We start from the raw sequence: 144179 nt of genomic DNA on the forward strand, positions 1-144179 counted from the left end.
GGGCCCCTGGACACCCACCTGTATTAAAATGGCCCCCCTCAGAGCCTGGGGCCCCTGGACACCTACCCAACCCATATTATAATGGCCCTCTTCAGATCTTGGGGCCCCTGGACACCCACCCGTATTAAAATGGCCTCCCTCAGAGCCTGGGGCCCCTGGACACCTACCCAACCCATATTATAATGGCCCTCTTCAGATCTTGGGGCCCCTGGACACCCACCCGTATTAAAATGGCCTCCCTCAGAGCCTGGGGCCCCTGGACACCTACCCAACCCACCCATATAATAATGGACCCCCTCAGAGCCTGGGGCCCCTGGACACCTACCCAACCCATATTATAATGGCCCTCTTCAGATCTTGGGGCCCCTGGACACCCACCCGTATTAAAATGGCCCCCCTCAGAGCCTGGGGCCCCTGGACACCTACCCAACCCACCCATATAATAATGGCTCCCCTCAGAGCCTGGGGCCCCTGGACACCTACCCAACCCACCCATATAATAATGGCTCCCCTCAGAGCCTGGGGTCCCTGGACAGCCATCCAAAACACCCATATAATAATGGACCCCCTCAGAGCCTGGGGCCCCTGGACACCTACCCAACCCATATTATAATGGCCCTCTTCAGATCTTGGGGCCCCTGGACACCCACCCGTATTAAAATGGCCCCCCTCAGAGCCTGGGGCCCCTGGACACCTACCCAAACCACCCATATAATAATGGACCCCCTCAGAGCCTGGGGCCCCTGGACACCTACCCAACCTATCCGTATAATAATGGCCCCTCCTCCAAGCCTGGGGCCCCTGGACAGCCATCCAACCCACCCATATAATAATGGACCCCCTCAGAGCCTGGGGCCCCTGGACACCTACCCAACCCACCCATATAATAATGGACCCCCTCAGAGCCTGGGGCCCCTGGACAGCCATCCAAAACACCCATATAATAATGGACCCCCTCAGAGCCTGGGGCCCCTGGACAGCCATCCAAAACACCCGTATAATAATGGACCCCCTCAGAGCCTGGGGCCCCTGGACAGCCATCCAAAACACCCATATAATAATGGACCCCCTCAGAGCCTGGGGCCCCTGGACACCTACCCAACCCATATTATAATGGCCCTCTTCAGATCTTGGGGCCCCTGGACACCCACCCGTATTAAAATGGCCCCCCTCAGAGCCTGGGGCCCCTGGACACCTACCCAACCCACCCATATAATAATGGCTCCCCTCAGAGCCTGGGGCCCCTGGACACCTACCCAAACCACCCATATAATAATGGACCCCCTCAGAGCCTGGGGCCCCTGGACACCTACCCAACCCACCCATATAATAATGGCTCCCCCTCCGAGCCTGGGGCCCCTGGACAGCCATCCAACCCACCCATATAATAATGGACCCCCTCAGAGCCTGGGGCCCCTGGACAGCCATCCAAAACACCCGTATAATAATGGACCCCCTCAGAGCCTGGGGCCCCTGGACACCTACCCAACCCATATTATAATGGCCCTCTTCAGATCTTGGGGCCCCTGGACACCCACCCGTATTAAAATGGCCCCCCTCAGAGCCTGGGGCCCCTGGACACCTACCCAACCCACCCATATAATAATGGCTCCCCTCAGAGCCTGGGGCCCCTGGACACCTACCCAACCCACCCATATAATAATGGCTCCCCTCAGAGCCTGGGGTCCCTGGACAGCCATCCAAAACACCCATATAATAATGGACCCCCTCAGAGCCTGGGGCCCCTGGACACCTACCCAACCCATATTATAATGGCCCTCTTCAGATCTTGGGGCCCCTGGACACCCACCCGTATTAAAATGGCCCCCCTCAGAGCCTGGGGCCCCTGGACACCTACCCAAACCACCCATATAATAATGGACCCCCTCAGAGCCTGGGGCCCCTGGACACCTACCCAACCTATCCGTATAATAATGGCCCCTCCTCCAAGCCTGGGGCCCCTGGACAGCCATCCAACCCACCCATATAATAATGGACCCCCTCAGAGCCTGGGGCCCCTGGACACCTACCCAACCCACCCATATAATAATGGACCCCCTCAGAGCCTGGGGCCCCTGGACAGCCATCCAAAACACCCATATAATAATGGACCCCCTCAGAGCCTGGGGCCCCTGGACAGCCATCCAAAACACCCGTATAATAATGGACCCCCTCAGAGCCTGGGGCCCCTGGACAGCCATCCAAAACACCCATATAATAATGGACCCCCTCAGAGCCTGGGGCCCCTGGACACCTACCCAACCCATATTATAATGGCCCTCTTCAGATCTTGGGGCCCCTGGACACCCACCCGTATTAAAATGGCCCCCCTCAGAGCCTGGGGCCCCTGGACACCTACCCAACCCACCCGTATAATAATGGCTCCCCTCAGAGCCTGGGGCCCCTGGACAGCCATCCAACCCACCCATATAATAATGGCTCCCCTCCGAGCCTGGGGCCCCTGGACAGCCATCCAACCCACCCATATAATAATGGCTCCCCTCCGAGCCTGGGGCCCCTGGACACCTACCCAACCCATATTTTAATGGCCCTCTTCAGATCTTGGGGCCCCTGGACACCCACCCATATTAAAATGGCCCCCCCTCAGAGCCTGGGGCCCCTGGACACCTACCCAACCCACCCGTATAATAATGGCTCCCCTCAGAGCCTGGGGCCCCTGGACAGCCATCCAACCCACCCCTATAATAATGGACCCCCTCAGAGCCTGGGGCCCCTGGACACCTACCCAACCCATATTATAATGGCCCTCTTCAGATCTTGTGACCCCTGGACACCCACCCATATTAAAATTACCCCCCTCAGAGCTTGGGGCCCCTGGACACCTACCCAACCCAAACATATAATAATGGCTCCCCTCAGAGCCTGTGGCCCCTGGACAGCCATCCATCCCACCCATATAATAATGGACCCCCTTAGAGCCTGGGGCCCCTGGACACCTACCCAACCCATCTGTATAATAATGCCCCCCCCCCCCCGAGCCTGGGGCTCTTGGACAGCCAACAGTCAGGGCTGCCAACCTCACAAAGTGAAATTTACTATCACCGCACCAAAAATGTACTGACAGTTCAAAAAGTTGGCCAAAATGACCGTTTTCAGTGCAAACATCGATATTTAGGCTACAAGCAGATAGAGTGATTAGCAATGTGTTTAGGGTATAATACAAGGCAAAAAATAAAACATATTTACATGAAGGTCAGGTTACTATAAGTCAGCACATAGTCCCACCTTACATCAGAGTCTACAGGGTTCCCATTTACAAAACATGGGGGAACCCTGTGAACTGCAATGTAAAGGAGAATTCAGGAGTACTCTGATGTGTGGGGGAATGTTGCAGACTCTAGTGTAAAAGGGAAACTTGGATGTAAGGGGGTCTCTGCTCACCAGAGCCCCCCCCCCTTACTCAAGAGTTCACAGAGCTCCTCTTTGCATCACAGACCACAGAGTTCTCCTTTTACATCAGACTCCTGAGTTCCCCCTTACATCAGAGTCCACAGTGTTCCCCCTTACAACAGACCCCCGAGTTCCCCCTTACATCAGAGTCCACAGAGTTTCCCCTTACAACAGACTCCTGAGTTCCCCCTTCAGAATCCACAGAGTTTCCCTTTACACCAAATTCCAGGGTTCCCCTTTAAAGCACAGTCCATAGAGATCCCCTTACATCAGGGTTCCCCTTTACATTAGACTCCACAGGGTTTCCCATTACAATATAAGAGGGAACTCTGTGGACTGATGTAAAAGGGAACACTGTGGACTCTGTTGATAAGGAGAACTCTGAGGATTCTGATGTAAGAGGGAATGCTGTGGACCTTGGTGTAATGGGAAACCTCAATGTAAGGGAGTCTCTGCTCACCAGAGCCCCCTCCCCCTCTTACACAGGAACCAACAGAGCTCCCCTTTACATCTCAGTCCACATAGTTCCCCCTTACATCACAGTTCACAGAGTTCCCTCTTACATCAGACTCCTGAGTTTCCCCTTATATCCCAGTCCACAGAGTTCCCCCTTACTTCAGAGTCCTGAGTTCCTCCTTACATCACAGTCCACAGAGTCCCCCCTTACATCACAGTCCACAGAGTGTCCCTTTACATCAGAGTCTACAGAGTTCCCCCTTACATCAGACTCCTGAATTCCCCCTTACCTCCACAGTCCACTGAGTTCCCCCTTACAACAGAGTCTGCAGAGTTCCCCTTTACATCACAGTCCACAGAGTTCCACCTTACAGCAGAATTCATAGAGTTTCCCTTTACATCACAGTCCACAGAATTCTCCCTTACATCACAGTGTACAGAGTTCCCCCTTACATCACAGTCCACTGAGTTCCCCTTACAACAGAGTTCCCCTTTACACCACAGTCCACAGAATTCCCCCTTACATCACAGTCTGCAAAGTTATCCCTTACTTACCCAACCCACCTGTATTATAATGGCCCTCTTCAGATCCTGTGGCCCCTGGACACCCACCCGTATTAAAATGGTCCCCCTCAGAGCCTGGGGCCCCTGGAAACCTACCCAACTCACCCGTTTTATAATGGATCCCTCAGAGCCTGGGGCCCCTGGACAGCCTTTCAATCCACCCATATTAAATGGGCCCCCTCAGATTCTGGGGCCCCTCGACAGCCATCCAACAAATTCATAACCTTATACCCCCCTCCCCTAGAGCCGGGGGCCCCTGGATAGCCAACAGTCAGGGTTGCCAACCTGCCAACCTCTTACATCAGAGTCTGCAGGCTTCCCCTTTACAGTGCATGGGGGAACTTTGTGGACTGTGATGTAAAGGAGAATTCTGAGTACTCCCTTTACATCACAGTCCACAGAATTCCCTCTTACATCACAGTCTGCAAAGTTATCCCTTACACCAGACTCCAGAGTTCCACTTTACATCACAGTCTGCAGAGCTCCCCCTTACATCAGACACAGCAGGGATATCAGGAGGAACTCTGTGGACCCTGATGTAAAGGGGAACACAGTGGACCCTGATGTAAAGGGGAATGCCTGCAGACTGTGATGTAAAGAGGAACTCTGATGTAAAGGAGGTCTCTGGTCACCAGAGCCCACCCTTGCACAAGAGTCCACAGAGTCCCCCCTTACATCACAGTCTGCAGGATCCCCCCTTTACAGTGCTAGGGGGAACTCTGCAGGCCCTGATGTAAAGGAAAACTCTTAAGTAAAGGGAAATGTTGCGAACCATGATGTAAGGGGGAATGCTGTGGAGTTTCAACTTACATCAGGGTCTGTAGCATTGCCCTGTACATCAAAGTTCCCCTTTACATTAGGGTACGCAGAGTTCCCCCTTGCACTGTAAGGGGGAATCCTGCAGACCCTGATGTAAAGGGGAACTCTGAGGGCTCCGATTTAAGGGGGGACGCTGGAATGTGAGTTGGGGTGGATTCTGGTGACCACAGACCACCTTGGCATAATGAATACACTAATGTAAGAGGGGGTTACTGATATAAGGAGTGTAACGGATCAACCGCACCCCGACCGGGCACCTCCGTTGATGGATGCTCCTAGTGCTTTTCGAGGGCTCCAAGCACTTCACCAGACACTGTAACCACTTCAGATCCCCCGAACCACCGCAGCTTGGTTAGGGTCTCGCCATCTCCTACCCACCCTGGACCTACGACAAGGCTCCAGGTTCCCGTGGGTGACCCTCTCTTTCCCCAGAGAGTGCAGCAGAACAAGCTCTTACACAAGCTCTTACAAGAGCTTAGTGATTATCCAAGGGAGTATGGAGGACATAGCAATCCCTTGTAGGCGATTCCCCCAATGAGAGACAGGACTCTAGATTGAGGGTGAAGTATAACTTTATTGAACAAGAAACAGACTTTTATACAGTTTTCCCCACAAGGTTACCGCCCAGGTATACCTTGTTGGGGACAGGACATGACATTCACAATCCAAAAGGAACAGAGTTATACACTTAGTTATTCCTATACAGTGTACACAATCCCTCCCTTCTGGCTGAATACATTATCTTATGCAGATGAAAGTGTATACAGGAACAGAAATAAACCTAAACTAATTATCTAGCCATCTGGGCAGAACAATGTGAGGGCAATAGCATAAGACAATGGGACGGCACAATCTACATTCCCTCCAAATACACAACAATAGGACAAGAATGCTAATGACAGTCTGTGTGTCTCTCTCACATTGAAGCTCGAATACACATTATCTCATTACACAAACCATAGGAAAAACCTGTCTGACATTGAGGGATATGTAATACACACATGATTTAGGAATTACAGCTTTCATGGCAATGGGAATAAATCTTCATATTTCTCTATGAAGATATTGCTGACAAATATTACTGTCATATCTGAAGCAATTCAAACCATTAATTATCTGTTTTTCACTTCCAGTGACGGTGAATACCGTCACAAGGAGGAACCTTAACAGACATTTATGAACAGTTTGTAAATCAGCTGATTTTTTACAAACTGTCTGTAAATTTACAGATGGTTGGCAACCCAGTCAACCATCCAGTTCAGAATATCATGGCCAAGCATCAGGGATGCAGACACAGATAATCAGGAACAAACCAGATGTCAGGATGGGCAGCAGACATGGATAACTAGGAACAGTCCAGAGGTCAGGACTGGTAGTATAAAAGGATAACCAGATTAGTCTAGAGGTCAAGGCAGGCAGCAGAAATGGGTAACCAGGAACTATTTAGAAGTCAGGTCGGGCAGCAGACATGGATTACATAAAACAAGCCTGAGGTCAGGATGGGTAGCAGACAAGAATATCGAGAACAGTCCAGAGGTCAGGGCTGTCAGGAAACAATGATTAGCAGGAACATACTAGATGTCAGGATAAACAAGCCAGTGGTTCAGACGGGCAGCAGACAAGGATTACCAACAACAAGCTAGAGGTCAGGACAGGAAATAGATATGGGTAATCATCATAAATAAAGAAAAATCTTTGGAAGGCAGGTAACAAAGAATACAAAGAACAAGCAGAGATCAGGGCTTGTAGCAGGCACAGATACCCAGAAACAATCTAAAGGTTAGAACAGGCAGCAGAAACAGAAAACTAGCAACAGTCCAGAAGTCAGGTCTGGCAGCGAAATAGGATATTCAGAACTGTCTAGAGGTCAGGGCTAGTGGCAGCCATAGATAACCAGGAAAAAGACAGATGTCAAGACAGGCAGCAGACTCGAATTACCATGAACAACCCAGAGGTTAGGATGGGCAGCATACCTTGATAATTAGTAACAATCCAGAGGACAGGATGGGCAGCAGACATGGCTAACTAGAAACATGCCAGATGTCAGGATGCGCAGCAGACAAGCATAACCAGTAAGAAGCAAGAGGTTGGGATAGGCAGTAGACGTAGTTTACCAGTAAGAAGCCAGAGGTCAGGATGAGCAGCAGACATGGATAACAAGGAACAAGTCAGAGATCAGGATGGGCAGCAGACACAGACAACCAGGAACAAGCTGGCGGTCAGGACAGGCAGCAAACATGAATAACCAGTAATAAGCCAGAGGTCAAGACAGACATGCAATTGGATAAGTAGGAAAAAGCCAGCGGTCAGGACGGGCAGCTGACATGGATTCCCAGCATTAACTTAGAGGTCAGAACAGGCAGCAGGCACAGATAAGCAGAAACTAGCCAGTGGTATGGATAGGCAGCAGACACAGATTTCCAGGAAAAAGCCAGAAGTCAGGACAGGCAACAGACATGTATTACTAGAAGCCACTCAGAGGTTAGGACAGGCAGCAGATACCGAGAATCATTAACAAGCCAGATGTAAGGATGGGTAGCAGACACAGAAAACCAGGAACAAGACAGAGGTCAGGATGGGCAGCAGGCATACATTACTAGGAAAAGCCAGGGGTCAAGATGATTGGCAAACAGTTTACCAGAAACAAGCCAGAAAAATGGATGGACAGCAGACAGAGATAACCATGAACAAGCCAGAGGCAGGACAGGCAGCAGACAACGACAGCCAGTAATAGGCCAGAGGTTAAGATGGGCAGGAGACTTGAATACTGTAACTAGAAAAAAAAACAGAAGTCAGGACATGCAGCTGACATGGATAACCAAGACAAACTTAGAGGTCAGAATGAGCAGCAAACACAGATAAGCAAAAACGATCATGTGGTAAGGGCAGGCAGCAGATGTGATCAAGCAGAAACAAATAAGAGGTTGGGATGGGCAGAAGACATAGATAACCAGGAACAGTCCAGAGGCCAGGACTCTAATAAGCCAGATGTCAGGACGAGTGCAGACACAAAACCAATAACAAGCCAATGGTCAGAACGGGCAGCAGACATGGATAACCAGGAACAAGCCAAGTGTCAGGATGGACAGCAGACAGAGCAAGCCAAAGGATATTATTATTATTATTATTATTATTATTATACAGGATTTATATAGCGCCAACAGTTTGCGCAGCGCTTTACAATGTGAAGGAAGACAATACAGTTACAATACAGTTCAAAACAGGAGGAACTAGAGGGCCCTGCTCGTTAGAGCTTACAATCTAGAAGGGAGGGTCAAGTGAAACAAAAGGCAATAACTGTGGGGGATGGGTTGATGGAGGAAAGGAGGTACATTTTTTAAGGTTTGGTAGGATAGGCTTCTCTGAAGAGGAGGGTTTTCAGAGATCGCCTAAAAGCTAATAGAGTGGGGGATAATCGGACAGATAGGGGTAAGGAGTTCCATAGGATTGGAGAGGCTCTGGAAAAGTCCTGGAGGCGAGCATGGGAGGAGGTGATGAGTGAGCTAGAGAGCAGGAGGTTTTGAGAAGAACGAAGAGAGCGATTAGGTTGGTATTTTGAGATGAGGCTGGTGATGTAGCTGGGGGCTAGGCTGTGGATTGCTTTGTAAGATGTTGTAAGTATTCTGAATTTAATTCGTTGGGTGAGCGGAAGCCAGTGGAGGGTTTGACAGAGAGGAGCGGTGGACACTGAGCGATTGGTGAGGTGGACGAGTCTGGCGGCAGCATTCATGATGGATTGAAGGGGGGATAGCCTGTGTAGAGGTAAGCCAATGAGAAGGGAATTGCAGTAGTCGAGGCGCGAGATGACCAGGAAGTGAACTAGGAGTTTTGTTGTGTCTTTGGTTAGAATGGGGCGTATTTTGGAGATGTTGCGGAGGCTGAGGCGGCAAGATTTGGACAGCGATTGGATGTGGGGTTTGAAGGAGAGTTCAGAGTCCAGGACAACACCTAAGACCTTGGCATGTGGGGATGGGCTGATAGTAATGCCATTGATATTGACGGAGAAATCAGGGGAAGGGGCTCGCGGTGGGGGAAAAATTATAAGTTCGGTTTTGGATGGATTTATTTTGAGGAAGTGGTGAGACATCCAGACCGATATATCTGATAGTAAATTAGTGATGCGTGAGGAGACTGAGGGAGAGAGCTGAGGAGTGGATAGATAGATTTGGGTATCGTCAGCGTAGAGGTGGTATTGGAAGCCATGGGAGGCTATCAACTGACCTAGAGAGGAGGTGTAGATTGAAAATAGGAGGGGTCCAAGAACAGAGCCTTGGGGGACTCCAACAGAGAAGGGAAGAGGAGAGGAGGAAGTAGAATTGTAAGAAACACTAAAGGTGTGGTTGGATAAGTAAGAAGATAACCAGTGAAGAGTACAGTCACGGAGACCAAAGGCATGGAGTTTTTTGAGGAGGAGGGGATGGTCAACCGTTATGACAAGCAGAGGACATGGATAACCAAAACCAAGCCAGAGGTCAGGACAGGCAGCAGACACCAATTAAAAAAAGCATGCCCAAAATCAGCACAGGCAGCAGACATGATTTACCAGAAACAGTCCAGAGGTTAGGACTGTCAGTAGACAAAAATAACCTGAGCAGTGCAGAGATCAAAGTTGGCAGTAGACACAGAACACAAGCCAGAAGTTTGGGATGTGTAGCAGACACAGATAACCAGTAATAAGCCAGAGGTCAGGAGGGACAGCAGACATGGATAACCAAGAACAGTCCAGAAGCCAGGTCTGGGTGCTGATGAGGATAATGATAACAGCCCAGTGGTCAAGAGGCTAGCATCATACAAGTATAACCAAGAACAAGCCAGATGTCAGGATGGGCAGCAGACACAAATTACCAGGAACAAGCCAAAAGGTCAGGACAAATATGAGGTACGGATAACCAGTAACAAGTCAGGAGTCAAGCCAGAGGTCAAGAAGGGCAGCTGACATAACCAGAAAAAAATCAAGATATCAGGATGGACAGCAGAGAAGGATAACCAAGAACAGGACAGAGGTCAGCATGGGCAACAGACAAGGACTAACATGACCAAGGCAGAGGTCAAGACAGGAAGCAGACATGGACAACAGGAACAGGCCAGAGGTCAGGACAGGAAACAGACATGGATAACAAGGAACCATATAGAGGGCAGGACTGGCAGCAGGCAATGATAACAAGGAACAAGTCAGTTGTCAGAACGGGCAGCAGACACAAAATCAATAGCAAGCCAGAAGGTTAGGTCAGACAGCAGACACGGAAAACCAGGAATAAGCCTGATGTCAACATGGACAGCAGACATGAATAAGAAGGAACAAGCCAGAGGTCAGGATGGGCAGCAGAGATGGATAACCAGAACAGTCCAGAGGCCAGAGCTTGCAGCAGACAACGTTTACCAGGAATAAGCCAGAGGTCAGGATGGGCAGCAAAGAATTATAACTAGGAATAATCCAGAGGTCAGTATTGGCAACAGACATGGTCTAACCAGACTAAGTCAGAGGTCAAGATGGGCAGCAGACATGGATAGCAGGAACAAGTCAGGACAGGAAACAGACACGGATAACCAAGAACCATAAAGAGGTCAGAACTGGCAGCAGATATAGATAACCTGGAACAAGGAAAGGTCAGGATGTTCAACAGACATACATAACCTGTAACAAGCTAGAGGTCAGGATGGGTGGCAGTGACAGATAACCAGGACATGCATAACCAGAAACAAGCCAGAGGTCAGGATGGGCAGCAGACATGGTAAATCAAGAAATGTCCAGGGATCACAACTTGCAGTAGACAAGGATAACCAGAACAGTCCAGAGCTCAGGGCTTGCAGCAGACAAAAAATTACTGGCAATAATCCAGAGGTCAGGATGGGCAGCAGATACAGATTACCAGAACAAGCCTGGAGTCAGGAAGGGCAGCAGACACTGATAACCAGTATCAACCTGGGCATAATGACGGGCAGCAGACAGATATCTAGGAACAAGCCACAGGTCAGAATTGACAGCAGTAGAGAATAATGGTTAGAGTTTATATAGCAGATGCTACAGCTTACCTCCCCCACCCCCCGCCCCCCTGCCCAAATTATCAAGACAATATTTTCACTAAAAATATACTAATTTAAATCTGTCATTAGGAACTAAAAACAAATGTACAAAAATGTGATTTATATTTTATTTCAACGACCTATGGCCATGTCACATGTGAATGCTCATCATCTCGTCTGGATGGACAGTTGGATAAATGGCTCTATATTTAGGATGTATCTGGTCTATAAACCAGAGGCTCTGGATGGGCAGTTGGATAAATGGCTCTATAATTAGGATGTATCTGGTCTATAAACCAGAGGCTCTTGATGGGCAGTTGGATGAATGGCTCTATATTTAGGATGTATCTGGTCTATAAACCAGGGGCTCTGGATGGACAGTTGAATAAATGGTTCTATATTTAGGATGTCTCCGGTCTACAAACCAGAGGCTGTGGATGGACAGTTGGATAAATGGCTCTATATTTAGGATGTATCTGGTCTATAAACCAGAGGCTGTGGATGGACAGTTGGATAAATGCTTCTATATTTAGGATGTATCTGGTCTATAAACCAGGGGCTCTGGATGGACAGTTGAATAAATGGTTCTATATTTAGGATGTATCTGGTCTACAAACCAGAGGCTGTGGATGGACAGTTGGGTTAATGGTTCTATATTTAGGATGCATCTGGTCTATAAACCAGGGGCTCTGGATGGACAGTTGGATAAATGGTTCTATATTTAGGATGTATCTGGTCTATAAACCAAAGGCTCCGGATGGACAGTTGGATAAATGGTTCTATATTTAGGATGTATCTGGTCTATAAACCAGAGGCTGTGGATGTACATTTGGATAAATGGCTCTATTTTTAGGATGTATATGTTGCCCAACAACCTTATTTTATTTTATAACTCTTCTGACAATATCTCTGTGGGAAATTGTCACCGACCTTCCAATTGTCCCCACCAGAGTAAAAGTAATCAGGCCTTGGTGTTGAGATGTAGAGAGCAGGACTCGCTTGCAGCATAATCTATCCTCTGCACTACAGGGCACCTGAGCTGCAGTTAGTCTTTCTATCACAAGATGGCGATGTGCATCATCCAAGAATTCCTGTTTAAAAACATTTGTAGCACTACGATGATGATTAGTTTCCTGTATGTGTTACATTGTATAATTCTACATTGTACAGAGGATACTGACCCACCCAGTCACACACTATTATTATACATTTATATAGCTCTGACATATACCGCAGTGCTGTACAGAGATCACTGAGCCAGTCACATCAGTCTCTGTACCAGAGGAGCTTACACTCTAATGTCCCCCACACAGTCACACACTATTATTATACATTTATGTAGCTCTGACATATACCGCAGTGCTGTACAGAGAACACTAAGCCAGTCACATCAGTCTCTGTACCAGAGGAGCTTACACTCTAATGTCCCCCCACAGTCACACATTATTATCATACATTTATATAGCTCTGACATATACCGCAGTGCTGTACAGAGAACACTGAGCCAGTCACATCAGTCTCTGTACCAGAGGAGCTTACACTCTAATGTCCCCCCACAGTCACACATTAATATTATACATTTATATAGCTCTGACATATACCGCAGTGCTGTACAGAGAACACTGAGCCAGTCACATCAGTCTCTGTACCAGAGGAGCTTACACTCTAATGTCCCCCCACAGTCACACATTAATATTATACATTTATATAGCTCTGACATATACCGCAGTGCTGTACAGAGAACACTGAGCCAGTCACATCATTGTCTCTACCAGAGGAGCTTACACTCTAATGTCCCCCACCAACTGATTTCTGTTACAGTTATGTCTCAAGTTTTATACCAGATCATTCAGGAAAAGTGTAAGGGGTCCCCCCCCCCAAATATCAATACCAGACCCTTAGCTTACACTCCCCCTCCTGATCCATATTAGGCCACATGCCCACAATATAGGAAGTATCTAGCCAAAAAGGAACCCCTGGCAAAGCACCTTGTCCCCAAGGTGATGAGGACGAGGGCCTCTTCCCCATAACCCTGGCTCTGATGTTGTGGGGATCTATGGCTGAGGAGCTTATTAAAATCTGGAAGCCCACTTTAACAGTAAGGGGGGGGGGGGGCAGGTACGAGTATGCCTCCTCTGCTGAACCATTCCAGGCCACATGTCCTCAACATGAAAGATTTATTGCCAGTCGGGGACCCCCTTGACAAAACACATTATCCCCATGCTGGTGAGGACAGGGTGCTTTCCCTTAAACCCTGGCTCGATGGTTTCAGGGGTCTGCAGATAAGGACCTTACAGGAACCTGAAAGCCCTCTTTAACAATGGTAGGGCCCTCCCAGAACACAGTGGGGAAATCTGGAAGCCATCCCTAACAATCAGGGGGCTCTCAGAATAAAGTGGGGGACCCCCCTGGCCGAGCACTTTGTCCCTATTTAATAAGGACAAGGGCCACTTCCCCACAACACTGGCTCGATAGTTGTGGGGGTCTGTGGGTGGGGAGCCTCCTGGAATCTGAAAACCCTCTTTAACAATGGAAGGGGGATCCAAAAATAAAGTGGGGAAATCTGGCAGCCCTCTTTACCAATGGGGGGGCTCGCAGAATAAAGCGGGGAGCCACCCTGGCAAAGCACTTTGTCCCAATGTTAATTAGGTCAAGGGCCTCTGCTCCACAACCCTGGTCCAATGGCTTTGGGGGACTGTGGGTGAGGGGCTTACTGGAATCTGGAAGCCCCCTTTAATAATAAGGGAGCTCCCAGAACCCAGCCATTCCTCTATAGGAGAACGAGTAAGTGGTACACAAGTTCAGACAGTTCATTAAGCTCATCCCTAATCTGAGGCCCCTCAGAATAAAGTGGGGGTCGCCCCTGGCCAATTACTTTGTCCCTATGTTAATGAGGACAAGGGCCTCTTCCCCACAACCCTGACTCGATAGTTGTGGGGGTCTGTGGGTGAGGGGCCTCCTGGAATCTGAAAGCCCTCTTTAACAATGGGAGGGGGCTCCAAAAGTAAAGTGGGGGAATCTGGCAGCCCTCTTTAACAATGGGGGGGGGGGGGCTCTCAGAATAAAGTGGGGAGCCACCCTGGCAAAGCACCTTGTCCCCAAGTTAATTATGGTAAGAGCCTCTTCTCCACAACCCTGATCCAGTGTGGGGGACTGTGGGTGAGGGGCTTAGTGGAATCTGGAAGCCCCCTTTAATAATAAGGGAGCTCCCAAAACCCAGCCCTTCCCCTATAGGTGAATGAGTAAGTGGTACACAAGTTCAGACAGTTCCTTAAGCTCCTCCCTAAATCTGAGTCCCCTAACAAAAAAATAAGTAAAGACTCCTTATTGTGAGTCCCCAAACAAAGGAGGTTCTGAGTAATATAATTCCACATTCTGAGTCAGCTAACAGAAAATATTCAGCATTATTTCTTCTCTTACAGTATAATGTAGAAATTACATTGTTATTACTCTTCCAGTAACGTTTTCACATTCAGATGTCCCTTCAATTATTAAGGCATCAGACAATGACTGCTCTTACAGTAAAGAATCCGTAAATAGAATAGGCAGAGATCAGCAAAAACAGGTATTACAGGAACTGATCAGCCATGGAAATTGCAATGAGGAGTCCTGAGTGAGAGTGGCAATTATGACAAGTGATGGTTACAGCAGTAATAATATGATAATGGACAGTGATCAGATATAATATAATATGAGGAGTAACATTAGTATTACATACAGGGATCAGTAATAATGGACAGTGATCAGTTATATAATAAGGAGTAACATTAGTATTACATACAGGGATCAGTAATAATGGACAGTGATCAGTTATATAATGAGGAGCAACATTAGTATTACATGCAGGGATCAGTAATAATGGGCGGTGATCAGTTATATAATAAGGAGTAACAATAGTATTACATACAGGGATCAGTAATAATGGACAGTGATCAGTTATATAATAAGGAGTAACATTAGTATTACATACAGTGATCAGTAATAATAGACAGTGATCAGTTATATAATAAGGAGTAGCATTAGTATTACATACAGGGATCAGTTATAATGGACAGTGATCAGTTATATAATAAGGAGTAACAATAGTATTACATACAGGGATCAGTAATAATGGACAGTGATCAGTTATATAATAAGGAGTAACATTAGTATTACATACAGTGATCAGTAATAATAGACAGTGATCAGTTATATAATAAGGAGTAGCATTAGTATTACATACAGGGATCAGTTATAATGGACAGTGATCAGTTATATAATAAGGAGTAACAATAGTATTACATACAGGGATCAGTAATAATAGAAAGTGATCAGTTATATAATAAGGAGTAACATTAGTATTACATACAGGGATCAGTAATAATAGACAGTGATCAGTTATATAATAAGGAGTAACATTATTATTACATACAGGGATCAGTATTAATGGACAGTGATCAGTTATATAATAAGGAGTAACAGTAGTATTACATACAGAGATCAGTAATAATGGACAGTGATCAGTTATATAATAAGGAGTAACAATAGTATTACATACAGGGATCAGTAATAATGGACAGTGATCAGTTATATAATAAGGAGTAACAATAGTATTACATACAGGGATCAGTAATAATAGAAAGTGATCAGTTATATAATAAGGAGTAACATTAGTATTACATATAGGGATCAGTAATAATAGACAGTGATCAGTTATATAATAAGGAGTAACATTATTATTACATACAGGGATCAGTATTAATGGACAGTGATCAGTTATATAATAAGGAGTAACAGTAGTATTACATACAGAGATCAGTAATAATGGACAGTGATCAATTATATAAAGAGGAGTAACATTAGTATTACATACAGGGATCAGTAATAATAGACAGTGATCAATTATATAAAGAGGAGTAACATTAGTATTACATACAGGGATCAGTAATAATAGACAGTGATCAGTTATATAATAAGGAGTAACAGTAGTATTACATACAGGGATCAGTAATAATTAAAATATAATATGTTATATCAGATAATGATGAGAACACAGCGATGATCATTTACATATAACAGAGTATATATCATATAAAGGAGAGTAAAGGATATAAAAAGGATATAAAGGATAGGATAATAATTTAGGAATATAATGGGTGATATTACTCGGTGTAATAAGACCATGATTGGGGAATAATAATGACCAAACAATGACAATTATCAGTAATAATCAATCTGCATATCGGGGTAACAATGTAGAAAGAATAGTAATATAACAATTAGAACGTGCAATGAATAATAATAATAATAATAATAAGTGGTAATTAATGATACAATGATTATAATGCAAGGAGAATAATATGATATCATCCAAAATATATAGGTAGTATAACAATAATAAGTATAGTATACCCTGATAGGTAATAATAATAATAAACTTATAAAGGGTAATAATTATACAGAGAATAATAATCTAAATTATAACGTACGATGAATAATAATAACAACAATAATATAAATACTACTTATAATAAAATGCAGTAATTGATAATATATAATTATTATTACGAACAGAGAATTATAATCTATTTTCTATAATGTATAAGGATGGATTATATAATAATAATAATAATATGAATAATACAATGATAGATAATAATAATATTAGTGTATAGGTTAAGAGTAATAATAAGGCACAGAGAATATTCCTATAACAATTATAATGGACAATGATATCTGACAACAAGTAACGGTGAGGTGTGATAATAATAAATGTGATAAACAATGATAAGTAATGAATATTATAATGTATAGTGAGGGCTGATAATAATAATAATTACAGTACAAGGTGCAGAGATTGATATAACAATTATAAAGTATATAATAAATAATGAGGATAATGATGGGTATAATGGGTGATGTGAGAATCTTCTGGTCCCGGGGGGTGCAGTGATGAGGTGTGAGGCTCCTGGTGTCTCCCCCTCCCCCCTATGTACTCTCCTCGCTGTGCCGATCACATCGCCGCGATGTCCCCTCCGCAGTGATCCCGAGCAGCGATCTGATCTCCGCAGTCCGCGATCTCTCCTCCTCTGCAGATCTCACTGCGGGTGTCCCGATCACCCGACCCTATGGAGCCCGGGGAGACCCACCGACTGGTGGAGCCCAACAAGACCAACACCCGACTAAAGATCCAGAGGTGAGCCCACACCCATCATTGCACCCCAATCTCAGACATTACACACCCATCATTACACCCCAATACTGGACACCCCACATCCTTCATTACACCCCAATACTGGACATCCCACACCCTTCTTTACACCCCAATATTGGACATCCCACACCCTTCTTTACACCCCAATATTGGACATCACACACCCTTCATTACACCCCAATACTGGACACCCCACACCTTTCATCACACCCCAATATTGGACACCCCACACTTGAGTATTGGAAACGCCACTCTCTAAATAAATACTGGACACCCAACACCCGATTCCTGGACACCCGACCCCTCAAAATTGGATACCCCACTCCCTTTATAATACCCAAATATTGGTCTTCCCACAATCTCCATTAAGCCGAATACTGGACACCCCAAATCCCATTCATTACATGGGAAACCTGAACACCCGACACCATTCATTTTACCCGACACCCCAAACCTTAGTACTGAACACCCCATTTCCATCATTACACCCAAATACTGGACACCCGACAACACTCCAGATACCAGAATACTTAGCACCCAGATATCTTTTACACACGATTATTTGTACACCCCATCACCATCCAGACATTTCGCACACACCCGAATACTACACCCTACAATCATCCAAATATCCTTCACATCCGAATCCTGTCTCTACACCCCACCATCTCATATTGCCACATCACTACCAACACCCGACAACTGCACACCCCATCCATATATCCTGTACACCCATCCAAATATCCTGTACACCCGACAACTGCACACCCCATCCATATATCCTGTACACCCGACAACTGCACACCCCATCCAAATATCCTGTACACCCGACAACTGCACACCCCATCCAAATATCCTGTACACCCGACAACTGCACACCCCATCCAAATATCCTGTACACCCGACAACTGCACACCCCATCCAAATATTCTGTACACCCGACAACTGCACACCCCATCCAAATATCCTGTACACCCGACAACTGCACACCCCATCCAAATATCCTGTACACCCGACAACTGCACACCCCATCCAAATATTCTGTACACCCGACAACTGCACACCCCATCCAAATATCCTGTACACCCGACAACTGCACACCCCATCCAAATATCCTGTACACCCGACAACTGCACACCCCATCCAAATATCCTGTACACCCGACAACTGCACACCCCATCCAAATATCCTGTACACCCGACAACTGCACACCCCATCCAAATATTCTGTACACCCGACAACTGCACACCCCATCCAAATATCCTGTACACCCGACAAATGCACAACCCATCCAAATATCCTGTACACCCGACAACTGCACACCCCATCCAAATATCCTGTACACCCGACAACTGCACACCCCCAGTCATATACCCCTCAAATGATCAACACCGAATCCAGATCATCACTCTACAACACTCCAAAGTAAACCACCCAAACACCCGGATCCACACCCAATCTAGATAAGGTCTCACCCAAATTATCTAAATTCCTCCACCCAGATATAATACACATCACCCGAATATTATCCAGGATACCGCAATCACTCCATGTACCCCAAGAGTACCCTCCATAACACACCCTATATTCCTCCATCCATGACTGCACACACCCTATAATCCTCCTCCCTCACCCCACATACCCAGTATCCATCCCTCTATCACCCCACACACAATATTTACTCTTTCATAACTCCTTACACCCAATATTAACACCTCCATCTCCCCACACACCCCATATCCCTCCTCCATCTCCCCACACACCCAATATTCCTGCTCTATCACCTCACACACCCCATATTCCTGCTCTATCACCTCACACACCCCATATCCCTCCTCCATCTCCCCACACACCCCATATTCCTGCTCTATCACCTCACACACCCCATATTCCTGCTCTATCACCTCACACACCCCATATCCCTCCTCCATCTCCCCACACACCCCATATTCCTGCTCTATCACCTCACACACCCCATATTCCTGCTCTATCACCTCACACACCCCATATCCCTCCTCCATCACCTTGCACACCCCATAACTCTTCTCCATCACCTCACACACCCCATATCTCATCTCCATCACCTCACACACCCCATAACTCTTCTCCATCACCTCATACACCCCATATCTCTTCTCCATCACCTCACACACCCCATAACTCTTCTCCATCACCTCACACACCCCATATCTCTTCTCCATCACCTCACACACCCCATAACTCTTCTCCATCACCTCACACACCCCATATCTCTTCTCCATCACCTCACACACCCCATATCTCTCCTCCATCACCTCATACACCCTATAACTCTTCTCCATCATCTCATACACCCCATATCTCTTCTCCATCACATCCCACACCCCATATTTCTCCTCCATGACCTCACACACCCTATATCCCTCCTCTATCACTTAACACGCCCCATATTCCTGATCCATCACTTCCCACACCCCATATCCCTCCTCCATCATCTCACACACCCCATATCCCTCCTCCATCACCTCACACACCCCATATCCCTCCTCCATCATTTCACATACCCCATATTCCTGCTTCATCACCTCACACACTCCATATCTCATCTCCATCACCTTACACACCCCCCATAACTCTTCTCCATCACCTCACACACCCCATATCTCATCTCCATCACCTCACACACCCCATATCTCATCTCCATCACCTCTCACACCCCATATCTCATCTCCATCACCTCACACACCCCATAACTCTTCTCCATCACCTCACAAACCCCATATCTCTTCTCCATCACCTCACATGCCCTGTATCTCTTTCCTGTCACCTCACACACCCTATATCCCTTCTCCATCCCCTCACACACCCCATATCCCTTCTCCATCTCCTCACACACCCCATATCCCTCCTCCTTCACCTCACACACCCCATATCCCTCCTCCATCTCCTCACACACCCCATATCCCTCCTCCATCACCTCACACACCCCATATCTCTCCTCCATCACCTCACACACCCCAAAACGTTTCTCCATCACCTCACACACCCCATAACGTTTCTCCATCACCTCACACACCCCATATTCCTCCTCCATCACCTCACTCACCCCATATCCCTTCTCCATCTCCTCACACACCCCATATCCCTTCTCCATCTTCTCACACACCCCATATCCCTCCTCCATCCCCTCACACACCCCATATCTCTTCTCCATCACATCACACACCCTATATTCCTCCTCTATTCCTTCCCACGCCCCATATCCCTCCTCCATCACCTCACACACCCCACATTTCTTCTCCATCACTTCACACACCCAATATTCCTCCTCCATCACCTTACACACCCCATATCCCTCCTCCGTCACATAACACGCCCCATATCCCTCCTCCATCCCCTCACACACCCTATATCCCTTCTCCATCACCTCACACACCCCATATCTCTTCTCCTTCACCTTACACACCCCATATCCCTCCTCCATCACCTCACACACCCCATATTACTCCATCACCTCACACACCCCATATTACTCCATCCATCTGGCCACACACACCCCATATCCCTTCTCCATCCCCTCACACACCCCATATCTCTTCTCCTTCACCTTACACACCCCATATCCCTCCTCCATCACCTCACACACCCCATATTACTCCATCACCTCACACACCCCATATTACTCCATCCATCTGGCCACACACACCCTATATCCCTTCTCCATCACCTCACACACCCCATATCTCTTCTCCATCACCTCACACGCCCCATATCTCTTCTCCATCACCTCACACACCCCATATTGCTCCGTCCATCTTCCCACACACCCCATATCCCTTATCCATCACCTCACCCACCCCATATCTCTTCTCCATCATCTCACTCACCCCATATCCCTCCTCCATCACCTCACACACCCCGTATCCCTCCTCCATCATCTCACACACCCCATATTCCTCCTCCATCCCCTCACACACCCCATATCCCTTCTCCATCTCCTCACACACCCCATATCCCTCCTCCATCACCTCACACACCCCGTATCCCTCCTCCATCATCTCACACACCCCATATCCCTCCTCCATCCCCTCACACACCCCATATCCCTTCTCCATCTCCTCACACACCCCATATCCCTCCTCCATCACCTCACACACCCCGTATCCCTCCTCCATCATCTCACACACCCCATATCCCTCCTCCATCCCCTCACACACCCCATATCCCTTCTCCATCTCCTCACACACCCCATATCCCTCCTCCATCACCTCACACACCCCATATTCCTCCTCCATCACCTCACACACCCCATATCCCTTCTCCATCTCCTCACACACCCCATATCTCTCCTCCATCACCTCACACACCCCATATCACTTCTCCATCACATCACACACCCTATATTCCTCCTCTATTCCTTCCCACACCCCATATCCCTCCTCCATCACCTCACACACCCCACATTTCTTCTCCATCACTTCACACACCCCATATTCCTCCTCCATCACCTTACACACCCCATATCCCTCCTCCGTCACATAACACGCCCCATATCCCTCCCCCATCCCCTCACACATCCCATATCTCTTCTTCATCACCTCACACACTCCATATTACTCCATCCATCTGGCCACACACACCCCATATCCCTTCTCCATCCCCTCACACACCCCATATCCCTTCTCCATCACCTCACACACCCCATATCTCTTCTCCATCACCTCACACGCCCCATATCTCTTCTTCATCACCTCACACACCCCATATTACTCCGTCCATCTTCCCACACACCCCATATCCCTTATCCATTACCTCACCCACCCCATATCTCTTCTCCATCATCTCACACACCCCATATTCCTCCTCCATCACCTCATTCACCCCATATCCCTCCTCCATCACCTCACACATCCCATATCCCTCCTCCATCCCCTCACACACCCCATATCCCTCCTCCATCATCTCACACACCCCATATCTCTCCTCCATCATCTCACACACCCTATATCCCTTCTCCATCACCTCACCCACCCCATATCTCTTCTCCATCATCTCACACACCCCATATTCCTCCTCCATCACCTCACTCACCCTATATCCCTCCTCCATCACCTCACACACCCCGTATCCCTCCTCCATCATCTCACACACCCCATATCTCTCCTCCATCACCTCACACACCCCATATCTCTCCTCCATCACCTTACACACCCTATATCCCTCCTCCATCACCTCACTCACTCCATTTTCCTCCTCCATCACCTCACACACCCCATATCTCTCCTCCATCATCTCACGCACCCCATATCCCTTCTCCATCACCTCACACACCCCATATCCCTCCTCCTTCACCTTACACACCCCATATCCCTCCTCCATCACCTCACACACCCCTTATTCCTCCTCCATCACCTCACACACCCCATATTCCTCCTCCATCACCTCACACACCCCATATTCCTCCTCCATCACCTCACACACCCCATATTCCTCCTCCATCACCTCACACACCCCATATTCCTCCTCCATCACCTCACACACCCCATATTTCGTCCCCATCACCCCACACACCCCATATTACTCCTGCATAACCCCAAACACCCCATATTCCTCACCATCACCTCATATACCCAATTGTATACCTCCATAACCCCAGATACCCTATATTTCTCCTCCACAACCTGGCATACCTAATTTTCCTAGCTTATTATCCCAAAAATGTTATACAATCACCATCCACACCAAATACTTACCCCCACATCACCCCACACACCCAATAATCATCCTGAATCACCCCACAAACTCTATATTTCCTCTCCATCATCTGACACACCCCATAATTCTCCTTTATCTGCCCCCACAAACTATATTGCTCCTCCATCACCCCACATGTCCCAAATTGATCATCCATTACCACATATACCCCAAATTCACCCTACATTACCATATACACCCAATAAAAACACCTTAATTGCCCAACTCTCCCTATATTCCACAACAATTACTCCCCCACACCCCAAATTCCTCCTCCTCCACCCCCACACACACCCATGCTCCTCCTCCATCACCCCATGCACCTAATTTTCCAATTTGTTAAAGGTGTTTTCAGATTCCAATAAGACCCCCACCCACAGACCCCCACAACCACTGCCCAGGGTTGTGGGGAAGAGACCCCCCTGCCCTAAAACACTACTCCCTCATGTTGTGACCTGGAATAGTTCAGGAAGGGGGTGGGGTGGTCACTCACTCATAACCCTCCTTTTCTGGCTTGCTGGGCTGCATGCTGGTCTAGGGGAACCCCATTGTGTTTTATTTTTATTTTGGTGTGGAGTTCCCCTTAAGATCCATGCTAGACCCAGAGGGCCTGGTAGGGATTGGGAGGGACCCCCATGCACCCACATGCATTTTTTTTTTGTTCTGTTTACATTTAGCTGTCAGCATGGAATCTCGTTGACAGCTGATGAGTCATCGGTTATTAAGGACACGGCGGCCATACGCTCCTTAATGACCTGCTTTTCACTGCTAAACACCGGCACGAAAACTGCAAAACACCAACACACAATGCTAATTTGAGCTTTTTTTTTTCCAGCGTTTTTGTCGTTTTTTTTTTTTTAAACCGTCTTATGTGTACGGAGCCTGATAGATGATTAAGGATGGCGAAGGCCAAATCTCCTTCTGTTAATCACTGAACTTTTAGTTCTAGTTAGAGAATACCTGTATACACTATATAACCAAAAGTATTGGGACACCTGCCTTTACATGCATATGAACTTTAATGGCATCCCAGGTTTAGTCCATAGGGTTCAATATTGAGTTGGCCCACCCTTTGCAGCTATAACAGCTTCAACTCTTCTGGGAAGGCTGTCCACAAGGTTTAGGAGTGTGTCTATGGGAATGTTTGATCATTCTTCCAGAAGCGCATTTGTGAGGCCAGGTACTGATGTAGAAGAGAAGGCCTGGCTCGCAGTCTCCGCTCTAATTCATCCCAAAGGTGTTCTATCGGATTGAGGTCAGGACTCTGTGCAGGCCAGTCAAGTTCCTCCACCCCAAACTCGCTCATCCATGTCTTTATAGACCTTTCTTTGTACACTGGTCCAAATCATTTGATGGAGGGGGGATTATGGTGTGGGGTTGTTTTTCAGGGGTTGGGACTGGCCCCTTAATTCCAGTGAAGGGAACTCTTAAGGTGTCAGCATACCAAGACATTTTGGACAATTTCATGCTCCCAACTTTGTGGGAACAGTTTGGGGATGGCCCCTTACTGTTCCAACATGATTGCGCACCAGTGCACAAAGCAAGGTCCATAAAGACATGGATGAGCGAGTTTGGGATGGAGGAACTTGACTGCCCTACACAGAGTCTAAACCTCAAACCTGATAGAACACCTTTGGGATGAATTAGAGCACAGACTGAGAGCCAGGCTTTCTCTCCAACATCAGTGCCTGACCTCACAAATGTGCCTCTGGAAGAATGGTCAAACATTCCCATAGACACTCCTAAACCTTGTGGACAGCCTTCCCAGAAGCTGTTATAGCTGCAAAGGGTGGACTCAATATTGAACCCTATGGACTATGTTTGGGATGCCATTAAAGTTCATGTGCGTGTAAAGGCAGGTGTCCCAATACTTTTGGTAATATAGTGTATGTTAGTGGTAAAGAGGGAACTTAACCACTTTACCACCGGAGGATTTTGCTGTCTTACGCCCAGGCCACTTTTTGCGATTCGGCACTGTGCGACTTTAACTGACAATTGCGCGGTCGTGCGACGCCGTACCCACACTAAATTTACGTCCTTTTTTCCCACAAACAGAGCTTTCTTTGGTGGTATTTGATCACCTGTGCGATTTTTTGATCATGCGCTATAAACACAAAAAGCATAAATTTTGCAAAAATAACAATATTTTTCACATTTTTTATATGAAATTCCCCAAAAAAAAATTTAAAAATCAAAATTTTGTAACATTTTAGGCCAATTTGTTTTATGCTACATATGTTTGGTAAAAAAATCGCAAAAAGCCTATTTTGATTGGTTTGCGCAAAAGTTATTGCGTTTACTAACTAAGGGAAAGATTTTTGTCATTTTTGATGGTTTTTATTAACGAGTAATGGCGGCAATCTGCGATTTTTTTTTTTGCGGGACTGTGACATTGCGGGAGACAGATCGGACCCCTGACTGACATTTTTGACACTTTTGGGGTTACCAGTGACATTACTACAGTAATCAGTGCTATACATATGCACTGTTACTGTAAAAATGACACTGGCAGTGAAGGGGTTAACTTTTTTTTTTTAGAGGGAGGGGTTAAGTGTGTCCCTAGGGGCGTGATTCTAACTGTGATTGGATGTGGCTACTGGTGTAAGAACAGAGATCAACGGTCCTACATAGCAGAACCGTATGATCACTATTCTTACACAGGGGAGAATGACAGGCGGCTGTGTTTACATTAGCCGCCTGCCTTTCTCCCGGTGTAACGGACGATCGCGAGTGCCCGGCGGACATCGGGTCCGCCAGGCACACGCGCGGGGGTCCGTGACGGAGCGGGAGCGCGCCTCCGGCGGCACGCGCTCGCTCCCTAGAGCCTCACAGGCTAGCGACGTAGCCCTACGTCGCTTTGCCTGTGAGGGGCTGACTGCCGCCGTAAATAGTCGTGCGGCGGTCGGCAAGTGGTTAAAGTTCATGTGCGTGTAAAGACAGGTGTCCCAATACTTTTGGTAATATAGTGTATGTTAGTTGTAAAGAAGGAACTTAAAGGGCTGGGGTTCTTCCTATATCGAGACAAAGGACAGACAGACAGATTAGTACAATGATTAATTTACTCTGTTGTCCACATCTCTGCAGCTGGTACAGAATTGGTTGAGTGCCACAATACACCGCCATTATCAGCATGGAACACATTCATTGGAGGTAACACAAGTTGGTTTTCCCTATCACCCTGACTCCTATTTGGGTTTCAGTCTCTTCTCAGGAACCAAGGACCTCTTCCCAGGATTACCCTTCACGAATGGCAGCTCGGCTGTGTCCATTGAGCTGGAGAGGCCCGTGTCCCAACACTGCCATGGCACATGTCTACCATCAGACTGCCAGCAGAAGCTTCACGCTCGGAAGAAGCTGTACTTTGCCTGCATTATATGCTTTATCTTCATGATCGGGGAGGTGGCAGGTAACTTGTTATGGAGCTGTAGATATCTGTGTCAGTAGGGCAGTGTACATCCCATGGTCCTTCTGTGTCCTTCCAGGGGGTTACATTGCCCACAGCTTGGCCATCATGACAGATGCAGCTCATCTCCTCACTGACCTGGGCAGTATGTGTGTCAGTATCTTCTCCTTGTGGATCTCAACACGACCTCCAACCAAACATATGACCTTTGGTTGGCACCGGTCCGGTAAGTGGAACACAAGAGTTTTCTGTAGCTCTTCTCAGGAAGTCTTATATTTTTATCGGTCAGAAATGTCTATGTAAGGGTGGGCCAGGACAGACTTATTTACCAACAATAGGTCACATCGTACAGGCAGAGCCTACTTTATTGGCAATGAACTGAATTAAAGGCTTTCTGAAGCTACCGTCATATGGTAAATGGCTGTTTTTTAGGGATGTTGTGCTTCAATGGCTTGCCTTAGATTAAGCCATAGCATTGCCATGAAATGAGGTCAGGACTGTGTTCTGGATTGATGTCATATTGCGGAGGTCTCCAAACTTTCTAAACAAATGGCCAGTTTACTGTCCTTCAAACTTTAGGGGGCAGGACTGTGGCCAGTGGGAGTAGAAAATGTCCTGGCCTCAGTGGGAATAAACAATGCGCTTTCATTGCTATTAGGGATAGTAATAGTGCCCCATAGTGGGTATAAATGGGGAGGAATAGTGCTCTATCATTGGTGTGATAGGGAGGAATAGTGCCCATCTTTTGTATCAGTGGGAGAAATAGTGTCCCATCATTGGTATCAGTGTGAGGAATAGTGCCCTATGATTGGTATAAATGGGAGGAATAGTGCCCCATCATTGGTGTCAGTGGGAGGAATAGTGCCCCATCATTGGTGTCAGTGGGAGGAATAGTGCCCCATCATTGGTGTCAGTGGGAGGAATAGTGCCCCATCATTGGTGTCAGTTTGAGGAATAGTGCCCTATGATTGGTATAAATGGGAGGAATAGTGCCCCATCATTGGTATCAGTGGGAGGACTAGTGCCCCATCATTGGTGTCAGTGGGAGGAATAGTGTGCCATCATTGGTGTCTGAGGGAGGAATAGTGCCCCATCATTGGTGTCAGTGGGAGAAATAGTGCCCCATCATTGGTATCAGTGGGAGGAATAGTGCCCCGTCATTGGTGTCAGTGGGAGGAATAGTGTGCCATCTTTGGTGTCTGAGGGAGGAATAGTGCCCCATCATTGGTATCAGTGGGAGGAATAGTGCCCCATCATTGGTGTCAGTGTGAGAAATTGTGCCCTATGATTGGTATAAATGGGAGGAATAGTGCCCCATCATTGGTGTCAGTGTGAGAAATAGTGCCCTATGATTGGTATAAATGGGAGGAATAGTGCCCCATCATTGGTATCAGTGGGAGGAATAGTGCCCCATCATTGGTATCAGTGGGAGGAATAGTGCGCCATCATTGGTGTCTGAGGGAGGAGGAATAGTGCCCCATCATTGGTATCAGTGGAAGGAATAGTGCCCCATCATTGGTGTCAGTGGGAGGAATAGTGCCCCATCATTGGTATCAGTGGGAGGAATAGTGCCCCAACATTGGTGTCAGTGAGAGGAATAGTGCCCCATCATTGGTATCAGTGGAAGGAATAGTGCCCCATCATTGGTGTCAGTGGGAGGAATAGTGCCCAATCATTGGTATCAGTGGGAGGAATAGTGCCCCATCATTGGTGTCAGTGGGAGGAATAGTGCCCCATCATTGGTATCAGTGGGAGGAATAGTGCCCCATCATAGGTGTCAGTGGGAGGAATAGTGCCCCATCATTGGTATCAGTGGGAGGAATAGTGCCCCATCATTGGTGTCAGTGAGAGGAATAGTGCCCCATCATTGGTATCAGTGGAAGGAATAGTGCCCCATCATTGGTGTCAGTGGGAGGAATAGTGCCCCATCATTGGTATCAGTGGGAGGAATAGTACCCCATCATTGGTGTCAGTGGGAGGAATAGTGCCCCATCATTGGTATCAGTGGGAGGAATAGTGCCCCATCATTGGTATCAGTGGGAGGAATAGTGCCCCATCATTGGTGTCAGTGAGAGGAATAGTGTGCCATCTTTGGTGTCAGTGAGAGGAATAGTGTGCCATCTTTGGTGTCTGAGGGAGGAATAGTGCCCCATAGTTGGTGTCAGTGAGAAGAATAGTGCCCTATTGTTGGTGTCAGGAACTATGCCTCACTATCGCTGACAGTGGGGATGAATAATGCCCCAAGGGCTGGATAAAAGCAAGCAAAGGCCTGCATCCAGCTCCCAGACTGCAGTTTGGAGACCACTGTCATAATGTATGGCCCAGATTCTTTGGAGTTTTAGGTTACAGACAGATGCCCAGCTGTAGACATTTCCCAACACACCTATAAATTCACTGAGCCATCAGTAACTGCACTCCATGTCTTAAGGCAGCAATTAGGCTCCTCTGATTATCCTTCAATCACCATGCTTCACAGTTGAGACAAGGGTCACCCAAACTTCCATTTTTGTTTCACTTGGCCAAAGGTCTTTGTTCCAATAGTTGTGTGGAACATTCAATAATTCTACAGATAGTAGGAGAGAGGGACTATGTTATTAAGCACTGGTTTCCTCCTGGGTATCCTCCCATTGACACCATTACTGTTCAGTGTTCTATTCTTAACTAGATTCATGAGCAGACATGGTAACAAGACAAAGATATGCCGGCAAACCTTGTTTTTTGGGACTTCTTTTATGGTTGTGTAGTGTGCCCTTGTCCTGATGTTTGTAGGACACCCTCTTCTAAACTTAATGGGGACAGCTCGGAATTCCTTTAATCTGTAAACTGTATGTTTGTGGACTGGGGGGAGACCCAGGTCCCTGGCAATCTTCATATTGGCCAATAATTTAAGGAGAATTCTTCCAATTGACCACCTATGTAAAGAAAGTTTTTACTGCTGACCATCAAATATAAGGGACATTTTTCTCACTGACCCCCAATGTAAGGGACATTCTTCCCAATTGCCACCAATGTAAGGGACATTCTTCCCACTGATCACCAATGTAAGGGACATTCTTCCCACTGACCACCAATGTAAGACAAAGGTATGCCTGCAAAAAAAGGTTTGCAGGCATATTTTTGTCTTACATTGGTGGTCTTCTTCTCTGACCTTTTCTCTTCATTCTCACTGACCACCAACGTTAGGAAAATTCTTCCCTCTGACCACCAATGTAGGGGGCATTCTTCCCACTGGTCACTACTGTAAAGGACATTTGTTTCACTGACCACTATTGTAAGGGGCATTCTTCCCACTGACCATCAATAAAAGGTGCATTCTTTCCACTGATCACCAAGGAAGGGACATTCTTCCTATTGACCACCAATGTAAGGGACATCCCTCCCACTGACCACCAATGTAAGGGACATTCCTCCCAATGATCACCAATGTAAGGGACATTCCTCCCAATGATCACCAATGTAAGGGACATTCCTCCCACTGATCACCAATGTAAGGGACATTCTTCCCACTGATCACCAATGTAAGGAAAATTCTTCCCACTGATCACCAATGTAAGGAGCATTCTTCCCACTGATCACCAATGTAAGGAAAATTCTTCCCACTGATCACCAATGTAAGGAGCATTCTTCCCACTGATCACCAATGTAAGGGACATTCTTCTCACTGATCACCAATGTAAGGGACATTCTTCCCACTGACCACCAATGTAAGGAGCATTCTTCCCACTGATCACCAATGTAAGGAAAATTCTTCCCACTGATCACCAATGTAAGGGACATTCTTCCCACTGATCACCAATGTAAGGAGCATTCTTCCCACTGATCACCAATGTAAGGGACATTCTTCCCACTGATCACCAATGTAAGGAGCATTCTTCCCACTGATCACCAATGTAAGGAACATTCTTCCCACTGATCACCAATGTAAGGAGCATCCTTCCCACTGATCACCAATGTAAGGAGCATCCTTCCCACTGATCACCAATGTAAGGGACATTCTTCCACTGACCACCAATGTAAGGAGCATTCTTCCCACTGACCACCAATGTAAGGGACATTCTTCCCACTGACCTCCAATGTAAGGGGGGCGTGGCCTGGCGCAGCATGTGAGAGGACGTGTGTGAGAGGAGCTCCGCCGGACCGATATCCTTCACCGCTAATCCTGCAGCCCTTCGGGCACGATAATCCTTCCTTCACCTCCCGCACACCCGCGGCACCGACCTCCGCATGTCTCCGCCGAAGAAAGGCTCTGAAGCTGCGGCAAAACTGGCTGCATTCCGGAGGCTGGAGAAGGAGGCCCCGATCCAAGATGGCGCCGGCCCGTCGCTCGTGGTGGAGGAGCCTGAGAGCCCTGCTACATCCAAGGTTTTGGAAGCGATTGCTACTTGCCAGACCATGCTGACAACTAAAATCGAGGAGGTGAAGGTAGATATTTCTTTGATGCGTCAGGATATGCAGAAGCTGAGGGACAGAGTTGGTGAGGCTGAACACAGAATTAGTGAGGTGGAGGACTCCCTCCCCCCATTGCAAAGCTCCTCAGACAGGCTGCAGCAACAAGTACACCTTATCCTCCAAAAACAAGATGACATGGAGAATAGGCTGCGCCGCTGTAACCTGCGGTTCATTGGCCTCCCGGAGGGCTCTGAAGGTGCTGACCCCTCATCATATTTGGAACAATTGCTCACTCAGACTTATGGCAGAGAATCCTTTTCACCCACTTTTGTTGTGGAACGTGCACATCGCCTCTCAGGGCGCCCCCCCCCTCAGGGTGCACCCCCCCGCACGTTCATCGCTAAATTCCTGAACTATCGGGACCGAGATGCCATATTGCGCCTGGCCAGGGTTAAGGGGAACATTCCATTTGGAAATCACAAAATAGCGATTTTCCCCGACTTCTCTGCTGAGGTCCAGAGGCGCCGCAAGAGCTTTTTGGAGGTCAAACGCAGACTGCGTATCAAGAATATCAAATACTCCATGTTGTATCCGGCCCGTCTTAGAGTGGAGGGCGAGGACCGAGCCCACTTCTTTGAGGATCCGGAAGCCGCCATCTCCTGGCTAGAAGGACTGGAAGCTAGAGCCTGACCACCTTGCCCTGGCGACCTCATGATACTTTCTCCCTGATGGCCTATACCTTAAGCTGCTGCAAGGGTGGAGGAGGGGTTTTGTAGATCCTGTGGAACTCAAGACTTTGCATCCCCCTTCCCCCCCCCCCCTCCCCCCTCATTTTCCTGCACTATTGCTCCTGTGTTTGACCGGCGGAGCGCCCTAGCTCCACAGATGGAACTGATTTCTCTGTTCTCTTCCTATGGACTTCCACCTGCCCATAGGCTTTGCTACCCAGCGATACACCTGTTGGTTTTCGCCCCCTACACCCGCTAAGGCGTGTGTTTGTGCCCAACTCCCCTGTTGCCCCCTGCGACTTCTGCTGGACCTGGGCCCCCGGGCCCCCTTGTTTATTCTATTTGTATTTTGCTGTATTTTTGCTGCATGCCTTGGGGGTCCCTGGCCTCCTGATCTTGCTCTTTCCCAGTCGCATGTGGGCCTGTTCTGGTTGAGGCACTTGTTTGGGAACATGCCCGCACAAGTTGGGGTTGGTGCAGGGCAGGGTGGGGGGATTGGGGTGTTACCATTGTTTATGGTTTATATTTGGTACAATCTCTATACTGTTTCTGTTTTATGCACATTGACCTCAAGTAATAATTATTTGCTCTTTTGCTGCCGTTTATCGCCACTGGTGTGTGACCGTGGACTAGTTGGTTCCGTGGCCTTACTGCCTGAGATCCTGGGAGCCTCCGCTCCGCGCTCTGTACTACCCCTGCCATGGCCGCATTGAAATTGTTGACGTGGAATGTCAGGGGTATGCGTGATAAGATTAAACGAACGGCTGTCTTTAATGTCCTACGCCGTGTACGGGCTGATATTATAGTTCTGGTGGAGACACATTTGGAGGGCCGTGTACAACAGTCCCTCAAACGTCCCTGGGTTGGTTGGGTGCAGCACTCTGCTTATAGCTCACACTCCAGGGGTGTGGCGCTACTGGTGGCCAAATCGGTACATTTCCAGCTCCTAGGATCCCAGGTCGACCCAATGGGTAGATATGTTTTTCTCAAAACGTCAGTCTATGGGGAATTGATGCTACTGATGGCTTTCTATGTGCCCCCCCCTTACTCTGCTGTGATTATTATGGAGGGACTGGCGTTTATGGCACAGAGCCCAGGGGCCCCGGTGATCTGGCTGGGTGACTTTAACAATGTGATGGACTCGGGTCTGGATAGGTCCGGTGGCGCCTCCCAGGTGCCGCCGGGGTCGTCCCCGACCAGGTTCTCCCGATTGTTGGAGAGCTTTGGTTTGGCCGACTCTTGGCGCAGCAAATACCCCGCGCAGCGCGCGTACTCCTGTTTTTCGGCTGCACACCACTCTATGTCACGCATTGATCTGATATTGCTGTCTCGAACCCTGCTCCCCAGGTTACTGACGGCAGGCTTCGCCCCACGGACTCTGTCTGATCACTGCCCTTATTGGATACTGTTGTCCTTGCCCTGCAATAGACCTCCCCCGGCCTGGCGCCTGAATCCCGCCTGGCTCCCCTTGGTGTCGGATGGGAACGACATTGAGGGGACCTGGACACAATTCTTTTCTGACAATGAGGGCACTGCCTCCCCGGCTGCGGTGTGGGAGGCGTTTAAACTGTTCGCCAGATCCACTATGATTTCCAAAATCAAGGCTGTTAGAGCACGGGCTGCCGAGGAGATCTCCAGGGCAACGACAAATCTAATTGAAGCTGAACAGGCCTTTATGGGGGACCCGACTCCAGCACATGAATCTCAGTATAAATTGACCTCTAAAGTCCTTTCCCAACTTGACTACGAGAGGGCAAAATCTAAGATGTTTTTTCAGAAGCAGAATCTGTTTGCACATGGTGAGCGGGCGGGGAAACTCCTCGCATACTTAGTTCATTGTGAGGATAGGCCCCCGGTAGTTATTACTTTGAAGGATGACCTGGGTAATGAGATCGCTGATCCTGCTGCGGTGACACAGTGCTTCCGCTCATTTTTTAGTACTCTTTACACCTCTAGGGCTCCCGCTGACTGCACTGACATGCATGACTTTTTGGACTCTATTGACTTTCCCACTTTGACACCCGACCAGTTGGCGACCCTCGAGGCACCCATCTCTGTGGAAGAGATTGCAGCAGCCGTGTCCAAGTTCCCTAGGTCTAAGGCCCCCGGCCTGGACGGCCTCCCGATTGAATTTTTCTCCCAATATTCGGAACTCCTTTCTCCTAAATTATTGGCTTTGTTTCAATCTCTATTCAAAGATGCAACCCTACCCCCTTCTATGCGGGAGGCGCTAATTGTGCTCATTCCCAAGCCGGGCAAGGATGTACACGCCCCAGAGTCTTACCGTCCCATCTCTTTGCTCCCAGTAGACACTAAAATCCTTGCGAAAATTTTATCCCTCCGCCTTAACAAGGTGATCCTTTCACTCGTACACTCGGACCAGGCCGGGTTCATGCCTGGGAGGAACACCTCATTTAACCTTCGCCGGTTATTTATGAATCTCCAGGCACGGCACGACGGAATGGGTGGCAGGGTGGTGGTCTCATTGGACACGGCTAAAGCATTTGACTCGGTAGAGTGGCCGTTTCTGTGGACCTGTCTGGACCTCCAATGTAAGGAACATTCTTCCCACCGATCACCAATGTAAGGAGCATCCTTCCCACTGATCACCAATGTAAGGGACATTCTTCCACTGACCACCAATGTAAGGAGCATTCTTCCCACTGACCACCAATGTAAGGGACATTCTTCCCACTGACCTCCAATGTAAGGAACATTCTTCCCACCGATCACCAATGTAAGGGGCATTCTTCCCACTGATCACCAATGTAAGGAACATTCTTCCCACTGATCACCAATGTAAGGGACATTCTTCCCACTGATCACCAATGTATGGAAAATTCTTCCCACTGATCACCAATGTAAGGAGCATTCTTCCCACTGACCACCAATGTAAGGAGCATTCTTCCCACTGACCACCAATGTAAGGAGCATTCTTCCCACTGATCACCAATGTAAGGAACATTCTTCCCACTGATCACCAATGTAAGGGGCATTCTTACCACTGTTTACCAATGTAAGGGACATTCTTCCACTGACCACCAATGTAAGGAGCATTCTTCCCACTGACCACCAATGTAAGGAGCATTCTTCCCACTGATCACCAATGTAAGGAACATTCTTCCCAATGATCACCAATGTAAGACAAAGGTATGCCTGCAAAAAAAGGTTTGCAGGCATATTTTTATCTTACACTGGTGGTCTTCTTCTCTGACCTTTTCTCTTCATTCTCACCGACCACCAACGTTAGGAAATTTCTTCCCACTGACCACCAATGTAGGGGGCGTTCTCAGGGCCGGCCTTTGGGGTGTGCGAGCTGTGCGGCCGCACAGGGCGCCATGGGCAACAGGGGCGCCGTGCGGCCATCACAGCTCGCAGATGATCAGGCCGCACAGCGGGAGGTAAGCGGCGACCACGGCCTCGAGAGGGTTAACACAGGCCCCGGCCGCCGCTTACTTCCCCCTGTGCTGCTGTGCCTCAGTCTCCTAGCTGCAGGGTATGGTATCAGGACAATATCCCCCCAGGAAATATCCCCCTGGAAAACAAGAATCGTCTCTAATGTAATGGGGGCTAAGTTATTAGAGATCATAAAAAAGAAAAGTCAAAGTGCAAAAAAGGTGCAAGAAAATGAGCGGGGGGTCACGTGCATGCGGTGGGGGGGGGGGGGGGGGGCGCCACAGGATTAGCTCGCACAGGGCGCCTGAACACCTAAGGACGGCCCTGGGCGTTCTTCCCACTGGTCACTACTGTAAAGGACATTTGTTTCACTGACCACGGTTGTAAGGGGCATTCTTCCCACTGACCATCAATGAATGGTGCATTCTTTCCAATGACCACCAAGGAAGGGGCATTCTTCCCAATGTCCACCAATGTAAGGAACATTCTTCCCAATGTCCACCAATGTAAGGAACATTCTTCCCACTGATCACCAATGTAAGGAACATTCTTCCCACTGATCACCAATGTAAGGAACATTCTTCCCACTGATCACCAATGTAAGGAACATTCTTCCCACTGATCACCAATGTAAGGAGCATTCTTCCCATTGGCCACCTCATTTCAAGGGGGTAAATTTGTCAAATATGTGCATTACAGTGCCTTGCGAAAGTATTCGGCCCCCTTGAACTTTTCGACCTTTTGCCACATTTCAGACTTCAAACATAAAGATATAAAACTGTAATTTTTTGTGAGGAATCAACAACAAGTGGGACACAATCATGAAGTGGAACTAAATTTATTGGATATTTCAAACTTTTTTAACAAATAAAAAACTGAAAAATTGGGCGTGCAAAATTATTCAGCCCCCTTAATACTTTGTAGCGCCACCTTTTGCTGCGATTACAGCTGTAAGTCGCTTGGGGTATGTCTCTATCAGTTTTGCACATCGAGAGACTGAAATGTTTGCCCATTTCTCCTTGTAAAACAGCTTGAGCTCAGTGAGGTTGGATGGAGAGCGTTTGTGAACAGCAGTTTTCAGTTCTTTCCACAGATTCTCGATTGGATTCAGGTCTGGACTTTGACTTGGCCATTCTAACACCTGGATATGTTTATTTGTGAACCATTCCATTGTAGATTTTGCTTTATGGTTTGGATCATTGTCTTGTTGGAAGACAAATCTCCGTCCCAGTCTCAGGTCTTTTGCAGACTCCATCAGGTTTTCTTCCAGAATGGTCCTGTATTTGGCTCCATCCATCTTCCCATCAATTTTAACCATCTTCCCAGTCCCTGCTGAAGAAAAGCAGGCCCAAACCATGATGCTGCCACCACCATGTTTGACAGTGGGGATGGTGTGTTCAGGGTGATGAGCTGTGTTGCTTTTACGCCAAATATAAAGTTTTGCATTGTTGCCAAAAAGTTTGATTTTGGTTTCATCTGACCAGAGCACCTTCTTCCACATGTTTGGTGTCTCCCAGGTGGCTTGTGGCAAACTTTAAACAACACTTTTTATGGATATCTTTAAGAAATGGCTTTCTTCTTGCCACTCTTGCCACATAAAGGCCAGATTTGTGCTGTATACGACTGATTGTTGTCCTATGGACAGAGTCTCCCACCTCAGCTGTAGATCTCTGCAGTTCATCCAGAGTGATCATGGGCCTCTTGGCTGCATCTCTGATCAGTCTTCTCCTTGTATGAGCTGAAAGTTTAGAGGGACGGCCAGGTCTTTGTAGATTTGCAGTGGTCTGATACTCCTTCTATTTCAATATTATCGCTTGCGCAGTGCTCCTTGGGATGTTTAAAGCTTGGGAAATCTTTTTGTATCCAAATCCGGCTTTAAACTTCTCCACAACAGTATCTCGGACCTGCCTGGTGTGTTCCTTGTTCTTCATGATGCTCTCTGCGCTTTAAACGGACCTCTGAGACTATCACAGTGCAGGTGCATTTATACGGAGACTTGATTACACACAGGTGGATTCTATTTATCATCATTAGTCATTTAGGTCAACATTGGATCATTCAGAGATCCTCACTGAACTTCTGGAGAGAGTTTGCTGCACTGAAAGTAAAGGGGCTGAATAATTTTTCAGTTTTTTATTTGTTAACAAAGTTTGAAATATCCAATAAATTTCATTCCACTTCATGATTGTGTCCCACTTGTTGTTGATTCTTCACAAAAAATTACAGTTTTATATCTTTATGTTTGAAGCCTTAAATGTGGCAAAAGGTCGAAAAGTTCAAGGGGGCCGAATACTTTCGCAAGGCACTGTATGTCACCTTCCTTATTCATGTATTTATTCTTACATCTACAACTTACTGTTCACGCTAAAGAACCTTGAGATGTTATAATAATTATCATCAGGGGCTCCCTGAGACTGGAAAGTTACATCACGGGGTCCATAATATTAAACAGGTTGAGAAAGACTGTCCCTAACATTCGTAGACTTTTCTGTCTTTTTTGGAATATCTGGGTAGAGACTGTTTCATATTTGGTCTTACATGTAAACCTTCATAGAAGGCCAGGCATGGTTGGTAGATGTATGGTTGATTCCTCTTGTATTTTATCATCTTGTGTTTGGTGGATTCTTGCTGTGATATCTCTCCATTGATGTAGAGATCCTAGGGGCTTTGGCGTCGGTCCTCTCCATCTGGATTGTGACGGGGGTGTTGGTGTACCTGGCTGCCGCTCGGATCATCAATAACGACTATGATATTGATGGACACGTCATGCTGATCACGTCTGGCTGCGCTGTGGTCGTCAACATCATGTGAGTGAAGAACATTAAAACTTGATGTAAACCCAAACCCTAATATTTCATAGAAGCTTTAATGTAACTTAAAAAGTAAGGTCCTTCTTCAGGCACTTCCTTTTGTAGGGTGACAACGCTCTCTCCCTGTCTCCCAACTGCGCTCCTGAGTTGTCACCAACCAGTAATCTGTGAGGCAGCATTAAGGCGCATTTACACTTGCTTCGACTTTAACAAACATTAAAGCACCTACCGCTTCAACATGCTTTTTTGATGTGTTTTTGACGCTTCAGTGAGGCTTTGGTGATGCTTTGTTGAAGCTTTAATTAAGCTTGGCAAATGCCCTATGTGTTTACTATTTTTTTTATAAAGAGGACCAGTAGATCCCTAGTGCATTAGTACCCATGTTCAACAGATCCCCAGCTTATTAGTACCCTCATTCAGCAGATCCCCTGCTCACTACTACCCCCAGCCCTGCTGATACCCCCACTAAGTAGTAACCCCTAGCTCTCCCCATTCAGTAGTAACCCCCAGCTCTGCTGATCCCCCACTCAGCAGTAACACCCAGCTCTGCTGATCCCCTGCTCAGTAGTAACCCCCAGCTCTGCTGATCCCCTACTCAGTAGTAGCCTCCAGCTCTGCTGATCCCCCACTCAGTAGTAACCCCCAGCTCTGCTGATCCCCCGCTCAGAAGTAACCCCCAACTCTGCTGATCCCCGCTCACTAGTAACCCCCAGCTCTGCTGATCCTCTGGTTTGCTTATCCTTCTTTCTCTCTCTTGTCCCCATTCATCTCTCACTACAGGCATACCCCACTTTTAAGTACACAATGGGACCAGAGCATGTATGTAAAACGAAAATGTACTTAAAGTGAAACAATACCTTTTTTAATTTCTCAATGCATGTAAATACACTAGCTCCATAGGAAATCTTGGTCAGTTTGACATGGCATTGCTCCCAAACCATGTGACAAGGACACCAAGCTTGGGGAGCATGTTAAGGGGATCCAGGACTATGACATAGTAGATTACCTAGGCAAGCTGGCCAAACACAAACAGGATATGTTGTAGTCCTGGGTCCCCTCTCGGTGCTCCCTAAGTTTGGTATCCCTGTCACTTATGGTTTGGGAGCAGTGCCATGTCAAGCTGACCAAGATTTCCTATAGACGCCAATGTTAAAAAACAGGAGTAGTGCCATGTCAAGCTGAACAAGCTGTGTCCTTACTCGCGAGTGTACTTAAAGTGAGTGTACTTAAAGCAGGGTATGCCTGTATATTGCTCCCACCATGTGTGACATTGTTAGTTTCTCCTGCTCTGGTCCCCCAGCTCTGCTGATCTTCTGCCGTTCAGTTCTCTCTCTGATCTCTGCTCACCCTTCGCTATAGTATTCCCATGTTGCACACCATGTGTGTATCGTCTGCCAGTTGCTCCACTCCAGACCCTGCTCACCTTCCTCCTGTTCCACACCAGATACGGCGTCTGCACCAGACACCTCCAAAATATTTACACATGAAACAGAAGTGACTGCTGATGATGTCTTTCTGGTTCACATGTTGATTTCCCAGTGCATCCTGGGATATCTCATACCTGCTATCCCTCCAAAGCAACTCTGAATAAATGCTCCTCAAAAGATTCAGGTGCTGTAAACGAACGTTGTAATAGACTTCTATGGAGGCTTTGGAGATGCTTTGAAGCACCAACAAAGCGACATGGGGTATCATTTTTGAAGCGAAGCAAAGCAAACACAACGTGTGAATAGGACTGTAAGGTAACCATTTTATTTTGGGCCAGACGCTTTGACTGCCATTCAGAGCACTTTAAAAAAGTGTGTCCAATGCCACATTTTGAAGCAAGTGTAATTGAGCCCTAAAGAGTTGTTTGTGAGAATCCAGAGCCTCATCCCCAATATTGACTATGGATGTCCTTGTTCCCCAAGCATGGCCTATATCCTTCACCAGTCCACCACCTTCCACGGGCACAGCCACGGCTCAGGGTATGAGAAAATTGGAGACAGTCCTACCGGTGGCCTTCCCCTTCAACTGGGACCCCATGGCAATACAAGCGTCAGAGCCGCCTTCATCCACGTGCTCGGAGACCTCCTGCAGAGTATTGGAGTGATGGTGGCCGCCATTATTATCTACTTCAAGGTGAGCGAAGGGTCACTATGAGGACTGAATGCTTATTATGCTTTACATGCCAATTTTTACAAAGAGTGCTTCTTGAGGTGATTTGAGAAGCTGTGAGGGGGCCACAAGGGACGACCATAAGGATTATTTTCGCAGCTAACTGAGAAAAGCTTCCAGTGAAATCTCTGCTGTAAGTGCGTCCGTTCCTCCTCTTACACCTTATAATTGTTTAGAAGAAACGCCGAGCCTTTTCTACATTAAATAAGAGACATCTGAGAAGGTGAGAGAGGAAAATGAAGTTACAGGAAAAGCAGGCTGGGTGTGGGGAGGGTGGATTATACAGATCGGGGGTTGTTATTTGGGGAATGTTCCAGGCTGTGGTCTGGAACAGATCATGGGGCCCCATCACAACATTTTAATGGGGCACCCTGGCAAGTTCCCTACTGTCAGTGACCTTAACCACTTAAGCCCCGGAAGATTTTACCCCCTTCCTGACCAGGGCCCATTTTGCGATTCGGCACTGCGTGACTTTAACGGACAATTGCGCGGTCGTGCGACGCTGTACCTAAACGAATTTGACGTCCTTTTTTTCCCACAAACAGAGCTTTCTTTTGGTGGTATTTGATCACCTGTGCGATTTTTCGATCATGCGCTATAAACAAAAAAAGAGCGTCAATTTTGCAAAAATAACAATATTTTTCAAATTTTTTTATATGAAATTCCCCAAAAAAAAAAAAATGTAAAAATCAAAATTTTTTAACATTTTAGGCCAATTTGTTTTATGCTACCTATGTTTGGTAAAAAAAAAATCTCAAAAAGCCTATTTTGATTGGTTTGCGCAAAAGTTATTGCGTTTACTAACTAAGTCAAAGATTTTTGTCATTTTAGTTGTTTTTTTTTTTTTAAACGAGAAATGGCGGCGATCTGTGATTTTTTTTGCGGGACTGCGACATTTCGGCGGACAGATTGGACCCCTGACTGACATTTTTTACACTTTTGGGGTTACCAGTGACATTACTACAGTAATCAGTGCTATAAATATGCGCTGTTACTGTAAAAATGACACTGGCAGTGAAGGGGTTAACTTTTTTTGAGAGGGAGGGGTTAAGTGTGTCCCTAGGGGCGTTATTCTAACTGTGATTGGCTGTGGCTTGAGGTGTAAGAACAGAGATCAACAGTCCTACATAGCAGAACCGTGTGATCTCCATTCTTACACAGGGGAGACTGACAGGCGGCTTTGTTTACATTAGCCGCCTGCCTTTCTCCCGGTGTAACCGACGATCGCGAGTGCCCGGCGGACATCGGGTCCGCCGGGCACACGCGCGGGGGGGGGGGGGGTCCATGAGCGAGCGGGAGTGGGAGCGTGCATCCGGCGGCGTGCGCTCGCTCCCTAGAGCCTCACAGGCTAGCGACGTAGACCTACAGACACTAATAATGGGACACTATTCCTTCCATTGATACCAATGATGGGGCACTATTCCTTCCACTGATACCAATGATGGGGCACTATTCCTCCCACTGATACCAATAATGGGGCACTATTCCTCCCACTGATACCAATGATGGGGCACTATTCCTTCCATTGATACCAATGATGGGGCACTATTCCTCCCACTGACACCAATGATGGGGCACTATTCCTCCCACTGATACCAATGATGAGACACTATTCCTCCCACTGATACCAATGATGGGGCACTATTCCTTCCACTGATACCAATGATGGGGCACTATTCCTTCCATTGAAACCAATGATGGGGCACTATTCCTTCCACTGATACCAATGATAGGGCACTATTCCTCCAACTGACACCCATGATGGGGCACTATTCCTCCCACTGACACTAATGATGGGGCAATATTCCTCCCATTGATACCAACAATGAGGCACTATTCCTCCCACTGACACCAATGATGGGGCACTTTTCCTCCCATTGATACCAACGATGGGGCACTATTCTTCCCACTGACACCAATGATGGGGAACTATTCCTCTCAATGATACCAACAATGGGGCACTATTCCTTCCACTGACACCAATAAAGGGACGCTATTCCTTCCACTGACACCAATGATGGGGCACTATTCCATGATTGGGCACTATTCCTCCCACTGATACTAATTATGGGGCACTATTCCTCTTATTGATACCAACGATGGGGCACTATTCCTCCCACTGACACCATTGATGGGGCACTATTCTTCCCACTGATACTGATAGAGCACTATTACTTCCACTAACAATAATGATGTGGCACTATTCCTCCCACTGACACCAATGATTAGGCACTATTCCTCCCATTGATACCAACAATGGGGCACTGTTACTCTCACTCATACTAACCATGGGGCACTATTCTTCCCACTGACACCAATGATTAGGCACTATTCCTCCCATTGATACCAATGATGGAGCAATGTTCCTCCCAATGATACCAACAATGGGGCACTGTTACTCTCACTCATACTAACCATGGGGCACTATTCTTCCCACTGATACCAATGATTGGGCACTATTCCTCCCACTGACACCAATGATGGGGCGCTATTCCTCCCACTGACACCAATGATTGGGCACTATTCCTCCCATTGATACCAATGATGGAGCAATGTTCCTCCCAATGATACCAACAATGGGGCACTGTTACTCTCACTCATACTAACCATGGGGCACTATTCTTCCCACTGACACCAGTGATGTGGCACTATTCCTCCCACTGACACCAATGATTGGGCACTATTACTCCCCTCAATCCCAACCATGTGGAATTGTTTACTCCCACTGATGCCTGGACATATTCTACTCCCACCAGCCACAGTCCGGCCCTCCTAAAGTTTGAAGGACAGTAAACTAGCCTTTTGTTTAGAAAGTTTGGAGACCCCTGGCCTGGAGAAGTGGCCATTTTTAGGCAGACAGTAATTGCATGAAGATTGCCCTAGGTAGCGCTTACATATAATGCAGAACCTCCATAACTGATATAACTGAAATCCAATGAATGAAAGTAGTGGGCCAGGGACAGTGAAGATGAAGAGCAAAGGGCAACATGATGGTGGAAGTCCTCCACCCAGGAAATGAGGCGAGCTCTGTCTGACTTGCTGGAGCTTTCAATGCACATCCTGAGAAGCTCACAGTGCTGGCCTTAGCCAGGGCTATGAGTAAGGGCCTATTCTTTTCCTGTGGTAATGCTGGGATTAGCTTTTCTAGGGCTCAATACTGATACCTGTCCATGTGCCTAATAGATAAAAGGTGGGCTGATATTTCTACTCGGCACAAATCCAGGGCGGGATCTGGTGGACAGGTTCCTTGTGTGTAGTCATATCTACCATTTGGGCTGTTTGCCAACAAACCCCTGTATAATTTGGTGCCTTTTGTCTTCTACCTCTAGCCACAGTACAAGATTGCTGACCCGCTGTGCACCTTCCTCTTCTCCATCTTTGTAGTGGCCACCACCATGACCATCTTACGGGACGTCTTCTGGGTGCTGATGGAAGGTAACATTAAACAGGGGTATCTTATGTATGTGATGTAAAAAAATCCAAGAGCTGGGGGCTACACTCCTCTGTCCCGTGTAGTAAACTTTTAACATCCTTCGATTTATAGAAGCACTACAAATACCGGGAGAACCTGGCAGTCCCTAACTCATTAAAGGGCTTCCTGTTTGATACTGAACATGTTAGGCACAGAATGTCCATACTACTGTGGCCAAAATGCATCCTTTACTCTTCTCTGGGACATAAGGGTGCTGTGCCAATGTACAGAGTGTCTGTAGACCCGTCAGCCAGTGATGTCATGGGCTGACATCCAATGACGGTGTTATAATGTCCCCTGACAGTTGACACAGGCTCACCCAAAGTGCATAGTCTAGGTGGCAGTTGGTCTTCACGAGAGCTCCTGGTGCTGGAGATGGCTTGGGAACCCAAGTGGTCCTAGTTTTATTTGCTAAAAACTGGCACCAGGTTATGGCCCTCAGGACTACCCCACCAAAGGATGGCTAAAACAGAAAGGCTACCGTGGAGACTATTCACAGTGCTCCAGACAAGACAGTAATCAGGTTCAGGCAGGGATTGAGGCAGGCAGCAGGTGAGAGAGTAATCAGGATCAGGCAGGGGTTAAGGCAGGCAACAGGAAATAAGTTAATCATAATCAGGTAGGGGTTGAGGCAGGCAACAGGTGAGAGAGTAATCAGGATCAGGCAGGGGTTGAGGCAGGCAACAGGTGAGAGAGTAATCGGGATCAGGCAGGGGATGAGGCAGGCAACAGGTAAGAAGTTAATCATGATCAGGCAGGGGATGAGGCAGGCAGCAGGTGAGAGAGTAATCAGGATCAGGCAGCGGTTGAGGCAGGCTGCAGGTAAAAGAGTAATCAGGTTCAGGCAGGGGTTGAGGCAGGCTGCAGGTGAGAGAGTAGTCAGGTCTATGCAGGGGTTGAGGCAGGCTGCAGGTGAGAGAGTAGTCAGGTCCATGCAGGGGTTGAGGCAGGCTGCAGGTGAGAGAGTAGTCAGGTCCATGCAGGGGTTGAGGCAGGCTGCAGGTGAGAGAGTAGTCAGGTCCATGCAAGAGTTGAGGCAGGCTGCAGGTGAGAAAGTAGTTAGGTCCAGACAGGGGTTGAGGCAGGCTGCAGGTGAGAGAGTAGTCAGGTCCATGCAGGGGTTGAGGCAGGCTGCAGGTGAGAGAATAATCAGGTTCAAGCAGGGGTTGAGGCAGGCAGCAGGTGAGAGAGTAATCAGGTTCAGGCACGGGTTGAGGCAAGCAGCAGGTGAGAGAGTAATCAATATCAAGCAGAGGTTGAGGCAGGCAACAGGTGAGAGAGCAGTCAGGTCCAGGCAGGGGTTGAGGCAGGCAGCAGATGATGGTGTCGATAGGTCTAGGCAGGGGCTTTGGTTGGTGGCAAGCAAGAAAGTAGTCAGGTCAGTCCAGGTCAACAACAGACAACTGGCAGTTAAGTATTACTGTATATCCATTTAGCTCTCATGTAGTTGTCAATAAGACACAGTACTAGGCACATGATAGGCTGGAGCTTAAATACCCCTCTGGTCAGAGGACACCCCTAGCATAATTTATTGGAACTTTGGAAGTCCTGGAGGTAGAGGAGGTTCTAAGAATCCTGGAAATCCTGAAGACCCAGCAGGGATCCTTTGAGAACTGAAGGTCCTATGAACTCTGGAAATCCTGGAAGACCCAGCAAGGATCTTGTGAGTACTGGAGACCCTAGGAATCTGGGAAATCCTGGAAGAATCAGCAGGTATCTTGTGAATATTGGGGGTCCTAAGAATCCTGGAAGATCATTGGGGGCATTCTGTAAGTAGTAATGGAGGCCCTAGAAATCTGGAAAATCCTGGAAGACCCAGCAGGGATTCTGTGAGCGCTGGAGGTCCTAGCAACCCTGGAAATTTCTAAAGATTCAGCAGGGATCCTGTAAGTACTGCAGGACCAAGAAAGCATGGAAATCCTGGAAGACTCAGCAGGGATCCAGTGAGTGCTAGAGGTCCTAGGAACCCTGCAAATCCTAAAAGATCTGGCAGGGATCCTGTGAGTACTCGAGGCCCAAGGAATCCTGAAAGACCTGGGAATACTGGAGGTCCTAAGAACCCTGGAAATCCTTGACAACCAGGCAGGTTGTCCTAGAAACTCTCGAAATCCACAAAATCTGTCAGGGATCCTGTAAATACGAAAGATCCTAGGAACATTGGAAATCCTGGAAGCCTTGCCATGGATTTGGTGAGTACCAAAGGTTCTAGTAACCCTGGAAAAAAGTCCTGGAACACTGAGCAGGAATCCTGTGAGAATTAAAGGTCCTAGGAATCCTTGAAGATCCAGCAGGGATCCTGTGAATACCAGTAGTCCTAGTATTCCTGGAAATACTTAAAGACCTGGCAGGGATCCTGTGAGTACTGGAAGTCCTAGGAATCCTGGAAGTCCTAGGAATCCTGAATGACCAGGCAGGGATCCTGTGAGAAATTGTTTTGAAGTTTGAATTTATTCAAAATTCGAATTTTGGAAGACGGCTATATTCATTCTTTTCTATTCTATTTTTTTCTATTATATTCTTTTATTTTATATTCAATTATATCCTGTTTTATTCTATTGTTTTATTTTCTATTCTATTTTAATCTTTTTTCAAAACTGATAATTTTTATTGATTTTCAAAAAATAAGATCAAGGAAGTATATATAAAAGAAAAAAATTATAATTAGATTGATAAAAGCCACAACAGGTGCCAGCTTACAAGACATACAACAATTAAGCGTAATTAGGGAGAATAAATCCTGAGGAAAAACATATATTGCTCGTCAACGTCATGCTTGATGATTATTGCTCAAGACCGCTGCATGCAGGGGCGTAACTACAGGGGTTGCAATTGCAACCGGGCCCCATGCTCCAGGGGGGCCTGTGCAGCTCCCGTGTACACCTGGATAGGAGGGGCGGCGGGGGGCAGCATGTAGAGAAATCACTGTCCTCCTTTTTCCTCCTGTAGCTGCAGGAGGAAAATTGAGGAGATTGGTTCCTCTGTATGCTGCCCCACCCCTCCTCCTGTCCAGTTCACTTGTGTTCTGCCCCTGTGTGCTTCCCTGGTCCCCCCCTACTGTGTCTTCCCCCCCCCCCCCGACCCCCCACCTCTGTGCTTCTGGCTTCCTCCCTCCCCTCTCCTGCCGGCTGCTGGAGGGGATGTGTCACAATAGAGAACCAGGAAGGGGTCAGTAAATATGTAATTTACCAGCTCTTTCCTTTTCTGAATGGACAGAGTCATAGTCGGTGACATTGTAAAAAAAAAAAAAATGATAAAAAATAATACAATTAAAATACCAAAAAAAAAAAAAATACTGACACCAGTGGGTGAACTTCCAGGATCGCAAAGGTTACACTTGCAACCAAGCCCTGGCATTCCAACCATGGGGAGGCCCCAAGATGTCAGGAAGGGGGCCCACTGCAGAACTTGTGAAAGGGTCCCACTGCGGGACCGTAATAAAGGGCCCCAGGATCAGTGGGAAGAGCTCCAGGCTTGAAGAGAAGGGCCCGGCCAGGGGTCCAGGGAGCCCTTCATGGTTTCTTGCACCAGGCCCTGAAGGTTCTAGTTACAAGTCAACCAGGTCCCAGCTACACTGCCATGCGTAACTCATCAGAAGTTTGCACCCTATGAAGCACATAAAAGGAGAGGAGAAGAGAAAAACAAATAGAAATAATGGAAAGAGGGGGAGGGAGAGATTGAAGAGTGAGAGAAAGGAAGAGATAGGTAAGAGGTAGGAAAGAGGACAGTAGAGAACATCCACCTGTGTCAAAATCCCACCGAAGTCCACAGCAACCACCCAATTATATTGCTATTAAGTCAGAGGAACGGAGGTCAGTATATCCCACAATTCCCATACCCGGCTATGGGTTTCAAGAGAGTCAGGTAGTGACGCAGTCAGGTACTCCATCCTCTTCACATCCTGGATCCTGGAGTGCCATTCAAACAGCGAAGGGGGCTCCCGCTTTTTCCATTTAAGAGCAACTGAACATCGTGCAGCAGTCAGCATGTGTGCAAGGAGTTTTTTAGCTAATTTGGAAAAGGAGGCGGGCGGGAGCCCTAGGAGGAAGGTTCTGGGATGAAAAGGTTCCCAGGATCCGAAGATGGAATAGAGGAGGGAGTGGACTATTCGCCAATAAGGGATGATCATTGGACAAGACCCATAGATGTGATACAATGTACCTATATCTTTACTACAGCGCCAGCAGCGGTGATTGGCAGAGAGGGATATATGAAATGGAGCATGTCTGGGGCAGAGGGATAAATGGAATGGAGCACGTCTGTGGCAGAGGGATATATGAAATGGAGCATGTCTGGGGCAGAGGGATAAATGGAATGGAGCACGTCTGGGGCAGAGGGATATATGGAATGGAGCATGTCTGGGGCAGAGGGATATATGGAATGGAACATGTCTGGGGCAGAGGGATGTATGGAATGGAGCACGTCTGGGGCAGAGGGATGTATGGAATGGAGCACGTCTGGGGCAGAGGTATATATGGAAGGGAGCACATCTGGGGCAGAGGTATATATGGAATGGAGCACGTCTGAGGCAGAGGGATATATGGAATGGAGCACGTCTGGGGCAGAGGTATATATGGAATGGAGCACGTCTGGGGCAGAGGGATGTATGGAATGGAGCACGTCTGGGGCAGAGGGATATATGGAATGGAACATGTCTGGGGCAGAGGGATATATGGAATGGAGCACGTCTGGGGCAGAGGGATATATGGAATGGAGCACGTCTGGGGCAGAGGTATATATGGAAGGGAGCACATCCGGGGCAGAGGTATATATGGAAGGGAGCACATCTGGGGCAGAGGTATATATGGAATGGAGCACGTCTGAGGCAGAGGGATATATGGAATGGAGCACGTCTGGGGCAGAGGTATATATATAATGGAGCACGTCTGGGGCAGAGGGATATATGGAATGGAGCACGTCTGTGGCAGAGGGATATATGGAATGGAGCACGTCTGGGGCAGAAGGATATATGGAATGGAGCACTTCTGGGGCAGAGGGATATATGGAATGGAGCACGTCTGGGGTAGAGGGATATATGGAATGGAGCATGTCTGGGGCAGAGGGATATATGGAATGGAGCACGTCTGGGGCAGAGGGATATATGGAATGGAGCACGTCTGGGGCAGAAGGATATATGGAATGGAGCACGTCTGGGGCAGAGGGATACATGGAATGGTGCACATCTGGGGCAGAGGGATATGTGGAATGGTGCACGTCTGGGGCAGAGGGATATATGGAATGGAGCACGACTGGGGCAGAGGGATACATGGAATGGTGCACATCTGGGGCAGAGGGATATGTGGAATGGTGCACGTCTGGGGCAGAGGGATATATGGAATGGAGCACGACTGGGGCAGAGGGATATATGGAATGGAGCACGGCTGGGACAGAGGGATATATGGAATGGAGCACGTCTGGGGCAGAGGGATATATGGAATGGAGCACGTCTGGGGTAGAGGGATATATGGAATGGAGCATATCTGGGGCAGAGGGATATATGGAATGGAGCACATCTGGGGCAGAGGGATATATGGAATGGAGCACATCTGGGGCAGAAGGATATATGGAATGGAGCATGTCTGGGGCAGAGGGATATATGGAATGGAGCACGTCTGGGGCAGAAGGATATATGGAATGGAGCATGTCTGGGGTAGAGGGATATATGGAATGGAGCATGTCTGGGGCAGAGGGATATATGGAATGGAGCATGTCTGGGGCAGAGGGATATATGGAATGGAGCACGTTTGGGGCAGAGGGATATATTGAAAGGAGCACGTCTGGGGCAGAAGGATATATGGAATGGAGCATGTCTGGGGCAGAGGGATATATGGAATGGAGCATGTCTGGGGCAGAGGGATATATGGAATGGAGCACGTCTGGGGCAGAGGGATATATGGAATGGAGCATGTCTGGGGCAGAGGGATATATGGAATGGAGCATGTCTGGGGCAGAGGGATATATGGAATGGAGCACGTCTGGGGCAGAAGGATATATGGAATGGAGCATGTCTGGGGCAGAGGGATATATGGAATGGAGCACGTCTGGGGCAGAGGGATATATGGAAAGGAGCACGTCTGGGGCAGAGAGATATATGGAATGGAGCACGTCTTGGGCAGAAGGATATATGGAATGGAGAATGTCTGGGGCAGAGGGATATATGGAATGGAGCACGTCTGGGTCAGAGGGATATATGGAATGGAGCACGTCTGGGGCAGAAGGATATATGGAATGGAGCATGTCTGGGGCAGAGGGATATATGGAATGGAGCACGTCTAGGGCAGAGGGATATATGGAATGGAGCATGTCTGGGGCAGAGGGATATATGGAAAGGAGCACGTCTGGGGCAGAGGGATATATGGAATGGAGCACGTCCGGGGCAGAAGGATATATGGAATGGAGCATGTCTGGGGCAGAGGGATATATGGAATGGAGCATGTCTGGGGCAGAGGGATATATGGAATGGAGCACGTCTGGGGCAGAGGGATGTATGGAATGGAGCACGTCTGGGGCAGAGGGATATATGGAATGGAACATGTCTGGGGCAGAGGGATATATGGAATGGAGCACGTCTGGGGCAGAGGGATATATGGAATGGAGCACGTCTGGGGCAGAGGTATATATGGAAGGGAGCACATCCGGGGCAGAGGTATATATGGAAGGGAGCACATCTGGGGCAGAGGTATATATGGAATGGAGCACGTCTGAGGCAGAGGGATATATGGAATGGAGCACGTCTGGGGCAGAGGTATATATATAATGGAGCACGTCTGGGGCAGAGGGATATATGGAATGGAGCACGTCTGTGGCAGAGGGATATATGGAATGGAGCACGTCTGGGGCAGAAGGATATATGGAATGGAGCACTTCTGGGGCAGAGGGATATATGGAATGGAGCACGTCTGGGGTAGAGGGATATATGGAATGGAGCATGTCTGGGGCAGAGGGATATATGGAATGGAGCACGTCTGGGGCAGAGGGATATATGGAATGGAGCACGTCTGGGGCAGAAGGATATATGGAATGGAGCACGTCTGGGGCAGAGGGATACATGGAATGGTGCACATCTGGGGCAGAGGGATATGTGGAATGGTGCACGTCTGGGGCAGAGGGATATATGGAATGGAGCACGACTGGGGCAGAGGGATACATGGAATGGTGCACATCTGGGGCAGAGGGATATGTGGAATGGTGCACGTCTGGGGCAGAGGGATATATGGAATGGAGCACGACTGGGGCAGAGGGATATATGGAATGGAGCACGGCTGGGACAGAGGGATATATGGAATGGAGCACGTCTGGGGCAGAGGGATATATGGAATGGAGCACGTCTGGGGTAGAGGGATATATGGAATGGAGCATATCTGGGGCAGAGGGATATATGGAATGGAGCACATCTGGGGCAGAGGGATATATGGAATGGAGCACATCTGGGGCAGAAGGATATATGGAATGGAGCATGTCTGGGGCAGAGGGATATATGGAATGGAGCACGTCTGGGGCAGAAGGATATATGGAATGGAGCATGTCTGGGGTAGAGGGATATATGGAATGGAGCATGTCTGGGGCAGAGGGATATATGGAATGGAGCATGTCTGGGGCAGAGGGATATATGGAATGGAGCACGTTTGGGGCAGAGGGATATATTGAAAGGAGCACGTCTGGGGCAGAAGGATATATGGAATGGAGCATGTCTGGGGCAGAGGGATATATGGAATGGAGCATGTCTGGGGCAGAGGGATATATGGAATGGAGCACGTCTGGGGCAGAGGGATATATGGAATGGAGCATGTCTGGGGCAGAGGGATATATGGAATGGAGCATGTCTGGGGCAGAGGGATATATGGAATGGAGCACGTCTGGGGCAGAAGGATATATGGAATGGAGCATGTCTGGGGCAGAGGGATATATGGAATGGAGCACGTCTGGGGCAGAGGGATATATGGAAAGGAGCACGTCTGGGGCAGAGAGATATATGGAATGGAGCACGTCTTGGGCAGAAGGATATATGGAATGGAGAATGTCTGGGGCAGAGGGATATATGGAATGGAGCACGTCTGGGTCAGAGGGATATATGGAATGGAGCACGTCTGGGGCAGAAGGATATATGGAATGGAGCATGTCTGGGGCAGAGGGATATATGGAATGGAGCACGTCTAGGGCAGAGGGATATATGGAATGGAGCATGTCTGGGGCAGAGGGATATATGGAAAGGAGCACGTCTGGGGCAGAGGGATATATGGAATGGAGCACGTCCGGGGCAGAAGGATATATGGAATGGAGCATGTCTGGGGCAGAGGGATATATGGAATGGAGCACGTCTGGGGTTTGGTACCAATAAAAGAGTACGTTATCTTATATTGGTTCTCTTTATACAAGGCGCAAATCAAGCTCTTTGATGCCTGGGACCAAATAAGCTGCCATGTTTTCAAAGGCAGTTCCTCACCCTGTTCCCATTTTCGCATATAAGCCTATTTTAATCTTTTACCCTATATTTTATTCTATAAAGCAGCCTAAGTAGGAATCATCATCCTTGTTCTTTTTTATACCTTACTGTATTTATTGCAATATGTTTAGATTTTGAATTATTCAAATTCAAATTATTTGTTTCATTATAATTTATTTCTGATTCGTTGAAATTCATTACTATTGTGATTCAAAAATTCGTTTACATCCGAATCTCCAAATAACGAAAATTTTGTCCTGAATTTCGATTCGTAACAAAATGAATCGCACATATTTGACAGCTTTTTGGACTCAATGTATTGAACATTTAAATAATGTGAAGTGCATATTATTCGATAGCCTGCTTGTTAATATCAGACTTTATATAGGCTTCAAAAGAGTAAATAAAAGGAGAGGAAATGGAGGAGGAACATGAAGATTGTACTGAATATCTCATACAGTGTAATGTTTAGTAATCTATGAAGGGTTAAAAAAAAGGAGAGAGCAATGCAGACACAAAGATTCAGGATTTACATTTATTGTATGAGATAATAAACATTCATCTGTGGTCACGTCAATCAGACAAGGAGCCCCAGGAGTCTTCTTCAGGGATCGGCGCCCATGACCTCAGACATGGTCTGTATCCTCCAGTAGACAGTAGTAGTAGGTTCCCTCCTTCTATATACTCTATAGGAAGCAGGTGTAACATGCTCTTAGCCAATTATAACTGATAATTAAACTGTTGACCCCGTGGGGCTAATAAAGTGGTAGAATAAATTAGGGAAAACAACTTTATCAAAGTATGGGATATATAGATGACGTACAATATATAATAAAGTATTTCCTACCATTGGTGAAAGCTCATACTAGTGGTTCTTCTTAACTGTATCGCTATCAGGAGGGTACAAGGTACCAAATGATGAGGGATGATAGAATTTTAAAGGTTTGGTTCATGAAAAGGTTTGGTGAACCCAATGAGAAGTCAGTGGACCCCAAACTTAGCGGCCAACCCTATTGAAGTCTATAGGAACCACCAATGTTGCTATTTTTTCAGACCATTTTCAAGGCTAATAAGCAGGCTATTATTGAAAAGATTGCATGGGTCACCACCATGACCGATTCCGCAGGGAGAGGATCTTTTCATGTGGCTTAAAGGGGGCAACATTGAATATACATGCATCATTTAAATTACATGCTTGGGGGTACCTTAAAGCTGGGAAAAGTATGTTGTAGTCCTTTAAAAAAAAATGAAATGGGGTTCCCCTTAAAATTCCACCCAGACCCTTATCCAGGAATGCAGCCTAGGTGACCAGAAAAGGGAGGGCAGGGATCTTGCGGCTCCCTTTCTGTACCATTTCAAGCCACGTCTTTCTACATTGGGAGTGGGAACTTTGCAAGGGATGTGCGTCGGCAAAGCTCTCCTATCCCAGCAAGACATCCATGCCCCAATGTTGAGGGACAAGTACCCACCAATGCTCTAATAAAGCATCTAATAAAGGGGCAACAAGATATTCACCCTTTTCCCAGGGAACTACTTACTTGTTTGAATGGTTTGCCAAGAGTTGATGTCTGATCATATAGTCATATGGAGATGGGGAATAATGTGTGATTGGAGCAGAGGATACGGGATGAGAGGACCATAGGTGAAATGAAAGGCAAGGTGCCGGATAAAAGGGTAGGGCATACTGTACATATCTCTTGCTGGGTCTATGTAAAGAAGGATGAATATTTTCTGTTTCTCAGGTTCCCCTCGCAGCATTGCGTACAACTCGGTGAAGGAGGTTCTCCTGACCGTCCAGGGGGTTCGCTCGGTGCACTGTCTGCGGCTCTGGGCTCTAACCCTCAGCCAGAACATGGTGTCTGTACATCTGGCTATTGGTAAGTCTGAAAACCATGTTACCACACAGACAAGGAATGGTCAGATAGCCTGATATTGATATGAAATTTCTATTGAATACAGTAAAGCCAACACATTTCAGGGGAAGGGCCTCTCCCTTCTTCAGGGCTAACAATAGAAAGACAATAAGAAACATACCAAATGGTGGTTTGTTAATGATAACCAATATATGATCCGGTAAAAGTGAGCAAAATAAGATTTTAACAAAAATGCCATGGAGTGTGACTCAACCTGTTAGGGATTGCAATTTCTACTTTTTTTTTTTTGCAACATTATTCTGTTTTTATAATAAATATAATATATATCATTGGAGTTATATACAGTATATCAATTTAATTATACTGTATATAGCATTTGAATATATTTTTACCTATTTTTTAACAAAAATGGCATGCATTGTGAATCGACCGATTAGGGTTTTGCTATTTCAATTTTTTATTTTTTTTGCAACATTTTTGTTTTTGTTTTTAAAATAAATAGATACATTTTATATATAAATAAGTAAATAAATATATTCTTTGAATCTACATGTGATATAAATATATCAATTAATAATGACTAATCAGTTGATTAAATTTTATAATAATATATATATAGAGATCGATCGATCTATCTATCTATCTATCTATCTATCTATCTATCTATCTATCTATCTATCTATCTATCTATCTATCTATCTATCTATCTATCTATCTATCTATCTATCTATCTATCTATCTATCTATCTATCTATCTATCTATCTATCTATCTATCTATCTATCTATCTATCTATCTATCTATCTATCTATCTATCTATCTATCTATAATATATATCAGTTGAATATATTTTTACTAATATTTAACAGATTATATATTTTATGAATTAGCACTGAAAAAACACCATTTTGTAGGTTTTTGTTTTGTTTTTGTTTAGATTATATAAAGAGAAAATGTTGCAATTATTTGCAACATTTTCTGTTATATTATTTATTATATATTTTTTTGTATCTATGTGTGGTTTAACCATTTTACCACCGGAGGATTTTGCTGTCTTACGTCCAGGCCACTTTTTGCGATTCTGCGCTGTGCGACTTTAACTGACAATTACGCAGTCGTGCGACGCTGTACCCAAACTAACTTTACGCCCCAATTTTTCCCACAAACAGAGCTTTCTTTTGGTGGTATTTGATCACCTGTGCGATTTTTACTTTTTGCGCTATAAACAAAAAAAGAGCGTTTATTTTGAAAAAATAACAATATTTTTTAACATTTTTTTATATGAAATTCCCCCCCAAAAAAATGTAAAAATCTAATTTTTTTTTAATTTTTGGCCAATTTGTTTTCTGCCACCTATGTTTGGTAAAAAAAATCACAATAAGCGTATTTTGATTGGTTTGCGAAAAAGTTATTGCGTTTACTAACTAAGGGAAAGATTTGTCATTTTTGGTGTTTTTTTTTTTAACGAGTAATGGCGGCGATCTGCGATTTTTTTTGCGGGACTGCGACATTGCAGCGGACAGATCGGACCCTTGACTGACATTTTTTACACTTTTGGGGGTTCCAGTGACATTACTGCAGTAATCAGTGCTATATATATGCACTGTTACTGTAAAAATGACACTGGCAGGGAAGGGGTTAATTTTATTGGAGAGGGAGGGGTTAATGTATGCCTGGTGCTTACTAACGTGTGGGGGGGAGGTGACTGAGTGACACAGGGACAGATCGCAGGTTCAGCTATGCTGAACCCTCCGATCTGTCCCTGCCTGTCACTTAGGAGATCCGCCCGCTCTGTTTACACAAGCGGGCGGATCTCCAAACTAGATTCCCCGACGATCGGGGAAGAGCAGCGGCGATCGCCGCCGCTCCTCCCCTGGCCCGACTCCCGCTGTGACTGAACACAGCGGGAGTGAGCCTTCCGGCGGCGCGCAGATGCCGCCCACAAGGGGCGGAGTCCAGCGACGTAGGTCTACGTCGCTGGACGATAACGAGCCACATTGCTGCAGTAGCAGCAATGTGAGCAGAGTTGAAGTGGTTAAATATGTCACTAATCAGTTGATCACTAATCCTTTTTTTATTGGTTCATATTGAAACTGTACTGTCTCCCTTTACTTTGTAAGTGTTGTGCAAACTGTTATACTGTACATTCTATATAATGATAATAATTTTATCATAAAAAATGTAATAATACTGTATATCACACATAGACACAAGAAATATAATATACAATCACAAAAACAAAATACAATGCTAAAATATTTTTTTTATTAGTTTGTGTTGCAACATTTTCTCTGTTTTTATGATTTAATCATTTCTGTTTTTATGATGATAATAATAAAATACAGAAAAAATAATGCAATATTCCTTTGTTTTATGTTTTGCAACATTTTTTTCTATTTTTATGATTATACATTTTTTTGTATCTATGTGTGGTATAGATATGTCAGGTAATGATCACTAATCAGTTAATCACTAATCCCCTTATATGGAATTGTGTTGTAACTGTACTATCTCCCTTTATTTTGTAAAGTGCTGCTCAAACCGTTGGTGCTATAAAAATCTTGTAATATAATAACAATAATAATATAAAAATCTAGTAATATATTACACATAGACGCTAAAAAATATAATACATAATTATATGTAACAATTTTGAAATTTCTTCTGTTTTTATGACTATATACAGTACAGTATTATATATACATATATATATATATATATATATATATATATATATATATATATATATATATATATATATTTAACATATGATATAAGTAATGATCACTATTCAGTTGATTCATGATTCAATTAATTTTTGTTAAAATATGTTTTTTACTCATTTTTACCAGATGATATACAGTATATCGATTATCACTGAGAAACCACCACTTTGTGTGTTTATTTTTTTTATTTATTTTTTTGTAAAAAAAAAATGATATATATTTTCATATAAACGGAAATATGTTGCCATATTTTTGTGCAACGTTTTTCTATTTATCCTATTACGTTATATCTTTTGTATCTACAGTATGTGTGATACAAAATATGTCAAGTACTGATCAGAAATGTTCTTGTATTGAATTGCATTGAAACTGTACTGTCTCCCTTTATTTTGTAAGTGTTGCTCAAACTGTTGGTCCTAAAAAAAAGTGTGCAATGTAACAACAATAATAATATCAAAATATAGTAATATATCACACATAGATACAAAAAAAATAATACATATTCATATAAAAAAATTAATTTTTTTTTCTGATAATATGATAATATATAGTATTATATATTACTTTTGTGTTTACTTATGATATAAAGTAATGATCACTAATTAGTTGATTCATAATTTATTATTCTTGTTAAAAAAAGGTTTCTTACTCATTTTTACCAGATAATATCTCGATTATCACTGACAAACCATCACTTTGTGTAGGTTTTTTTTTTTTACAAAAAAGTTATATATATTATCATATAAACAGAAATGTATTGCCATATTTGTATGCAATGTTTTTCTATTTATCCTATTACGTTATATCTTTTGCATCTACGTGTGATATAAATATGTCAAGTACTGGTCGGTAATTTTCTTGTATTGAATTGCATTGAAACTGTACTATCTCCCTTTATTTTGTAAGGTTCTTAAGGCACTGTGCAAAATTTTGTATTATAATAACAATAATAATAATAATAATAATAATAATAATAATATTAATAATAATAATAATATTAATATTAATAATAATATTAATATTAATAATAATAATAATAATAATAATATTATTAATGCAAATTTTCGCACATAGATCAACAATCTATAGTGTATACAATCATATAAACAGCAAAATATTGCCTTGTTTTTTTTTTTTTTTTTTTGTTAATATTGCAACATTTTTCTCTTTTTTTTTTTTATTTGAAAGTACACACACATGAACTTTAATGGCATCCCAGTCTTAGTCTGTAGAGTTCAATTTTGAGTTGGCCCACCCTTTGCAGCTATAACAGCTTCAACTCTTCTGGGAAGGCTGTCCACAAGGTTTAGGAGTGTGTCTATGTGAATGTTTGACCAGAAGCACATTTGTGAGGTCAGGCACTGATGTGGACGAGAAGGCCTGGCTCGCAGTCTCCGCTCTAATTCATCCCAAAGGTGTTCTATCAGGTTGAGGTCAGGACTCTGTGCAGGCCAGTCAAGTTCCTCCACCCCAAACTCGCTCATCCATGTCTTTATGGACCTTGCTTTGTGCACTGGTCCAAATCATTTGGTGGAGGGGGGATTATAGTGTGGGGTTGGGCTTGGCTCCTTAGTTCCAGTGAAGGGAACTGTTAAGGCATCGGCATAAGAGTTCCCACTCTGATGCATGGGGCAGGTGGCTTCGATTGCTGCCTGAGACCCGCGATCGCTCCCCGCTGAGAGAGAAGAATGGTCAGCTGTTGTAAACACAGCTGACCATTCTTCTTTCTGGAATGATCACAGAGCACCTGTGATCCTTCTATATGGGATCACAGATCTCTGTGATCATTTCACAAGTACCGCCCCCATACAGTTAAAAACACGCCCCTAGGTACACAATTAACCCCTTGATCAAGTACTAAATTACCCCCTTCCCTGCCAGTGCCATTAGTACAGTGACTGTGCATTTTTTTTTGCACTGATTAATGTAGTAATGTCACTGGTCCCCCCAAAAGTGTCAAAAATTTCAATTAGGGGTCCGATCTGTCCGCCGCAATGTCACAGTCCCGCTAAAAATCGCAGATTGCCGCCATTACTAGCAAAAAAAAAAAAAAACAATTAAAATGAGATAAATCTTTCCCCTCGTTTGTAGACGTGATAACTTTTGCGAAAAAAAATTTATTTTTTTTCCAAATTTTTTATTTTTTTTCCAAAAAAATTTGATTTTTAAATTATATTTTTTGGGAATGTTATATAGCAGAAAGTTTTTTCAAAATTGTCGCTCTTTTATTGATTATAGCGCAAAAAATAAAAAAATCGCACAGGTGATCAAATACCACCAAAAGAAAGCTCTATTTGTGGGAAAAAAAGGACATCAATTTTATTTGGGTACAGCGTCGCACGACCGCGCAATTGTCAGTTATAATAACGCGAAATATGGCCTGGTCATTAAGGGGGCAAATCTTCCGGTCCAGAAGTGGTTAAAGCAGGCCAGGCCAGGGTCCCCCATAAATCCCCCTTTAAAGCAGGCCAGGCCACGGTCTCCCATAGATCTCCTTTAGAGCAGGGTCCACCATAGATCCCCCTTTAAAGCAGGCCAGGGTCCCCATAGATCCCTCTTTAGTCTTACCTTTTCACCTATATTCCACGTGCTACCAGGTTTTCCTGCAACAACAGGTACTCCAGGCTCTCCCTGCAAACAAAAATTAAAAAAAACAAAAATAAATATATATATATATATATATATATATATATATATATATATATATATAAATATATATGACCCCCTTTAGAGCAGGCCAGGACCACCATAGGTCCCCTTTAGAGCAGGCCAGGGTCCCCAGAGATCCCCCTTTAAAGAAGGCCGGGCCAGGGTCCCCCATAGATCCCCTTTAGACCAGGGTCCCCATAGATCTCCCTTTAAAGCAGGCCAGGTCAGGGTCCCCCATAGATCCTATTTAGAGCAGGGTCCCCATAGATCCCCCTTTAGAGCAGGCCAGGCCAGGATCCCCCATAGATCCCCCTTTAGAGCAGGCCAGGGTCCCCATAGATCCCTCTTTAGTCTTATCTTTTCACCTATATTCCCCATGCTACCAGGTTTTCCTGGACCACTAGGTACTCTAGGCTCTCCCTGCAAAGAATATATATATATATATATATATATATATATATATATATATATATATATATCTAGCTAATATGACCCCCTTTAGAGCAGACCAGGACCCCCATAGATCCCCTTTAGAGAAGGCCAGGGTCCCCATAGATCCCCCTTTAGAGCAGGCCAGGGTCCCTCATAGATTCCCTTTAGAGCAGGGTCCCCATAGATCCCCCTTTAGAGCAGGCCAGGCCAGGGTCCCCCATGGATCTCCCTTTAGAGAAGGCCAAGCCAGGGTCCTCCATAGATCTCCCTTAAGAGCAGGGTCCCCATAGATTCCCCTCTTAAAGCAGGCCAAGAAACTTCCAAGTGCCCCCCCCCCCCCTTGTGGATGCCCATGACTATGTCACAGGGGCTTTCTGATGGAGACTACATGTGGCTGTTCCAACATACATTACACACACATGGTCTGCTGTTGTCACCATCAGGAAGCCCTCCTTGGTAAATGCCATGCGGCCATCGCTAAGTGTATGTAGACTGGAAGCGGCTGCAAAAACACTGAATGAGATCAGCAGGAGATCTTGGCATGCCCTGTAAAAGTGCAGATTAGCCTCGTCTCCCCATCCACCGTTGTAACCACCATAAAGGAAGTTTCAGGTCCCTAAAGACATCTCTAAGGTTTAGAGCAGGGGTCTTCAAACTATGGCCCTCCAGTTGTTCGGAAACTACAATTCCCATCATGCCTGGTCATGTCTGTGAATGTCAGAGTTTTCCAATGCCTCATGGGATGTGTAGTCATCCAAAAGCTGGAGGGCCGTAGTTTGAATAGCCCTGGTTTAGACTATATTATGTTCCTGTGGGCCTCCTGTCCTAAGTTTAGGGCGCTGGATGAGACTAAACTAACTAGCACTAAAATAGGAGGAGGACAGAGGGAAAAACCAAATCAACAAAATAAACATGTTGCAATGATCCAAAACACCACTAGATGTCAGCATACTACAGAACAACAATGATAACCTGATGTAGTTCAAATCAACAGAGAAAAAATACATATAAGTGGGAGAGAACATACAGTATTATGTTGTGTTAACATGTTACATATGTTACATGCATTGCCAAAAATGGTTCAAGTTCAATTTTTGGTACATTAGGGTGTGTTGGCAACCCATTCATTTAATGCATTAATCTACTTGAGTTAATGTATTTCAAACATGTAAATGGACACTTATTTGTTACCCTATGGTCTCTTCAATATACCATTGTGCTGTAGTCCTGCCCCTACTGTGACAATGCTTCCCCTTTAATAGATACAGTACAACGAGTGTTGTCATGTTACTGGCAGGATCTGAAAATACTAACAAAGGCTAACAGGAATCTTTAGATCAGTTTTTCTAAGCCATGGTTCTGTGGAAGCCTAGGGTTTTTCCAGAGGTGTCCCGGATATTTTTTTTGCCTCTCAGATATGTAACCACTGACAGCAATTATGTTTTTAGCTTTCTGTAAGGAGCATTCTTCCTATTGACCACCAATGTAAGGAACATCCTTCCCATTGACTATCAATGTAAGGGACATCCTTTCAATTGACAACCAATGTAGGGGACATCCTTCCCACTGACCATCAATGTAAGGAGCATTCTTCCCATTGACCACCAATGTAAGGGACATCCTCCCCATTGACTATCAATGTAAGGGACATGCTTCCCATTGACAACTAATGTAAGGGACATCCTTCCCATTGACCATCAATGTAAGGGGCATTCTGCCCACTGACCACCAATGTAAGGGACATCCTTCCCATTGACCACCAATGTAAGGGACATCCTCCCCATTGACCATCAATGTAAGGGACATTCTTCCCATTGACAACCAATGTAAGGGACATCCTTCCCATTGACCATCAATGTAAGGGGCATTCTGCCCACTGATCACCAATGTAAGGGACATCCTTCCCATTGACCACCAATGTAAGGGACATCCTCCCCATTGACCATCAATGTAAGGGACATTCTTCCCATTGACAACCAATGTAAGGGAATCCTTCCCATTGACCATCAATGTAAGGGACATTCTGCCCACTGATCACCAATGTAAGGGACATTCTTCCCATTGATCACCAATGTAAGGGGCATTCTTCCCATTGACCATCAATGTAAGGGACATCTTTCCCATTGACCACCAATGTAAGGAACATTCTTCCCACTGATCACCAATGTAAGGAGCATTCTTCCCAATTTTGTTTATTAAAAGTCTTGCAATCAATAAGCATAAAATCAATATACATAAATAAATATATACATATTTACATGAAAAGGGGGGGAAAAAAAAAAATACATAGCAAATTCTGCTCTCAAATAAAGACTGCCTTTACAGCAAAAACAAAACTCACATCATGAAACACATCATTACCGGGAAAAATAATCTTAATAAGACTCACACCACCACACCAGACATCAAACCTGCGAGGTCAAGAAACAAAACCACTCCCATTATGCATGCAGCCCTTCTTCAAAAATGAAGATATTAACTAACAAAAGCTAAGGGCGTGAAAGAAATAGCATAGGAAAAAAGCTTTTCACCCAGAGATGGACAGTTCACCAAAAGCAGGTCTGATATTCCTCCACGCCCTTATCCAGACCGCTCGAGGCTCCCTGCCCTTCTCAAGACCCCGAATCTTCCCAACCTCACCCAGAATATCGTACACCACCACCTCGACAGGGAGGACTTTCTTCCGCAGGGTAATCTGGCACCGTGCATTCCACGTGAAGTAACGGACAACTATACTAACTAGAAAAAGTGTATCCAAATCAAAATCCCAGCGAGTCGGGAATGCCCCGTACACCCACTCCGCATAACTCATGCGATAGAGAAAGGGGATGCCTAGAGCCCTCCCCACCCTTTTATACACCTCTATGTTAAAGGGACACTGGAGCAAAAAGTGGTCCATAGACTCCACTTTACCAACACACTCCGCTCTAGGACAATCCCGATCATCCACAGGGCGATGCTTCAGGTTCCCTCTCACATAGAGCCTTCCGTGGAAAGCGAGCCAGGCTTGATCCCTAAACTTCAAAGGGATTCTTCCTAAGTTAATTAAACGCAACCCCTCCCTCATTACGGGGCCTGGGCAATCCCTTAAGGTCAGCGACACACTGAAAGCAGAGCCCAAAATCCTCTTCTCCAGAAGCTTTCTGGGGAGGGACTTGATATCCCCCACTGTCAACTGCCACTGCCTAAGTATTTTCAGACACGGGGCAACATAAGCCGGAAGCTTGCCATGTCGGACTCTCAGACTTTTCACTGGCCCGCCATCTTCCCAGCATCGCAGAAAAGGCCTAAACCAAGATTGAAAAATACCCACCCATCCCGGCGGGGTCTCTGCTAACATATTACCAAGATTATACTTTAAAAAAAGCAGAGAAAAGAAAACTATAGGGTTGACCATTCCTAGACCACCCTCCCGCCTGGACAGGTAAGTTACATTGCGTTTGATCAGGTTCAGCCTATTTCCCCATAACAGTTGGAAAAAGCAGCTGTACACCCTTGCATAGAGAGATTCCGGCAAGATACAGACAAAGCTGACATATAAAAAGATTGGGATCAGGTAAGTTTTAATCAAGTCAACCCTTTCCCTCAAGGAAAGTTTCCATTTCTTCCAGCTTGCCACCTTGGCATTGGCATTCAACAACCTGCTTTCCCAATTTCGATGACCATAGTCACCAGGACCAAATTTGATGCCCAACACTTTAATTTCCTGCTGGGGCTCTGGGAAGGCATCCGGAAGTTCGAAGCTTTCACCCTCCTCACCCATCCAGAAAACTTCACTCTTTTCATGATTGATTTTAGAGCCAGAAGCCTCAGTGTACTGCTCTATCACAGAGACCACCTCCTGCGCCTCCTCCATCCCAGAGATAAGAACAGACACATCATCGGCATAGGCCACGACCTTCAAAGGCGGCACACCAGCAATGCCCAAAGGCACCCCACACAACGATCCACTCTCTAACCTTCTTATGAAGGGGTCGATTGCGAATACATATAGCAGGGGGCTCAAAGGACACCCCTGGCGCACACCAGAGCCAACCTCAAAAGGCCGTCCAACCCAACCATTAACAAGTGGGAAGCTCTCAGCCCCTTTATATAATGTTTTCAGCCAATCAATAAACCTCCCCTGCAGGCCGTATCTACCAAGTAGCAAATACAGGTACTCATGATTGACTCGATCAAAAGCCTTCGCCTGATCCAATGCCAGCAAGTACTTTCTCCATCCAGCAGCCCTGCATCGCTCCAAAGCCTCCCGGACAGCTAAAATTGCTGAAAAGGTACTTCTGCCCTGGACCGAGCAGTGCTGATGATTGGACAACAAATCGCCTGCTACTGACGACAAGCGCCAAAAAAGAATCTTCGCCAAGATCTTTCTATCAACATTGAGAAGACTGATGGGGCGCCAGTTCTCAATTATTGAGGGGTCTTTACCTTTTGACAGAAGAATCACAGCGGATTGCCTCATGGAGGGAGGGAGAGAACCCTCTTCTAAACAGCTGTTATAAACCTCCGCTAAAAAGGGAGCCAGAATGGACTTAAAACACTTGTAAAATTCAGCTGTCAACCCATCTGGCCCAGGCGACTTTTTGGTAGCCAGCTTCTCTATAGCACGAACTACCTCATCCGCTGAAATTGGTTCTGTCAAATCCATCAAAGGCAATGTATCATTTCCCAATCCTGGAGTAGAATCCAGAAAGCTTTCCATCCTGTCCCGACTAAGGTCCTTTCTTCCCAGAAGGTCTGCGTAATAGGACCTGAAGATCTCCAGGATCCCTGATCTGGACTTCACCAGGGAACCCGTACTATCCCTCAGACCTATGACCGTCTTAACTGCTATGCCTTGCTTACAGTTCTGGTAAGGATCAGGCGAGTGATATTTCCCATAATCTCTCTCCAGAACCAAGGAGGCATGCCGGTCGTATTGACACTTCCTAAGAAGAAGCTTTACCTCCGAGATCTCCCCTGGATCTCCTCCATACGAGACAAGACGATCAAGCTTCCTCCGCAAATGCTGGTAGGCAATATACATACCAAGCTGCTTCTTCTTACTTATGGCCTTGAAAAGTCCAATCGCCCTTTGTTTCACAAGCTCCCACCACTCTGACTTACTGCTGCAAAAGTCCAGAATAGAAACCTGTGCCTGAAAAAAATCCTCAAAGGATTGTCTTACCTCTACATCTTCCAGGAGAGCCGAATTCAGTTTCCAGGTACCCCTTCCCCTGGGTGGAGTGTCCAAGGCATTCAGAGTCACAGACAGCATACAGTGGTCAGAGAACTCCACCGCCCTCAACTCAGGAGCCGAGAAAGCAGAGTTCTCCTTTAAAAAAAACCTGTCTATCCTACTCTGACTATTCCCTCTCTGAAACGTGAATCCCGTGCTGCCAGGGCAGTGCTTAATGTGCACATCTACCAGGCCTGCTTGTCTAACCATATCTCTAAGAAAAACGCTATCATAACCCAGCCTGTCTATGGAGACCCTCCTGTCTTCAGGCCTAATTATGGTGTTAAAGTCACCTCCAAAGACAACCTGCTGGGATGTAAAAAGGAAGGGCTTGATCTTTGTGAAGAGGCATTTCCTGTCCCATTTTGACTGCGGTCCATAGATATTGATGAGGCGCAGGTCCTGCCCCCTAACAGAGACGTCTAAGACCATGCATCTCCCCATTTCTACCTCAATTATCCGCCGGCACGTTACCATATCGGTTTTAAAAAGAACCGCAACTCCGCTGCAAGGCTCAGCCGCAAGAGACCAAAAGGAGGGACCACATCTCCACTCCCTTTTTGCTAGATGGACATCGGCCAAAGTATTGAGCCAGGTCTCTTGCAAAAATAAAATCTCAGCATCAAACTCACTGAGCAAAAATAAGGCAATATCACGAGCTCTTGCAGATTTCACGCTGGCGACATTAATGGTCGCCACCTTTATCAGAGCGGGCACTGCCATCAGGATGATTGGGGTAGTCGTTTCTTAACCTCCACCACACTCTCATCACCCGAAACAGCTCTCTTTACACTATGTGACTCCCCCTCATCCATAGATGATAAAGAAGTGGATAAATCGGATACTAACTCCTCCCCTGATAAAACCGAAAATGTGTTGCCAAGAGGAACCCCTCCTGGCTCTAACTGTAAGGAGGAAACGACCGCTTTACTGGTTTTCCTCTTTTTCTTTTTCTTCCTCCTTGTCCTCTCCCACCCCTCCTCATCCGAATCCTCCACAACAGAGGGTGAGACATGGGACATGGACACCCCTCCCTCAACCCCATCGACCCCACCACCATCCAGCACCCCTGCACCCTCTTGGCCGCGTTTGCGGTGTCGAGAGACAGGGACTGGAGGTGGAGTAGGCCGAGGGGGAAGATCCACTATACCCGCCCCCCCAGCAGCTTCCGCTAGTCTGGAGGATCTACGCACAGTAGATGTAGGAACAACAGGAGGGACAGACTCAGGGACCACATCACTAGGGGAAACAAAATCTGACACAACAGACACAGGAAGGACAGACCCAGGGACCACCTCACTAGGGGAAACAGAATCTGACACAACAGACACAGGAGGGGCAACAACAATTTCCTCTCTAACTTCAGCTGCTTCATCTTCTTTATCAAGCCTCTGCAGCTCAGTCTCCAATCCTGGCAAGTTATGCAGTGCCTCTGGGCACTGGCTATATGGATGACCCAGCTGCTGGCACAAATTGCACCGAATCTGGGTGCATTCTCTGGCCAAATGGCCTAAATCCTGGCACAGTGAGCACTTCTTGTGGGTGCAGGACGATGCAAAGTGGCCTTTATCACCACATTTATTACATACCTTAGGCTGACCTTGGTAGAAAATGGTCAGCCTATCCCTACCCAGAAAGGCTGAGCAGGGAAGGTGCTGAACTACATCGCCCAGCACCCCCAATTTTAGTGACACTGTCCAGGCCCCTGTCCATATCCCATGCTCATCAAGGACCTTCCGCAGTGGAGTGAGGACCTCGCCATATCGGCGTAGCCATACTAATAAATCAGCCTCTGGTATGGATTCGTTACGCACCAAGATGGTCACCGACTTTATCAGAGGCTGTCTTGAAATCACCTTTGGCACCAAACCACTCCACTGCTGAAGGCCCTTGCACCTCCTAAATCTCTCCCAAAAGAGATCCAAACTCTCAGGTTTCACAAACGACAAATCAAATTCATAACTTCCCACCGGGCAAATCAAAGCAAAAATGTCACAGGCTTTAAACCCCATTTCCAAGACCAACTCGGCCACTCTCCCCCTTACTGGCGGCGTTCCATCGCCCTCCCACCGCAACTGAACCACATTCCTCCTCCTATACCCACTAACCAACCCCCCAACAAACCTCCTTGAATTGCGATTACTAACCAAATCCCCACCACCCACCCTGGTGCGACTCCCCAAAGCTGAAGCATAGCTTCCAACATTCCTCCCAGCAGAAAATCCATCAGTTTGTTTTGAAACATCCGACACAGACATAACAGATAACGATTGTACAGATCCGGGATTGATCTGTACAATCGATAAATCTTTCCTCTGCTGAGCAGGGGGAGAAATGTCATTTCTATTTTTCCCAGCAATATTATCCCCTTCACCACCACCCACCACATTCATTGCTTTATGATTATTGTCATTTTTAATACTTGCTGGGATATTTGTTGTCTTCACAGCAGAATCCATAGTTGGTGCTGCACTGGTAAGAGTTTTAGCTGTCATCTTCTCTTCCACTGGGACAGGGTTTTCAGCTGTGGAAATGGAATTCAGTTCTAGCACAGCAGCAGGTAAAACACTGCAGGTAACTTCCATGGCTGCTTCCATTCCAAAAACAGCAGCATGCTGATCCCCTCCCCCACCAGCAATCAGCCCTGAAACACTGGGAAGCTCTGGTGAAAGTGAAACAGACTCCTTGGAGCTGGCAGCCATTTTGCTTTCAGAGGGACTACTGGTCTCAGCCAGACCAGCAAAATCCATGTCTGGGGTGTCAGATGCAGGTCCATCCACATTCACCTGATGGTCCGGGGATTTCACGGTCAGGGATTTTCCCTGCATGTCTGTACTGGTTGTGTTCACAGCAGAATCTCCAATAGGTAGCTGTAGGCAAAGCTCCTTCTCACCTGGGACACCATCCACTACAGCAGGTGGGGCAGACATGTTGGATGGCAGCATGGTATACTGGGATTTCTCCACCAGTACTGGCTTTGCTGGTTTGTATCTCCTCTGCCCATCCACAGGGATTTCTGATGGATCATCAGTGAATGCAAACTTATCTGCTCTCAGGGGGGACTCCATCTCCTGGATAAATGTCAGGGATCCATGCCCACTCTCAACCCCCTGGCTGGTTGCCGCTGGCGATTCCCAGTTCTGGCATGGGGGGAGAGGTGCAGAGGCAGATGGAGCCTGGTCATCCATTAACTGAGGCTGCTGATCCACAGAACTTGCTGATGCTTGGCTGGCAAATCTCCTCTCATTATCAAATTTTTCTTTAAACACTCCGCTTCTATCTTTCAACTTTTCCAGTAATAAAGATTGTTTCTTTACCTTATCTTCCAATTCCTGTAGCTCAGGCTTCATGGCTGTGCGATTTTTACTCCAGGCCTGGCAGTATTTGGCTCTGAAGGATTTATGTTCAGCCTTCAAAACTTTAAGCTTTTCTTCAGCTCTTCCAATCGCCCTAAAACGATTGATAACCTTCTGGCTGAAGACATCCGCATTCTCATCGGGGCCTGGACCCACAGACAGGTCCTCCACCTCCTCCTCACTAGGCCCCGTGTCATCAGGGGGGTCCCTCCCAGGGCCTCCCCCAGGATCAGGCATTGTTCCTGGGCCAAGCTAGCAAGCAAGGCCCAGGCTTGAAAAGGGCTGGTTCTCACAGAGAGCTCCTTGGGTGTGTCCTCCTCCTTCTTCCCACTGACCACCAATGTAAGGGACATTCTTCCCAAAGATCACCAATGTAAGGGACATTCTTCCCACTGACCACAAATGTAAGGGGCATTCTCCCCCCTGACCACCAATGTAAGGAGCATTCTTCCCACTGATCATCAAGATAAGGAGCATTCGTTCCAATGACCACCAATGTAAGGGACATTCTTCTCACTAATCACCAATCTAAAGGACGTTCTTCCCACTGACCACCAATGTAAGGGGCATTATTCCCAATGATCACCAATGTAAGGAGCATTCTTCAAATGACCACCAATGTGAGGGGCATTCTCCCCACTGATTACCAATGTAAAGGACATTCTTCCCACTGACCAGCATTGTAAGGAACATTCTTCCCACTGATCACCAATGTAAGGGACATTCTTCCCTCAGACCACCAATGTAAGGGACATTCTTCCCTCTGATCACCAATGTAAGGAGCATTCTTCCCAATTTTGTTTATTAAAAGTCTTGCAATCAATAAGCATAAAATCAATATACATAAATAAATATATACATATTTACATGAAAAGGGGGGAAAAAAAAAAATACATAGCAAATTCTGCTCTCAAATAAAGACTGCCTTTACAGCAAAAACAAAACTCACATCATGAAACACATCATTACCGGGAAAAATAATCTTAATAAGACTCACACCACCACACCAGACATCAAACCTGCGAGGTCAAGAAACAAAACCACTCCCATTATGCATGCAGCCCTTCTTCAAAAATGAAGATATTAACTAACAAAAGCTAAGGGCGTGAAAGAAATAGCATAGGAAAAAAGCTTTTCACCCAGAGATGGACAGTTCACCAAAAGCAGGTCTGATATTCCTCCACGCCCTTATCCAGACCGCTCGAGGCTCCCTGCCCTTCTCAAGACCCCGAATCTTCCCAACCTCACCCAGAATATCGTACACCACCACCTCGACAGGGAGGACTTTCTTCCGCAGGGTAATCTGGCACCGTGCATTCCACGTGAAGTAACGGACAACTATACTAACTAGAAAAAGTGTATCCAAATCAAAATCCCAGCGAGTCGGGAATGCCCCGTACACCCACTCCGCATAACTCATGCGATAGAGAAAGGGGATGCCTAGAGCCCTCCCCACCCTTTTATACACCTCTATGTTAAAGTGACACTGGAGCAAAAAGTGGTCCATAGACTCCACTTTACCAACACACTCCGCTCTAGGACAATCCCGATCATCCACAGGGCGATGCTTCAGGTTCCCTCTCACATAGAGCCTTCCGTGGAAAGCGAGCCAGGCTTGATCCCTAAACTTCAAAGGGATTCTTCCTAAGTTAATTAAACGCAACCCCTCCCTCATTACGGGGCCTGGGCAATCCCTTAAGGTCAGCGACACACTGAAAGCAGAGCCCAAAATCCTCTTCTCCAGAAGCTTTCTGGGGAGGGACTTGATATCCCCCACTGTCACCTGCCACTGCCTAAGTATTTTCAGACACGGGGCAACATAAGCCGGAAGCTTGCCATGTCGGACTCTCAGACTTTTCACTGGCCCGCCATCTTCCCAGCATCGCAGAAAAGGCCTAAACCAAGATTGAAAAATACCCACCCATCCCGGCGGGGTCTCTGCTAACATATTACCAAGATTATACTTTAAAAAAAGCAGAGAAAAGAAAACTATAGGGTTGACCATTCCTAGACCACCCTCCCGCCTGGACAGGTAAGTTACATTGCGTTTGATCAGGTTCAGCCTATTTCCCCATAACAGTTGGAAAAAGCAGCTGTACACCCTTGCATAGAGAGATTCCGGCAAGATACAGACAAAGCTGACATATAAAAAGATTGGGATCAGATAAGTTTTAATCAAGTCAACCCTTTCCCTCAAGGAAAGTTTCCATTTCTTCCAGCTTGCCACCTTGGCATTGGCATTCAACAACCTGCTTTCCCAATTTCGATGACCATAGTCACCAGGACCAAATTTGATGCCCAACACTTTAATTTCCTGCTGGGGCTCTGGGAAGGCATCCGGAAGTTCGAAGCTTTCACCCTCCTCACCCATCCAGAAAACTTCACTCTTTTCATGATTGATTTTAGAGCCAGAAGCCTCAGTGTACTGCTCTATCACAGAGACCACCTCCTGCGCCTCCTCCATCCCAGAGATAATAACAGACACATCATCGGCATAGGCCACGACCTTCAAAGGCGGCACACCAGCAATGCCCAAAGGCACCCCACACAACGATCCACTCTCTAACCTTCTTATGAAGGGGTCGATTGCGAATACATATAGCAGGGGGCTCAAAGGACACCCCTGGCGCACACCAGAGCCAACCTCAAAAGGCCGTCCAACCCAACCATTAACAAGTGGGAAGCTCTCAGCCCCTTTATATAATGTTTTCAGCCAATCAATAAACCTCCCCTGCAGGCCGTATCTACCAAGTAGCAAATACAGGTACTCATGATTGACTCGATCAAAAGCCTTCGCCTGATCCAATGCCAGCAAGTACTTTCTCCATCCAGCAGCCCTGCATCGCTCCAAAGCCTCCCGGACAGCTAAAATTGCTGAAAAGGTACTTCTGCCCTGGACCGAGCAGTGCTGATGATTGGACAACAAATCGCCTGCTACTGACGACAAGCGCCAAAAAAGAATCTTCGCCAAGATCTTTCTATCAACATTGAGAAGACTGATGGGGCGCCAGTTCTCAATTATTGAGGGGTCTTTACCTTTTGACAGAAGAATCACAGCGGATTGCCTCATGGAGGGAGGGAGAGAACCCTCTTCTAAACAGCTGTTATAAACCTCCGCTAAAAAGGGAGCCAGAATGGACTTAAAACACTTGTAAAATTCAGCTGTCAACCCATCTGGCCCAGGCGACTTTTTGGTAGCCAGCTTCTCTATAGCACGAACTACCTCATCCGCTGAAATTGGTTCTGTCAAATCCATCAAAGGCAATGTATCATTTCCCAATCCTGGAGTAGAATCCAGAAAGCTTTCCATCCTGTCCCGACTAAGGTCCTTTCTTCCCAGAAGGTCTGCGTAATATGACCTGAAGATCTCCAGGATCCCTGATCTGGACTTCACCAGGGAACCCGTACTATCCCTCAGACCTATGACCGTCTTAACTGCTATGCCTTGCTTACAGTTCTGGTAAGGATCAGGCGAGTGATATTTCCCATAATCTCTCTCCAGAACCAAGGAGGCATGCCGGTCGTATTGACACTTCCTAAGAAGAAGCTTTACCTCCGAGATCTCCCCTGGATCTCCTCCATACGAGACAAGACGATCAAGCTTCCTCCGCAAATGCTGGTAGGCAATATACATACCAAGCTGCTTCTTCTTACTTATGGCCTTGAAAAGTCCAATCGCCCTTTGTTTCACAAGCTCCCACCACTCTGACTTACTGCTGCAAAAGTCCAGAATAGAAACCTGTGCCTGAAAAAAATCCTCAAAGGATTGTCTTACCTCTACATCTTCCAGGAGAGCCGAATTCAGTTTCCAGGTACCCCTTCCCCTGGGTGGAGTGTCCGAGGCATTCAGAGTCACAGACAGCATACAGTGGTCAGAGAACTCCACCGCCCTCAACTCAGGAGCCGAGAAAGCAGAGTTCTCCTTTAAAAAAAACCTGTCTATCCTACTCTGACTATTCCCTCTCTGAAACGTGAATCCCGTGCTGCCAGGGCAGTGCTTAATGTGCACATCTACCAGGCCTGCTTGTCTAACCATATCTCTAAGAAAAACGCTATCATAACCCAGCCTGTCTATGGAGACCCCCCTGTCTTCAGGCCTAATTATGGTGTTAAAGTCACCTCCAAAGACAACCTGCTGGGATGTAAAAAGGAAGGGCTTGATCTTTGTGAAGAGGCATTTCCTGTCCCATTTTGACTGCGGTCCATAGATATTGATGAGGCGCAGGTCCTGCCCCCTAACAGAGACGTCTAAGACCATGCATCTCCCCATTTCTACCTCAATTATCCGCCGGCACGTTACCATATCGGTTTTAAAAAGAACCGCAACTCCGCTGCAAGGCTCAGCCGCAAGAGACCAAAAGGAGGGACCACATCTCCACTCCCTTTTTGCTAGATGGACATCGGCCAAAGTATTGAGCCAGGTCTCTTGCAAAAATAAAATCTCAGCATCAAACTCACTGAGCAAAAATAAGGCAATATCACGAGCTCTTGCAGATTTCACGCTGGCGACATTAATGGTCGCCACCTTTATCAGAGCGGGCACTGCCATCAGGATGATTGGGGTAGTCGTTTCTTAACCTCCACCACACTCTCATCACCCGAAACAGCCCTCTTTACACTATGTGACTCCCCCTCATCCATAGATGATAAAGAAGTGGATAAATCGGATACTAACTCCTCCCCTGATAAAACCGAAAATGTGTTGCCAAGAGGAACCCCTCCTGGCTCTAACTGTAAGGAGGAAACGACCGCTTTACTGGTTTTCCTCTTTTTCTTTTTCTTCCTCCTTGTCCTCTCCCACCCCTCCTCATCCGAATCCTCCACAACAGAGGGTGAGACATGGGACATGGACACCCCTCCCTCAACCCCATCGACCCCACCACCATCCAGCACCCCTGCACCCTCTTGGCCGCGTTTGCGGTGTCGAGAGACAGGGACTGGAGGTGGAGTAGGCCGAGGGGGAAGATCCACTATACCCGCCCCCCCAGCAGCTTCCGCTAATCTGGAGGATCTACGCACAGTAGATGTAGGAACAACAGGAGGGACAGACTCAGGGACCACATCACTAGGGGAAACAAAATCTGACACAACAGACACAGGAAGGACAGACTCAGGGACCACCTCACTAGGGGAAACAGAATCTGACACAACAGACACAGGAGGGGCAACAACAATTTCCTCTCTAACTTCAGCTGCTTCATCTTCTTTATCAAGCCTCTGCAGCTCAGTCTCCAATCCTAGCAAGTTATGCAGTGCCTCTGGGCACTGGCTATATGGATGACCCAGCTGCTGGCACAAATTGCACCGAATCTGGGTGCATTCTCTGGCCAAATGGCCTAAATCCTGGCACAGTGAGCACTTCTTGTGGGTGCAGGACGATGCAAAGTGGCCTTTATCACCACATTTATTACATACCTTAGGCTGACCTTGGTAGAAAATGGTCAGCCTATCCCTACCCAGAAAGGCTGAGCAGGGAAGGTGCTGAACTACATCGCCCAGCACCCCCAATTTTAGTGACACTGTCCAGGCCCCTGTCCATATCCCATGCTCATCAAGGACCTTCCGCAGTGGAGTGAGGACCTCGCCATATCGGCGTAGCCATACTAATAAATCAGCCTCTGGTATGGATTCGTTACGCACCAAGATGGTCACCGACTTTATCAGAGGCTGTCTTGAAATCACCTTTGGCACCAAACCACTCCACTGCTGAAGGCCCTTGCACCTCCTAAATCTCTCCCAAAAGAGATCCAAACTCTCAGGTTTCACAAACGACAAATCAAATTCATAACTTCCCACCGGGCAAATCAAAGCAAAAATGTCACAGGCTTTAAACCCCATTTCCAAGACCAACTCGGCCACTCTCCCCCTTACTGGCGGCGTTCCATCGCCCTCCCACCGCAACTGAACCACATTCCTCCTCCTATACCCACTAACCAACCCCCCAACAAACCTCCTTGAATTGCGATTACTAACCAAATCCCCACCACCCACCCTGGTGCGACTCCCCAAAGCTGAAGCATAGCTTCCAACATTCCTCCCAGCAGAAAATCCATCAGTTTGTTTTGAAACATCCGACACAGACATAACAGATAACGATTGTACAGATCCGGGATTGATCTGTACAATCGATAAATCTTTCCTCTGCTGAGCAGGGGGAGAAATGTCATTTCTATTTTTCCCAGCAATATTATCCCCTTCACCACCACCCACCACATTCATTGCTTTATGATTATTGTCATTTTTAATACTTGCTGGGATATTTGTTGTCTTCACAGCAGAATCCATAGTTGGTGCTGCACTGGTAAGAGTTTTAGCTGTCATCTTCTCTTCCACTGGGACAGGGTTTTCAGCTGTGGAAATGGAATTCAGTTCTAGCACAGCAGCAGGTAAAACACTGCAGGTAACTTCCATGGCTGCTTCCATTCCAAAAACAGCAGCATGCTGATCCCCTCCCCCACCAGCAATCAGCCCTGAAACACTGGGAAGCTCTGGTGAAAGTGAAACAGACTCCTTGGAGCTGGCAGCCATTTTGCTTTCAGAGGGACTACTGGTCTCAGCCAGACCAGCAAAATCCATGTCTGGGGTGTCAGATGCAGGTCCATCCACATTCACCTGATGGTCCGGGGATTTCACGGTCAGGGATTTTCCCTGCATGTCTGTACTGGTTGTGTTCACAGCAGAATCTCCAATAGGTAGCTGTAGGCAAAGCTCCTTCTCACCTGGGACACCATCCACTACAGCAGGTGGGGCAGACATGTTGGATGGCAGCATGGTATACTGGGATTTCTCCACCAGTACTGGCTTTGCTGGTTTGTATCTCCTCTGCCCATCCACAGGGATTTCTGATGGATCATCAGTGAATGCAAACTTATCTGCTCTCAGGGGGGACTCCATCTCCTGGATAAATGTCAGGGATCCATGCCCACTCTCAACCCCCTGGCTGGTTGCCGCTGGCGATTCCCAGTTCTGGCATGGGGGGAGAGGTGCAGAGGCAGATGGAGCCTGGTCATCCATTAACTGAGGCTGCTGATCCACAGAACTTGCTGATGCTTGGCTGGCAAATCTCCTCTCATTATCAAATTTTTCTTTAAACACTCCGCTTCTATCTTTCAACTTTTCCAGTAATAAAGATTGTTTCTTTACCTTATCTTCCAATTCCTGTAGCTCAGGCTTCATGGCTGTGCGATTTTTACTCCAGGCCTGGCAGTATTTGGCTCTGAAGGATTTATGTTCAGCCTTCAAAACTTTAAGCTTTTCTTCAGCTCTTCCAATCGCCCTAAAACGATTGATAACCTTCTGGCTGAAGACATCCGCATTCTCATCGGGGCCTGGACCCACAGACAGGTCCTCCACCTCCTCCTCACTAGGCCCCGTGTCATCAGGGGGGTCCCTCCCAGGGCCTCCCCCAGGATCAGGCATTGTTCCTGGGCCAAGCTAGCAAGCAAGGCCCAGGCTTGAAAAGGGCTGGTTCTCACAGAGAGCTCCTTGGGTGTGTCCTCCTCCTTCTTCCCACTGACCACCAATGTAAGGGACATTCTTCCCACTGATCACCAATGTAAGGGACATTCTTCCCACTGACCACAAATGTAAGGGGCATTCTCCCCCCTGACCACCAATGTAAGGAGCATTCTTCCCACTGATCATCAAGATAAGGAGCATTCGTTCCAATGACCACCAATGTAAGGGACATTCTTCTCACTAATCACCAATCTAAAGGACGTTCTTCCCACTGACCACCAATGTAAGGGGCATTATTCCCAATGATCACCAATGTAAGGAGCATTCTTCAAATGACCACCAATGTGAGGGGCATTCTCCCCACTGATTACCAATGTAAAGGACATTCTTCCCACTGACCAGCATTGTAAGGAACATTCTTCCCACTGATCACCAATGTAAGGGACATTCTTCCCTCAGACCACCAATGTAAGGGACATTCTTCCCTCTGATCACCAATGTAAGGAGCATTCTTCCCACTGACCTCCAATGTAAGGAACATTCTTCCCACTGACCACCAATGTAAGGAGCATTCTTCCCACTGATCACCAATGTAAGGAACATTCTTCCCACTGATCACCAATGTAAGGAACATTCTTCCCACTGCTCACCAATGTAAGGAACATTCTTCCCACTGATCACCAATGTAAGGAACATTCTTCCCACTGCTCACCAATGTAAGGAGACATTCTTCCCACTGCTCACCAATGTAAGGGACATTCTTCCCACTGATCCCCAATGTAAGGGACATTCTTCCCACTGATCACCAATGTAAGGAACATTCTTCCCACTGATCCCCAATGTAAGGGACATTCTTCTCACTAATCACCAATTTAAGGGACGTTCTTCCCACTGACCACCAATGTAAGGGGCATTCTTCTCAATGACTGCCAATGTAAGGGACATTCTTCCCACTGACCACCAATCTAAAGGACGTTCTTCCCACTGATCACCAATGTAAGGAGCATTCTTCCCACTGATCACCAATGTAAGGAGCATTCTTCAAATGACCACCAATGTGAGGGGCATTCTCCCCACTGATTACCAATGTAAGGGACATTCTTCCCACTGACCACCAATGTAAGGGACATTCTTCCACTGATCACCAATTTAAGGGATGTTCTTCCCACTGATCACCAATGTAAGGGACATTCTTCCCAATTTTTGTTTATTAAAAGTCTTGCAATCAATAATCATAAAATCAATATACATAAATAAATATATACATATTTACATGAAAAGGGAAAAAAAATACATAGCAAGTTCTGCTCTCAAATAAAGAATGGCTTTACAGCAAAAACAAAACTCACATCATGAAACACATCATTACCGGGAAAAATAATCTTAATAAGACTCACACCACCACACCAGACATCAAACCTGCGAGGTCAAGAAACAAAAACCACTCCCATTATGTATGCAGCCCTTCTTCAAAAATGAAGATATTAACTAACAAAAGCTAAGGGCGTGAAAGAAATAGCATAGGAAAAAAGCTTTTCACCCAGAGATGGACAGTTCACCAAAAGCAGGTCTGATATTCCTCCACGCCCTTATCCAGACCGCTCGAGGCTCCCTGCCCTTCTCAAGACCCCGAATCTTCCCAACCTCACCCAGAATATCGTACACCACCACCTCGACAGGGAGGACTTTCTTCCGCAGGGTAATCTGGCACCGTGCATTCCACGTGAAGTAACGGACAACTATACTAACTAGAAAAAGTGTATCCAAATCAAAATCCCAGAGAGTCGGGAATGCCCCGTACACCCACTCCGCATAACTCATGCGATAGAGAAAGGGGATGCCTAGAGCCCTCCCCACCCTTTTATACACCTCTATGTTAAAGGGACACTGGAGCAAAAAGTGGTCCATAGACTCCACTTTACCAACACACTCCGCTCTAGGACAATCCCGATCATCCACAGGGCGATGCTTCAGGTTCCCTCTCACATAAAGCCTTCCATGGAAAGCGAGCCAGGCTTGATCCCTAAACTTCAAAGGGATTCTTCCTAAGTTAATTAAACGCAACCCCTCCCTCATTACGGGGCCTGGGCAATCCCTTAAGGTCAGCGACACACTGAAAGCAGAGCCCAAAATCCTCTTCTCCAGAAGCTTTCTGGGGAGGGACTTGATATCCCCCACTGTCACCTGCCACTGCCTAAGTATTTTCAGACACGGGGCAACATAAGCCGGAAGCTTGCCATGTCGGACTCTCAGACTTTTCACTGGCCCGCCATCTTCCCAGCATCGCAGAAAAGGCCTAAACCAAGATTGAAAAATACCCACCCATCCCGGCGGGGTCTCTGCTAACATATTACCAAGATTATACTTTAAAAAAAGCAGAGAAAAGAAAACTATAGGGTTGACCATTCCTAGACCACCCTCCCGCCTGGACAGGTAAGTTACATTGCGTTTGATCAGGTTCAGCCTATTTCCCCATAACAGTTGGAAAAAGCAGCTGTACACCCTTGCATAGAGAGATTCCGGCAAGATACAGACAAAGCTGACATATAAAAAGATTGGGATCAGGTAAGTTTTAATCAAGTCAACCCTTTCCCTCAAGGAAAGTTTCCATTTCTTCCAGCTTGCCACCTTGGCATTGGCATTCAACAACCTGCTTTCCCAATTTCGATGACCATAGTCACCAGGACCAAATTTGATGCCCAACACTTTAATTTCCTGCTGGGGCTCTGGGAAGGCATCCGGAAGTTCGAAGCTTTCACCCTCCTCACCCATCCAGAAAACTTCACTCTTTTCATGATTGATTTTAGAGCCAGAAGCCTCAGTGTACTGCTCTATCACAGAGACCACCTCCTGCGCCTCCTCCATCCCAGAGATAATAACAGACACATCATCGGCATAGGCCACGACCTTCAAAGGCGGCACACCAGCAATGCCCAAAGGCACCCCACACAACGATCCACTCTCTAACCTTCTTATGAAGGGATCGATTGCGAATACATATAGCAGGGGGCTCAAAGGACACCCCTGGCGCACCCCAGAGCCAACCTCAAAAGGCCGTCCAACCCAACCATTAACAAGTGGGAAGCTCTCAGCCCCTTTATATAATGTTTTCAGCCAATCAATAAACCTCCCCTGCAGGCCGTATCTACCAAGTAGCAAATACAGGTACTCATGATTGACTCGATCAAAAGCCTTCGCCTGATCCAATGCCAGCAAGTACTTTCTCCATCCAGCAGCCCTGCATCGCTCCAAAGCCTCCCGGACAGCTAAAATTGCTGAAAAGGTACTTCTGCCCTGGACCGAGCAGTGCTGATGATTGGACAACAAATCGCCTGCTACTGACGACAAGCGCCAAAAAAGAATCTTCGCCAAGATCTTTCTATCAACATTGAGAAGACTAATGGGGCGCCAGTTCTCAATTATTGAGGGGTCTTTACCTTTTGACAGAAGAATCACAGCGGATTGCCTCATGGAGGGAGGGAGAGAACCCTCATCTAAACAGCTGTTATAAACCTCCGTTAAAAAGGGAGCCAGAATGGACTTAAAACACTTGTAAAATTCAGCTGTCAACCCATCTGGCCCAGGCGACTTTTTGGTAGCCAGCTTCTCTATAGCACGAACTACCTCATCCGCTGAAATTGGTTCTGTCAAATCCATCAAAGGCAATGTATCATTTCCCAATCCTGGAGTAGAATCCAGAAAGCTTTCCATCCTGTCCCGACTAAGGTCCTTTCTTCCCAGAAGGTCTGCGTAATATGACCTGAAGATCTCCAGGATCCCTGATCTGGACTTCACCAGGGAACCCGTACTATCCCTCAGACCTATGACCGTCTTAACTGCTATGCCTTGCTTACAGTTCTGGTAAGGATCAGGCGAGTGATATTTCCCATAATCTCTCTCCAGAACCAAGGAGGCATGCCGGTCGTATTGACACTTCCTAAGAAGAAGCTTTACCTCCGAGATCTCCCCTGGATCTCCTCCATACGAGACAAGACGATCAAGCTTCCTCCGCAAATGCTGGTAGGCAATATACATACCAAGCTGCTTCTTCTTACTTATGGCCTTGAAAAGTCCAATCGCCCTTTGTTTCACAAGCTCCCACCACTCTGACTTACTGCTGCAAAAGTCCAGAATAGAAACCTGTGCCTGAAAAAAATCCTCAAAGGATTGTCTTACCTCTTCATCTTCCAGGAGAGCCGAATTCAGTTTCCAGGCACCCCTTCCCCTGGGTGGAGTGTCCGAGGCATTCAGAGTCACAGACAGCATACAGTGGTCAGAGAACTCCACCGCCCTCAACTCAGGAGCCGAGAAAGCAGAGTTCTCCTTTAAAAAAAACCTATCTATCCTACTCTGACTATTCCCTCTCTGAAACGTGAATCCCGTGCTGCCAGGGCAGTGCTTAATGTGCACATCTACCAGGCCTGCTTGTCTAACCATATCTCTAAGAAAAACGCTATCATAACCCAGCCTGTCTATGGAGACCCTCCTGTCTTCAGGCCTAATTATGGTGTTAAAGTCACCTCCAAAGACAACCTGCTGGGATGTAAAAAGGAAGGGCTTGATCTTTGTGAAGAGGCATTTCCTGTCCCATTTTGACTGCGGTCCATAGATATTGATCAGGCGCAGGTCCTGCCCCCTAACAGAGACGTCTAAGACCATGCATCTCCCCATTTCTACCTCAATTATCCGCCGGCACGTTACCATATCGGTTTTAAAAAGAACCGCAACTCCGCTGCAAGGCTCAGCCGCAAGAGACCAAAAGGAGGGACCGCATCTCCACTCCCTTTTTGCTAGATGGACATCGGCCAAAGTATTGAGCCAGGTCTCTTGCAAAAATAAAATCTCAGCATCAAACTCACTGAGCAAAAATAAGGCAATATCACGAGCTCTTGCAGATTTCACGCTGGCGACATTAATGGTCGCCACCTTTATCAGAGCGGGCACTGCCATCAGGATGATTGGGGTAGTCGTTTCTTAACCTCCACCACACTCTCATCACCCGAAACAGCTCTCTTTACACTATGTGACTCCCCCTCATCCATAGATGATAAAGTAGATAAATCGGATACTAACTCCTCCCCTGATAAAACCGAAAATGTGTTGCCAAGAGGAACCCCTCCTGGCTCTAACTGTAAGGAAGAAGTGACCGCTTTACTGGTCTTCCTCTTCTTCTTTTTCTTCCTCTTTGTCCTCTCCCACCCCTCATCATCCGAATCCTCCACAACAGAGGGTGAGACATGGGACATGGACACCCCTCCCTCAACCCCATCGACCCCACCACCATCCAGCACCCCTGCACCCTCTTGGCCGCGTTTGCGGTGTCGAGAGACAGGGACTGGAGGTGGAGTAGGCCGAGGGGGAAGATCCACTATACCCGCCCCCCCAGCAGCTTCCGCTAGTCTGGAGGATCTACGCACAGTAGATGTAGGAACAACAGGAGGGACAGACTCAGGGACCACATCACTAGGGGAAACAGAATCTGACACAACAGACACAGACTCAGGGACCACATCACTAGGGGAAACAGAATCTGACACAACAGACACAGGAGGGGCAACAACAATTTCCTCTCTAACTTCAGCTGCTTCATCTTCTTTATCAAGCCTCTGCAGCTCAGTCTCCAATCCTGGCAAGTTATGCAGTGCCTCTGGGCACTGGCTATATGGATGACCCAGCTGCTGGCACAAATTGCACCGAATCTGGGTGCATTCTCTGGCCAAATGGCCTAAATCCTGGCACAGTGAGCACTTCTTGTGGGTGCAGGACGATGCAAAGTGGCCTTTATCACCACACTTATTGCACACCTTAGGCTGACCTTGGTAGAAAATGGTCAGCCTATCCCTACCCAGAAAGGCTGAGCAGGGAAGGTGCTGAACTACATCGCCCAGCACCCCCAATTTTAGTGACACTGTCCAGGCCCCTGTCCATATCCCATGCTCATCAAGGACCTTCCGCAGTGGAGTGAGGACCTCGCCATATCGGCGTAGCCATACTAATAAATCAGCCTCTGGTATGGATTCGTTACGCACCAAAATGGTCACTGATTTTATCAGAGGCTGCCTTGAAATCACTTTTGGCACCAAACCACTCCACTGCTGAAGGCCCTTGCACCTCCTAAATCTCTCCCAGAAGAGATCCAAACTTTCAGGTTTTACAAACGACAAATCAAATTCATAACTCCCCACCGGGCAAATTAAAGCAAAAATATCACAAGCTTTAAACCCCATTTCCAAAATCAACTCAGCCACCCTCCCCCTTACTGGCGGAGTTCCATCCCCCACCCATCTCAACTGTACCACATTCCTCCTCCTATACCCACCAAACCTCCCTGAATTTTGACTAATAACAGAATTCCCACCACCCACCCTGGTGTGACTCCCCAAAGCTGAAGCATAGCTTCCAACATTCCTCCCAGCAGAAAATCCATCAGTTTTTTTTAAATTATCTGACACACACTTAGCAGATAACGATTGCACAGATTCGGGATTGATCTGTGCAATCGAATCTTTCCTCTGCTGAGCAGGAGGAGAAATGTCATTTTTATTTTTCCCAGCATTACTAACCCCTTCACCACCACCCACCACATTCATTGCTTTAACATTAATGTCATTTTTTATACTTGCTGGGATATTTATTATTGCTGTTGTCTTCACAGCAGAATCCATAGTTGGTGCTGCACTGGTAAGAACTCCAGCTGTCATCTTCTCTTCCACTAGGACAGGGTTTTCAGCTGTGGAAATAGCATTCTGTTTTAACACAGCAGCAGGTAAAGCATTGCAGGATATTTCCATTGCTACTTCCATTCCACTTCCAGAACTATGTTGATCCCCTCCCCCATCAGCAATCAGCACTGGAAGACTGGGAGGCTCAGGTGAACATGAAGCAGGCTCTTTGGAGCTGGCAGCCATTTTGCTTGCCGTGGGACTACTGGTCTCAGCCAGACCAGCAAAATCCATGCCTGGGGTGTTAGATGCAGGTCCATCCACATTCATCTGATGGTCCGGGAATTCATTGGTCAGGGATTTTCCTTGCATGTCTGCTCTCGGTTTCTCCACAGCAGAATCTCCAATAGGTAGCTGTATGCAGAGCTCCTTCTCACCTGGGACACCATCCACTACAGCAGGTGGGGCAGACATGCTGGAAGGCAACATGGTGTACTGGGATTTCTCCACCAGTACTGGCTTTGCTGACTTGAATCTCCTCTGCCCATCCTCAGGGATTTCTGATGGATCATCAGAAAAGACAAACTTGTCTGCTTTCAGGGGTGACTCCATCTCCTGGATAAATGTCAGGGATCCATGTCCACTCTCAACCCCCTGGCTGGTTGCCGCTGGCGATTCCCAGTTCTGGCATGGGGGGAGAGGTGCAGAGGCAGATGGAGCCGGGTCATCCATTAACGGAGGCTGCTGATCCACAGAACTTGCTGATGTCTGGCTGGTAAATCGCCTCTCATTATCAAACTTTTCTTTAAATGCTCCACTTCTGTCTTTCAGCCTTTCCAATAATAAAGATTGTTCCTTTACCTTTTCTTCCAATTCCTGTAACTCAGGCTTCATGGCTGTGCGATTTTTACTCCAGGCTTGGAAATACTTGGTTTTGAAGGATTTATGTTCAGCCTTCAAAACTTTAAGTTTTTCTTCCGCTCTCCCAATCGCCCTAAAACGATTGATAATCTTCTGGCTGAAGACATCCGCATTCTCACCAGGGCCTGGACCCACAGACAGGTCCTCCACCTCCTCCTCACTAGGCCCCGTGTCATCAGGGGGATCCCTCCCAGGGCCTCCCCCAGGATCAGGCATTGTTCCTGGGCCAAGCTAGCAAGCAAGGCCCAGGCTTGAAAAGGGCTGGTTCACACAGAGAGCTCTTTGGGTGTGTCCTCCTCCCTCTTCCCACTGACCACCAATGTAAGGAGCATTCTTCCCACTGATCACCAATGTAAGGAGCATTCTTCCCACTGATCACCAATGTAAGGAGCATTCTTCCCACTGATCACCAATGTAAGAGGGCATTCTTCCCACTGATCACCAATGTAAGGGGCATTATTTCCAATGACTGCCAATGTATGGGACATTATTTACGTTGGCCATTATACTAACGTATCATAAGCTGTAGATAAAAAAAAAAATTATTAACAGGGCTTTCCCGAGACTAGAAAGTTATTTCAAGGGTTCCACCTTTTTAAAAAGGTTGATAAAGGCTGGTTTAGAAGGCATTCTACTATTTCTGTAATTTGTTTAGAAAAAAATACCAATCACGGTTGGAGGGTGTGCTGCGTTTTCAGTATCACCCGGGCAATAAAATGTATTGTGTCAACTCCAAGCTTTCTTTTTTCATCGTCGGTGACACGGTAAAACGCACTGATGCCGCCGTCAAGTCCACAGATAGACCGTCAGGAGTTTTCAATAATCTAGCCAGGGGGAATCAGCTGCCTAGATCCATTATTGGCCGGATTAAGTCATTCATTCATTAGCATTACTAGGGGCTCCCGGGAGAGAGGAAATCGCAGATAATTGCCCGCCTTCTCCACCTCCTGTCCCCAGAGAGACTTCTCTGGCACTCATTGAGCTTTGTGTGTCTCCTTCTTCCATTGTGTGTCCAGATTCATTGGCTTCCAAGGAAAGAGGAATAATTGATTTTAGATATTTAAATGAAATGTTATTTACTTCTTATCCCCCGAGGGACGTATAAACTGTAATTGGGTAGCTAAGTGTCTACTAGTGTGGTTTTAGGTTGGTCTGTATCATGGTGTGAACACCAAGATATTTATGTGTATTGTCTTTACATTATTGTAATGACTTTAAAATCTTTTTTGAACACAATTTAGTGACACTTCTTAATTCCAATAACCCAAGTCAGGAGGATTGATGCTGCAGACCACATTCCCCCCAGGTGACATTTACATAATTTAGCCACTTTACCACCGGAGGATTTTGCTGTCTTACGTCTGGGCCACTTTTTGCGATTCGGCACTGTGCGAATTTAACGGACAATTACGCGGTCATGCAACGCCGTACCCAAACGAAATTTACGTCTTTTTTTCCCCACAAACAGAGCTTTCTTTTCGTGGTATTTGATTACCTGTGCGATTTTTACTTATTGCACTATAAACAAAAAAGTGCGTACATTTTGAAAAAATAACAATATTTTTCAAATTTTTTTATATGAAATTCCCCCCCAAAAAAATGTAAAAATCTAATTTTTTTTAAATTTTTGGCCAATTTGTTTTCTGCTACCTATGTTTGGTAAAAAAAAAATCACAATAGGCGTATTTTGATTGGTTTGCGCAAAAGTTATTGCGTTTACTAACTAAGGGAAAGATTTTTGTCATTTTTGGTGTTTTTTTTTTAACGAGTAATGGCGGCGATCTGCGATTTTTTTTGCGGGACTGCGACATTGCGGCGGACAGATCGGACCCTTGACTGAAATTTTTGACACTTTTGGGGGTACCAGTGACATTACTACAGTAATCAGTGCTATACATATGCACTGTTACTGTAAAAATGACACTGGCAGGGAAGGGGTTAATTTTATTGGAGAGGGAGGGGTTAATGTATGCCTGGTGCTTACTAACGTGTGTGAGGGGAGGTGACTGAGTGACACAGGGACAGATCGCAGGTTCAGCTATGCTGAACCCTGCAATCTAACCCTGTCTGTCACTTAGGAGATCCGCCCGCTTTGTTTACACAAGCAGGCGGATCTCCAGACTCGATTCCCCGACGATCGGGGAAGAGCGGCGGTGATCACCGCTGCTCCTCCCCTGGCCTGACTCCCGCTGTGACTGAAAACAGCGGGAGGGAGCCTCCGGCGGTGCACGCGCGCGCCGCCCACAAGGTGGGGAGTCCAGCGGCGTAGGTCTACGTCGCTGGACGGGAACGAGCCACTTTGCCGCAGTACAGTCAACGTGACTGGTCGGCAAGTGGTTAAGAAAGCCTTTATCAACCTTTTAAATACAGAGAAACCCTGAAAATAATTTCTGTAATTACAATTATTTTCTTTCATGTTCTTTGAGGGATACAGGATGTCCTAAAGCTCAGTTTGAGACACACAAACACAAAAAAAAAAAAAAAAATCTCTTGCAGTGGGGCCCCCCATACTGCACGGGTTAAATTCTCGTTATGTCTTGGGGGTTGCAGAAGAGGGGCAGTATTACCTTTTCCTTGCTTGTAGACTTCTCTGTAACATGCTAATGACAAGAGCCTCTTTACATTGACGGTCAGTAGAAAAGGTCCCTTGTACATTAGTGGCCAGTGGAGTAGGCCTCCTTACATTGGTTGTCAGTGGAGAAGCTCCTTACTAACATTGAGGGTCAGTGGAGAAATTTCCAGTTACTTTGCTAATCAGTGGATATGTTCCCCTTACATTGGAGGCCAGTAGAGAAGGGCCTTCTTATGCTGGTTTTGTGTGAAGAACTGGCCCCTCACAGTGATAGTCAGTGGAGAAGGGCCTGCTTACATTGGTGGTCAATGTAGAAGTGTCCCCTTACATTTGTGGCCAGTTGACTAGTGTCCCCTCACAATGGCGGTCATAAGTTAAGTGCCCCCTCAAAATGGTGGACAGTGGAAAAATGGCTCAATATTGGTGGTCATAAGGGGAAAAAATGCCCTTTTATTGCTGGTCAGTGGAGAAGTTCTCCCTTACATTTCTAGTCATTGGAGAAGTGCCGCCTTGTTATCAGGGGTCAGTGGAGACGTGTCCCTCTATATTAGTAGTCAGTGGAGAAGTGCCTCTCTACATTGTTGGTCAGTAGAGAGGTGTCCCCTTTTATTGGTGGTCAGTGGAGAAGAGCCCCTCTACATTGGTGGTAAGTAGAGGTGTCCCCTTTTATTGGTGGTTAGCGGAAAAGAGCCCTTCTACATTGGTGGTCAGTAGAGAGTTGTCCCCTTTTATTGATGGTTAGTGGATGGATGGTGGATGGTTTTAGTGGAGAAGAGCCCCTCTACATTGGTGGTAAGTAGAGGTGTCCCCTTTTATTGATGGTTAGTGGAAAAGAGCCCTTCTACATTGTTGGTCAGTAGAGAAGTGTCCCCTTTTATTGGTAGTCAATGGAGAAGAGCCCCTCTACATTGGTGGTCCATAGAGAAGTGTCCCCTTTTATTAGTGGCCAGTGGAGGAGGGTCCCCTTGCATTGGTGGTCAGTAGAGAAGTGTCCCCTTTTATTGGTGGTCAGTGGAGAAGGGCCCCCTTGCATTGGTGGTCAGTAGAGAAGTGTCCCCTTTTATCGGTGGTCAGTGGAGAAAAGCCCTTCTACATTGTTGGTCAGTAGAGAGGTGTCCCCTTTTATTGGTGGCCAGTGAAGAGCCCCTCTACATTGGTGATAAGTAGAGAAGTATCCCCTTTTATTGGTAGTTAGTGGAAAAGAGCCCCTCTACATTGGTGGTCCGTAGAGAAGTGTCCCCTTTTAATGGTGGTCAGTGAAGGGCCCCCTTGCATTGGTGGTCAGTAGAGAAGTGTCCCCTTTTATTGGTGGTCAGTGGAGAAAAGCCCTTCTACATTGGTGGTCAGTAGAGAAGTGTCCCCTTTTATTGGTGGTCAGTGGAGAAAAGCCCTTCTACATTGGTGGTCCGTAGAGAAGTGTCCCCTTTTATTAGTGGCCAGCGGAGAAGGGCCCCCTTGCATTGGTGGTCAGTAGAGAAGTGTCCCCTTTTATAAGTGGTCAGTGAAGGGCCCCCTTGCATTGGTGGTCAGTAGAGAAATGTCCCCTTTTATCGGTGGTCAGTGGAGAAAAGCCCTTCTACATTGGTGGTCAGTAGAGAAGTGTCTCCTTTTATTAGCAGTCAGTGGAGAAGAGCCCCCTTACATTGGTGAACAGTAGAGAAGTGTTCCCCTCTTGATAGTGGTCAGTGGAGAAGAGCCCCCTTACATTGGTGGACAGTAGATAAGTGTCCCCCCTCCTGATAGTGGTCAGTGGAGAAGGGCCTACTTACAGTGAGTAATGGTCATCTGACAGGCGTCCTCTTATGTTGGTGGACAGTGAGAGGAAGAAGGCCCCTTACATTAGTGGCCAGTGGGATGACACAGACAGCTAAGGAGATCTTTGGTGTTATCAGTTACCTACTGTATATGAACGAAACTAACAGAGGCTCCACTGCCGGCCCTGCCAAGTGACATCAGCTATGGCACTGTGCAAGCCTCATTAGGTAGGATGGGTCACTGCTCAAACCCCTAACAACATCTGGAACAACCCTAGTTGGGAAAGACTAGTTTAAAATACCCCGTGGCAACAGATTGCTGAAAACGTCAACATGAATGGGTCACCTCACCGGCATATATGTGGTATTTGGTTTTGGTAGGTGGGCATGTGATATACTGTTAGCCAGTATAATTCTAATTAAAAATGATGAATCTGTAGGTGTACACTATATGACGTGTCTCATTATATTTCCATTGTTAGATGAGAGCTGCGAAGCAGATACTGTCCTCAGAGAGGCCACGGAACTACTGCAGACAAAGTTTGAGGTCTTTATTTGCACAATCCAGGTGGAGCGATATTTGGAAGACATGACAGCGTGTCCACGATGCCAGGACCCAACTGGATGACCAGAAAGCCTTTCGTAAAAATGTACCACCCATCATCCTGAGTAGAACCGGAGAATGGGAGGAGCCAGACCCAGCGGTGGGGTCAGATCATCCATCACGTGATCATGCATCATTTATAAAGGGAACATATGTCTCCCTGTCATATGCTAACAAAGACTTACATGCCAACCACACATTATCATTCTAGACACATTCCATGCTCTCAATATGAAGAAGAGACGACTTTATGACATTGGACAGATCAGTGATGGACAGACAAAAGCTATTGCTAGAGGTACATTATGCCATGCCGATATAATGTTCACCTGTCAGACATAGCAGCCCATCCAGATTTAACTGAAAGGGGGGACCGTAGATCATCCATATGATGGGACCATCACCTACATGTTTGTCATTATTTGGAAGAGTCCAACACAACAGATGTAACTACGGTGGCAACCCCTTATCTATAAGTGGCTTAGATGACTGTGGTTCTAGGTGTAGTTGGAAGGGTTCAAGGACTGTGATGAAGTTGCTAAGCAAATGTGAATGTTCTGCCCCGATCTACCAATTTTTGCAATGCAGATTTTTCTTTTTTTTTGCTACATGACAAGTCTTAGAGGTGTCACAGGGGACTTTAAAGCGTAACTCCACTTTTGTTGAGAAAAAATAATTCCCCACTGGGTGATCTCTGTACATTACAAGGATTGTAACAAACTTTGTTGCAGATTCCTACCTTTTATTATTCTTAAGAAATCATTATTTGTTCCTCTGTGCTGAGTGGGTCAAATGGGAGTGGTTTCATAAATATCTGTCAGCTGTGAAAGCTGCAGAGCACTAATGAGGAAATCTGCTGGGTCTGCATCCTTTTAGACGTGTTTCTATTGGGAGTATCTCACCAAAAATTACATTTCTCTTTCATTCACTGACAGACACAGCTTCAAGTCTTCAGACCATTGGGCTTTTTGCTCTCTCTCTCTCTAGGAGTAGGACTAGGCGGAAACATTTTTGGTTACGCCCCTGAGTAATACCATCACTTCCTGCTGTAGGACTCCAGTTTTTTCTGCCTAGTCAGGAGTAAGGACCTGGTTCTCTGCTGTGATCTGCAGTCCTGCCATTTTTTCCTATTTCAATGGAATTTTTTTTCTTTATTATTTTTGTTCACATGTGAACTACAATCAACTGTTCCTGTGTGAACTACAATCAACAGCCAGGACTGGGCGACGCACTGGATATTCTAGATCCTTATGGCTTTCCCAGTCTGGCTTGCGAGCACAACTCAACTATTAGCTCCGCACTAGGTTGGCTGTGACATAGCCCCACTGGACGGGGGCTGACTGGCGAGTGAAACACCTCGTGTGGTTGCATAGTCCTTGTCACAATCACAGTCACGATCAGAGTCGTAGCGTACCTCAGGCCGCAGCACCCCCATTCCAAGATGGTGCTGTGGACTGTTGGGAGTAGCGCCGTCTTGAAACCGTGGTATGGTGAGTAGTGTCCCTCCTACTTTCCTACGGAATTGTTGGGGTGGTCGCGGCCATTCCCGGGGATGGTAGGCTCCTCCTGTGTCCCCCCCTCATACTTTTCCCCTTCTCTTTAGCGGGGTTTCCCCTGTATAGATGCCCGCATCTATCCCCTATCCCCTCCCCTGGCCCCTCGGGAAGGGTTTTGGCTGAGGGGGCTTGTAAATTGCTGGAACGGAGAAGTAGTGGGTGTCGCCGCTACCACCCCCGGTGGGGGTGTCCGTACCTGGAGTGCTGTGGGGGGGTTCCTGCCAGACCCATGCAAAGGGAGATTCTGATCGAATGGAAAAAGGATCCGCTGTCATTGGACAATCTGATGAGTCAGGGTTCAAGGGAGCCTCTCCTATAGTGGCTCCGCTCCCCAGCCCTACGTCTTGGAAAATCCTTTCTTCCCCTGTATTAGACTGTAATCACCACGGATGCCAGTCCGTCCGGGTGGGGAGGTGTCTTCGGAGTGTGTTCGGCCCAAGGTGTCTGGACTCGGGAGGAGTCCAGGTTGCCGATCAACATCCTGGAGATTCGGGCGATCAGACATTGTCTTTCTCAATGGATGGATCGTCTGCATGGATGCCCTGTGCGGATACAATCAGACAATGCTACAGCTGTGGCATATGTTAATCATCAAGGGGGCACAAAGAGTGCTCTGGCGGCCCGGGAAGTGGCCAGCATCATGAGGTGGGCAGAACGATATGTTCAGGCCCTCTCTGCTGTGCTCATTCCGGGGGTAGGGAATTGGCAAGCAGACTTTCTCAGTTGGTAGACGTTGGATCTGGAAGAATAGTCTCTTCACCTGGAGGTTTTTAATCAACTGTGTCATCGATGGGGGACCCCCGATGTAGACCTGCTGGCTTCCCGTCTCAACAGGAAGGTGCAGAGGTTCGTGTCAAGGTCTCGGGATACTCTGGTCGATGCCGCAGACGCTCTGGTGGCCCCTTGGGGTCAGTATCGTCTGATTTACGCCTTTCCTGCAATACAACCTCTGTCGAGACTGCTACGCAGAATCGAGGTAGAAGGAATTCTAGTCATTCTGGTGGCACCAGACTGGCCTCGCCTGACAAGGCTGGTAGCAGACGTCCCTTGGAAACTTCCTCTCAGGGAAGATCTCCTGTTTCAGGGACCAATCTTCCATCCTGCTTTACGGTCGCTGGATTTAACGCCCTGGCTATTGAAAGCCAGGTGCTGAAAGACAGAGGGCTATCGGAGTCGGTGTTCCTATGCTGTTGAAAGCTAGGAAATCTTCCTCCAGGAAGGTTTATCATCGAGTATGGAATGCGTACATTACTTGGTGTGAGTCGCGGGGGAGGGGTGTTGGTGGGGTTTCTCTCTGCTCCTTTTCTGTGTCTCGCCTGTTGGAGTTTCTACAATTAGGTGTAGATCAGCGTTTGGCTCTGGGCACCATTAAGGGCCAGATTTCCACCTTGGCTATTTTTTTCCAAAGGCCGCTGGCGGCGAAGTCCTTGGTTCACACTTTTGTGCAGGGAGTTCGCCATCTAGCTCCACCGGTGCAATCCCTGGTACCTCCGTGGTACTATCATACTTGCCTCCTTTTGAAAATATTTGAGAACTTCCTCTGTTCACTTTGTCGCAGAAGGTGGCTTTCTTAGTAGCTATTACTTCCGCAAGTCGTGTGTCGGAGTTAGCTGCGTTGTCAAGTCGGTCACCTCACTTGGTGATTCATAGGGACAAGGTGGTGTTGCTACCCTGTCAGGCGTTCCTTCCTAAGGTTGTCTCAGGGTTTCATTTGAATGAAGACATTGGGTTACCATCCATATGTCCTATTGCCTTACATTCCTTAGATGTGGTAAGGGCTATTCGGGTGTACCTGGTGGTGACTAAACCGATTAGAAAATCTGATTCTTTGTTTGCTCTTATGGATGGACCTCGTAAGGGGCAGGCCACATTTGCTGTGACCATTTCCAAATGGATCAAGCAGACGGTGGCGCAGGCCTATTCCATTAAGGGTCAGGCTCCTCCTTTCCCTGTTAAAGTGCATTCTACGAGGGCACTCAGTGCCTCCTGGGCCTTCCATCATCAGGCGTCAGTGGTTCAGGTGTGCAAGGCGGCTACGTGGTTGTCTGTACACACATTCACATTTTAAAGGTGGATGTACTTGCATCTTCGGATGCGTCGTTTGGCTGCCAAGTTTTGCAAGCCGCGGTTGCAGAGGCTTCCGCTTCTTGAGGGTGAAATTTTTTCCTGGTGGTGAGCTCAAGTTGTTCCTAGTTGAGCTCCGGTTGTTACCTGGTTGGCTATGTTTAGCCTTGTTGGGAATTCTGCATTTGCTGTGTTTTTCCCCACCCCTCATGTTGACACTGCTTTGGGACACCCCAATAGTCTGAAGACTTGAAGCTCTGTCCGTCAATGAACGAAAGAGAAAACTGGATTTTTGTCTTACCCTAAAATCCTTTTCTCTGAGGTTCACTGATGGACACAGCACCAGCCCCTCTGTTGGGGTTGAGTTATATGTTCTTCTGACACTGGTTGTCACAAACTGGAGTCCTACAGCAGGAAGTGATGGTATACCCTCTGGGACTGCCCCAGGGGCGTAACCAAAAAGGCTTCCGCCTAGTCCTACTCCTAGAGAGAGAGAGCATAAAGCCCAATGGTCTGAAGACTTGAAGCTGTTTCCGTCAGTGAACCTCAGAGAAAAGGATTTTACAGTAAGGAAAAAATCTAGTTTTTTGTTCCAGGGGATGACATAAATCTGACTTGTATCTTAGTGCAGACTTCTGGGAAAATTGGTGAGCCAATCACACAAGCAGGAAATTATATTTCTGGGGTGTGGTCAGTATACATTCTGTGTACAGAACAGCTCCAGGCGGCCATATTGCATTGCATTTTCAGAAAAATACAACAGCTGCAGATTGAAAAGGAAAGGCCATTTTTAATAACATTCAATTACAATAAGATTTGTGTCGCAATTGTATACGCTATATTGTTTTTTCTTTATTTGCTATTTTTTCCCCACAAAAGTGGAGTTACCTTTAAAGTATGACTTTGTGCCAATAGTTGTTACAGGCTTGTTGGAGATCTGTGGTGGGCTTGGTTTCTTTTGGAGACATGAATTGAAAAATTGCACGAGTGCTTCCAGTAGTAGATGAAAACACAGGGCCACAGTGACAATTGTAGGCTTGGTATGCTCCTTGCGGATACTTGTATACTGCTGTCTTGGCTGCCTATATTTTCATAAACAATGTTTTACTGCCACACATGATCGCTTCCACTGGGAAGGATGGTAAAAAAAAACCATGTTCCAGCAAAGTCATAAATTCGAAGCATTCCATGACTGGTATCAGGTATCTGTGGATATTTGATCATAAGGGTTGATCTGCTGCTTCATGAGCATTTTCATTCATGTCATTGGCCCCCTCTACCCATAGCACCATGACCAATGGTTCTCCACCTATCTCCGGTTCTACCGCCTATGCAGCGTTCTTTCGACATTCCAAAGTGAAGCGTGATGCCACATCATCAACCCCATAACGTGAGCGTCAACCTTGGTTGGATATCGTGCAATTTATTTTGTCCCGTGATGTGAGAGCTTTAACCCGTTTGTCTTAAATGTTTGTGTATGGCCAAACCGCCAGCAATGATGTGACCCGTTCATGGCTAGCCTGTGCTCCATGACCTGGCTCTGCTCTGACCAACAGAAGACTGGTCTTTAGGGGGGAAGAAGCTGAAACAGAAGTCCACTGAGATTTAGGATTGTGGATGTGATCTTTGGCCATGATGATGGTTGTCACCTCCTTACTGGCAGTCTGGGGTGTCTCAATGTTGTGACGAATGTGTTTACAAAGCTGGGATCTTCCCACTGTGCTGCCAGAATGCACACCCCGCACAGATCCTGTACTGGATATTCAGAGACAAGGACAAATTTATGAGGGCCACATGCAAGGCCATCCTTGATCACAATATTCCAGAAGTAAGGGAAAATCGAATAATTGGTAAAAAAAAAAAAAAGTTACTTCCATTCATTCCTGTCACCCTAGAAAAGTGCTTGGGGATCGCCACACAGGCTGTTGGGTGTGCATAAGGATGGTTGCCACTGAAACAGTAAGGGTGCTGGCTGGGGATGGGTTTTTTCAGACCCAGAACATGCAGGCAAAGTAAAAAAGAGGTTTTCTAGCTGCCAAACACCTCACCCGGTCACATAGTAGAAAGACAAAAGCAACCTCAGTTCAGTACATCAAGGCCACGTACCAACGCGTTTTGCCCCACCCCTGGGGTAAGGCGAAACACGTTGGAGCATACATAGCCTTAATGGACTGAGTTGAGGTTGCTTTTATCTGTCTACTACACTGCTGGGTGAGGTGTGTGGAAACCTCTTTACTTTGCCTTCAATTCTTCCCCACTCTATCCATAATTTAAATAGGTTTAACTAAAATTAGCTTTTGCATTTCCAGACCTTTGTAGAATGAGGAACTGTCCATCATTCATACACATCCCACAGTTCTGGAATCACTGTCTTGGGGGAACAGCAAGAACTTGCCAGGAATCCCGACTTATGCCTCGTACACACGCAACGATTATCGGCCGACCGATTGGCCAACTTTTGTCCAGTGTTGTTGTGTTGGTTGAAATGTGCTCTAGACTGCACACGAATTTTCTCGGCCAACAAAAATCTACTTCAGAAGTGATGTCATGTGATGATTTACTTTCCGTGTGTTTTTTCATCTCTGAGCATGCCCAGTCTTGCTCATCAGATTTTTGTCTGCCAAAATCTGTACTGACTGACGGAAAATCGGCCGTTGTGGTGACGGCCAACAAAAATTTTATAGTCTGCACACCAGATTTTTCTTCGGCTGAAAAGTCGGAGTCGGTTGTCGGAAGCATCATACTAACAAGCCGAAAAACGGCCGATCGGACGTTGGCCGAAAATTCACGGCCAACTATCGACGCGTGTGTACGGGGCATTAGAGAATTCCCCATCCCCTGAGATCAGGTTGCGAGTACTCATCCATAGGTAACACCAGTTTCCCAGCACAGACTCTCAGCGGTCTCTGAATTCTCTTCCCCGCACACATACATCAAAGAAAAACTTGGCTTTAGTATAAACAGCGACATAGCAATCACATTCCCAGCGGGGTCCGGAGAACCAATTTTCAACCTCGCGATCCAAGATTTCTGGCCCAGCGGGACCCTGGCAGACGTAGGCTGTGCGTATTCTGGCGGCACACACTCTGGCTCCAATGTAAAGATTGTGTAGTGTTGTACGTGTATATCACACCGTGTGTGTAACGTCTTATGTTCCTGTACTGGTGGAGCTCCGTACAACATGAATCCCCCCGTCTGTAAGTACGCCGCCGGTGGGGGTGGAAGTAAGTCATTCTCTGAGGTGGTGGGTCAGAAACCTTTCTTTCAACACTGAACAAGATTTTATATTTAGATCTGTCTCTAGGGAACACCTGTATGTCCCACGAATATCACAATGAAAAGGCCTCTGTTGGGGGCAACAAGACCCCAGTCTGTTAGTATCAATGAATTATCTTTATATACCTTACATATCCTAATTAATATACTCTTTTCCATCTCCTAGGGGTGATTGCAGGTTTACAAGGGCTAAGGTTTTTGTAAAGCACCTGAGAAAGGTAAACAGAAGCCAGAAACCTTGGGCTTCATCATGGTGGGCTTGCATCAAACTGCCAGAAAATTCTAGCAACAAAGTGGAGGTACCGGAAAATAGTTCTGACCCATATCTAGATACGTGGGATTTTCCTGGACCTGTAAACGATCACTCTTCAGCTGATTGTGGTGTGTTGGAGCGACTGTGTGACTCCAACCACCATGTGACTTATCCAGAAAGGAAGCCATTATTAAAGTGAACCATTTAGCTTATTTACATGTTAAAAGGTGACAAAGAACAATAAGCAGAAGTGGTCTACTATTACTTTTATCAGCTGGAAAATATTCCCTTCCAACAAATGCCATACACCTTCTCCTATGAGAATGCCTAAGCAGCCAATAAGCATGCTCTCATGAGATGGGTGGATGGTGGTTGTTGAGGCCTAGCTCTGATGTATCTTTGGCAGCACTTTCAGGAAGGCACACAAAGGAGGGGCTATGAATGCCAACAGCAAGTGTCTTTTGGGGCCCGCTTGTAGAGAAGACTTCTAAATTTGAAAATAGCTGACAAGGTTACTTTGTAGCTAAAGTCCATGAATTCAGCCACTTAAAAAAAACAAAAAAAAACTGCAGGCATACCACGAGCTAAGTCTAACAAGGTGCCTGCCGCCTTGTAGAATTATCACTTTTATTCACATCTGAGGGATGGATGAAGATAACTTCTGGAGCTCAGACGCTGCTCACTGTAGTTCCTTCAAGAGCAGAGTCCCTGGAGCTGCTATGCAGTCCCTCCTCTCCTTCTGCCCATTCACAGAAGCCTTTGTATACATGAACTCATTTACCAAATACAAAGGCTTCTTTGAATGGACAACAGATGGGGGAAGGGCGAACATAGCAGCTCTGTATGCTTCTCTCCTCTCACAGGAGTGTATTCTCCGGGAGTGCAACAAACCTGTCACATATACTGTAAATAGAGATAAGTCCCCGGAAGTGAAATGCACCTAATTGGTCTTAACTCGTAATGTACCTGCACGTTTTGCAAAGTTGCTGTATTCCTGGAATTCAGCTTTAAAGTGATCCTTGGCCCAGGCTATGGAAATTGAATTGTGAACATATTCTTAACAAGCAGTCAATGAGCTTTAGAAGTTCTCACTGCCCCGTAGGAGAAGGCACTGTGGAGAAATAAATCCTTAAATCTCTCATAGCAGAAGCAGAGAAGTTCTAGGATTCATTCCTACAAAAGGTCAGTGAAGGGTTGTTTTAAAGCTCATTTACTACCTGTTTAGAATTTGTAAATACTTCAGAGCCCATTCACACTAAAGTTTTGATGGAACGTGCATTACAAATGTTCCTGCAACCGATGCTTTTAAAGTACATGGCACCCCAAAGCATCTTGCTCAAGGATATGCATTGCCAGACACAGTGCACTGGCAGCCTATTCTTTTCAATTTGCCCACTAAAGCATTGTACATTGATACACGGCCTAACGCATTTCAACACACTGAAATAGTGGGAATGGGCCCCTCAACATACATATCCTGACAGTGGTACTTTAGGCTGTGACTTCTGAGGACAGCACTTGGATGTCCAGTCACTCACAGACCCACCACCCCCACCAGCGTAGACGGACAGATGGGTTCCTTTCATGTCGCTCCTTGCTGGTTGTATAGCTGGTGTTTGTGACACTGTTGTCTTGTCACGTTGTGACTGTATATTTGTACCGACATTCTTGTGCTGTACAGAATGCTTTTCTACAATAAAAACGAAAAAACACTACAAGCGTTGTGTGACGGATATGGCTTGTGTAATGTAAATGCAGTTACAGTCTGCCCTACCAACTAACCAAGAACACATATTGGATGTGGACTACAGAGGAAGGTCGAAGGAATTAAACAAGGGCCGTGCAATAGAACCTATACTCCACTTATTGATTGCAGAACTGAGGGCTCTTAAGAGGAGTACCGAGGCAGGCTGCTATAAATGTTTTCAGGAAGGTATGCACAGCACCCTGAATGCCCCTCCCACCAGTCATAACCTGCCTGCATTGCATAGAGACCCAGCGATGACATCACTTGGTCTAAAATTGGATTTTTTGTAAGAACTTACCGTAAAACCCTTTTCTCTTAAGCTCATTGACAGACGCAGTCCTCTTTGATTAATATCAGTAGGGTTATACTGCCCCCTACAGGAGTAGGACACTAGGCAGGAAAAACGTTCTGGCCACACCTTAGGGGCAGTCCCAGAGGGTATATCCTCTCTCTCTGCTACAGGATGTTAGTTATGTCACAAAGCAGTGTCAGAGAATTTAACCCAACCCAACTCAAAAATAGAGGGGCGGGTACTGCGTGTCAATGAGCTTAAGAGAAAAGGATTTTACCGTAAGTTCTTACAAAAAATCCAATTTTCTCTGTCGCTCATTGACAGACGCAGTCCTCTTTGATTAATATCAGTAGGGACGTCCCAAAGCAGTGCCACAAATGAGGGGTGGGATAACGGAAATCAAAATCCAATCCAGAAGGCTCAACTGGTGCCAACTAGAAGTTTTAAAGGCTCATCAGACAAAAAGGATGAGCTCAACTGAAAACCCAACAGAAAAAAAACCCTCGAGGTAGACCACCGGTCTCCTCAAACAGCGGCCTGCAGAACCTTGCGGCCAAAAGAGGCATCCGCCGATGCCAGCACATCAACTTTGTAAAATTTTGTAAAGGTATGAACCAACGACCAGGTAGCCGCCTTGCAAACCTGAACCACTGACGCCTGATGGCGGAAGGCCCAGGAAGCACTAAGCGCCCAAGTGGAGTGCGCCTTAACAGGGAACGGAGGAACCCGACCCTTAATAGAATAAGCCTGTACCACCGTCTGTCTGATCCATCTAGAGATAGTCGTGGCAGACGCAGGCAACCCCTTTCTAGGGCCATCCGTGATCACAAAAAGTGAATCCGTCTTACGGAAAGATTCCGAAGTAGTCAAGTACACCCTGATCGCCCGAACCACATCCAAGGAGTGTAACGCAAACTCCCGAGGATGACTGGGCTGAGGACACAGGGAAGGTAACACAATGTCTTCATTTAGATGGAAATCTGAAACCACCTTAGGAAGGAAGGATGGATTCGGACGAAGAACCACCTTATCCCTATGAACCACCAGATATGGGGAACGACAGGACAATGCGGCCAGTTCTGACACCCTGCGTGCATAAGTGATAGCCACCAAAAAGGCCACCTTCTGGGATAAAGTAAGCAAGGGAATCTCCCTAATATTTTCAAAGGGAGGTTTCTGAAGAACCGACAACACCAAATTAAGATCCCAGGGCGGTAAGGGTGCGCGCACCGGCGGAGCCAGGTGCCGCACCCCCTGGATGAAACTCCGCACCAAGGAATGAGTAGCCAGAGGCCTCTGAAAGAAGATTGCTAACGCTGAAACCTGACCCTTGATAGTGCTCAAGGACAGTTTCTGCTCAACCCCCTTTTGCAGAAAAGCCAATATACGGGCCACCGAGTAGGAACGTGGAGGAAACCCAAGGGATTCACACCACGCGATATAGGACTTCCATGTGCGATGGTAGACTTTTCTGGAAGTCGCTTTCCTTGCTTTAATTAGAGTAGGAATAACTGAAGCTGACAACCCTTTGTCCTTCAGCACCTGGGTCTCAACAGCCAGGCCGTTAAAGCCAGCGATCGTAAAGCAGGATGGAAGATCGGTCCCTGAGACAGCAGATCCTCCCTGAGAGGAAGTCGCCAAGGAACGTCTGCGACCAGCCTGACCAGGTCGGCGTACCAGGCCCAACAAGGCCAGTCCGGAGCTACCAGGATAACTGGAATTCCCTCCACCTCTATCCTGCGAAGAAGTTTCGGCAGCAATTTGAGAGGAGGAAAGGCATGCAGTAGCTGGTACTGCCCCCACGGGGCGACCAGCGCGTCTTCGGCGTCCGCTAGGGGATCGCGGCAGCGAGCTACAAACCTCCGCCCCTTCCTGTTTAGCTGAAATGCCAACAGATCCACATCCGGGGTGCCCCAACGAAGGCACAATTGGTGAAATACCTCTGGATGAAGAGACCATTCCCCTTGATCCAGAATCTGACGGCTGAGGAATCTGCCTGCCAATTCTCCACCCCCGGAATGAATACCGTGGAGAGGGCTGGAACAAATCGTTCCGCCCAACGAAGGATGCTGGCCACTTCCATGGCCACCAGAGCACTCTTGGTGCCCCCCTGGTGATTGACGTAGGCCACTGCCGTGGCATTGTCCGACTGGATCCGCACCGGGTTGCCCCGGAGCTGCTCGGTCCAGTGAATCAGACAAAGTCTGATCGTTCTCAGTTCCAATACATTTATCGGTAACCTGGATTCTTCCAGGAGCCAGAGCCCCTGAGCAGATCGTCTGCCGAGAACCCCACCCTACCTGGATAGACTGGCATCCGTGGTGACAATCGTCCAATAGATTGGAAGAAATGACTTCCCCTGACTGAGCATTGGTGATCGAAGCCACCAAACCAGAGATTCCCTGGTCCGTTCGCTCAGCCGGATCCGATTGTCCAGGGAATCGGGATTCCGGTTCCATTTGAGAAGAATCTCCTTTTGGAGAATCCGGGTATGAGACTGGGCAAATGGTACTGCCTCGAAGGAGGCCACCATCAGTCCCAGAACCCTCATGCAAGTCCGCAGAGAAGGCCAGTTGACGGTCAATAATAACTGAGTCGCCGACTGAATCTTCCTGAGTTTCTCCACCGGGAGAAACACCTTTGCTAAGGATGTATCCAAAGTTAGGCCCAGATAGTTCAGTCTCCTGGTAGGGACCAGGGATGATTTCTGCCGGTTCACCAGCCACCCGAACTCTTCCAAAGAGATCATTGTGATCTCCAAGTTTAGTAACACAGCCTGCGGAGACTCCGCATGGAGTAGAAGGTCATCCAGGTAGCCTAGAACTGATATGCCCGCTGTCGCAACAGTGCCAAAACTGGGGCCAAGACCTTTGTGAAGACCCGGGGAGCAGAGGCGAGACCAAAGGGTAACGCCACAAACTGATAATGGTTCTCTCCCAAGGAAAAGCGAAGAAAACGCTGATGTCCTGCATAAATGGGAATGTGAAGATAGGCATCCTTGATGTCTATGGACGCCAGAAAATCCCCCTGATGCAGGGAGGCCACTACTGTGCGAATGGACTCCATCTTGAATTTTTGTACTTGGACAAAAAGATTGAGTGCTCTCAAGTCTAGAATTGGACGCACCTTGCCCTCTTTTCTGGGTATGGTGAATAGGTTCGAATAGAACCCCTGAAACCGTTCTGTCCAAGGACCGTGGACCAACACTCCTTGTTGCATTAAATCCGTCACTGCCCCCCGCAAAGCTTCTAAGCGGTCCGGGGATAGTCGGATTTTGGAAGGGAAGAACCGCACCGGTGGAAGTGATCGAAACTCGATCTTGTATCCTGCCCGTATGACCTCTTGAACCCATCTGTCTGGAAAAATGGAGAGCCATGGGTCCGGAAACCGGTGAAGACGTCCCCCCACCCCAGATATGGGTGTGGGCGCACCTTCAGGCTGTATTGGTCTTATCTTCAGGTCTGGCAGGGCTGGACCTTTGTTTATTCGACCAGCGCCCTTTGAATCCCCCTGGGGGGGCTTTGAAGGACTTCGCCTTATCGCTCGCCCCAGAGGAGCGAAAAAATTTCTTATGAGCGGAAAAGGAAGGTCCCCGTCTGCGACGCGGTGCTTTCCCCTTAGTAGTCTGTAGTAAAAAGGTGCTCTTACCACCAGTGATACCCTTGATGATCTCATCCAAGGTGGCACCAAACAGGCAATCCCCTTGAAAGGGGAGGTTAGTCAAAGCTCTTTTGGAAGCTTGATCCGCTGACCAGCACTTTAACCACAGCATACGCCGAAGGACCACCGCCGAGATCGATACGCGCCCCATTAATGGAGCGGCGTCACAGACAAACTGTAGCGCTTGTACCATCTGCTCCAGCAAGTCCGATACTGCCGGGGGGAGACTTCTCCCCTCCAGATCTCGGCGTAACAACTTGGTCCACTCTGTCAATGTTTGTGCAACCAGAGCAATGGTGAACACTGGCCTTAAGGCTGACCCTATCAGGGAAAATATAGAGCGGGATATAGATTCCACTTTACGGTCCACTGGATCCCGAAAGGACGGAGCGTCCTCCACCGGGATAACCATCGCTTTATTTAATCTGGAAATCGGTGAATCCACCGACGGTGGTACCGTCCATCTATTAAGGAGAGATTCTTCAAATGGATAGCGTCTAGCAATCCGTTTGGAAATACCAGGGGCTCGTTTTGGACGGACCCATTCTTCCTTAATAATATATTGAAAACATTTGGGCAAAGGAAACACCTTTGCCATCTTGGTAGGCTTGCGAGTACCAAAAGCAATTTCAGTATCAACTGCTTCCGTAGGTATGAGCTCAAGTCTTAAAGTTTCCCGCACAGACACAATCAGTGCATCTACCAATGCTTCATCCTGCGCTATAGCGGAGGGAGAAATGTCTTCCTCACTATCCGAGTAGATGGGATATGAGACACTAATCCCAGAAGAGGGACCTGCAGCTGCTGCGACAGGCTCAGAATCTGTACCTGAAGTGTCAGATGAAATAGGGGTAGGCGGGGGTCGCTTCTTTGCGCCCTGTCCCTGACAGGCCACCTCCACCCGGGATACAAAGGACTCCAAAACCGCTGATAATGCATCAATACTAAGTGGGGAACTGGAGGGTCCTGCGGCCACCTCAAGGGGATCAGGTGGGGATACATGTGTAGCAGGTTCCATGACAATTCCAGGAACATTTGCCAGCAACCAAGGATTGTAAAAGAAAAAAACTTTTTTTTTGTATAATCCCCCAGCGCAACAGCGCCCCTCAGTGTTACCTGCTTCGGACCCCCACAGAGAGAGAGAGACCCCAAGGGCTCACCACCTGATGTACAGAAGCTTCTACCGAACTGCTCTCAGCGCTGTCCTTTACAGAACAGGAAGTCTTGTGGATCGATTTACCCGGGTAAAGGAGGAGGCTCCGCCCCTTTACACGCCTTCCGGCACTCCCACCGCTACTCCACGAGGTAGCTGGGTGTATCCAAAATGGCCGCCCCCATGTAGGAGACATTAGGCTACGCCAAAATGGCGGCTCCGTGCGGCCTGCGGAAGAATGGCGGACCGTACGGTCTGCCGGTGTGTGCGGCCTGCGGAAGGATGGCGGTCCGTGCGCCTGCGAAAGGATGGCGGCCCGTGCGACCTGCGGAAGGATGCATCGCTATGTGATAGGTAGGTGCTTGATCTTATCACCTCTCTGTATGGCTGTTTACATACAGCAACGCCAGAAGCACCCTGTCCATCCCTGACTGCTCAGTCATGGCTCCTTCCTTTTAAAATGCAGGCTCCTTGCAGTGACTCATGTAGATATTCAGCTCCCAAACCAAGCCTGCTGGAGTGGTATACCTGCAAGTAGGGAGATATGTGGAGTGTGTCACAGGATAGAGGGGACCCGGGATCATGAGGGTCCGACCATCCACAGAGAGGCCCGCATCCATTCCCAAAACCCGACAGGGGGAGAGGGGGAACATTCTACTCACCATACTGGAACAGGCGGGCACCCACTCCTAACAGAACCCCTCTCCACCGAGGTGGGGGGGCTGTTGACCAATACGGATGCCGCGACTCAGTTTCTGACTGGTCGTAGGTGACCTGACGAGACGTTTAACTCGCAGGGCCAGTCCCTGTCCAGTGGGACTATGTCGTGGCCGACCCAGCGCGGAGCTAGGGCCTGCACGCGCTCGTAGGCCGGCTGGGGTGACCACTGGATCTCAACATCCAGCCCGTCGCCCAGCTCCAGCATAATTGCTTGAAGATCTCACAGGAACAAAAACTGGAGAGAAAAAGCTAACTAAAAAAGATTTATCTAGAAAAAGCTTGCCAGGACCAGAGATCCCAGCAAGGAACTTAGGTCCTTACTCCTGACTAGGCAGAAAAAAACTAACATCCTGTAGCAGAGAGAGAGGATATACCCTCTGGGACTGCCCCTAAGGTGTGGCCAGAACATTTTTCCTGCCTAGTGTCCTACTCCTGTAGGGGGCAGTATAATCCTACTGATATTAATCAAAGAGGACTGCGTCTGTCAATGAGCGACAGAGAAAATAAGGTGTGTAATTAAACAAAAAAAAAAAAAAGTCATTAGCATGTTGAGGAAGGGGGGGGGGGGGACCAGGGAAGGCAACATTTATGGAGCTTTAAACTGACTCTGGTGATGTAGCTGTACATCCAGAGGGTCTCCAGTCCAAGAGTGGGTTTTTACTGGTCAATCCAGAACGGCCTTGTTCTCTGGTGAGGTGACCATACACCCAGAGGGTGTCCGGTCCCAGAGCAGGTTTACCGATCAGGACTGAACAGACTTGTGCTCTCTTGATGTAGCCATACACCCAAAGGGTCTACAAACGCAGCGTGGTTTTATTGGTCAGGACTGAATGGACTTGTTCTCTGGTAATGTGGCCATACAGTCAGAGGGTCTCCCATCCCAGAGAAGGTTTACTGATCAGGACTGAACAGACTTGTTCTCCCCTAATGTAGCCATACACTCAGAGGACCTCCTATTCCGGGGGGGGGGGGGGGTTTACTGGTCAGGACGGAATGGACTTGTCCTCTGGTGAAATGGCCATACACCCAAAGGACCTTCCATCTCAGGGTGGGTTTACTGGTCAGGACTAAATGGACATGTTCTCTGGTGAAGTGGCCATACACCCAGAGGGTCTCCGGACCCAGGTCAGGTTTGCTGATTAGGACTAAACAGACTTGTTCACCCCTGATGTAGATATACACCCAGAGGGTCTCCCAACCCAGCATAGATTTACTGGTCAGGGCTGAATGGACTTGTTCTCCCCCGATTTAGCCATACAACCAGTGGGCCTCCCAACCCAGGGTAGGTTTACAGGTCAGGACTGAATAGACTTCTCTGGTGAGAACAAGCTTTGCTGCCCTTCATGACTGGGGAGGTCCTGAAATCACTACAAGAAACACAGAAAGGCACACCAGCCTAGTGCATTATCCCACAAACTCACTTTATTAAGAAATGGTCACAAAATGTACTCGCAAGCGTGCAAATAAAGAACTCTTAATGTGCTACTCCTCCGTAGCTTAACCGTCTTTGGTTTTGAAGAAGTGCTTTCTTTGAAACGAGTCAGCCTCATCAAACCTCAGCAGGGCCCCTATGTGTTCTGGAGTACACCGTATCCAGGACTGTTAAGCTACAGACGAGTAGTTCAATGAGCGTTCTTTATTCGCACGCGTGCGAGTACATTTTATGAGAGTTTCTTAATAAAGTGAGTTTGTGGGATAATGCACTAGGCTGGTGCACCCTTCTGTGTTTGTTTCTTGTACTGAATGGATATGTTCTCTGCTGAAGTCACCATACACCCAGAGGGTCTCCCACCCCACAGCAGGTTTTACTGATCAGGATTGAAAGGACTTGTCCTCCAGACAAAGAGCCATGCACCCAGAGGGTCCTTATCCCAGCGGGAGTTTACTAATATGTACTGAATGGACCTGTTTTCCCCTGATGTAGCCATACACCCTGAGGGTCTCCCATCCCAGCATGGGTTTATCAATCAGGACTGAAAGGACTTGTTCTTTGTTGATATGGCCATATATCAAGAGGGTCTCCCATCACCACTTAAGTTTACCAATTAGGACTGAAATAAGTTGTTCTCCTGTGATGCAGACATAAATCAAGAGGGTCTCTCATGCCAGAGCAGGTTTACTGATTAGGACTGAACGGACTTGCTCTCTGTTGATGTTGACATACACCTAGAGCAAGGGTGTCAAACTCAATTTCATTGCGGGCCGCATCAGCATTATGGTTGCCCTCAAAGGGCCGGTTATATCTGTAAGATGTCCAGAGCACCCCACGCCCCCTTACACCCCTACATGAGATGTCAAGAACCCCACCACCATTAGAAGTCAAGAGTCACCCACCCTTCCTTACGTCACAATGCATCCCCTTACCTTGTACTGCTGCCAGGAAGGAGATGCGGGTGGATCTGTGAAGTGCAGGATCTGTTGGAGAACCAGAGGAGTGCTGGAGTCAGCTTCTAGAGTCTGCTGAATGCTGAGACCAGGGGAGGCAGAGGCAAGGTGGTGTTGCGGCTCCACAGAGAGGTGCAGGATCTGTAGGAGGAGTTCTGCTCTCCTCTCTGCTGCGGACTGCTGAGAAGAGGGGGGGGGGGGTGGAAAAGACCAGCCTTTCTGCAGCTGCACAGAGGAGTGCAGGATCTGGCAAAGGAGTTCTGTCCTTTCTGCTGCCGGCTACTGAGACAAGGTGGGGGCAGAAACAAGGGGGGGTGCTGCAGCTGCAGGAGAGGTGCGCAGGCCACATGAAATGGCATGGGGGGCCGCATTCGGCCCACGGGCCTTGTGTTTGACAGATGTGACCTAGAGGGTCTCCCATCCCAAAGCTGGTTTACAGATCGGATTGAACAGACTTGTCCTACATACACCCAGAGGGTCCCCCCATTCCAGAGGGAGTTTACTGATCAGGACTGAACATACTTGTTCTCCCCTAATGTAGCCATACACCCATGGCATCTCCCAACCCAGTGTGGGATTACTGATCAGGACCGAATAGACTTGTTTGCTGTTGATGTGGCCAAATATACTGAGGGTCTCCCATCCCAGGTTGGGTTTACTGATCAGGACTGAATAGACTTGGTCTCCCCTGATGCAACCATACACCCAGTGGGTTTACAGGTCAGGAACGGAATGGACTTGTTCTCTGGTGAAGTGGCCATGCACCCAGAGGGTCTCCGGGCCCAGAGCAGGTTTGCGGATTAGGACTAAATGGACTTGTTCCCCCCTGATGTAGCTATACACCTAGAAGGTCTCTCAACCCAACGTAGATTTACTGGTCAGAGCTGAATGGACTTGTTCTCCCCTGATGCAGCCATACAACCAGTGTGCCTCCAAACCCAGGGTAGGTTTACAGGTCAGGACTGAATAGACTTCTCTGGTGAGAACAAGCTTTGCTGCCCTCCAGGACTGGGGCGGTCCTGAAATCACTACAAGAAAGTTCAGTGAAGTGGCCATTTATCCAGAGGGTCTCCGATCCCAGAGCAGTTTTACTGATCAGGACTGAATGGACAATGCTTTTGATCTGGAATAATGCAGCAACATGTCAGTAAAATGGACACGAAGAGTCTATTCAAACTGAAGGTTTTATCATATAGAATTATGATGGAATCAGGTGTGAAGACCAAATGCCTGACTATTTGGAAATGTCCCAGTAAAAATCAAGACAGACACGGGTATAAAAATGCAGATTTTTAATAAAGAACCAGAAATTCACCTTCTAAAGCAGCTCAATGTGAGCGAGTGTACATTAAAGGTAATTCCACAACAGACATCGTCTGCCTATCCCCCATTTCCCTATCAGCCATCCCTCTGGCCGCGTTCATTTCACATGTGTCAGATGGCACTGGTCAGGGACAGAGAATCTTCGTCATCCTCAACATCTCTCAATGGATAAAACTGAGCTGAATTCAAATCCCCCATAATATCCAGCCTGGGGGGGCATACCTCTGACCACCCTAAGCCTCAGAGGGTCATGGTACATAAGTGCTGTCAGGAAGGGTTGGGGAATGGGGGTAAAAAATTCACCGACATTTAAAAAAAGATAAAAACCAAGAAGTGATACAAATATCTCTGAAGATGGACCTCGTCTTTGACGGTATGACGTTCCCAGTGAGATAGACGCTCACTCTCCTGAGGAGTCTACAGACATTACTGTCACTATACAAGCTTCTGCTATAGCTGACTTTCAGGACTACAGTCACTCTCACATGTACGATTTGTAGCCTGGAACTGTGCGGTCTTCTCCTCAATCATCCTCCGGCCCACTGAGGACACCAGGCCACGGATACAGTGCACCCGAACCAGGCCAGAGTGACCCGCTGAAACGATCCATGTGTACGTATCCAAATTAGGGCTGAAACGAACCTGGAAATGACAGAAATAATAAATAGTTGACTGCATAACACGAGTTCACCAAAAGCAGATAAAAAGGCTGGCAGATCAATTCCCATCCTCTCCTGTGGCGATTACAGACAAAACAAAAAATGGGATCTTCATACTTACCTTAAAATCCATTTCCTGAAGTCCATGGGGGGTGGGTATGTGCAAGGGACAAGCGGAGTTCCACCCATTTTTAATACGTTGGATTACATAGATGTATGTAATCCCCTTTAAAACGACTTTTACCAATGGAAACCTTTTTTTTTTGCTAGTAAATACCTTATTTTCTTGTTTATTCCTCCTCTCCTCACTTCCGGGTCCGATCGGCGATGACGTCATTCGGCGATTCGCAGTGTGTGCTGGGATGTATTCCATGCCAGAAATCTCACAGTATTACCCAGGAGCTGAGCTGTACTGTGTGTATGGAGGCATTGACCTGCCCCGCCTCCTCTCAGTGAGTTGTACTGAATGCATTGTATTCAGGCCGTTCTCTGCCCCGCCTCCTCTCAGTGAGTTGTACTGAATGCATTGTATTCAGGCCGTTCTCTGCCCCGCCTCCTCTCAGTGAGCGAGGACTGAAAGCATTATATCCTCACTGAGCTCACTGAGAGGAGGCGGGGCAGAGAACGGCCTGAATACAATGCATTCAGTACAACTCACTGAGAGGAGGCGGGGCAGAGAACGGCCTCCATACACACAGTACAGCTCAGCTCCTGGGTAATACTGTAAGATTTCTGGCATGGAATACATCCCAGCACACACTGCGAATTGCCGAATGACGCCATCGCCGATCGGACCCGGAAGTGAGGAGAGGAGGTATAAACAAGAAAATAAAGGTATTTACTAGCAAAAAAAAAAAAAGTTTCCATTGGTTAAAGTCGTTTTAAAGGGGATTACATACATCTAAAGTTACGAAAATGGGTGGAACTCCACTTTAAGGTCTATGGGGAAGGAGATTGGCATTGGGGTTTCAAGGGCCTTAAGGTCCATCCGGGGGTGGGAGAGGGCCTTGAAGTCCATCTGGGGAAGGTGACGTGGTGGTAGGGGTGGTCAAGGGCCTTGGAAGTCAACCAGGGGGGGTTGGTTTGTAGCAGCATTAGACAAAGGCCTTTTTTGGAAGTCTAGCAGGGGACAAAGATCTTCAGATATGGTCAGGTTTTAATGTCATCTAAAGGAGGATTTGGACACTGGCAAGGAGAAAAACCTTAAGCCTTTCCCCAGTACAACCCCCTCCTCTACCCAGCACGCTTCTTCAGTTTTTGAGATAAAGCAGTACTAAAGGCATACAGAAAAACAGAGGGACAGGGCCTGTGTTCTTTAATGAACTTTAATAGGTTTTACAGGTTGGAACATAAACATTCATCCATGGAGACCCAGGAAATCAGATCCAACATTGGGACAACTAAAAGCACTCTGAGGGCTGGGCCATACAAGGAAACCAACAACAAGCCTCACTGGGGAGGGCAGAGGACCTCTAGCAGGCCAGGAGCTACTAAAGGTGGGTGATGGTAGGTGGGTTAAAAGGGAGGCACAGAATCGGAAACTAACAGAGGACCCACCAGGATGCACAAATCAACCCCTCCAATTGTAGACGCAGGAGTGCACTTTAATGCGATGGGCTGTCCTGGGTACTAGCCCTTCGGGTCAGGCTCAGAGGGCCTAGAAGCACCTACTGCAAAAGAAAATGGAGAAGGGTTGAATTCAGCTGACCTTTTCCAGGACCTCCAGGGCAGGTGCATGCTTTGACCCCCTGTGACATTATTGGTTATGGTGTCCAGTGTGGGGCTAGAGCGATGGCATCCCTCAAAAGCCAATGGTGTCCGATGCTCTTTGGATAGATCATCAGGGTCCCAGCAATAGAACCATACTGCTCTACGCATCTGTATGGGCATCAGACTTGTGAGGAGTTCTAAAACTGAAGCATAAGGCTGCAGACATTTGCTCCACCCAATCTCTGAAACAAGGGTCAATCCTTGGCAAAGTAAAGAGAAGGTTTCCCAGCTGCCGCACACGTCACATGACAGATAAAGGCAGCCTTAGTTCAATCCATCAAGGCCATACCCCCAACATGTTTCGCCCCGTCCCAGGGCTTAATAATGGACTTCCATGGGCAGGGTGAAACACGATGGGGGCGTGGCCTTGGACTGAGGTTGCTTTTATCGGTCTACCACACAGCCGTGGGAGGTGTGCGGCAGCCTGGAAACCGACTTTGAAAGCCTCTTCACTCAACGTGCGCCAAAAGAGTGGCACGCATAGTTAAAAAGTCCTGAGTGGATATGGAGATTCTTCAGGAGAGGTCTGGGGAACTCAGCCCACTGAATAGAACTAGCAAAGATGCCCCAAAAACCATGGGGGTACTGGGTTCCAGATTACAGGTTCCTAAAGTAGATCCTAAGTGCCTAAAGTAGATCCAAAGTAGATTCCAGGGGGGTACTGGTTTCCATATTACAGAGGACGATTCCTAAAGTAGATAACAGGTTTCTAAAGTTAGTCTAAAGTAATCTGAAATGGATCCCATGAGGGTACTGGGTTCCAGCTTACAGGTGACAGTTCCTAAAGAAGATCCCATGGGTGTACTGGCTTCCAGACTATAGGTGACAATTCCTAAAGTAGTTTCCAGGTTCCTGCAGTAGATCTAAAGTAGATCCCATGGGGGTACTTGGCTCCAGATTTTAGGTGACAGTTTCTAAAGAAGATCCCAAGTAGATGTCCTCAGAACCCCCCTAGGGGTGTATGGGCTTGGCTCAGCCATAGCAGGGGGAACTCTCCCTCGCTGTGCAGACATGTTGTAGGTGCTTAGCGGTAATGCAGCTAGACCCAGAGCTGGTGAGGGTTGAGTGGCGGGAGATGACCAGGAAGAAGCAGCGGTAGAAGACTGGAGACCCACATGAGGGGCTTGCAGGCAGTGGCATGGTGTCTCCTCTTATGCTGAATGGTGGGAAAAAGAACATGCGGAACCGAGATATCAGTGCTCCAGTGTTTTCTTAGTGCCGGTTCACACTGATCCGACTTGAACCGCGACTTGTCAGCCTGACAAGCCGCGGTCCGTCGGGCTCCCATTGTTTTTGGACAGGAGCCGTTCTAATAGTCGCTCCGACTTAGAAAAAGGTTCCTGTACTACTTCGGGGCGACCTGGAGCGACTTGCATAGACATTCATTTTATGAAGTCCGTGCAAGTCGCGGTGCACGCGACTTCACAGGTCGCTCCCGAAGTCGCGCCGCTGCAGTGTGAACAGGCACTTACTGTGGTGAAACTGACAGGGATGGGAAATTTAAAAGGTAGCTATTGGTGCAGACAGTGAGGTAGGTCCTTCAGCCTAAATGGCTTTACTCACTAATTGAGCCTTCAGAGACAGGGCCACAACTCTGGACCCAGAAAGCACTATGTAGGGAACACAGTACACAATGTAAAGCCCAGTGCCCGAAGGCCACATTCCAGGCTAGCCTATCCAGTCCAGCGGGGTCCAGGTACATGCCGAGGAAAGGCCTCAATGGACCAGAAAGAAAATGGTTTAATCGGCGGGACAGCCAGTGAGACAGAGCCGCATACAGAGGAATATATACAGAGAGCGAGGAGAGAACCACACTGTGTTCTCATTTCATGCATCATTAACTCTCAGCTCTGCAGGCAGAAATCACAGAGTGGAGCTCTGCACCATTCCTGCAGATGAGAATCAGTCCCCACCTCCCCTCCCCCACCACATCCCGAGTATAGCAACACTGACCTCTGATCTCATATTAAAGCATCTACCAAGCAATCAGCTGTTCAAGTCTTATACTTCCGATCACTGCTCTCCAGCCTGGACTGTCTCAGGGCTGACCCCACCCAGGACCGGTATTTCAGTCTTTGCAGAATGTGGAAAACTCTGCAGTTTTGTTACACCTCTTTACCAAATTCATAGCTCTGCACAGGCTGTGCCAATTATGAGGGGTTCCCACCATCCCTATGCTAGGTTCTTGGGTCTGTACACCTGCTGTGTCCATTATGAGGGGTTCATTATGAGAGTCCATTATGCCCATTATGAGAGGTTCCCACCATCCCTCTGCTGAGTTCCTGGGTCTGTACACCCGCTGTGCCCATTATGAGGGGTTCCCACCATCCCTCTGCTAAGTTCCTGGGTCTGTACACCTGCTGTGCCCATTATGAGAGGTTCCCACCATCCCTCTGCTGAGTTCCTGGGTCTGTACACCCGCTGTGCCCATTATGAGGGGTTCCCACCATCCCTCTGCTAAGTTCCTGGGTCTGTACACCTGCTGTGCCCATTATGAGAGGTTCCCACCATCCCTCTGCTGAGTTCCTGGGTCTGTACACCCGCTGTGCCCATTATGAGGGGTTCCCACCATCCCTGTGCTGAGTTCCTGGGTCTGTACACCCGCTGTGCCCATTATGAGGGGTTCCCACCATCCCTGTGCTGAGTTCCTGGCTCTGTACACCTGCTGTGCCCATTATGAGGGGTTCCAACCATTCCTGTGCTGAGTTCCCAGGTCTGTACACCTGCTGTGCGCATTATGAGGGGTTCCCACCATCCCTGTGCTGAGTTCCTGGGTCTGTACCCCTGCTGTGCCCATTATGATGGGTTCCCACCATCCCTGTGCTGAGTTCCTGGGTCTGTACCCCTGCTGTGCCCATTATGAGGGGTTCCTACCATCCCTGTGCTGAGTTCCCAGGTCTGTACATCTGCTGTGCCCATTGAGGGATTCCCACCATCCCTGTGATTGTACACCTGCTGTGCCCATTATGAGGGGTTCCCATAATCCCTGTGGTGAATTCCCATGTCTGCACACCTGCTGTGTCTGGTATGAGGGGTTCCCACTATCTTTATGCTGAGTTCCTGGGTCTGTACACCTGCTGTGCCCATTATGAGGGGTTCCCACCATTCCTGTGCTATGTTTTCAGAGGAGCCCTCTCCTAACAAACCCTACCAAATGCTGTGTGTGGAGGAACAGAGCGGCTCACCTTGTGTATAGACTCCAGCTGGACGCGCTCCATGTTCATATCGCCCTTCGTCTCATTGGTTATCATCCTCCTGTTGGGCTCTCTGCTGTTAATACGATGGAAGTCTCTCTGTGGAGAGGAGAAGAGATAAAGAACTCAGTATACCCTGGAATATGGCCCACCTATCACAGATCTTTTTTGTTTGGATGGAGCAGGAAGCGGAGATTTTCTGCCTGGTTTTTACTGTTCAACGTGCCCGATGGGAAATAGTTTCCATCTGTACCTGTTCTGGTGACCACTGTTCACTACCAGGGAGTGCAACTTCCCAATGGGGGGAGGGATTGAGGGGGTCAGCCCTTCTGTCACGCAGCACTAGCATTCCAAGCTCTAATCCTACCCAGGACACAATCTGCATGGAGTTTGCATTTTCTTCCTGTGCCGTAGTTCTTTATTCACAGGCTTCCAAAACCACCAGCTATCGGGACAACGGGACGAAACGCATCAGCTGGCGTGGCCTAAGGCGAGGACTGGGTTTTGGAAGCCAGCTACATTGAATAAAGTCCTACGGTGTTATATCAGTGTGCGGGCTTTTTCTTCACAGTCTACAATAAATGCCAAGCAGGACGAGTAGCCAGAGCCAGCACCATTTGGACAGAGGTAGGTGGTATGGAGCCTCCAGCAACCTGTGTGACTCAAGATATAGACAAACGGTACTGAGCCTCCTGAGGTCTGTGTGTGTCAAGATACAGACAAAAGGTACACTACTGTGCAAAAGTCTTAGGCAGGTGTGTAAAAAATGCAGTAAATGAAGAGTACTTTCAGAAATAGAAGTATTAATAGTTTATTTTTTATCAATTAACAAAATGGATAGTAAATGAAGAGAAGAGAAATCTAAATATAATCAGTATTTGGTGTGACCACCCTTTGCCTTCAAACTAACATCACTTCTTCTAGGTAGACTTGCTCAGTTTTTGAAGGAACTTGGCAGGTAGGTTGTTCTAAACATCATGGAGAACTAACCACAGATCTTCTGTGGATGTCAGCTGCCTCAAATCCTTATGTTTTCTACATGTCATCCCAAATAGTCTCCATGATGTTGAGATCAGGGCTCTGTGGGGGCCAAAGCATCACTTCCAGGACTCCAGGTTCCTCTTTATACTGAAGATCGTTCTTAATGACATTGGATGTATGTTTGGGATCGTTGTCCTGCAGCAGAATAAATTTGGGGCCAATTTACGCCTCCCTGATGGTATGGCATGATGGACAAGTATCTGCCTGTATTTCTCAGCATTGAGGACACCATTGATCCTGACCAAATCTCCAACTCCATTTGCAGAAATGCCGCCCCAAACTTGCAAGGAACCTCCACCATGCTTCACCGTTGGCTGCAGACACTCATTATTGTACCGCTCATCAGCCCTTCAACAAACTTCCTCCTGCTACAGCCAAATGTCACATTTTGGCTCATCGGTCCAGAGCACCTGCCGCAATTTTTCCGCACCCCTGTCCCTATGTTTTCCTGCCTAGTTGAGTCGCTTAGCCTTGTTTCCACATTGGAGGTTGATGACTTTTTGGCTGCAATCCTTCCATTAAGACCACTTCTGGCCAGACCTCTCCAGACAGTAGATGGGTGTACCTGGGTCTCACTGGTTTCCACCAGCCTTTCCCTGATCGATGGGGTGTGAGTGGTATTAAAACCCCCCTTCTTTGTATGCACTCACAAGGGATCAAAAATATCACAGCATGACAAAAAGCCCAATGCCTCAAAAAATTTAATGAACAGAGGGATGCAACGGCCGTCGAAGAAGTCATAATGACGAAACGCGTCTGGACAGGAACACCCACGCCGCCGGCTTCTTGTCTCCACCCGGGATCGCCGCTCTCATCTGAGGACAGGTGACAGAGACTGAGAAGGAGCAGGTTACATTCCTTTGTTCAATGAGGCATTGGGCTTTTTGTCATGCTGTGATATTTTTGATCCCTTGTGAGTGCATACAAAGAAGGGGGGATTTTATTAATAAACCTTATTTTAATATTACGCTATGTAGCCCCCTCTTCTTTCCATTTATATTGTTGAGTTTCTATGCTCTGGGCCTACTTCTATCTAATGGTGGAGTGTCAATATAACACGAGATCCCTACTGCAGTTTTGTGATCTCCCGATTATTCCCTATGAGGAGTGGTTGATATGAGGATTTATTAAGCAGTGATCTGGTGAGTGCAATCTATATTGGGAAGTGGAGCATACGTGGTGTGGTGAAGGCACTTTCATTTATTGAATCATTTGGATAAAATCATTATGAGATGGACTGATGAACTTTGTTACGCTGTTTGCAAAGACAAGGGGTTATCTAGTTAACATTAGGAGCGCTGCTAAACGTTTTGATTGGTTTTATGTTCATTGAATTTTTTTTTGTTTTAGGTTTATGCGAGTATATAGCAGCAGCACCAACTGCAAGAGTTGTAAGAATCCTTTTGCTACATAAGCGCTGGGGTTGGAGGACATTTGTTACCTATTTTTTGTTTGTTTCCACATATGAAATTGATGATTGGTATAATATGTTTATCATACACCTGACTCGAATCCTAGAAAATCACGGACTGTGCAAGTGTACAGAGTCTGCAAGTGTAAGAAATGATGTTGGTTAGGAGCCAAAAGGGTAGTCACACCAAATATTGATTTGATTTTACATTTTTCTTCTGCTCACTCACTTTTTAATTTTTCAAATTGATAAAAAAAATTGGGTTTTTGTCTTACCGTAAAATCCTTTTCTCCGAGTTCATTGACGGACGCAGTCACTGATCTTCATATCAGTAAGGTTATACTGCCCCCTACAGGAGTAGGAAACTAGGCAGAAAAAAGTTCTGGCTACGCCTATGGGCAGTCCCAGGGGGTATACCCTCTCTCCCTGCTATAGAATGTCAGATTCGTATCAAAGCAGTGTCAGAGAAATAATACCAACCCAACTCACAATAGTGGGGCGGGTACTGCGTACGTCAATGAACTCAGAGAAAAGTATTTTACGGTAAAACAAAAATCCAATTTTATCTATCGTTCATTGACGGACGCAGTCTCTGATCTTATATATCAGTAGGGACGTCCCAAAGCAGTGCCATAAAAATGAGGGATGGGAACAGCAGAAAAGTATTCCCCAAGGCTAAACCATAGCCAACCAGGCAACATAGGACTCATCAGAACAACAAGATAAGACCCACCTGAAAAAACATTAAACACCCTCAAGGGAAACTAAAACACCCTTAAAAAACGGCAACCTGCAAATCTTTGCGGCCAAAAGAGGCATCTGCAGATGCCAGCACATCCACCTTGTAAAACTTTGTGAAAGTGTGAACAGACGACCAGGTGGCCGCCTTGCAAACCTGAAGCACAGATACCTGATGGCGAAAAGCCCAGGAAGCACTAAGCGCCCGAGTAGAATCCGCCTTAACAGGGAAAGGTGGAATCTGTCCCTTAATCGAATAAGCCTGCACAACTGTCTTTCTGATTCACCTGGAAATAGTCGCAGTGGACGCAGGCAGCACTTTCATTGGGCCATCCGCGAGTACAAAGAGCGAATCTGACTTTCGAAAAGACTCAGTAGTCGCCAAGTACACCCTGAGTGCCGGAACCACATCCAAAGTACGTAATGCAATTTCCTTAGGATGTTTAGGCTTAGGACACAAAGAGGGTAACACAATGTCCTCATTCAAGTGAAAACTGGAAACCACCTTCGGAAGGAAGGACGGATCCAGACGAAGTACCACTTTATCCCTGTGAACCACTAGATAGGGAGAACGACAGGAGAACGCCACCAGTTCTGATACCATGCACGCAGAAGTAATAGCCACCAAGAAGGCCACCTTTTGGGATAAGGTAAGCAGAGGAATCTCCCGAATACTTTCAAAAGGAGGTTTCTGGAGAACCGACAGCACCAAATTAAGGTCCCAAGGTGCAAACGGTGGTCGCACCCCCTGGATAAACCTACGCACCAGGGAATAGGCGGCTAGTGGCCATTGGAAGAAAATTACCAAGGCCGAAACCGGACCCTTGATAGAACTCAAGGCTAACTTTTGATCAACTCCCCGTTGAAGGAAAGCCAAAATCCGAGACACCGATTAAAACCCCAAGAGACTCACACTACGCAATAAAAGACTGTCATGTACTATGATAGATCTTCCTAGAAGTCACTTTCCTCACTTTAAGCAGAGTAGGAATCACTGAAGCAGACAACCCCCTGTCCTTCAGCACCTGGCTTTCAATAGCCAAGCCGTCAAAGACAGCAACTGTAAAGCAGGATGGAAGATGGGCCCTTGAGACAGTAGATCCTCCCTGAGAGGAAGTCTCCATGGAGCGTCTGTGACTAGCCTGACCAGGTCGGCGTACCAAGCACGGCGAGGCTAGTCCAGAGCCACAAGAATGACCGGAATCCCTTCCGCCTCAATCCTGTCTTGGCAGCAACTTGAGAGGAGGAAAGACATACATCAGCTGATACTGACCCCACTGGCCACCAGCGCATCCGTGACATCTGCCAGAGGGTCCTGGGAGCGGGCCACAAACCTGTGCACTTTTCTCTTGATCCGAAACGCCAACAGATCTACATCTGGAGTGCCCCAATGAAGGCACAACTGCTGGAACACCTCTGGATGGAGAGACCATTCCCCTGGATCCAAGGTCTGTAGAGTGAGGAAATCCGCCTGACAATTTTCCATTCCCGGAATGTGAACAGCGGAGAGAGCTGGAACAAAGCGTTCCGCCCATCGGAGGATGCCGGCCCCTTCCAAGGCCACAAGAACACTTTTGGTGCCCCCTTGGTGATTGACATAAGCCACGGCCATGGCATTGTCCAATTGAATATGCACTGGAAAACCCTGAAGGTACTCGGTCCAGTGGACTAGGCAATGCCTGATCCCTCTCAGCTCCAGTACATTTATCGGTAACCTGGATTCTTCCATGGACCAGACTCCTTGAGCAGAAAACCTGCCGAGAACCCGGACAGACTGGCATCCGTGGTGACAATTGTCCAATATATAGGAAGGAAAGAACTCCCTTGTTTGAGCATCGGGGACCGAAGCCACCAGATCAAGGACTCCCTGGTCACCTGGCTCAGCTGGATCTGATTGTCCAGGGAATTTGGATTCTTGTTCCATTTGAAAAGGATTTCCTTCTGGAGGATTCTCGTGTGGAATTGAGCGAAGGGGACCGCCTCTAAGGACGACACCATGAGTCCCAGAACTCTCATACAGGTCCGAAGGGACGACCATTTGCTGGACAGCAACAGCTGAATCGCAGTCTGGAGTTTTTCCGAAGGAAGAAACACCCAGTCTAAAAACGAGTCCAAAGTCAGACCTAGATAGTCCAGTCTCATGGAAGGGACCAGGGACGACTTCTGAAGGTTCAGAATCCATCCGAACTCCTCCAGAGCTCGCTTGGTGATCTCTAAATTTGTCACCAGCACCGTGGGAGACTCCAAACAGAGAAGCAGATTTTTCAGGTAACCCAGAATCGATATCCCCCCGCTGTCCTAACAGCGCCAGGACCGGAGCCAACACCTTTGTGAAGACCCGAGGAGCAGAGGCGACACCAAAGGGTAACGCCACAAACTGATAATGATCCTCTCCCACGGCAAAGCGCAGAAACCATTGAAGTCCTGCACATACTGGGATGTGAAGGTAGGCATCTTTGATGTCTATGGAGGCCAGCAAATCCCCTGATGTAGGGAAGCCACCACTGTGCGAACGGATTCCATCTTGAATTTTTGAACTCCCACAAAGCAATTCAGTGCCTTCAGGTCCAGGATTGGATGCACCTTTCTTCCTTCCTGGGGACCATAAACAGGTTTGAATAAAAGCCCTGAAAATGTTCTGCCCCTTTTGTCTTGTATCCGGGATAGCCACAGGTCCGCAAAGATGTCCCCTCATCCTTCAGGAAGGGGCCTTGAAGGACTTTGCCTTATCAACTGACCCTGAGGGACGAAAAAACTTCTCATGTGCTGAAAAGGAGGGCCCCGTCTGCGACGCGGGTCCTTACCCTTGGTAGCCTGTGGGAGAAAGGTACTCTTACCCCCTGTGAGACCTTTGATAATGTCATCTAGCGTAGCCCCAAACAGGCGATCTCCTTGAAAAGGCAGATCAGTCAGGGCCTTCTTTGGCTAAAGTGCTGGTCTGCGGATCAGACCTCAAAGTATATGCCGGAGGACCACCGCCGAAACCGACAGTTAGCCCAAAATGGGAGCAGCATCCAGCGCGGCATCACAAACAAATTGCACCCCCTGCACCAACTTGTCCAACAGCTTCGCAAAGGCAGGGGGAAGTTCTTTGCCCTCCAGGTCCTTGCCTAGCAATTTAGCCCATTCAGTCAAGGTTTGCAATACAAGGGCAACCGTAAACACCGGTCTTAGTGCAGACCCCGCCAGGGAGTACATATGGTGAGCCACAGACTCCGCCTTTCCTTAAAGGCGGGGAATCCTCCACTGGGATCATGGTAGCTTTTTTCAGTCTTGAGACCGGAGGGTCCACCATAGGTGGCACAGTCCACTTCTTTATAAAGGACTCCTCAAAAGGGGTAGCGCCTAGCAATCCGCTTAGGAACCCCAGGGGAATGCTTTGGGCGGTCCCATTCTTTTTTGACCATATTGTCAAAATATGCGTGAAAGGGAAAATCCTTTCCCGCTCTGGATGGCTTGGGAGTGCCAAACGTAACCTGCGCCTCATTCGCAGTCGCGTCCTTCATTTTTAGGGTCTTACGCACAGTCCACCAGCACCTTTTCTTGCACGGTGGCAGAGGTAGAGATGTCATTCTCACTATCAGAGAAGACAGGGAGCGAGGTAGTATATCCGGCATCTGCAGTGGCTGAATCAGATTCAGAATCTGACATATCAGATGAGGCAGGGGTAGGCAGAGGGCGTTTTTGGCACCTCGCCCTTGAAAGGCCACCTCCACCCAGGACACAAAGGATTCCAGGGCTGCCGAAAGTGCATCTATAGATAGCTGGGATCCAGAGGGCCCTGTGGCCTCCCTGAGGGGGTCAAGTGGGGACACTTGTTGTTCTGCAGGGTCCATGTTGCACCATGGGAACCCATCAGCAAAAAGTTGAGAAATTTGTTTTCTTTTTTTTTTTTTTTTCAAGAACGTCCCACCGCGCTACAGCACCCCCAAGAGGCAGGAAAGGGGGCCTTGGGAGTGACAGGTAAACCCCCCACGCACTATCATTCGTCCTTTGTCGGTAGCGCAACCACCAACCCCCACCGTCGGTCTGAAGCTCGGTCCCAGCCCCCGGGAGTAGTCCCATAGCCCCAGTAGTGAGGGTCCGGCCGTCCTAGGGAGGGGTCTGCGTCCACCCCAAAATCCGCCAGGGGAAGAGGGGAGAACATTTAATCACCATACCAGGAACAGGCGGGCGCCATCTCCTGACAGAACCCCTCTCCGCTGAAGTGGGGGGGGGTGGCTGTCGGCCAATAAGAACATTGTTACTCAGGCCTAGACTCGGTCATATGCGACCTGGCGAGACGTTTAACTCCCGGGGCCAGTCCCCGTACAGTGGGACTATATTGCGGCCGACCTAGCACGGAGCTGGGGTCTGCGCACGCTCGCTGGCCAGCTGGGGTGACCACTGGATCCATAGATCCAGCCCGTTGCCCAGATCCTGCTTAGTTGCTTGTAGATCTCACAGAAAAAAAAAAAGTCCGGAGAAAAGCGAACTAGAAAAAACAAAAAAAACTTTTGCCAGGACCAGAGATCCCAGCAAGGAACTAGGTCCTTACTCCTGACTAGGCAGATTAAAACTGACATTCTATAGCAGGGAGAGAGGGTATACCCCCTGGGACTGCCCATAGGCTTAGCCAGAACTTTTTTCTGCCTAGTGTCCTACACCAGACTGCGTCCCTCAATAAACGATAGAGAAAAAACTATTAAAATATATATTTTTGAAAACATTCTCACTTTGCAGCTTTTCTTCACACCTGCCTAAAACTTTTGCACAGTACTATATGTGGTACTGAGCCTCCTGCTGTGTGTCTCAGACCACAGACAAAGAGTTAGGTGGTCCAACAGCCTCCATAGTGACACAGTGAGAGAGTGGGGCCCATTACCCACAGCAAGAAGAAAGGGCCCATTACACAGCGAGAGGGTTTGTTACCATCTGGATTACCAAATGACGCCCCATCCTTTACTGCTGTATTTAGGTTATGTGGTTGTCAATCCCGGTGACGGGAGGAAATCCCTCTAAGCTGTTAAACTACAAGTCCCAGCATGTCCCAGAAATGTTCAGGTCTTCAACAGCTGCCTGCTAAGAAGGACATTATGGGGAGAATATGAGATTTTAGTGATTAGGTGTACATAGACTTTCACATAAAGTTTGGCTGAGAAATTCCCAAAAAGACGTCACCAGAGGGAAGAGCGATTCTTACCAGATCCGTGTCCTGGAAGAGGAGGCGGGCACGGCAGGCTGCCGCTCGGAACGACTTTGGCTTGAAACGTTGGTAGTCCGTGCTCTCTGATGGGCTCTGTGTGTCGCTGTCCGCGGGAGGAGCGGAGGAATGGAAATCCGCTTTATAAATGGGCTACATGGAAAAGACATAAAACGACCATTACTGATAGATGAGGAATCGGCACTACCCGGCACAGGTGAGCGTCATCTTGTAGAAGGACCTTTTTAACCACTTACTGACCGCAATACACATATACACGCTGCGGTCTGCAAGTGGTTTACCGGGGTTATGGCTGAACCTGGATACATGAAGATACATTATATACAATTCAATTACACAAGAATAAAATCTATCATTTCTAAAATGGGACCTCTGACACCTCCAGGAAAGTTACAGTTTTAGAGGTGTGAATTGCGCTCATACTCACAAATCTACGGTCAGCCGGCCGTTTGGTGTTAAGAGAATGGACATTGAGAAAAGGCATCATGACGGCCATCACCTCGCCTGTAATATCCCCCGCGGTAACCGTCCCCAACCAGTCCGAGCCGGACACACTCTGCAAAACAGCATGGAGAATAGACTGTTGGGAGATCGCGGGATGGAAGGTTCAGGTGACGCAATGTGATATTTCCTGCGCTGATACTACATCCTTACTGTTAGAATGGATTCTTCCCAACCCTTGCCTGGCCAATTCAGTCATAGCCTTCCAACCCTCTAAGCTGTGTCAAATTATAGAGTCCTCCATACTATACCTCCGTCCAGCTGATCCAATCAGTACAGTCCACCAACTTATAATGGGTATAAAAAAAAAAAGAAATCCCCCCCCATCCCCCTCGCCCATACTATATTCCAACCTCGGCCTACCCTTCCAAATAGAGTCTCCCATATTACATTCCAACTTCCCACCAACCCATCCAATAAGTAGAGTCTTCTATATTAGATCTCAACTTCTGCCCAGGCCTTCCAATCAGTTGAAACCCACATACTATATCCCAACCTCTGCCTAGGCTATCCTCCAATCAGTAGAGTCCCACGTATTATAACAACCTCTGTCCAGCCTATCCAATTATTGGTTTCCTCCCATACCATATCCTAGCCTCTCCAATCAGTAGAATCCTCCATACTATATCCCAACCTCTGCCCAGCCCATCCAATTAATACAGTCTTCTAAACTATAACCCAACCACTTAAAGCGGAGTTCCACCCGAAATTTATACTTACCTCCATCTTCTCGCTCCCGGTCACCTGAAAAACAAATGGATAATCGCAATTTTTTTTTTTTTTTCACTTACCTTTTAGAGAAAATATACTCACCTTACTTCCTTCTTCCTCCCCTAGGCGGCCACGGCGATTCGTCACTTCCTGGCTTTTGCAATGATTCCTGGGAGCTGAACGTCATAGCTCCCAGGAATCATTGCGCCTGCACCGGCCCCGACGTCAGTTCCGGGGCGCGCGCGTCATTCCCTTCTAAACAGCTTCTGGGCATGCCCAGAAGCTGTGGAGGGATGACGCGCGAGACCCGGAAGTGACGTCGGGGCCGGTGCAGTGCATCGTGGGACCAAAGAAGAAGGAAGAGGACCGAAGAGGACGCGGAAGAGGATCGCGCTGGCTTCAAGCTGCCCACACCTGAGATGGCAGCGCTGGACAAGACAATTTCAAGGTAAGTATTTCTTCTGAAAGGTAAGTGCAACCCGGGACAGATCAGAGGCTAGCCATTGTGGAATGTGCTAGCCCTGACTGTCCCGGGGGTATTTTTATAAAAAAATGTATAACGAGGGTGGAACTCCGCTTTAACCAACCATAGTTTGCAATGAAGGATAACGCATGACACAATAAGATTTTCCTTACCCAGACTGTCCCTCTGCGAGGTGCAGCAAAGTATGGCTTGTATCCCATAAATCCCGCATCCACATAATGGAGGCCGCACAGCCCGAACCTACATTGAGACGGATAGATTAGATTTTAGAAGGTCCATCTGCCCAGCACTTGCCTTCTTGAAAGTGCTCTAACACCCCCCTCCCTGGCATTGTCTGCACTGGACTGAGAAGACCACAGCTCCAGCTCACCTTAGAGAGTCTTCAGCTCAGAAGGGGAAGTCTCTACTATCCCGCTGCAATCTTCAGAATAAGAAATTCCACTAATAGTAGAGGGAACTTCTTTTCATGGCAGTGTTTACCAATGGGGTACTTTGACGTAGTGGTGGGCTTGAGCACGATATGGCCATATGGTGGGACCAAATCCCCATTTTTATGTATGGACTGTCTTCATATTTGATAGTCATTTCTTTTGCATGTGTGCGCTATTCTTTTTTAAAGTGTTTACCACTGGAAACCCCAAAACCAAAATTTTCAAACTTAGGTAGAACTGGAGCAAATGCTGCTCCATTCTCTCCACCATACTGCTCACATGCTCTAAAGCCGGAGACACTGCTTTCGGGGATCTCTACTGGTCAAGGTTCATTGTACCCCCCCCCCTTCTATAGCAGTGATCGTGTGACCCAACGACCATGTTTTTGGGCATGGTTAGATTCCTGTATATTAATCCATAACAGCAAGACTGGTAACATGTTAATGTTAATATTTGAGAAGGGGAGTGCTTAAAAATGTCCAGAACCCATCAGACAGAAATTTTAGGTTAACATGGTTTGCCCCCCCAATATTTAGTCACACTTACGCGGCAAAGCAGTTATCTTGTGCCAGCACCACTCCGCAATATGGCAGCAGCCATGTCACCTCTGTGCTCTGGAAGCGCTTAAAATCATTAAGTGGAGCAGCCAACCTCCGAAGGTCCCAAAACTTCAAATTTCGATCAACACCGGACGTCACAATGAAATTACTAAGAATAAGAAAAGAGAGCACATTGACCAATCACATAACTGTAATAGGCAAGAAACTCCCAGTCTGAGTAGCGATTGGTCCCATGACCTGGATGAGGATGGTGAAATCTCCATATGAGTGGTAAACCATCAAAACATGGTCATCCTATGGACTACACACTTCCTGTAGGTCAGCTGTGACCGCAGATTGTGTACACCATGGAGTACAGACTGTTGGGGGATAGGGAGATGGAAGGTTCAGGTGACACCAAGTGATATTTCCATAGCTATAACTACTGTGATACCCAACATTAACTCTAGAATGTATTCTTCCCAACCCCTTTCCAGTCAATCCAGTCTGAGCCTTACAAACTATGTCCCAACCTGCCCAGATAAATTAAACTACAGAGTTCTCCATAATATACCCAAACCTCTGTCCATATCAGTAGGGTTCTACATACTATAACCCAACCCCTGTACATCCCATCAGTAGAGTCTTCCACACTATACCGAAACCTCTTCCCATTTCATCAGCAGAGTCCTCCAAAACATACCCCAACCTCTGTCTATCCCATCAGTACAGTCCTCCATACCATACCCCAACATCTGCCTATCTCATCAGTAAAGTCCTCCATACTACACCCCAACCTTGTCCCATCCCATTAGTAGGGTTCTACATATTATACCCCAACCTCTGCACATCCCATCAGTAGAGTTCTCCATTCTATACCCCAACCTCTGCAAAACCTGTCGATTAGGTAGAGTCCACCAAACGATGTCAATTAGGTAGAGTCCACCAAACTATGGCACCAAACACTAAACTGATTCTTCCCAACCCCTTTCCAGTCAACCTTCAAAACTATGTTCCAACCTGCCCTATAAGAGTCCTACATAATATAGCACAACCCATATCCAGCCCATCCAATCAGTAGAGTCGTCCATACTATATCCCAGATAGACACTTCCTGTAGGTCAGCTGTGACCATGCTTTGAGAACAGTAGGGTTCCCCCTTTTTTTTGTCATTCTAGTAAATCACAGGTTGGTTGTGACATACATCTTTGATGCAATGAATATGGATATACAGTGGGGGAGGGGGTTTAGGCTGAAGGTGACAATATGGGTCCTTCTTTCAGAGATATACGAGTGACTCATATCCAGTACCTGTCTGCCTTGCACCATTCGATGCAGCGCACAGCGTGGTTGTGGGCTGAGAAGCTGAGGAAGGGGTACTGCTTGATCAAAGAACCTTGGCGCACCTTCTGCAGAATGGATTTTGTATACAGATCCCAGATGGACACCGTGCCTGGAAAGCAAAGACGACAGAGTCAGAGGGGGAGGGAAGGGGATCACGGGCTAAAAGCAATCCTGTACGGAGGTAACCTCAGACTGCCACTGCTGACCTTGTCTGGTTACTTGGCTCCCACAGTGATTTAATGGCTTCAGAACGTTGGGCAAATTATTGCCTGGTCGGTGACTCAAGGTATTGGATTAAGAGGCAGCCAGGTAACTAGCATTTTCAGTAGTGGCAGCCTGAATGTTTCTCTCAGTAAAGGAGTTCTTCTTTTCAACCAATCGTGGTGGCCATTGATCATCAGCCCAGCCAATAACAGGGATTGCTGCCCATCAGTGCAACTTGCCTTAGAGCTAATAAAAGTGCACTGTGTCGGACTGTGATGCAGTGAGACCTGGAATAAACCATGACGAAGAACATATAACTGAACATATAAACTGGGGAGGTCAATGGGAAATGCAGAGAGAACTCACCATCGTAGAATCCAGCTGCCAGGTACTGGTGTGGTTTTGAGTGATGCCAGGCCACTGAGAAACACTGCCCATTGTTTCCAGATTTACATGACTTGATGGAGCCAACATAAAGCCGAACCACAGAGTCCACCTGGGGGAGAAGAACATCAGCTGACCACCTAATATCTCAACACATTCATTACAGAGGGTCTGGTGAGACTTCTTTCCCACCATCTTCATACTGAAGTTCTATTCCATGTCCTGGGTTAAAAAATATTCCTCTGTACGCCCAAAGAGCGTGAAAAAGATGAAAAGACCCATACAAGTTCTCATGTTATGTGTATGTGGAGGTACAAATAGGCTTCAGAGATATCAGTATACTGTACACTGTCTAATAGAGGACATATATAACGCCAATCCAGGATGAGGGAGAACTCTTACAGGATGGAATTACACCAAAAGGCCAGGTCTTTGGACACTGAACCAATTACAAGCTTTTTGAAGATCAAACTTTAAAACCATGGCCATCAATATTGAGTTGACCAATTTGTGGCCAGAACAGCCTCCATTCTTCTGGGATGGGTTCTGAAAATTTGTGCTCGTTTGTGAGGTCAGGTACTCACCATCGGTGTGCCAATTCATTCCAAAGGGTCTGCAGGAGAGTCGAGGCCCTAAGGGTGCTCAGTAGGGTTCGAGGCCCTAAAAGGTGCTCAGTAGGGTCTAGGCCCTAAAAGGTGCTCAGTAGGGTCTAGGCCCTAAAAGGTGCTCAGTAGGGTCGAGGCCCTAAAAGGTGCTCAGTAGGGTCGAGGCCCTAAAAGGTGCTCAGTAGGGTCGAGGCCCTAAAAGGTGCTCAGTAGGGTCGAGGCCCTAAAAGGTGCTCAGTAGGGTCGAGGCCCTAAAAGGTGCTCAGTAGGGTCGAGGCCCTAAAAGGTGCTCAGTAGGGTCGAGGCCCTAAAAAGGTGCTCCGTAGGGTCGAGGCCCTAAAAGGGTGCTCCGTAGGGTCGAGGCCCTAAAAGGGTGCTCCGTAGGGTCGAGGCCCTAAAGGTGTTCAGTAGGGTCGAGGCCCTAAAGGTGTTCAGTAGGGTCGAGGCCCTAAAGGTGTTCAGTAGGGTCGAGGCCCTAAAGGTGTTCAGTAGGGTCGAGGCCCTAAAGGTGTTCAGTAGGGTCGAGGCCCTAAAGGTGTGCAGTAGGGTCGAGGCCCTAAAGGTGTTCAGTAGGGTCGAGGCCCTAAAGGTGTTCAGTAGGGTCGAGGCCCTAAAGGTGTTCAGTAGGGTCGAGGCCCTAAAGGTGTTCAGTAGGGTCGAGGCCCTAAAGGTGTTCAGTAGGGTCGAGGCCCTAAAGGTGTTCAGTAGGGTCGAGGCCCTAAAGGTGTTCAGTAGGGTCGAAGCCCTAAAGGTGTTCAGTAGGGTCGAAGCCCTAAAGGTGCTCAGTAGGGTCGAGGCTCTACAGTTGTTCAGTAGGGTCGAGGCCCTAAAGGCGTTTAGTAGGGTCGAGGCCCTAAAGGCGTTTAGTAGGGTCGAGGCCCTAAGGATGCTCAGTAGGGACGAGGCCAGGGTTCCATACAAGACACTCAAATTCCTACACACCAAACTGGCCAAAACCTGTAAGAAGCGATTGTCTAGAATGTCTGCTGTAGTATTCAAGTACCCTTTACTGGAGACACCTGAATGCCATGTACTAGTTGTGATGGTTCAACATCCACATACTTGGTGTTATTTACCTCTATAGATTTGTAAATAAACTGAAATTGGATGACAGATGAAGGGATAATTCTTTATCATCAAAACATGATCACGCCCCAATATCTGACATGCTCGACCTAAACTAGGCTTCTAACTAGTCTCTTCAGTGGATAATGCCTACTAGCATGAGAGAACTACACTATATTGTGAAAAGTATTGGGACGCCTGCCTTTACACACACACACACATACATTTTAATGGCATCCCAGTTTAGTCCATAGGGTTCAATATTGAGTTGGCCCACCCTTTGCAGCTATATCAGCTTCAACTCTTCTGGGAAGGCTGTCCACAAGGTTTAGGAGTGTGTCTATGGGAATGTTTGACCATTCTTCCAGAAGCGCATTTGTGAGATCAGGCACCGATGTTGGACGAGCAGGCCTGGCTCACAATCTCTGCTCAAATTCATCCTATTGGGTTGAGGTCAGGACAGTCAAGTTCCTCCACCCCAAACTCGCTCATCCATATCTTTATGGACCTTGCTTTGCGCAGTCGTGAGTCATGTTGGAACAGGAAGGGGAAACCCCAAAAAGTTCCCACAAAGTTGGGAGCATAAAATTGTCCCAAATGTCTTAGTATGCTGATGCTAAGCCCAGCCCCTGAAAAACAACCCCAAACCATAGTCCTCCCTCCACCAAATGATTTGGATCAGTACACAAAGCAAGGTCCATAAAGACATGGATGAGCCAGTTTGGGGTGGAGGAACTTGACTGGCCTCCACAGAGTCCTGACCTCAGAACACCTTTGGGATGAATTAGAGTGGAGACTGCGAGCCAGGCCATCAAACATTGCCACGGACACTCCTAAACCTTGTGGACAGCCTTCCCAGAAGAGTTGAAGCTGTTATAACTGCAAAGGGTGGGCCAACTCCATATTGAACCCTACGGACTAAGACTGGGATGCCATTAAAGTTCATGTGTGTGTAAAGGCAGGCGTCCCAATACTTTTGACAATCTAGTGTACATCAGGGGCTGATATGTTACGTATAACGGGTTGTGTAGGCTGGATAACGGGTTGTGTAGGCTGGATAACGGGTTGTGTAGGCTGGATAACGGGTTGTGTAGGCTGGATAACGGGTTGTGTAGGCTGGATAACGGGTTGTGTAGGCTGGATAACGGGTTGTGTAGGCTGGATAACGGGTTGTGTAGGCTGGATAACGGGTTGTGTAGGCTGGATAACGGGTTGTGTAGGCTGGATAACGGGTTGTGTAGGCTGGATAACGGGTTGTGTAGGCTGGATAACGGGTTGTGTAGGCTGGATAACGGGTTGTGTAGGCTGGATAACGGGTTGTGTAGGCTGGATAACGGGTTGTGTAGGCTGGATAACGGGTTGTGTAGGCTGGATAACGGGTTGTGTAGGCTGGATAACGGGTTGTGTAGGCTGGATAACGGGTTGTGTAGGCTGGATAACGGGTTGTGTAGGCTGGATAACGGGTTGTGTAGGCTGGATAACGGGTTGTGTAGGCTGGATAACGGGTTGTGTAGGCTGGATAACGGGTTGTGTAGGCTGGATAACGGGTTGTGTAGGCTGGATAACGGGTTGTGTAGGCTGGATAACGGGTTGTGTAGGCTGGATAACGGGTTGTGTAGGCTGGATAACGGGTTGTGTAGGCTGGATAACGGGTTGTGTAGGCTGGATAACGGGTTGTGTAGGCTGGATAACGGGTTGTGTAGGCTGGATAACGGGTTGTGTAGGCTGGATAACGGGTTGTGTAGGCTGGATAACGGGTTGTGTAGGCTGGATAACGGGTTGTGTAGGCTGGATAACGGGTTGTGTAGGCTGCATAACGGGTTGTGTAGGCTGCATAACGGGTTGTGTAGGCTGCATAACGGGTTGTGTAGGCTGCATAACGGGTTGTGTAGGCTGGATAACGGGTTGTGTAGGCTGGATAACGGGTTGTGTAGGCTGGATAACGGGTTGTGTAGGCTGGATAACGGGTTGTGTAGGCTGGATAACGGGTTGTGTAGGCTGGATAACGGGTTGTGTAGGCTGGATAACGGGTTGTGTAGGCTGGATAACGGGTTGTGTAGGCTGGATAACGGGTTGTGTAGGCTGGATAACGGGTTGTGTAGGCTGGATAACGGGTTGTGTAGGCTGGATAACGGGTTGTGTAGGCTGGATAACGGGTTGTGTAGGCTGGATAACGGGTTGTGTAGGCTGGATAACGGGTTGTGTAGGCTGGATAACGGGTTGTGTAGGCTGGATAACGGGTTGTGTAGGCTGGATAACGGGTTGTGTAGGCTGGATAACGGGTTGTGTAGGCTGGATAACGGGTTGTGTAGGCTGGATAACGGGTTGTGTAGGCTGGATAACGGGTTGTGTAGGCTGGATAACGGGTTGTGTAGGCTGGATAACGGGTTGTGTAGGCTGGATAACGGGTTGTGTAGGCTGGATAACGGGTTGTGTAGGCTGGATAACGGGTTGTGTAGGCTGGATAACGGGTTGTGTAGGCTGGATAACGGGTTGTGTAGGCTGGATAACGGGTTGTGTAGGCTGGATAACGGGTTGTGTAGGCTGGATAACGGGTTGTGTAGGCTGGATAACGGGTTGTGTAGGCTGGATAACGGGTTGTGTAGGCTGGATAACGGGTTGTGTAGGCTGGATAACGGGTTGTGTAGGCTGGATAACGGGTTGTGTAGGCTGGATAACGGGTTGTGTAGGCTGGATAACGGGTTGTGTAGGCTGGATAACGGGTTGTGTAGGCTGGATAACGGGTTGTGTAGGCTGGATAACGGGTTGTGTAGGCTGGATAACGGGTTGTGTAGGCTGGATAACGGGTTGTGTAGGCTGGATAACGGGTTGTGTAGGCTGGATAACGGGTTGTGTAGGCTGGATAACGGGTTGTGTAGGCTGGATAACGGGTTGTGTAGGCTGGATAACGGGTTGTGTAGGCTGGATAACGGGTTGTGTAGGCTGGATAACGGGTTGTGTAGGCTGGATAACGGGTTGTGTAGGCTGGATAACGGGTTGTGTAGGCTGGATAACGGGTTGTGTAGGCTGGATAACGGGTTGTGTAGGCTGGATAACGGGTTGTGTAGGCTGGATAACGGGTTGTGTAGGCTGGATAACGGGTTGTGTAGGTTAAATAACGGGTTGTGTAGGTGGGATAACGGGTTGTGTAGGTGGGATAACGGGTTGTGTAGGTGGGATAACGGGTTGTGTAGGCGGGATAACGGGTTGTGTAGGCTGAATAACGGGTTGTGTAGGTTGGATAACGGGTTGTGTAGGTTGGATAACGGGTTGTGTAGGTTGGATAACAGGTTGTGTAGGCTGGATAAAAGGAGTTATTTCTGAGCTGCTGTTGAACACTCATTGACTTGTATAGGGAGAAAAGCAGTCCTGAGACATATTCCCATACATGTAAATTGATTATGTACAAGGAACCAGCAATGGCGGATCTTTCAACAAACCCACATACTGGTCATAACATTGGCTACCATATGAGAGATTTGCTATACAGTGACGAGTGGGGTGTACACAGGAGTCTTGTCATCTTATGGTGTCCAGGTACAAATGGCTCCTGTGTCGGGAGGGCTATTGAGAAGTCACATTGCAGACAATCCATGTATCTAATCTACTTTTTCCGGCATCTCGGGCGAGCTGTCTGCAGGACGTTCTGGAACACCATCCATCTCCATAAAGATGATCTGCTACGTTCTGCCTGAGTGACTTTAATTAAAAAGGACGAAGTGACAGCTAAGTGAATATTGACCTAGAGACAGGAGGATTTATTACACGTAGCAGAGAGACACTGACCAAACCATCAGTGGCATGTACTATCAACAGAACAGCGTACGGCAGTTCAGGATATACAGTATCTCACAAAAGTGAGTACACCCCTCACATTTTTGTAAATATTTTATTATATCTTTTCATGTGACAACACTGAAGAAATGACACTTTGCTACAATGTAAAGTAGTGAGTGTACAGCTTGTATAACAGTGTAAATTTGCTGTCCCCTCAAAATAACTAAACACACAGCCAATAATGTCTAAACCGCTGGCAACAAAAGTGAGTACACCCCTATGTGGAAATCTCCATATTGGGCCCAAAGTGTCAATATTTTGTGTGACCACCATTATTTTCCAGCACTGCCTTAACCCTCTTGGGCATGGAGTTCACCAGAGCTTCACAGGTGGGCACTGGAGTCCTCTTCCACTCCTCCATGACGACATCACGGAGCTGGTGGATGTTAGAGACCTTGCGCTCCTCCACCTTCTGTTTGAAGATGCCCCACAGATGCTCAATAGGGTTTAGGTCTGGAGACATGCTTGGCCAGTCCATCACCTTTACCCTCAGCTTCTTTAGCAAGGCAGTGGTCATATTGGAGGTGTTTGAGGTCATTATGTTGGAATATTGCCCTGCAGCCCAGTCTCCAAAGGGAAAGGATCATGCTCTGCTTCAGTATGTCACAGCACATGTTGGCATTCATGGCTTCCTCAATGAACTGTAGTTCCCCAGTGCCGGCAGCACTCATGCAGTTCCAGACCATGACACTCCCACTGCCATGCTTGACTGTAGGCAAGACACACTTGTCTTTGTACTCCTCACCTGGTTGTTAGGTCTGGAGACATGCTTGGACAGTTCATCACCTTTACCCTCTGCTTCTTTAGCAAGGCAGTGGTGATATTGGAGGGGTGTTTAGGGTCATTATGTTGGAATACTGTCTTGCAGCCCAGTCTCCTTGTCTTTGTACTCCTCGCCTGGTTGCCGCCACACACGCTTGACACCATCTGAACCAAATCAGTTTATCTTGGTCTCATCAGACCACAGGACATGGTTCCAGTAATCCATGTCTTTAGTCTGCTTGTCTTCAGCAAACTGTTTGCGGGTTTTCTTGTGCATCATCTTTAGAAGAGGCTTCCTTCTGGGATGACAGCCATGCAGACCAATTTGATGCAGTGTGCTGCGTATGGTCTGAGCACTGACAGGCTGACCCCCCACCCCTTCAACCTCGGCAGCAATGCTGCCAGCACTCATACATCTATTTCCCAAAGACAACCTCTGGATATGACGCTGAGCTCATGCACTCAACTTCTTTGGTGGACCATGGCGAGGCCTGTTCCGAGTGGAACCTGTCCTGGTAAATTGCTGTATGGTCTTGGCCACCGTGCTGCAGCTCAGTTTCAGGGTCTTGGCAATCTTCTTATAGCCTAGACCATCGTTATGTAGAGCAACAATTCTTTTTTTCAGATCCTCAGAGAGTTCTTTGCCATGAGGTGCCATGTTGAACTTCCAGTGACCAGTATTAGAGAGTGAGAGCGATAACACCAAATTTAACCCCCCTGCTCCCCATTCACACACGAGACCTTGTAACACTAATGAGTCACATGACATCGGGAAGGGAAAATGGCTAATTAGGCCCAATGGGCAACAAAAGTGTACTCACTTTTGTTGCCAGCGGTTTAAACATTAATGGCTGTGTTGAGTTATTTTGAGGGGACAGCAAATTTACACTGTTATACAAGCTGTACACTCACTACTTTACATTGTAGCAAAGTGTCATTTCTTCAGTGTTGTCACATGAAAAGGTAGAATAAAATATTTACAAAAATGTGAGGGGTGTACTCACTTTTGTGAAATACTGTACACACCCTGTGGACAGGGGAGGAGTGGCAGGGTTTATCCCGGGATATACACACCCTATGGACAGGGGAGGAGCGGCAGGGTTTATCCCAGGATATACACACCCTGTGGACAGGGGAGGAGCGGCAGGGTTTATCCCAGGATATACACACCCTGTGGACAGGGGAGGAGCGGCAGGGTTTATCCCAGGATATACACACCCTATGGACAGGGGAGGAGTGGCAGGGTTTATCCTGGGATATACACACCCTGTGGACAGGGGAGGAGCGGCAGGGTTTATCCTGGGATATACACACCCTGTGGACAGGGGAGGAGCGGAAGGGTTTATCCCGGGATATACACACCCTGTGGACAGGGGAGGAGCGGCAGGGTTTATCCTGGGATATACACACCCTGTGGACAGGGGAGGAGCGTCAGGGTTTATGCCGGGATATACACACCCTGTGGACAGGGAAGAAGCGGCAGGGTTTATTCTGAGATATACACACCCTATGGACAGGGGAGGAGCGGCAGGGTTTATGCCGGGATATACACACAATATGTGGGCAAGAGAGAAGCGGCAGGGTTTATTGATCTTACCTTACAGATTGTCAGCTCCGAGGCATCTGTAGGAAAACAGAAAAGCCGGTTACAATTGGTTCGGTGAGATAAATACCATACATTGCTTTATAAATAATAAAATCATATAAATCAGGACACACCTACAGAATACAGGTCTTACATTATTTATGACTCACACAGAAGAAAATACTGTAAAACCCTCCTAAAAATATGAATCAACTCTTACGATAATTTGTAAAAGCTACGAGTTCACAGTTACATAAATCTTATTAATAACTATCAATAAGAATGTCAATTTACAGCGCTAAGAACAGGTGACAAAAGCATTCTGCGCCTGTCAGCGGGCTGCAGTGCCGTACAATAAATGTAATGCTGGGCTCTCTGTGGGCTGCAGTGCCGTACAATAAATGTAATGCTGGGCTCTCTGTGGGCTGCAGTGCCGTACAATAAATGTAATGCTGGGCTCTCTGTGGGCTGCAGTGCCGTACAATAAATGTAATGCTGGGCTCTCTGTGGGCTGCAGTGCCATACAATAAATGTAATGCTGGGCTCTCTCTGTGGGCTGCAGTGCCATACAATAAATGTAATGCTGGGCTCTCTCTGTGGGCTGCAGTGCCATACAATAAATGTAATGCTGGGCTCTCTCTGTGGGCTGCAGTGCCATACAATAAATGTAATGCTGGGCTCTCTGTGGGCTGCAGTGCCATACAATAAATGTAATGCTGGGCTCTCTGTGGGCTGCAGTGCCATACAATAAATGTAATGCTGGGCTCTCTGTGGGCTGCAGTGCCATACAATAAATGTAATGCTGGGCTCTCTCTGTGGGTTGCAGTGCCATACAATAAATGTAATGCTGGGCTCTCTGTGGGCTGCAGTGCCATACAATAAATGTAATGCTGGGCTCTCTGTGGGCTGCAGTGCCATACAATAAATGTAATGCTGGGCTCTCTGTGGGCTGCAGTGCCATACAATAAATGTAATGCTGGGCTCTCTCTGTGGGTTGCAGTGCCATACAATAAATGTAATGCTGGGCTCTCTGTGGGCTGCAGTGCCATACAATAAATGTAATGCTGGGCTCTCTGTGGGCTGCAGTGCCATACAATAAATGTAATGCTGGGCTCTCTGTGGGCTGCAGTACCATACAATAAATGTAATGTTGGGCTCTCTCTGTGGGCTGCAGTGCCATACAATAAATGTAATGCTGGGCTCTCTGTGGGCTGCAGTTCCATACAATAAATGTAATGCTGGGCTCTCTCTGGGCTGCAGTTCCATACAATAAATGTAATGCTGGGCTCTCTCTGTGGGTTGCAGTGCCATACAATAAATGCAATGCTGGGCTCTCTGTGGGTTGCAGTGCCATACAATAAATGTAATGCTGGGCTCTCTGTGGGCTGCAGTGCCATACAATAAATGTAATGCTGGGCTCTCTGTGGGCTGCAGTGCCATACAATAAATGTAATGCTGGGCTCTCGGTGGGCTGCAGTGCCGTACAATAAATGTAATGCTGGGCTCTCTGTGGGCTGCAGTGCCGTACAATAAATGTAATGCTGGGCTCTCTCTGTGGGCTGCAGTGCCGTACAATAAATGTAATGCTGGGCTCTCTGTGGGCTGCAGTGCCATACAATAAATGTAATGCTGGGCTCTCTGTGGGCTGCAGTGCCATACAATAAATGTAATGCTGGGCTCTCTGTGGGCTGCAGTGCCATACAATAAATGTAATGCTGGGCTCTCTCTGTGGGTTGCAGTGCCATACAATAAATGTAATGCTGGGCTCTCTGTGGGCTGCAGTGCCATACAATAAATGTAATGCTGGGCTCTCTGTGGGCTGCAGTGCCATACAATAAATGTAATGCAGGGCTCTCTCTGGGCTGCAGTGCCATACAATAAATGTAATTCTGGGCTGTCTCTGGGCTGCAGTGCCGTACAATAAATGTAATGCTGGGCTCTCTGTGGGTTGCAGTGCCATACAATAAATGTAATGCTGGGCTCTCTCTGTGAGATGCAGTGCCATACAATAAATGTAATGCTGGGCTCTCTGTGGGCTGCAGTGCCATACAATAAATGTAATGCTGGGCTCTCTGTGGGTTGCAGTGCCATACAATAAATGCAATGCTGGGCTCTCTGTGGGTTGCAGTGCCATACAATAAATGCAATGCTGGGCTCTCTGTGGGTTGCAGTGCCATACAATAAATGTAATGTTGGGCTCTCTCTGTGGGTTGCAGTGCCATACAATAAATGTAATGCTGGGCTCTCTCTGGGCTGCAGTGCCGTACAATAAATGTAATTCTGGGCTCTCTGTGGGCTGCAGTGCCGTACAATAAATGTAATGCTGGACTCTCTGTGGGCTGCAGTGCCATACAATAAATGTAATGCTGGGCTCTCTCTGGGCTGCAGTGCCATACAATAAATGTAATGCTGGGCTCTCTGTGGGCTGCAGTGCCATACAATAAATGTAATGCTGGGCTCTCTGTGGGCTGCAGTGCCATACAATAAATGTAATGCTGGGCTCTCTCTGTGGGTTGCAGTGCCATACAATAAATGTAATGCTGGGCTCTCTCTGTGGGCTGCAGTGCCATACAATAAATGTAATGCTGGGCTCTCTGTGGGCTGCAGTGCCATACAATAAATGTAATGCTGGGCTCTCTCTGTGGGCTGCAGTGCCATACAATAAATGTAATGCTGGGCTCTCTGTGGGCTGCAGTGCCATACAATAAATGTAATGCTGGGCTCTCTCTGTGGGCTGCAGTGCCATACAATAAATGTAATGCTGGGCTCTCTCTGTGGGCTGCAGTGCCATACAATAAATGTAATGTTGGGCTCTCTGTGGGCTGCAGTGCCATACAATAAATGTAATGCTGGGCTCTCTCTGTGGGCTGCAGTGCCATACAATAAATGTAATGCTGGGCTCTCTCTGTGGGCTGCAGTGCCATACAATAAATGTAATGCTGGGCTCTCTGTGGGCTGCAGTGCCATACAATAAATGTAATGCTGGGCTCTCTCTGTGGGCTGCAGTGCCATACAATAAATGTAATGCTGGGCTCTCTGTGGGCTGCAGTGCCATACAATAAATGTAATGCTGGGCTCTCTGTGGGCTGCAGTGCCATACAATAAATGTAATGCTGGGCTCTCGGTGGGCTGCAGTGCCGTACAATAAATGTAATGCTGGGCTCTCTGTGGGCTGCAGTGCCGTACAATAAATGTAATGCTGGGCTCTCTGTGGGCTGCAGTGCCATACAATAAATGTAATGCTGGGCTCTCTCTGGGCTGCAGTGCCATACAATAAATGTAATGCTAGGCTCTCTCTGTGGGCTGCAGTGCCATACAATAAATGTAATGCTGGGCTCTCTGTGGGCTGCAGTGCCATACAATAAATGTAATGCTGGGCTCTCTGTGGGCTGCAGTGCCATACAATAAATGTAATGCTGGGCTCTCTGTGGGCTGCAGTGCCATACAATAAATGTAATGTTGGGCTCTCTGTGGGCTGCAGTGCCATACAATAAATGTAATGCTGGGCTCTCTGTGGGCTGCAGTGCCATACAATAAATGTAATGCTGGGCTCTCTGTGGGCTGCAGTGCCATACAATAAATGTAATGCTGGGCTCTCTGTGGGCTGCAGTGCCATACAATAAATGTAATGCTGGGCTCTCTCTGGGCTGCAGTGCCATACAATAAATGTAATGCTGGGCTCTCTGTGGGCTGCAGTGCCATACAATAAATGTAATGCTGGGCTCTCTGTGGGCTGCAGTGCCATACAATAAATGTAATGCTGGGCTCTCTGTGGGCTGCAGTGCCATACAATAAATGTAATGCTGGGCTCTCTGTGGGCTGCAGTGCCATACAATAAATGTAATGCTGGGCTCTCTGTGGGCTGCAGTGCCGTACAATAAATGTAAAGCCTCTCTGGGCTGTACTATTGTATGATAAACCTTAATTTTCAGGCCTGTGCCCTCATCTTACCACATCTGCTGTATAAATTTGTGCCATGTCAGATCGAAACACTGCTCCGCCCAACCAGGAGAATGGCTGAGTGGAATCCAAGGTTGGTTTCAGAACCTGCCATCAAATCCCTGCAATCCCCAGCTGTACAAACATTATTTTATTTCCTCCTAGTAAAACAAATCCTCAACCAACCAAAATCTTCTGTGCCTTCATCAAGTTGAGCACGAGTATTTGCAATGGTGAGCAGATCAAAAACACATATCTGATCACAACCAGAGATGACCTTGAAGAAAATAGCGTATCAAAGCAAATGAGTAGACTCGGAGCTATAACAGCTGAAGTTCTACCCAGATTAACAGTCAGTAGATCCAGCGGTAATGCAGCTGAAGTTATATCCAGATCATGTTTGAGTAAATGATGGCTTTGGTCAGGTAGGTCGTTCATTGCATTCAAAGACAACGGAGGACGGGAGGTTGTAAACCCAAACTCCACTTTCACTGGAAAAGCCAAGATTTTACAAAAAATCTTCAGCTGCTGATATGGATTCTCTGGATTCATTGATCTGCAGCTTTCTTAGGCGGTTTATTGAATCATCGAAAGTTTTGTGTGAATGTTTTGCAGTAAGGTTTATTCAAACTAAAATATGGAATACTTCTACAGAGTAATATTGCTTGTTAATAGTGCCCACTAGGAGTTTAAATGCGTCAAAAAAAATCCATCCTGTCATCGGTAATAAATGGGCCTCTAGGTAGCACCCAGACGGTAGCAGATCTCTGGAGCTTCTCAGTCTGTCCCATTGTGCTCCCTCCCATCTATAAATACAGGACGTGATGTACAGATACGGCTCCTTCCAATGTGTGTGCGGAGAGATAAGAGGCAGCAGAGCACCGTAATGATTGTGGTGTCACCGGATGATAAATGGCCGACTCTACAGAAGGTGAAGAGACTCGGCCATACAATAGATGTCAGTCCATAGACGTCCCCTATGCGTGACCCCTCCATGACACAGGCCAGCCCCTGAAGTAACGCCATGTACAGTTTAAGAAGAAATCAGACGATGGTCAAAACAAGGAGGTCAACAATACCCCAGACCAGAGCAGTGGCCACGGTGGGGGGAGTTTTTAGACCACCACAAAATGAAAAAAAGTGGAAAGTTACATGTCATCTAATAATGAAATTAACGACCAAAGGGCCCCATGACCAGCCTGGAAGAGGGCAGAGGGCCCCGGACCAGCCTGGAAAAGGGCAGAGGGCCCGGACCCGCCTGGAAAAGGGCAGAGGGCCCCGGACCCGCCTGGAAAAGGGCAGAGGGCCCCGGACCCGCCTGGAAAAGGGCAGAGGGCCCCAGACCCGCCTGAAAAAGGGCAGAGGGCCCCGGACCCGCCTGAAAAAGGGCAGAGGGCCCCGGACCCGCCTGAAAAAGGGCAGAGGGCCCCATGACCAGCCTGGAAGAGGGCAGAGGGCCCCGGACCAGCCTGGAAGAGGGCAGAGGGCCCCGGACCAGCCTGGAAGAGGGCAGAGGGCCCCGGACCAGCCTGGAAGAGGGCAGAGGGCCTCGGACCAACCTGGAAGAGGGCAGAGGGCCCCAGACCAGCCTGGAAGAGGGCAGAGGGCCCCAGACCAGCCTGGAAGAGGGCAGAGTGCCCCATGACCAGCCTGGAAGAGGGCAGAGGGCCCCATGACCAGCCTGGAAGAGGGCAGAGGGCCCCATGACCAGCCTGGAAGAGGGCAGAGGGCCCCATGACCAGCCTGGAAGAGGGCAGAGGGCCCCATGACCAGCCTGGAAAAGGGCAGAGGGCCCCGGACCCGACTGGAAAAGGGCAGAGGGCCCCGGACGCGACTGGAAAAGGGCAGAGGGCCCCGGACGCGACTGGAAAAGGGCAGAGGGCCCCGGACCCGACTGGAAAAGGGCAGAGGGCCCCGGACCCGACTGGAAAAGGGCAGAGGGCTCCGGACCAGCCTGGAAAAGGGCAGAGGGCCCCAGACCAGCCTGGAAAAGGGCAGAGGGCCCCGGACCAGCCTGGAAAAGGGCAGAGGGCCCCGGACCAGCCTGGAAAAGGGCAGAGGGCCCCGGACCAGCCTGGAAAAGGGCAGAGGGCCCCGGACCAGCCTGGAAAAGGGCAGAGGGCCCCGGACCAGCCTGGAAAAGGGCAGAGGGCCCCGGACCAGCCTGGAAAAGGGCAGAGGGCCCTGGACCAGCCTGGAAAAGGGCAGAGGGCCCCGGACCCGCCTGGAAAAGGGCAGAGGGCCCCGGACCCGACTGGAAAAGGGCAGAGGGCCCCGGACCCGCCTGGAAAAGGGCAGAGGGCCCCGGACCCGCCTGGAAAAGGGCAGAGGGCCCCGGACCCGCCTGGAAAAGGGCAGAGGGCCCCGGACCAGCCTGAAAAAGGGCAGAGGGCCCCGGACCAGCCTGAAAAAGGGCAGAGGGCCCCGGACCAGCCTGAAAAAGGGCAGAGGGCCCTGGACCAGCCTGAAAAAGGGCAGAGGGCCCTGGACCAGCCTGAAAAAGGGCAGAGGGCCCTGGACCAGCCTGAAAAAGGGCAGAGGGCCCTGGACCAGCCTGGAAAGGAGCAGAGGGCCCTGGACCAGCCTGGAAAGGAGCAGAGAGCCTTGGACCAGCCTAAAAAAAGCAGAAGGCTCAGTTAGGAAAGGACAGTAAGGAGCAGAAGTGTCAGCTCAGACACATACAGAAGCCCTCAGAGACGGGTTCAGAGGGTGCATCATGGATAGCAGAGGACAGGAAAGAGTACAGGCAGGTTTTCCAGTGTTTTCCTGTAATTCAGGGGTATCTGCAGTGCACAACAAATGCCAATTAGCAGATTCCCTTTTACTTCAATGGTGCCATGCGATGACCAGTCTAAGGCTGAGGGTCTGCCTGTGTTTTTGTGGGCACAGCAGGTACTAATGAGATGCTTTTGCACTGCAGGAAGCGCAGGTTACACTTGGCCTTTGCTGCATCTACACAATCCCTAATCCTGACACAAGCCGATGCGGAGAAGTCCTGGCTTGGTGAGGTAGAGGAATGAGACAATAGTGTGAGGTCCCATGAGGATGAAGGGAAGTCCCAGCTGTGGAGTGCCTCAGGCAGATAATCGTGGACAAGTGGATCTTTAATGACCATTAATTTCTGCTCGAATAACTTCCCCCCAGAAACCAGACTACCCAAGCAGAGTCCATCAATCATTGCCGAGACAGTAGAAGGAAGACGGCCAACCACCCAACCTCACACAGCGTCTACAACGCTACCAGAGACCCAACTCCCCATACAGAACCCATCACTCATGGTGAGCTCAGCAGGACAGATACTTCTATTTACTACACCGAAGAGACCGACGGTGCACACCATGCTGAGACTGGTCATCTGAACTCTACAAATGGTCATCATATGACAAGACAAGAGGTGGGGCAAGGGCACCTGCTAGGGGCATCGCAGTGCAAAGGTGTATCTTGTGCCCAGATATACTATATTATGTTAACCCATTCACTGATCGCACATCCTATAAATCCTGGAACGTGACAGGGGAAACACAGCAGCAGATGTGACAATGGGAGAGATGGAGGCGTTCATCCAGTACATGGAGAGACGGAGGCTCTCATCCATGTAATCAGCATCTGGATAGTCTGTAATGGTGATCAGACCGCACAATAGAGGGCTGGTAAAACACGTTTCCTGAGAATTACCCTGGAGGAGGGGGGTCTCCCACCCGCTCTGCTGAGCCCAGCGGGGAGGAACAAACAATAAAAGAACCCCCAGCTCAATGTCCTGCAATGTACAGACCAATCATCACCCAGAATCCTCTGCTGTGACTGCAGACAAAGGCTGCCAGTATGTAACAGACACACACTGTGCAATCTCTGAACCTAGATCCAATTCCTGCATCGTTATCGGAGGATGTAAAGCCAACTCTGTTCATTTGCCTGTATGTGTGGGTACCAGGAGTCAGCCACCAATCGAGCATGGTCTGCACTGGCACATCCCTCTTATTGGATACTATGTGCCCCCACAGGAGCGAAGAACAACATTTATACTGTGATGCATAAATCAATTTCTGTTCATCCGGTGTTAGAAGTGTCATGTGGAAGTCCTCTTTTACAAATCTCCATATTGTATGCCAGCTAGACCAGTGATAGAATGCATTTAGGTGGTGGTGCCACCCTCTTTAGACAGCACAGTTTGAAGATGCAAGGGCGCCCTCTAGGGGTAGCATAGTATAAAGTTCAGTAAAAGGTGAGGGTAAGGGCTGCACAGTGCAAAGTAAGGCAAGAGGTAGTGCAAGGGCACCCTCTAGGGGCAGCAAACGACAAAGTAAAGGGACAGGAGGGATAGGGGCTCCATCTAGGGGCAGTACAGTATGAAGATGTACAGTGCCTTGCGAAAGTATTCGGCCCCCTTGAACTTTGCGACCTTTTGCCACATTTCAGGCTTCAAACACAAAGATATAAAACTGTAATTTTTGCGAAGAATCAACAAGTGGGACACAATCATGAAGTGGAACGAAATTTATTGGATATTTCAAACTTTGTTAACAAAATAAAAAACTGAAAAATTGGGCGTGCAAAATTATTCAGCCCCTTTACTTTCAGTGCAGCAAACTCTCTCCAGAAGTTCAGTGAGGATCTCTGAATGATCCAATGTTGACCTAAATGACTAATGATGATAAATAGAATCCACCTGTGTGTAATCAAGTCTCCGTATAAATGCACCTGCACTGTGATAGTCTCAGAGGTCCGTTTAAAGCACAGAGAGCATCATGAAGAACAAGGAACACACCAGGCAGGTCCGAGATACTGTTGTGGAGAAGTTTAAAGCCGGATTTGGATACAAAAAGATTTCCCAAGCTTTAAACATCCCAAGGAGCACTGTGCAAGCGATAATATTGAAATGGAAGGAGTATCAGACCACTGCAAATCTACGAAGACCTGGCCGTCCCTCTAAACTTTCAGCTCATACAAGGAGAAGACTGATCAGAGATGCAGCCAAGAGGCCCATGATCACTCTGGATGAACTGCAGAGATCTACAGCTGAGGTGGAAGACTCTGTCCATAGGACAACAATCAGTCGAATACTGCACAAATCTGGCCTTTATGGAAGAGTGGCAAGAAGAAAGCCATTTCTTAAAGATATCCATAAAAAGTGTTGCTTAAAGTTTGCCACAAGCCACCTGGGAGACACCACACATGTGGAAGAAGGTGCTCTGGTCAGATGAAACCAAAATCAAACTTTTTGGCATCAATGCAAAACGTTATGTTTGGTGTAAAAGCAACACAGCTCATCACCCTGAACACACCATCCCCACTGTCAAACATGGTGGTGGCAGCATCATGGTTTGAGCCTGCTTTTCTTCAGCAGGGACAGGGAAGATGGTTAAAATTGATGGGAAGATGGATGGAGCCAAATACAGGACCATTCTGGAAGAAAACCTGATGGAGTCTGCAAAAGACCTGAGACTGGGACGGAGATTTGTCTTCCAACAAGACAATGATCCAAAACATAAAGAAAAATCTACAATGGAATGGTCACAAATAAACATATCCAGGTGTTAGAATGGCCAAGTCAAAGTCCAGACCTGAATCCAATCGAGAATCTGTGGAAAGAACTGAAAACTGCTGTTCACAAACGCTCTCCATTCAACCTCACTGAGCTCGAGCTGTTTTGCAAGGAGGAATGGGCAAAAATTTCAGTCTCTCGATGTGCAAAACTGATAGAGACATACCCCAAGCGACTTACAGCTGTAATCGCAGCAAAAGGTGGCGCTATAAAGTATTAACTTAAGGGGGCTGAATAATTTTGTACACCCAATTTTTCAGTTTTTTATATGTTAAAAAAGTTTGAAATATCCAAAAATATTTTGTTCCACTTCATGATTGTGTCCCACTTGTTGATTCTTCACAAAAAATTACAGTTTTACATCTTTATGTTTGAAGCCTGAAATGTGGCAAAAGGTCGAAAAGTTCAAGGGGGCCGAATACTTTCGCAAGGCACTGTAAGGGCACCCTCTAGGGCAACACAGGACAAAGTTAGGAGAGGTGGGGTAAGAGCGCCCTCTAGGAGCAGAACAGTATAAAGTAAGGTGTAAGGTCACCCTCTAGGGGCAATACAGAATAAAGTAAAGAAAGGTGGGGTAAGGGCGTCCTCCAGGGGAAGCACAGTATAAAGTAAGGCGACAGGTGGGGTAGGGGCTCCCTATAGGGGCAGTACAGTATGAAGATGTAAGGGCATGCTCTAGGGGCAGCACAGGACAAAGTTAGGAGAGAGGTGAGGTATGGTCACCCTCTAGGTGCAGCACAGTATAAAGTGAGGTGAGAGGTGGGGAAAGGGCGCCCTCTAGGGGCACAACAATATGACGCAAGGTGTAAAGGGTTTTAGGGGCATTACGGTAAAAAGTAAGGCAAGAGGTGGTGTAAGGGCGCCCTCTAGGGGCAGCACAGTATGAAGGTGAGAGGTGGGGGAAAGGGCGCCCTCTAGGGGTAGAACAGTATGAACTAAGGTGTAAGGGCACCCTCTAGGGGCAATACAGTACAAAGTAAGGCAAGAGGTGGTGTAAGAGTACCACCTCTAGGGGGAGCACAGTAAAGGGTAAGGTGAGAGGTGGGTAAAGGGCGCCCTCTATTTCTCTCTCCCATCTGATCAATATTTAAAAATAATGTTACTTTGTATTTCTCTATCTCCCGTCTGATCAATGTTTATAAACAATGTTACTTTGTATCTCTCTATCTCCTGTCTGATCAATGTTTATAAACAATGTTACTTTGTATCTCTCTATCTCCCGTCTGATCAATGTTTATAAACAATGTTACTTTGTATCTCTCTATCTCCTGTCTGATCAATGTTTATAAACAATGTTACTTTGTATCTCTCTATCTCCCTTCTGATCAATGTTTATAAACAATGTTACTTTGTATCTCTCTATCTCCCGTCTGATCAATGTTTATAAACAATGTTACTTTGTATCTCTCTATCTCCTGTCTGATCAATGTTTATAAACAATGTTACTTTGTATCTCTCTATCTCCCTTCTGATCAATGTTTATAAACAATGTTACTTTGTATCTCTCTATCTCCTGTCTGATCAATGTTTATAAACAATGTTACTTTGTATCTCTCCATCTCCGGTCTGATCAATGTTTAT

The 144179-nt window shown here is 47.3% G+C and overlaps 2 protein-coding genes across 2 annotated transcripts in view; one reads left to right on the forward strand and one right to left on the reverse strand.

Annotated features, from left to right (window-relative positions):
- Positions 1-17269: 17269 nt before the first annotated feature.
- Positions 17270-88737, forward strand: SLC30A3 (solute carrier family 30 member 3). The gene is made up of 8 exons (XM_082251397.1): positions 17270-17449; positions 26401-26606; positions 26683-26829; positions 37770-37923; positions 39837-40047; positions 43413-43518; positions 53738-53872; positions 88099-88737. Exons 1-8 carry the CDS (start codon positions 17382-17384, stop codon positions 88242-88244), a joined length of 1173 nt encoding a protein of 390 aa, XP_082107523.1. The 5' UTR covers positions 17270-17381; the 3' UTR covers positions 88245-88737.
- Positions 88738-106874: 18137 nt separating this feature from the next.
- Positions 106875-144179, reverse strand: part of GTF3C2 (general transcription factor IIIC subunit 2) — an 86501-nt gene continuing 49196 nt past the window's right edge. Inside the window, 9 exon segments of the mRNA XM_082250696.1 lie at positions 106875-107291; positions 112264-112371; positions 120645-120797; positions 121093-121221; positions 122514-122601; positions 123339-123500; positions 124643-124784; positions 125246-125375; positions 133073-133155. Coding sequence (XP_082106822.1) covers positions 107100-107291; positions 112264-112371; positions 120645-120797; positions 121093-121221; positions 122514-122601; positions 123339-123500; positions 124643-124784; positions 125246-125375; positions 133073-133155 — 1187 coding nt within the window. The 3' untranslated portion in view covers positions 106875-107099.

The sequence above is a fragment of the Pelophylax lessonae genome (assembly GCF_965119305.1).
Source record: "Pelophylax lessonae genome assembly, chromosome: 3".
Lineage (NCBI taxonomy): Eukaryota > Metazoa > Chordata > Amphibia > Anura > Ranidae > Pelophylax > Pelophylax lessonae.

Excerpts from the sequence above, each read along its gene's own strand:
- SLC30A3 (XM_082251397.1), top strand. The coding sequence starts at position 17,382 with ATGGAGCCCGGGGAGACCCACCGACTGGTGGAGCCCAACAAGACCAAC. Across the intron at positions 26,607-26,682 it reads CATGATCGGGGAGGTGGCAG|GGGGTTACATTGCCCACAGC; the intron begins GTAACTTGTTAT and ends GTGTCCTTCCAG. Across the intron at positions 40,048-43,412 it reads CCATTATTATCTACTTCAAG|CCACAGTACAAGATTGCTGA; the intron begins GTGAGCGAAGGG and ends TTCTACCTCTAG.